The sequence below is a fragment of the Rissa tridactyla genome, chromosome 1 (assembly GCF_028500815.1).
Source record: "Rissa tridactyla isolate bRisTri1 chromosome 1, bRisTri1.patW.cur.20221130, whole genome shotgun sequence".
Lineage (NCBI taxonomy): Eukaryota > Metazoa > Chordata > Aves > Charadriiformes > Laridae > Rissa > Rissa tridactyla.
This window is the reverse complement of record NC_071466.1, coordinates 185,074,037-185,218,215: the sequence shown is the minus strand read 5'-3', so window position 1 is coordinate 185,218,215 and position 144,179 is coordinate 185,074,037. Positions and strand designations below refer to the sequence as shown.

The 144,179-nt window shown below is 41.3% G+C and overlaps 1 protein-coding gene and 3 long non-coding RNA genes across 7 annotated transcripts; 3 read left to right on the top strand and 1 right to left on the bottom strand.

The window, feature by feature from the left end:
• Positions 1–13,505: 13,505 nt before the first annotated feature.
• SLC38A4 (solute carrier family 38 member 4) lies at positions 13,506–34,511 on the bottom strand. Its single transcript, XM_054184676.1, has 16 exons — positions 34,358–34,511; positions 30,081–30,311; positions 29,104–29,194; positions 27,692–27,807; positions 24,770–24,843; positions 24,545–24,637; positions 23,003–23,084; positions 22,828–22,910; positions 22,671–22,729; positions 21,997–22,275; positions 21,799–21,878; positions 20,588–20,688; positions 19,479–19,603; positions 16,678–16,822; positions 15,597–15,694; positions 13,506–14,106 (listed from the first exon to the last, which is right to left on the bottom strand). Exons 2-16 carry the CDS (start codon positions 30,197–30,199, stop codon positions 14,005–14,007), a joined length of 1,647 nt encoding a protein of 548 aa, XP_054040651.1. The 5' UTR covers positions 30,200–30,311; positions 34,358–34,511; the 3' UTR covers positions 13,506–14,004.
• Positions 34,512–43,827: 9,316 nt separating this feature from the next.
• Positions 43,828–101,902, top strand: LOC128912515 (uncharacterized). Of its 3 annotated transcripts, none has more exons than XR_008467655.1 (7): positions 43,828–44,075; positions 44,269–45,243; positions 49,873–49,975; positions 85,173–85,276; positions 91,425–91,919; positions 93,036–93,492; positions 94,646–101,902. It is a non-coding gene; the product is annotated as an uncharacterized LOC128912515 (long non-coding RNA). The 3 variants fall into 3 exon arrangements; XR_008467654.1 differs by having other exon boundaries at positions 43,830–44,075; positions 93,055–93,492; XR_008467653.1 differs by having other exon boundaries at positions 43,830–44,075; positions 91,425–93,492.
• A 14,595-nt stretch (positions 101,903–116,497) lies between these two features.
• On the top strand, positions 116,498–121,780 carry LOC128912531 (uncharacterized). Its single transcript, XR_008467661.1, has 3 exons — positions 116,498–118,261; positions 119,237–119,332; positions 119,425–121,780. It is a non-coding gene; the product is annotated as an uncharacterized LOC128912531 (long non-coding RNA).
• Positions 121,781–127,234: 5,454 nt separating this feature from the next.
• Positions 127,235–136,617, top strand: LOC128912522 (uncharacterized). 2 transcript variants are annotated; one of them, XR_008467657.1, is made up of 4 exons: positions 127,235–127,415; positions 131,404–133,685; positions 134,647–134,773; positions 135,700–136,617. It is a non-coding gene; the product is annotated as an uncharacterized LOC128912522 (long non-coding RNA). The 2 variants fall into 2 exon arrangements; XR_008467656.1 differs by having other exon boundaries at positions 134,647–136,617.
• Positions 136,618–144,179: the final 7,562 nt, after the last annotated feature.

Here is a 144,179-nt window from a genome sequence, read left to right as displayed (position 1 = left end):
TGTTGTGTAGTTCTGTGCTTCAGCCCAGAAATGGTAACATTTACTAGAGGCTGAAATACCTCATCTGTTACCTCATCGGTTAGAGAGGTGTTAGATAATGATACTTCGTCAGTTAAAGAGCAATTCATAACACTTCATATTTCATATGAAGATATATTTGTTAAGATGCTAAGCCTGTTGATCAGACTTACTTTTGTGGGCCTAATTTGATCATAGAAGTAATTTATGCGTGGTTAGAAGCTATGCAAAGTAATGCCATTATTGTGCAGAACCCTGCGAGAGTCTGGGAGACAACGGGACAGAGGCAAAACTGGGAACAGAGGTATCTGGGAATTACTTGGTATAAATTTCCCCTATTATCAAATTTCCTCGTTGGCCTCCACAACCAGTAGAAATCTATCTATAGAAAAGCTTATGGACAGCTGCCAGTAGAGGATGCCTGGAAATCAGGAAAGGGACAGCTGGTGCTTGACCTTGCTTTACGTGATCCTGATTTATAAAAAAAGCTGGAAATCTTAGGGCTCCCATGACTCCGGTGGGAATCACCCTTTCCAGCCCCGTGGAACAGACTTCTCAACAAGATCTATAAGCCACAAGTGAAATTTTCCATGTCCCCTGGAGCCATCCCCTGGCTAGCCATTGATTCACACCCCCAGTGGGAGTTTCAAAGATGTTCATTGCTGGTGGTTGATTTTTTTTCCAAACCTCTCATTGGAGTCTTGGAATAAGCCATGTAACTGCAGCTTGAGAAAAATCTACCTAACAACCATGCAACAGATCCAGAAAATTGCACACACAGTGACACTTAAAAAATCTCAGCATATAGCCTGAATGGCATGAGGGTTTTCAGAGGTGCATTGATAATTGAAATAATAAACATGGCATATTGACTAAAACTCGGAGGAAAAAAGAGTGAGTTATATAGGAGGTTTCCAGTGCTTCAACCCAGGGCTAAGAACCAAACAAAAAAATTCTAACTCACCTCTGTCTTCTTCTTTGTCCCCTGCTCCTGTGGTCTGTCTTCTTGATCTAGCAAAAGTAGCTCAAAAAAATTTAACACTTCACATTATCTTCCTTAATTCCTGGGTCTTCCAGTAGAGGGAAGTATTGTTTCATTTCCTTTGGCTTTGAAAGGTTTTGGCCAGGGAAATAAGGCAAAAAATACAAAGAGATGATCAATATTATACAAACAAGGAGATGGAAATGGTTGCTTAGACCTTAGTCGTGCAGGTACATGTGCACCACACCTTCTTGCAGGAGCAGACACTCAAAATAAATGAACACATAAAAGCTTCAGGTTCAGGCCCTACATCATTTAACACGTATGTGAAGGGCAAAGAAACTGTACCCAAGTCCTGCAATGGAAGCTGAAAGTGCAAACTAAAGTTTTATTTGTGCTATTGTAAGTGCTTTCCTGGATGGCAGTCTGTAGCCTAAGCTTTTGCTGGTTTCCTTACTGCTGTTACATCCTGTCAGCTTTCTGTTGCCCGAGGGAAAGTGGAGCTGGAAGACCTGCGTAATACAGGTACTCCAGCTTCCCAAGGCAGGTTACACATAAAGCCAGCTTGAATTTCTGCATCACTCTGCCAGGCGCGCTTGTTCAGGGAGGGCTTGCCAGCTCACATGTGCTGCCACGCGCATGGGTGCTAGAAGCCAGCTCAGGCAGGATCAGAGGCATCGGTCCTCTGAACAGAGCCGTGCCTGACCCGAATGAACCTAATGTGGGTACCTTTGCTGTAAGAAAAATATTAGGGCCAGAGTATAGACTCGGGCAGTGGCTTTTAATTGTTCACACACTCCTTGGTGTGATTTTCTCTGGTGCCAATTCACTCTCCCGCAGACCAAGGTAGACAGGGACAGCTTGGAGAGCATGAGTGGGAGGCAGCATGGACACGGCTATCTCTCCTGTGGCTGGACGCGAATTTGTCCACGTGAACAAGAGCTATATGATACTGCTCATACATATTTTCTGTGCCAGCATAGCCATAGCTGCGCTGCCCTGAGTAGAGCCACCTTTGGTGTTTCTGTCCTGGGAGGTGTTGTTTGCAGAGGAGATAAATAATCTATGGGCTGGTAATAAGAGAGCAGACTGCGCTGATGGTGCTGCCGAGGGTAAGCCTGGTCGCAGAGCCACTCTGCTCCACAGCATGGCTGCACCTCACGTAGCTTCACCTTTTCAGGTGCTGGTATCAGCGTGAGCCCCAGCAGCTCAGGCTGCAGCACTGGCCTGGAGACCTGGGTGAGCACTCGGGGGTGAACTGCTCAGGCATCCTCTCTTCTGCTCCCCCATCTGCACGGCTATTGACGTCCCCTCCAAACTTCACTAGGATGCAGCTCGTGGAAGGTCTCAGTGGCGCCTGAGTGAATCCTCTCTCGCGTGAGACAAATGAGATGATCCTGCTTTGGTTTTGAATAATTTCTCCCAGTATTATGGTTACTGTGATGAGCTTAACTTCGGTTACTTAGCAATTCAGTGCCGTTTGCAATGCTTTTTTTCCTAGCCAATTCAGTGCTGCCATTTTCCCAGTGGAAGCAAAACCAGGATTTTAGTGCACTTGAATGTGATTGCTTCATGCTCTGTTATCTTTCTTGCTACTCATGGCAGCAGTAATTAAAACTATAATGATAGAAATTTTGAACTTATGGACCATCACATCTATGTTTTTTCCTACCTATAAATCCAACCTAAAGGTTGTGGGTTTTTTCTTTTTTTTTTGTTTTTCTCTTGAAAACAATCAGACAAAAGCTGTCTTCTCCCTATAGAGTCAAGATAGATGCACCTGCTCCCTCCCAGTTCAAAGGTATATTAGCTGAGGGATTGGCTTGGAATTTCCTCAATTAGAATTGGGGAAACCTCTTTTTTTTCTTTCTAGCATCTATTGTGGGAAATTTGTCATTTTAAAGTCAGCTTTGTTTCTGCTGCCCCACCTCTGCTGACGCCCGATGCCTCAGAAATTACGTGAAATTATCCTGGATGCAGCAGCTCATGGCGTCTTCCTCAAGACAGGAGTCAAAGGGTTGGACAGACAGCACCCACTGCTCTCTGCAAGGTGGCATAGAGCAGCAGTGACTGTGTATGATCTGTCACTGTCACCATACCAGCCTCTTATTCAATCAGTTTGAAGGTGATGCTTTAAGGGACGGGAGTGGGTATGGCAGAAATTCCTCCTCAGCCTGTTTGTGGTAGTTTGGAGGATTAGTATGTCATGCTCTGCAGGAACTCAGGAACTTATTACACTCTTTACACAGGCATGAGCAATCAGGAAACAGCAATGTGGAGATTATTCCAAAATGCTCATTTCTCTTGTGCGCCTTGTGTGTTACTGAGTGCAGAGCTGTGTGACATTGCCAGAAATGCCAAGGAGAAATTTCCTTCCCTCATATAGAGAATCAAATGCAAGCAGAAGCTGTTCTGTTAGTTACAATAGACAGATTAGCTCAGAGAACAGGTATCAGTCAATTTGTTTTAGCATCAACTTTACTCATAACCTGAAAGTTAAAGGGTATCAGGCAGCTGCCTTCAGTGACCCTGCATATGATGATGGACAGGCACGCGTTCACTGGAGAAAGAGCTTCAGCATTTGAAATGTCACTTGTCCTCTGCGATGTTACTGCCCTTTGTTGGAAATGCAGTCCGCACGGCAGAGCCACTGCAAGGGACACGTGAGCCCTTGTCCGTGGTTTCAGAGCACACAGCCTGCTGGGCTGAAGCCACTCTGGTGAGCTCTGGGAAGGATGTCACAGAATCACACAGAATCACAGAATGGCAGGGGTTGGAAGGGACCTCTGGAGATCGTCTAGTCCAACCCCCCTGCCAGAGCAGGGTCACCTAGAGCAGGCTGGACAGGAGCGCGTCCAGGTGGGTTTTGAGTACCTCCAGAGAAGGAGACTCCACCACCTCTCTGGGCAGCCTGTTCCAGTGCTCTGTTACCCTCAAAGTAAAGAGTTTTTTTCTCATGTTGAGATGGAATTTCCTGTGTTCTAGTTTATGCCTGTTGCCCCTTGCTCTGTTGCTGGGCACCACTGAAAAGAGTCCGGCCCCATCCTCTTGCTACCTGCCCTTTAGATGCTTATAAGCATTGATGAGGTCCTCTCTCAGTCTTCTCTTCTCCAGGTTAAACAGACCCAGGTCTCTCAGACTTTCCTCATAAGAGAGGTGCTCAAGTCCCCTGATTATCTTCATAGCCCTCCGCTGGACTCCCTCCAGTAGTTCTGTCTTGAACCGGGGAGCCCAGCACTGGACACAGAACTCCAGATGTGGCCTCACCAGGGAAGAGTAGAGGGGGAGGATGACCTCCCTCGACCTGCTGGCCATGCTGGGTGTCTGGGCACCACTGGGTGCAATGCTGGGTTGGGTGATCCCGATGGCTGCTGAGCAGCCGTGCCTGCTGTGGCTGGGTTCCCTTCTCTCCCCTCTCATGGAAAGTTTAACGTCTGACTGTTAGCAGTTTATATTTCTTTTGCTAATGCTGAAAACTCTTGTCAGAGATATGTGGCTGGATGCTTTCTCCAGGCAGAAGTGCCAGTGGGATTGTCCACAGGCACTGGTCAGGGCAAGCGTCTGGCTGTTTCTGATTCCTTCCACTAAAGGCTGTTGCTGGAACTAACAGTTCACGTGGAGGCCTGCTGGTGAGGAGTGCCAATTAGGAAAGGGCATTTAACACACGCAAAAAGTTCTAATCAGTGCTTAATAAACAAAGACATCTTGCCTTGTGTCAACAATGCACTGTGCACATGGCTACAGCTTCCTCCAACACGGTGACCTCTATGACATGCAGCTTTGTCCAACAATGTTGAAAACAGCCACCCACATAGGCTGGTTGTCTTAAAAATGACATTGTTCGAGGCTGAGGCTCATCAGTGTGACGAGAGACACTGAAAAAGAAAATGCAAAATACAATTCCTTATATTGCATAACCTTCAGGACTGGATTCAGGAGCTTTCTGCTGTCAAGTTGCACCCCTGCCTTCCTTCTGCTTGCCCTTTGATAAAGGTATAACGATGGAGAGCTGTGACAGAGGATAGCTGTCAAAAAAGCTTTTTGAAGAATAAAATTTTAACTACTACTACTATTACTACTACTGTTACTACTACTACTTCTACCATTACTACCTTATATTTTTGTTTTCTGATTGGGATTTTATTACTTCACTGAGGTTAAAATCTGTTTGAACTTTGGCTGTAACTGAGCTGAATGCTTTCAAAGGGCACATTTATATTATCACTAGGTTAGTGGAAATTGAATCTAAATATATCTGATATTCAATTCAATTCTGTGTATGCAGGATAAATGTAAATATAAGGTGATTTTAACTAAGAAGTTAGAAATATTGCACATTTTGCTCTGTATATCAGGTGCTTGACACATCACATTTTGTGTGCCTGATTTCAATGAATATCAGAGAACAATGACGCCCCCAAAAAAAGCCCAGAGGATTATGCTGTGACTGATATTTTATATAGGAGTGACAGATGTGATGGAATAAAGCACATGCTAAGTGTTAACTTGTAATAGTGCTTGAATGGTTTTCTTCCATTAAAAGATAATATATGGGGATCCTCAAAACAGGAGGAGCAAGATTATTTCAGGAACATGTTTAATGTGTTCCTTCTTGTGATTTGGTTGCCACTTGTCTTTGGGTGCATATGAATTTTTCTACTTGCTTTTATTGGAGTAACTTCATGCCAGCTGATACTAGGTATATGGTGTATCAAGTCTACGTACCTTAGCACAGATGATGTAACTCTTCAAGGCAAGTAGTTAACTCTATATTTACTGACTCCTATGCATTGTCATAGGAAGACTCGGATTTTTATGAACACGTTTGTTATTTAGTTAGTTTTGGATGGTTTTAGTCAGATGCTGGATTTCTCACAATTTCCCATGACTTGTTTCAGCCCCAGGTGACCAGTAATTAGCGCAATATATGGTGCATTGGCTGTCTCCACCTCATGGGATTGCGCCTGCTCTCTCATTGGCGAGATGAAACTTTTCATGAAGGCTCAAACAAGTCCCTCGGGGCTTGGACCTTTGTACAAACATCTATTAGTGTGAGTGTTGCTATAGCGACGTGTGTTTGTGTATTATCCATCACAGATTGCATGTCTCCCCAAAGCGGCCGCAATCATTCATTTGCACATCGTCACTCTCCAGGCCACCTTCTTGCACGAATACTGTCATGAGTGAAGTATTTTTGTGTTCAGGAATGAGGAGAGCAGAGCATATGGGTGATATTTAAGCAGATGTTGGAGAAAAGTTAGTATTTTCCTAGTTTCCCGCCTTCTGCACTCCAGCTGAACGAGAGGTTTTCATGTCTCTTGTCCTAAGTGAGGGTCAGGTGGTGGAATGTGTCATTCTGGGGAATCTTTGTCCCTTGTCTTCTGTTCAGCACCTTAACTTATGTATATACCAATGTGAAAGTACTGGTAAATTTATCAGAGCAAATGAAAAAGTTTTTCTTCATCGTTCCATAGGGGGACAGATATAAGTAGTGTTTTTTTTTAATGGCTTCTCCCCGGTGATTTTTAGAATAGATGCTGAAATATAATGTTTAGATAGTGGTAGTAACCATCACAGACTTCCAATATGGACACTAGCAAATACTGAAGGATTAAGATAGCCCAAACAAAAGAATATAAGAAGACGATGGAGTAGTTTCCAGTGCTCAGATGAAATCTCAGCACATGGAAACTGGGAGCACAAACACCACAGGTCTCCTTCACACGTGCTGGACACTGTATTGCAGAGGCTAAAAGTGCTTGTCTCCCCTCTCCTTCACAGTCAGTCAGTAATAATGCTTAAAAACTCTGAAGTTCTCTCCATTCTACCATCTTCTGCTGTTTTTCTCCCCAAGCAGGTTTGCAGGAAAGCTATTTTTAGCTTTTGGGAGGGGAATCTGGACTACAACGAGCAATTTCTGGTTGGAGCTCCCAGAGAGAGAAAGCTGTTCCTGGGAGCTGCTGCTGAGGCCGGAGCATGTAGCACAGCCTTCTGTGACAGGCAGGGGTGACCTGCTACTCGTTTCAAATGGGTTTTTTTTGCAACTCGTCATTTTTTTTTGTGTCCAACAAGGCAAAAAAGTTGCCTGCCTCACTTGTTGCTGATTAAAGAAGAGAAAATGCTGTATCTGGCTCCATGGTGCCAGAAGGCAATGCTCAGCATGCCCTGCAAGGCCTTTTTCTCCTAAGATTCACATTTCATTTCTAGTACCTGTACACTGCATATTTCCTATTATTTACTGACTGTGGGGCACAAGGTGAACAGAAAAACTGAAAGTGAAACTGAAAAAAAATCTGCTTTGGAATGGAAACAATCCAGTTTGACTGTAGGAGAGTTTTCTTCTTCTAGTATTTTGCTTCCTGGTTTTTACCATGATAGCCAAGCAAAATATTCTATCAGGCCGTACTAAGTACTGTAAAAAAAGCTTTTTCACATGGGCACACAGCTGGGAGGCCTTTCTCTGATTTGGCATTGAATCTGGAAGATGCTGGGTAAAGACTTCGGCACTTTAGTCGACACCAGTGTTTTAGCAACACTTCCCCTGTATGCAATAAGTAACCTGGCCCTCATGGGAGCTGTTGTGCTTCAAAGCGGCCGGAGCACAGGCTGAACGGGTATTCACTGCACGCTCACAACTTCTGAATTTTAGGATGTGATCCCTTTGCTGCTGGTGGCACAGTGTCTATGGCAGGGAAACAGTTTTGGTCCCATCCAGAGGATGCCGGCGATACCCTCTTTTTGTACAGAAATATTGAGCTTGTCCTTGTCTTTCTGTTGTATCTGAAGCCGGACAAGATATTCCCATTTAACCAAAATGTCTGTTCATGGCTCTGACAGGGTGTATGAGTGTATATAAGGAAATGAGTTACCCCTGACTAGGTTACCTGACTCACCCCACTGTGAATGCTGTTAGACAGAATGCAATTTGATGTATTTCACGTAGTACTATGAGATCTCAGGAACTGGAGACAATTTCAGGGGAACTTGCTTTCTGAGTAACCTTGTCTTTGATTTCCCAATAGCTTCTAGGAGAATAGATGCTTTAATTGCCTACTGTTGCTTTAGCTGGACATTGTGCGGATGTTTGCACAGCTCGCTATGGGTGAGGTTAGTAGCAGTATTTGGCGTCTTGCAGACTGTTAATGAGCAATATAAGGAACCACATTCCCCGCAATAGCCTGGGGTTTGACATAAGATTTCCTGGAGAAAATAATGGGGAATATAGTTTTCTATTGAGCCTGACTCTGCCCAATTACTCACAGGTGTAAAAGCAGGGGTAATTCAAATGTTTGTGTTATTTCAGGCTGGATTAAAAAAAAAGGTCTGAATGGCATTTTGCAGAAGGTTTTTAAAATGAACTGTGGAGAGTAAAAGCATTATTAACAGCAAAGAGGTGTATTAAGACAGCCCAGGCCCCATCAGAAGATTTATATCAGTTCATTGCAGGTTCCAGACACATGTAACTTATCATTCTGTAGCTGAAGGAGGGAAACAGGTGGCTCCTAACCCCTGCGACAGGGCTTTGAGGGCATAAGTAGGGCACCTATTTCTGTCCACTAGTGATATATTAGGCTGAAGTGCCTCTGAATGGTTGGGAAGCGTTGTTGCAAGCCAAAGGGAGAACATCAAGCGACCTGTAGGAAACAGTAAATAATGTGGAGTATTTGAAAAGGTGTCTGCCTCAGCAGCTGCTTCTTCCTGGGGAAGTTCAGAAATGTTTTGTGCTAAGCCCTGAAAGTTTGCCCAGGATGGCCAAGTTCAAGGTGGGGATTCAAAGGAGAAATGTCAGTCTTAGTGTGAGCACTTGTTTTAACTCATGCCCATGAAGCTGTTTGATGGGTTAGTTTGACCATGGCAATCTGGAAACTCCGTCAATTGCTTGAGCTGCTTGTGTAAAAGCTAAACCCAGTGATCTCAGAAAGAAAGGGTGGGATGAGTAGGGTGCTCTGTGGTAGTAGAGGCAGAAGTTTCACCTTGGTCAGAGAGAGAAAAAGAGGCTGATGTTGATGGCATGGAGCCGTCACTTCTTGCCATCAGCAAGCTTCCCCCTGGGAGAAGGTACAGACCCTCCTTTTGGGAATAAACAGCTGAGTAATAAATGACGTGTAGACAATCTCTTACTTAGGACAGGGTAACTTTACCAAGCCTTAAGATAAACGTGCCAGGAGAGGCACATGCTGCATGTAAAGATGAATGAATTCTGTGAACACTTTCCATTTGAGCACGTGGAACTTGAAACATCCACTTCAAAGGGTCCAGGAGAGCTGTAGCCAAGAGAGCGTCCTTTTATATTTAGTTTTGCTTTTGCTGGGAGATAAACACCTTCTGTTTTATTGTTAGTAACAGAACAAGGTCCCCATCTCATTTTATGTAGCAAAATTACGACAGTCTATTGATTTCCAAAGCTATTTATCATTATACGATGCATTGGGTTTAGAACTTGGCTCACCAGGTGGGCTCACCAGGAACTTGGGCTCCACATGACACGACTTCTTTCAGCGTTACTCTCCACTGATGAAGGCGGCAGCTCTGCAGCACTGCGAATGCCACCAGGCTGCCCCAGCTGCAGGGGAGCTTGGGGGCCCACCAGCACCTCAGCATCCAGAGGGTACTGGGGTGTCAGTGGTGCCTCCTGTGTAGCTGGGAACAGTAGCTCTTCACAGGCGTTAGTGGTTGTGAGACTAGTTAGCACAGCATTTATTATTTTTTTTTAATGTAGTTTACTAAATATCTGAAATGAGCAGCTGGAGCCAATGTTGCTGCCTGCAGACACTAACCTAAGACTGTCACCTAGTGCAGGTGTGGAATAGGAGGTTACTTGAGAAGCCTTCCACTATCGTGTCTCCCGTGCTTTTATGAAAACTGTCTTTATTGCGCAGGTTCAGCAAAAGCTTTTAAGTGTTTGCAGTAAGTGACTATTTGATTAACTAAAAACGTTCTCGTGGTGGGTTTTTTTTCCGGGTGCTACTGGACAGCACAATATACCGTCGAACTGTTGATGGGATTGTCACTGCAGCGCTGAGGCCAAGCGCCATGGGAGGAAACTCTGTGGCCCTGAGCTCACCCTGGATCCCCAGCCAAAGCACCTGGGCTGCCTGGGCTGGGTGTCAGCCCTATAGCAGGTCACCAGCCTGGGGGGACTCAGCTGTGACGGGAGGTGGAGGCCAGGAGTTGCAACCCCCAGGAGCCCCCAGAACCTTGCCAGTGGGGTTAATGGAAAACCAAGCAGGTTTCCACTTGAGCCTGCCTGGGCTCTGCCAGAATTTTGTTGCAAGAGCATATTTTCAGAAAAACTCCCATTGAAATTTAAAGCCAAATGAATGGAAATTTTCCACCTATAGCAACAACTAGACCTCTTAGTGAGTAATTGCTGACTAGCTCTAATTACTATTATGTCAGCCATTGAGAACTAGCCAAGCATGCCAGGGTTTACTGAAAACTAACACCAGAGCCAGCTGCTTTGTGGCTTATCTAGGCCTGCTGCCCTTCTTTCAGATAGATGTTGTTTAACATTGTCTCTGATTATTTATGGACCAGGGAGGACTTTGCCCTGTAATGAGTGTCCTTTGTTCTGCCTCTTTCCAAATCTAGACCTGAAATATTTAGTCATTACTTCTGTTTCTTTCTATATAATTTCTGACATTCTTGTCACGTCCATTTAATGACACACCTCTATGGCTGCTAGAATTTCTAATGCATTTTTGTTGCCTTTTTTTTTGTCCTTGAAGACCTACCTTTTCCTTTTCTTTAACTCCCCTCAATTTTAATTGTTTGATTGAAACTACCTCCCCCCCACCAAGAAATTTATAGCTCAAGAACCATCAGGACAGAGCAAAGGAGATGCTGCAGGGAATTGACGGTACCTAACTACAAGGGAAGGGGAAAATTGGGGAGGATGTTGGTGTCGCAGGTGTTGAGCAAGCGTCTGGGTCTGCAGTGCCTCCCTCATTAGTGGGCAGGTTGCCCACTCATGGGCCAATTTAGTGGGCCGGGTCTGCAAGCGTGGTTCTCACATGAGCTCATTGGTGCTGGAGCGGCGCGTAGACCAGTATATTTTGGGCTACGATTATACACCAGACAAATATGTAACAGCAGGAAAACCTACAGCTGCAATGATAGGAAGTATTTATACAGAGCGGTACCATCTGGTGCGCGCTCCTAAGAGTGACTATACTTAGTTGCTATACTGTGTGTCCCGGCTAATCCCACGCTCCAAAGAACGAGGCATTCAGTATCTCGCAGATAACCCCACTTTTAACTCCAGCCATTCTCTCCCCGGTGATCTCTATGCAGCTCCATGAATAGACACAAAACAGGGTATGCAAAAGGATTATTATACGAAGGAGCTGCCATCTTGCTCGTCTGCAGATACATGGATACACAAATTTCTCTCTTAAAAGGGAATGCAGTTTTAGTGATGCTCGTGTTAAGGCTACCAGTTTGACTCTGCTTGATTTGCAAAAATAATTCCTTCTCCTGATAGCCTAAAACAGAAGAAAGAAAGATCTGCAGTCTTTGAAAAATTCATTTATTGTACATCCATGGATGGTTTTGTAATAAAAATCCTCACAAGGCCTATTGTCAACATTACAAAACGAACAAGAAACTCCAACATGCACCATTCCCAGCAGTGCTAATAAGTTAGTGTGCAATACTACCCTTACTCCCAGTGTGCACAGCAGCTGCATATCGCTGTGACCAACTTGAAAAATTGACATTTTACAGACTCTCTACCTCTAATTTTGGACACTGACAGTTTTATGCTGTGAAAAGGCAGAGAGTTATGCCATTGTTCCGTAGTTTTTCTCTTCTTTTTCTTGAGGTCATCTATGTTTTAGATGGGTTACATGAATTCCTAAGTCTCTACGTGCAGCTGCAGTCACTATATGTGCTTTTGCTCTGAAGCAAAGACGCAGTTACGGTTCAGTTCTTCCCTCCATGTAACTCTCAGTAATGGTAACAGGAAGAGAGGTGTGCGGGTGTGTTACTATTAACTCTAGTCCATGTTAAAAGTCTCTTCAGTAATAATACAGCATTATTTGTATTAGTCTGCTTAAAATAGAGCAAAAGATTATTGGCACCTTTTTCTTTAAAAAGTGCAAAGCCAGACTTGGCATTCATGAGGAGGCGTGCCCCAGTATGTTAAGGATACAGTACTCAAGTGAGCATAAAATACTGCTTAGAAAGATAGCAGTTGGCATGGAATACATATTTGATATTCTTTTCCAGTTAACCTGGAAGTGTACACGCGTTTACGCGCACACAGACAGAATTTCGTGCGAAGCCGAGGAGTGAGCGGAGACAACTTCTGTGTGCTTTCTGGCTTTCTGAGCTCTCAGGTGCACACTCAACAGATTTCTAAGTTGGAAAATGAAAACTCCAGTTACGTGAGCCTAGATTTGTGTAAGCGTGTCGAAAACAACAGTCGCACCTTCCCACTTGTTCCCTCTGCTATGGAGTTAACGTGACGTTTCTGACTGTTTTCCCCTGGCGCGTACAGAGAGCGTATGTAGTGGGTACTCCACAGCCCAGCCAAAAACACAGTCTGGAGGGTACCGAGTGTTAATTAAGCATCCATATAACACAGAACTTAACCTTTTTTTTTTTTCTTTTCTGTCTTGTACAGCTGCATAGCATGATACACTTGAGATTATCAGTAATGCCTTTTTCTTTGCATACCTTAATTATGTATGTTGTTGAATGCTAGCATACGCATAGACAAGCTAAGGCACAGCAACCGAGCAAGTCACCCAAATTTGTGGTGTACAATGGTAATACAGAACTTTGAGGCACATATTAAAAATTCTTAAGAGGAAAACATCTTGCAATTTATTGTAACTTAAGTAGTAAACATCTGAATGTGTTTTTACACAGGTAACAGTTAGGGCTCGCTACAGGTGTATTTCAAACATTGCTGAATGAAAACAAACCTTTTACAAACCCACCAATCCAATATGTTTTCTTTGAAACAATATTAAGTGTGTGGCTATGAAAAGAGAGTGACACATAAAAAAATTGCAAAAATCATTTACCACAGGGTAGCATTTTTATAACTAGAGGAAAACAAAAAATTATGTACATAAATACATATATTTTTATATATAGCAAATTACAGTTTTCTGCACTGAACATTTATCAAATACACAAGTACTGAACAATACTGGATAGGGTGCTTAGCCACACCTTGTGGTCTCCTTAAATTCCTGTGACAATGGAAGACAAGTTTCTACGGAGGGTGCAACTTGTTCAGTGATGCAAGCTCACACAAGACTTAAAAAAGTAAAGAAAACCAAAGAAACCCACAGCAGAAATGCCTGACATTTCCAGCACAGGCATCTTTAACAACAAAACATGAATGCTCAACTGTTCTTCAAGCACGCAGCCCAGCACAGAGTCTGTGCCAGAAGAGCTTTATTCTGTATGGCAGCGGTCACCTGCTGAGGGCGATGAATTTGGGCAACTAATCTGATGCTCAGTTTTGTCCACTGGCTTGTCAAAGCTGTCGCCTTTCTGATAGACAGGTTGGTAGGGAGCAGTCACCTTTCGGATCCCCTACAGAAACCGTACCCTTTCTCTTGGAGCGGGGCAGCCACTCCCACCAGCTCCAGACAGAAAACAAGGCACTAGATGGTTTTCTGGCCATTAATTTTCCAAGGCTCTAGGAACTGTGGTTATTGGCATGACGGGAGAGGTTGAAAAGGCTGAAACCAAGCTATTTTTGAGGACTATGTACACAGTTATTTTGGTTTTGAAAACAGAAAGCATCCACACCACACATTTCATTTAACCTGGCTAGAAATGCTAAGCTCAGGTTCCTAAATGCATAAATAACAATCCTTAGTGAAAAGGATGAAGTAGACTCCATTGGCTTCTAGCGACCTTACCAGAAACTGTCTTCAAAATACTGCAGTTACTAGCTAGGAATGACAGTCCAGTTTAGGTATCCTTTGGAGCACACAATACAAATATTTATGGTATAAAAAGCACTCAGTTGTCTCCACAGGTTAGTGGTGTCTGGAACTTGGGGAATTGTAAATCCAGTCCATTACAATAAGGGTCATACTCACAACCATGAAGATCATACCAGCTATGAGAAAAATTAGAGCCTGCAATTGGAAAATGAAACTGTATTAATAAAGCAAGTCACTGAGCAGACTGTGGTTCACAGACTGTCCCGCTGGAACACCCAGGGCCTGAGTTTGGGTCATTCTCTGGGACTGAAGCCCAAGTAATGTCACACAGGGCTACATGAATCAACGTTAGTTCTGTGTGAATTTCAGTCCAAGACAGCCAGGCTTTACAAGACTAGATCTGAAAATAACCCACTTTGTTACTATGAACAATAATGCAAAATATGACAGAGAAACAGTTTTTTTTTCTTTAAAAACTGACCAATTTTCAATGAATCATCATTGTCTCTGATATCAAGAACAACTTCAGAGTTAATCCTTTTCATCCTTATTAGAGAAACAGGTAAGCCCATCTCTCTTCTCTGAAGGCATTTCTGTTTATATTCAAGTGATTCAGATATTTATAGTCACCCTTTGCTTTAGTGGGGCTTTAGTTTACCGTAATCTGTCCACACTTAACAATATTCTGCCTCGCAACACAAAGATGAATATTGTATGTGATCTCAGGGCAAGGTGTGGAATTCTACATGTGCCTAACACACAGCAACATGAGGAATGAACAGAGACATGAACAAATATTCACAGTGTCTCTATAATAACAGCTCCAAAAGTTATTGTCAGAAATTATTTTGTGATAACAAACGTTTTCTTTTACCATAGAACCATAGAATCACAGAATGGTTTGGGTGGGAAGGAACCTTAAAGATCATCTGGTTCCAACCCCCTTGCAGTATGGATCGGTTGAACTTCCACTTACATGTTTTTTGTGAACGTGTATATAGAGATACATATGGATATCTGTTTACATTATGTGCCTGCATATATACTTCAGCAATAACTTTTCTGATTACATTTTCAAAGGACATCTCCTTGGTGATTTTGTTAAATGCGCAGATAACTATTGATATTCAGGATGAAAGGTACTGCTGCAGCAGTCCAGCATGACGTATGAACACACGCTGTGTATAAATGATAGACCTTCATATATGTCTCCTGTAGGTTTATGGATCTGTCTCCGTGGGGAACTCACTATTACTTAATTATCTCTGCAGTACTACTTCCTTCTTAACCTTGGCCTCAAATCTTCCTGTTAATCGGAAGCTGGCCTTCTAGCGTGAACCAACAGCTCCTTATACACCATCTAGGTATTATTTATACAAGTGCAGGTGTTAACTAGAGCTTAGATTGGATTAAAAAAATGCCTTTTTCTAGTGATTTAAGACACACTTTAACATAGGTGCTTACTGTTGTGTATCCGTAGCAGTAGGGCGCTAAAGGCTTTGGCTTGTGAAGCCTGGCTCTCCACGCTAAGGTGAATCACGCTGCCCAACCTGTATTTTGAGTGGGACACCACCATTTACGAGCAACTGCCAGACGTTGCAAGTCAAAGGTCTGAGTATTTGTGACCAGGGGAAAGCACACACCCTCCCATCCTTCCTTTTGCAAATTGCTGACAGCTCCCTTACCCCGATCTTCTGGGGAGACCTCAGGGGCTCCTTCTCAACGAGCCGCAAGTAGAAGGCAGAAGGGAGGATGAAAATCAGCAAGGTGGCAGAAGAGGCACCTGGAAGAGAAAGCAGAGCTGAGTAGCATCTGACACATAAGCAACGTGGTGCACCTGCAAAAGAGAGCGTGTGGGGAGGCACCTGCTTTTCCAAGCCCAGCTGCACAAAGGGCTCTCTCCGTAGACAGCATTTGTGCAAAGCTGTAGATGTCCAAACACTTATTTGAGTGCTCGGGGCCCGAAGAGGCACTCATTACCAAGAGAATTTGTGGCTGCCTGCAATATGGACATCTGCATATGAGCTGGTGAAGCGAGGACAAACAGGCGCTCCCAGGGCGCGATGACCCTGGAAAGCAGGTGTTGTAAAGAGGGTGATGAACTGTGCCCTGGAAGCGCCTTCTCCTCTCCTCTCAGCAGAGCCCAGCGTGGTGGCCCGGGTGTAAAAGACAGGGAGGAGCAAACCAGCTGCCTGCGTGGAGTATAAAACATGAAAAAGGCAGAAACCCCATGGAGATGTCTTTCTCAAGGGCATCTGCATCCCCGAGTCCTCAAGCAGCTCAGAGCAGGGAGGCTTTTCATGGAGCTCTTTGGACAGAGGCCAAAACTGACCAAACCAAAGAGGCCGGGAGAGAACTGTGAATGTCAAAACAAATGTGTCACTTTTCTCCTTTTCCTAAAATCACAGTTTGGAAGTCAATACATTTTGTCCAGTATATAAATGCTTGAAAACCAAAGGTGATTTCCCTCTCCTCCACATGCACTAAATACCTTTTTTTTTTTTTTTAATCAAAATGGGAATTCCTTCCCAGTGTTTATACTGTGTTTATTGGGCTCCTCGTGCCTCATGCCAGGTAGCAATGAGTCTGGGTGGCATTTAGCTTTGTCTGTCAGCCGTTTGGGATTTTTTATTTCCTTTTTAGCTTTAATCTGTGTTTATATTACCCTACTGTAAGACCCAAACTGAGACCGTCATTCAGTCTGTGAATGTAAATACATTATGGAAAGGATTAACAGAGTAAACAAAAAGTATTTATGAAACCTACCAATAAATCCGAAGATGTCTTTAATAGTCGGGACAAAAATTACAAGCAGGTTATTAAAAGCAAGAATTACTGCTGCAATCAGGAAATGTCTTATCCAGCTGAATGGCCTTTTGGGAAACAGCAATGCACTGATAGATGAACGGATCTGTAAGATGAAAACCAGCAGGGGAAAATAAAACAGCAATTAATTTATCTTTACTTTTCACTTTTTTAAAATGATCTATGCTAGTTAATTTTGCTGTGAGAAATTCTGACTGAAGAAATGTGTTTTCAGTCTTTGATTCCCTTAATGTAACCTCACTCTGATGTAGGTTTTTGAGAACTGGGTTCACAGTTTAATGCAGAAACTCAAATATTTGCAGTGTAGAAGAAAGTCAAGTAAACAGGGTGTAAAATCAGGGACATGAAATCTGTTCAACTGAAAGATGCTAATATCAGCAAAAAAAAAACCCCAAAGAAACCCCCATTACGAATACTAATCAGCAGGCAAAAAATGCACGGGTGAAATATGAGTTGCTGTATTCCTGAACCTGATCCCTCTGAAAATCCCACTGGAGTTCTGTCGTTTACTTTTGTGAGAGAAAGAGCAAGCTGTTGTTTTACTTCCATTAAATATATACATACACATATACATATATGTCTCAAAAGAAAAGCATATTTTTCAATGTCACTCGGAAATTATAATCCTAAAAAGCTATTGCAGAGGACCCTTTTTGCTCTGCTGACTTTCTCACACAACATGGAGAGAGGTTTTTTTCGCTTTTTCATCTGCAAAGATGGTAAGTAGGAAAAAGGTCATGAGCAAATCCCTTTGGTGGCAGGAGATAGTGTTACTCTGAAGTACCGTGATTAACTTAAAAGATTTGAAATGTAGAAGTTGAACAAAAATGTTTTTACACTGAAAAAAGCTCAACCCCCACTTCCGTTTGGTTGTTTTAAAATAAAAGACCACTGCTTCTAGATGTGTTGGACAATTCAATAAATGCATGGGGTTCTCTCAGACTTGGAGCCCCCCATTTGAAAACACAGCATGAGTTTTGCATTCTATGTTTTTCAGGTTGATGTGAGCCAATATTAGGAAGAGGGAGGCAGATTACAAAATTTTTTCCCAGCCCCTGAGCTAGTGTAAAACAGCTTTATTCCACCAAAGGACTGCTGCCTTCATTCCTGTTCACTTATTGTCGGCATACTGTGCGTTATTCCCGCCGTGACATAATCCTTAAAACGAAGCTCTCAAACCGAAGTTTTACAGTGAATAATAGCATATAGATCTATATTCAACGCTTTTTTAGCCATGCAATGATTTGTTTTTTATAAAAAAAGAATAAACTGATTACTTTAAGAAAAAACAAATGTGCTACTGTATAAAAAAGTAGTTGATACAACTATACTGCTTGTTTGGACTAATTAGATCTGCTGAGCTGGCTGTCGTGGTTGACCACGTAAAATTGTTTGATCTGCTGGCTTACAAGCAAATGATATTTTCTCGCGAGTTCTTTTAATAGAGCAATTAGTGCTGTGGTATGGAACTGCTAAGCCTTTGCACCCTCTTCAGATATAAAAATGATTATACAGAAAGCTAAAAACGCAAAATGTTACATCTGACAGAGAGAGGATTTTGCAATGCCCTTAGCTTGTTTTCCCATGAAGAGTGGGAGTTAAGACAAGCTTAGCGAAGTTAGTTAAGACTAATTGAAACATGTAGTCACTGGTTTAAACACAGCATTTAAGGCAGAGCACTGAGCTAGATATCACTCTGGGTGATCAGAACTTTTTTTTTTGGTAGATAACCTTGAATGGTGATCACTGCTCTTAGGCATTTGTCAGCAAGCCTGGAAACAGTACCTACGCAGAGCTCGTGTTTGCATGCAGGACAATGGAGCAACAGGACCCCAGGGTTACTGCTCTCATCAGATGGGAACACCACCGTGTGACGTGGACTGCTGGGAGCTCGCCGGCAGCATGATGCTGGGCTTGTGCGTGCCGTATAGATGGCACACCAGCCTCCCAAAACTTAATGACGAGGATCAGTAATTTTCTCTCCTGCTGCCCAGCAGCTCAGGAAGGGCACGAGGGACAGTCCTGTACATTCAGGAGCCTGGAGGTCTGCTCTTCAGGTGGGGATTGATCCCTGAGGAGCATCGGTCCCTCTGCAGAGTGGTTTGTTTAGCTGTGTCTTTATGTCCCTGCTACTTTGGACGTTGCGTTTTTCCCTGTGAACAGCACCTAGAAGCTCCAAACTTTGCTCAGACATCTGACTCTGTGGCTGAGTCTTAACTGGCTCTTTTCTGGCACTTAGCTTCCTCCCCTGTCCAGAGGTTCAAGCATGTAAGATGTGCACAGGGCCTCTGCCCCTGTACGTTGGCAGCCAGGTCTGGCAGTCCTGCATAGCGCGTGGCCCGAGCTGCACGTGTCTGTCTTGAGTTTGGATGCTATAGCAGGTGCCAATGTCTGTGTTAAGAAATCTCACAAGTGGTTTCAGTGTATCCCCAAGTCTTCGGTACTTACGCTGCTGCTCTGATAAATATAGTACAGAAAGAGAGCCAGAGAGAGACAGGGCAGTTGTTCCTGATTTGTTTGTGATTTATTTATAAGGACTGATTTATTTCAGTCTTTCAAAGTTTGTAACCCTAACTACCTAAGGTCCTTGCTCGGGGCAAACAGCATATGAGAAAGCAGACCCTCCCAAATAAAAACTCAGGCTTACTTTTTCTCAACGTTAAAGTCTGTCTGTGCTGAGTACATACAGTCAGTGTATATGGGCTACTCCCAATTTCAGCGTCAGCAGCTGCCGTACTTACGGGGAACAGGACAAGGGGCACGGTCAGGGTTACAGCCATCAGCACTGCCAGGCGAACTGACACCAAGAGGGCGTCGAAGGTGTACACTTTGGTGTACGTATGAAGTAGCTCATCTTCAACTTCTCCTACGAAACGGAAACAGAAAGGAGCTAAATCACTTAAGCAATATCTGCACATGCAGAAGGATCTTTATACTGCAGCCAGATAAGATTAGCCCTGGTCCAGCTGCTATCATCAGATAGGCGTTACAGGCTAGGCACGAAAGAGGAATTTTCCCAGCATGACTGATACAAGCCCATCATTCAGAGACGATGAGGGTAATACAGCTCTGAGGTGATGCTTTGTACTCCAGTATCTCAAGTGACTTTCTCAAAGTCGTTAAGTGGATGCGGAACCTGAGGTAAAAATAATTTCTCTGGTACAAAATGGGAAACAACTGGCTGAACTGGGAGCAGTTGCCTTCGACCTCCACCCCCGTGTCCCAGCTCCCAGGCACAGCCCTCTTGCCCCAGCGACAGAGAGCAGATTGTGCTGCGTCATTCACTTCTCTGCCGTAACGGAGGAACTAACGAGGTAAAAAGAGGTGGTGTTTGCATAAAACAGTGGGCTAATACAGGGGCTACTCTGTTTACCTACCGGTTAGTCTGGCTCATCCGTATTTTTTTTTACACTAGAATGATTTGAACCTGTTTTTCAGCATAGGTGAAGCTGAATTAGTGGTGTCAGAGCCAGGGTGGGTAGCACTTAATAGCGTCATGTAAAACTGTTGAGCACTAAAGTATTTTTAGCACGGTCACTCTTAGCCTTTGCCAAGAGCCAAGTTTACAGCAGCTTGTTGTCCCAGTTCACAGAACTAAGAAATACAAAACTGGTCCCCCTAGTATGTGCCACTGAGTCTCTCATTGGTAGGAAACTTGTGGCCTGACAGTTGGATGAGTCCCACCGCTTATTCAGGAGGTTACACATTGCGTATTATGTTTGAACAATGCTTACACCTGGATTCAGGCCCACAGAAGAGATATGAACGCTTGAGCCTCCGTGTGATAGAACCATCTCGCCTGCTTTAAAATGAGAGGGAAAATTCTGCAGAGAAGAGGGCCTTGACCTACCGTAGAAGGTAAGGTATCCAAAGAGGCCAGCCAGAAGATACATGATGAGCATGCCAGTGATGGAGATATTTGAGACATTCTGCATACGCTTTCGGGAGCGACTGAAGTAGGAGAGAAAGAGAGTAACAGTGCTATTCTTATAAAGCCTCTATTTGTACAAGAAATACTCTGAAGACTCATAGCTCTACTGACATCCCTTCACTGGCTAGTAAGTTTATAGCAACTATACTGGTTATACAGAGATCTTTACTTGAAGCTTCACAGCTCTGTGAAGAACAGCACAGACTTATAAGTGTGTTGAAGCTCCATTTCTACTGTTTACTCAGTGACAATGTGCCGTGTTATTTTGTATATCATTATTTATACACTATCAATTTCAAATGGTGTATTTTAAGTAAAAAATGGAGAGGCTTAAAATTACAGGGCTGGTAATAATAACAATAAACAGGAGCTTTCAGTCAGCTCTATATGAACATACCCTTATATCTACATAGGGTTGTTCTGCAGGTTGAAGAACCTCCTGCAGGTCAAATCCTTTCTTTAGAAATCCCTTGGTTAAAGATTTGGTGTAAGAAAATCTTCAGCTTATAGGACCTGGAAGCATGTTCCCAAGTCATCTGAGAGTTTTTATTTCTTCTGAGGTTAAACCTGCTGAAATGGGAGGTAATGGGCCTTGGCCTACTTGAGTTTTGCAGCACAACCTCCTGTAATGTAAGTCTTGCTGTTGAACAAACACATTTTCTTCTCAACTGTCAACTCTGTGCTGATTTAAGCAAGTGTATTTGATTTTTGATATTTGATAAGCAAAATAGGCTGGGTGAAGAGCCTATGTAAGACACCCAAACCAATGGCATCCCCAGAAACCTTAAGAGTAAGCAGCAGCTGACCCAGACCCATTAAGATATTATTAGAAACCAGAATTATCTGTTTCAGTGCAACCAAGCTCCCCAGAATATTTCACATCATTCGAAGGACTGTCCATATTCCTCCTTTCCTAAGTAAGTATCGATCAACGTGGCTATCTGGACAGTGGTTCTCTGTCACCAATATCTGACTATTAGGACAAAGCAAAGCCAATATCTGCTTACTATGGAAAGCAATAAATCATTAGCAGGTGGGTGACTACACACCAGCAATCAAGGCAGAACATGTAGAAAGTGATCTCTAGCTATGGTTAACTGGAAGTATGGGACAAAATTTAAGAACCTTACTCTTTCAGTTCACTGTATATTGGTAGCACCTCAGGGTGGCATACGAATGCAAATGCCAGGATGGGTATTGCATAGGCAGTCTGTAAAATAAAGCTCCCATTAGTAAGAATGGTCACTGCTGTACCTCTGACTTTCGGCAGGCAGCAGTTTAGCTGTGGTATGAATGGCTAAAGAAAAATTCTACAGAAGCTCCCTTACCCGTGAGTTGAACACAAAGTATTTTGGCTGACACGCGTCACTACTGTCGCTGTGTGCTTCATATTCTACACCACTTTTGGGAGAGGTATCTTTTGGCTCCTCAAGGCCTGGCAAGTGCCCAACTGTGTTGTCCATCATGAAATTCACACCAGAACCGAGAGACTCATTTGGCAACATGACGAGGTGCATTGGCACTGTGTTGTTCATGGCGGTCCAGTTTTCAGCCCCATGGTCCATGATGGGGAGAGGACAGGGTATCTGGGATTTCTTGAAGATTACCTACAAAAGAGTAGACAATGTCATCAGAAGAGTACCACCATAGGACTTTACACTTACTTCCAGGGTATGCCAACAGAAATATAAACAGGCACACAGAAGAGAGAGGGAAAAGAGAAGCAGCAAGAAACCAAGTGCTATCGCTTTTGTTACTCCTGGAAGTATTTGTTGTTACTCTGGCTCTGCTGTTGTCCTGCTTTACTTTTTGTTCTCAAGTGTTGTTTTTTAGGCTGATCTTTTTTACTCTGGCTATGTTCAGTAATAGGCTTGTTGATTTGATTCACTTGCGGGTGCTATTCTAACATCCACATTAAATTGTAATGGTAAGAAATATAACAGTGTTTCACAGTTTACAGGCTCTGTATTTGCTTAGAGACAATACCCAAAGAGTGACCTACCACACTGACAAAGAAAACCATACAGGTCAGCGAAAAACCACTCGTATAACCAAGATAACCTGTGCAGCAAGAAAAAAACAAACAGCAGTTCAGCTACATATAAATTCGCAATACTAATAGAAATAAGAACTGAGGTTAAGTGGGGCATTTAGCTTACCTAAGCTCTTTAGAAGGGAGAGGGGAAGAATAATTGCAACTGTTACGAGTATGACGAGGTAGTTCCCATTTAGGTACCATTCTCTAAAGAGGAGGAATAAAAAATAGCAATCATTATCATTGACATCAAAGTGAAAAATTTTCATCTGAGGTTCAGGTTGGGCAAAGGTACCTACCCAGAACTCTCCTCAAGTTTCATAAATGCTCTGATCACTTCAGGAAGTTCATATTTAATAATAAAGAGGTAGCTTGACATTGCTGAAACAAACAAACAAACAGACAAACAAACATCTTCAGAGAAAACAGTATAGTTCCAACAAAAATAATTTGTTTTAAAAAACTTTAATGCTTCTTGAAAAACATATTGTTTTGGGAAACCAATTTTTGCTAAAATAGAGAAATGAGTTTTGTTCAAATAACTGTGTGACTAAATAGGTGTGATGTTCCCTTGACATTGTTATGAGCATGTCCCGAATGACATCTAGCATTCAGTATTAGAATACAATACAGTTATTACTGAATTAACAACATGCTCAAATCACTCTTCTGATGAAATTTACGCTCTTAACTTTTCCTTTTGGTTTTCTGTTGTGAGTGTTGTTTTTCCAATGGACACTGTCCATCCACATTCCGTAGTAACTTTAGTTGTTACTGCCTCTAAATCTCTTTATCTGCCTTCTATTTTCAGCTTCTTTCTTCTAAACTCTACTCCATACATAAAAAACAAACCACTAGTTGTCAATATTCCTGATGGAATGGTGGACTTCTGTACATCTCATTTAAATGTACTGACAGAAGGCATGCTTTTTTCCATTATTTTACGTTGGACACAGAGAGGTCTCTGGAGAGCTTTGGATCAATCTAGACAAGGGGACTGTAGGAACAGCTATTCCTTTCTAACAGGGAAGCAAACTTCCTTCCTGAATTCAACCACATTTGATATCCAGGCTTGAGGAAGGAAAGGAAGGCCATGGAATAGGATATTTATATTTCAACTACCTCTTAAGGTAAGAAACAATTAAAAAAAAATTAAAAACTCCCCTGAGCTTTCAGATATGGTGTTCTCCAGTCTCTTAAGAGGATTCTTCCAGGGTAGTAAAAGGTAATAAGCTTTGTTGTATGAACGCACAGTCCTACCCCTACTACTTACATCAGTAAGTAAAGTTTCCTGTTCTGAGAGGATGGAGGTTACTTGATAGATATTTCACAGGAAGTATCTTTGTGGATGAATACTTTCAACAATCACTCTCAAACACTAAACGTCTTAGAGAGACCACTACCCTGCTGTCATTTCAGGAGAGAATTCAGCTGGAAAATGAACTACCAAAGAGCCTTTCTTTTATGGAGAAGTCAGAACCATGTGCTGTTCCTTTTAGGTCACATTAATCTTTTCTAAATTGAAGCAGATGATGTCTAGTCTGAGCTGTACTCAATGAAGAGAAATGACCAACTCCTTGAGGACAGCCAGCCAAGCCATTTTAGCCATCATTGAAGGCTCTTCACTGGTTATGGAGAGATCCCAGGCAACTAGCTTTCACCAGACACTGAAGTGTCAGATAACTGAAACAAGGCAAGATGAATTCCTCCTTTGCTTCCTTATTACAATATAGTGTATACTGTACCTGGCTCATCTCTGATGCCATTTAGCCAGACAAAGGAGAGAAAGCACTTATGTTTTGTAGAAAAGCATCAGAAGTTAGAAAACTTTTGCCTCTTACCTCCAATGTTCTGCATTGTAACAGAAATGAAAACAGCCCACTTCCCAGGCCAGCCAAATGCCTTTTCTCCCAGTTTTTCATATATTAGTGATCCTGAAAAAAAACCAAACCCAAACAAAAAAAAAACATGGGCCACTGCATTGGAAACACTTGATGAATTGCATTCGAAGGTAAAATACATCATGCAGTAGGGACTCTTAGTCAGTCATAGCCTGATCCTCATACCTCCTTCTTTTGATGTCTTCAGTAAGAGGTGGACCGAGTAGAGCGACAGTATTGCTACACTGAGCAGTAGAACTCTGCAAGGCAAAGCAGAAATCAGAATCTCAAGCAGGACATCAGAGACACTCAGTAAATCTGAATGTACACTTGCTCATTCACATTAAGTTCAACACCTAAATAGTTTTCAGCAAGTTGTGCTTTGGGCTCCCAGTGCTAAATGCAGAGATAATTTTCAGCTGTAGCTTACCTGTGAGAGCAGTTGCACCTTATACACTCCAGAAGCCCTTTAAGGCTTGTATAAGTCCAATTTTGTGTTATTCTACAAGGACAGGATCTTACATCTTGACAAGACCCTACTAAAGTGAACAGATTTCTATGCAAGAGTCAGGTCTTTGACCTCTTACCTGCTCACAGCTCTCTCATTTTAATCTCTCTCCTTACTCAGGGCTATCCAAAAAAAACCAACCCCAAACCATGACTGTGACAACTTGACTGCCAGCTCCTGGCTAGTCACTGCTTTTGACTTCTGCCATGTCATCGTGAAGTTGTGGAGTTTAGCTTGAGATGCCCACTTTGCAAAGTACATTAGAAATCTTGCATAATGCTAAAGCACGGCATGACACTGTAAAGCCTGCTCTTGGAGCACTTCCAGCATACTCTTCTAGCCTAGTCTGCTTGAAGGTACTGGTGCCTGAATTCGTTAATCTGGATTACTGCCGTGTTCCTTCCACACAACATTTGCATCCTATGTGATTTCAGCTATCTGCCTTTTGCGAACTGCTGGTGAAAAATGTAGCTTTGTATGACATTTTCAGGTCACAATGCCATGGGCAGCATATCTTATTACCATAACCGCCTTGTTGTCAGCCTGCACAAGTGTTGGTGCAGAGGGGGACACAATGATAACATGACAGAGCTAGGAAATACAGATGTGCCTTCATGTAAGCAGGGTCATCTCTCATGTTGTGGGTTCATGCAATATGGTAAGGGAGGGATTGTGTCTAAGGTTGCAGTGTATCCTGCCAAGATGACATCCTTCTTGATCAGGGGCATCCATGCAAATGCTGTTCAGAGACATGATCTCCATGTCCTTATACATGAGGTGTGCTAAACCAAAGCCATCCTGGTTGCACTTGCTAGATCATGCCAGGCAGCAGAAGAGATGCTCTATGGTGTGCTCCATGTGCCATTGCAAACCTCCCCCACAGGAAAGGAGGATGTAATGGGAACTTCTGGAGAGTTTCTGAGTTTTAGGAGCCCTTCTGCCTTCACCCTGTAGAACATCTTCCAGCACGAGAGCACTTGGGCAACACGAGAGCAGTAAATTACAAAAAATTAGGTGATGCTGACAGCATTGTCTAAATTAGAATTAGTGTCCAGCAGTTTCCATTTAGTAGATGGGATTTTTCTGTCCCCCTAATGCTAACATCACGATCCATGAAAACAGAATCTTTGGCAAGTGGTTGCATGCCATGGGGGTAAAAATATCCCCCCACAGTTTTGTACTTTTAAATAAAACTCTTTTGTCTACCAGAAGGGGGAATGTTCTCATGCAGAAAGTATGGAAGAATGACAGAAAAGAAAATGAGCTGCAGGGTGGAGATGTCCTTTGTTTTTGCTGTATAAGACTCCATAGGGTCGCTTTAGCATTAGTCCTTGCTTTAGCACTGCCAACAGAGCTAATGTCATTAGTCTCATATCAGATTTTTTAATCACCTGTGTGAATGAACATAGACTCAAAAATAAAGATATTACAAAGGTAATTTTTTCCCCCTACTGAAGCTTGATGTGTCACAGTTTTCTTTCTGGTGATAATTTATGGCCACACTAGTTAGTACAAGTTCTCAGAGAAAGTTGGAGAAAAAAAAATAAAATCCTACATCTTTCAGACTCTAATGCAGTCAGTTTTAGAATGAGCTTCCATCTTTGTATCTGCAAATACTATATCTAAACCGTTTAAGCGCAGGAGGTACTTATCCAGGACAGCATTTGCATCTACAATTAATTTTCAGTTAAAAATTCTACTGGCAAAACAGAAGGTGTTTCTTAGCAACCGGAAGCTACATGTAGCATTTCAAATGCTGTTGCTGTCGTAGTTACACCATCTCCAGAAGAAGGAAGCCGTATAAAGATAGCCGTCCAACCTGATTTAAAGGCTTGTTAGATTTCAGTAATGTAAAACAATGGCCTGTTGTCATACTATGCTGTCATGCTTTATTCCACCCTCGTGGGGGATTAAAATTAAAGGCTTCAGTTAAAATTAAAACCAGTTATTAAAAAATCGAAACCAACTTTTTTTGTACCGTGTCTCTCATTTTACAAGATTAGCTGTAGATTGAAAAACTTCACATGGCTATCTGTTACTGTCCATCAAAACTCATTTTGTATAGATACTGCATGTCAGCCACATACCATTGCTGCCGTCTGTGCACATTGAGTACAAATAGACTTGAGGGAGCAACATTAAATCTGAATAAATCTACGAATGCCTTTGCATTCAAAGCATGCTGCTATTTCAGACTTATATCAAATATTCTTCTTCCATTTGTACATAGTGATTAGATTGTTGGGGTGATGCGAATATATACTTTATGGGTGATTTATTTCCCATGTTGAATTCCCATACTGAACCAGCAAGATTGCTGTTGTTATTTTAGGACCAGTATGCTGTTCTTCCCCTCTGGTTTTTGACTGCACAGTATCAATTCACAGCTGTGTTCTTGATACAAAACAGGGCTAAAATGAAAAAAAAAGTTTTGTCAGCAGTGGACGGTTCCTTGTGGTGCAGCTAAAATGTTTTCATTACAGATGATCTTACAAAACTTTTCAGCTAACAAAACAAGCTTAATGTACCTCTCTAACCACAAAAGCTTTAGCTCCAGCTCACTGCTTATATTCTATTTGCTTTTCGTTCTATATACTTACACAAAAAGGATAATTCCCGTGTTAGCCATGGCATAGGAGAGCCCTAAGATGCCACTGCCCATAATGGCATTGCTGAGGTTGAACGAGGACATTCCAAAGGAAGCTCTGCCCCGGTGCTGTTGGGAGCAAGAACAGAAAATGGCAATTAATTTGTGTTTTATTGAGCACAACAGAATAATTACGCTCATCGCTGGTTTTCCCTGTATTGCTCCCTTGATCCTTAGAGGTGGAGCTTTGTCAAGGTTCCTGAGCCCACGGGCACTTGCTGCCATAAGGAGGCTCTTTTCCCCCCAAAGCCAACTGCGCTGGCTGATGTTTGCCTTTCCCAGTCTCCCCTTCTCTCGGCGGGGAGGAGGGCTACATCCCCGACAGGCGGTTGAGGTGACATAGCCACGGCTGGCTGCGTTGGCCAGCCTCTGTAGAAGTACATGCTGTTGTCTAACAGATTTCCCAATTATTGATTTAAAAAATTCAGACGATTTTTAAAAAGTATTCCAACTGATTATCGACTTTTTCTTCAAGTAGGATGTGCTCCTTTCTTTGGGGAACTAAAAGTGTGTCTGGGGGGGAAAAGAAGGGAGTGCTGTGTGGCTCGGGGGGGAGGCAGGAGAGTGGCAGAGGACAAAAGACTAGGAAAGGGGGGATGGTGTGTGAGGGACTCACATCTGCCAACAAGTGGAAAAGAAGAGTGGGGAATATGGCTCTTATATTTAGCTTGCAATCACGAATAATATTTTTTGGTTTTATTTGATCAATCCTAATAAAACCTGTAACATGACCAATAAAATGATGCCTTTCTTTGCACCAAGTTTCCAAAAACTTTGAATAAAAGTTAAATCCTGATCAGAGAGGTACCCACAGGCACTTCCCAGGAACAGGTGTTTTGCTTCCATTTGGACATGGAGATGTCTAAAGAGTTGGAGATGTGCTGAGTGTGGAATGTTCAGCATTGTAGGCCAAACAGGAATGTCCTTTCTCTAAAGCAATGCAGCTGGATGTGGATTCATTTACACTGACGCTGGAAACAAACAGTTCAAACACACACACGCTAAAGCCCAGCTCTACCTTGATATAGAGCAACAAAGTTCCTCTGACCCAAATCTCCTGTCAGAAATACGGGTGCAGACCCACCCCTGGCTGAACATCTCAGGTGAGATGACTTGGGTGCTACTGAAGTCTGAGTATGATCTGAGGAATTTCTCTGATTACTTGTGAAAGAAAGACCCAGTTTTACTTGCAAGACAACAGAAAGGGTTTGGAGCACTAACTGTTAGAAAATGTGTTTGCTCCTCCAAAGCCAAGATTATGCTGATCAAACTCCAGAGTAACTTTGTTTACCAAAACTTTTGTAAAAAGATTCAGATCAATAAGATTTACTTTGTAATTACCATTAAAAATTGAATAAAACTTACATATTCTTCATTATATTCTTCCAATTTCTTTTTACCCAGATATCCATTTGTAAGGAACTTCTGACTTTCTGCATCATCACTAGCAAATGGACTGAACACAAAGTAAAATAAGAAAATATTAGGTAAGACTTATGACACACATTATGTTCAAGCAGTGCCTTTTGTCATTAGTGGGAACTTTCCTTTGACATTGTAATGAAAAAACTTCCAGAAAAAACCCTCTTTTCTCCTGTAAGATTCGCGTGTCCAATGGCATATTTAATGGATCTTTGCTTTGCCTTGGAATTTAGTTTTAAACCCGGTAATCTTCAAATTATATGTGATTGAAGATGTTGGAAAGTAGCAATTCCTTACTGCCAGCAATGTGCTAAAGCTGAGCACGTACTTTACATCCGAGGAACAAAGCGCCTTGCAACTGGAGATAGGTGCTGGGGGGCTTCAGCAAGCCAAGAGCTGGAGGCTGATGGCTGGCTTTGAGACGTCTTTCTCAGGCCACCCAGGTGCTGGCGCTATGGTGGGTCGTGCTGGAGATGCCTGAGTGCGGGCTGTCCCCACGGGAGCACCGAGCTGCTGCCCTCCGGAAAACGTTCCTCCTTTCCCACAGGGCTGAGGCACAGAGGCAGTGTGCTCAGGTTGCACTGCCCCTGTGTGAGTATTAATTTACACGTGTACTATCTGACTGGAGGAGCTGGAAATTGCCAAGTGGGTGCTCGGGGCCGGGAGCCTGCAGAGGTCACTCCAGGTGGTGGCCGGCGAGGGGGACCCGGGATGTCCCCGCTGTGCTGGGGACACCGTCCCCCGCGGCGCAGAGCAGGGAGGGCCGGTGCCCCGGGAAAATGCTAGCTAAACAATCACAGTAATTCCAATGTATCACCTAGGAATTAGTTTTAAGTCCCAGATGCCATCAGTGAAGCTTGGTTTTTTTTGATTGCTGGTTTCTAGCCTTAACGGAGCAGCCTTCCCATGTAAATCCTTACCTCCTAATTGCAGCCTTTCCCGAATCAACCAGCTCCGTGTAGTTGTCTTCGAGGCTTTCCCCGCTGTTGCTCCGATCGTCAGGTTCGATGTTGACTTTTTGCAGCTCCATGCGATCCATTAGAGCGGTCAGCGCTTTCCAGCACACGCACTCGCTTCTTCACGGTAAACAGCACCGCGCCGTCTGCTTGCGAGTCCTCTCTACCATGCGGGGACTGCCGGAACACTCTGTTCTGCAAACAAAACAAAACAGAACTCATTAGAGTTTTCCTCAAATTAGATAAACCAATGTGAATCGTTGGGTTTGTGTTTGTTCTTTGTAATAGCATTAAGAGGGGAAACCGTTGCAGACTGGGAAAATTCTGGGCAAGCATAATGTCCCTTTATATGCCAGCACTTGGCCTTTCCGTCTCCCTTCAAATGGCAAAGAGTGCAGGGGCCGCTGGATGCACAGTGGATGTCCAGCATCTGACAAAATTACAAAGCCACAAGAAAACAATGTCTTAAACTACAGCCTTTGAACTTGTAAGGGATGGTGACGCAGTTAGAAATGCAGGGAGCGTGTCAGGGCTTTCCTACCACTGCTTCAAAATGTACAAAATCTTAAGGGAAATAATTCCTTTAGGTAGTATTTTTTCCCTTAGGGTAAAAAACTCCCTGATGTTTTGAATCATTTGTTATAAGATCAATGTTGTCACAGGTTTAAATGTTTGTCACAGGTTTAAATGTTTGGGATCTGACAGAGGTGGCCATCTCTGTATGATCGCTCCTCTGATAATTAGGAAGTGCAGTTCTGATATAGCAGGTTTTGGTTTTCAATATATCTGTGCTTAATTCTTACTTGTCCCACAACTAGAAGATCTGTCCCATACAGGATTATTACATGGATATAAGACCAACTTCACCCTTGTTAGAAAAAATCTTTCCTTTTAAAAATCATATGAAAACATGCTCAACTCTCTATTTCTGCACGGACCAAAGGAAACTGTACAGACCAAAGTTACAAAGAGGACTTCATCTCTGGGATCTCAGCAGCGTTATGTTACAGTCTCAACTGCAGATACACATTTACATTAATTTGCTCATTCCCAGATTCAAGAGGAAAACACTCTGCAAGGAATACTGCAGTTTTACAATACTTTTCCCTTCCCAAAGATTTTTCTTGAGGTATCTTAAATCTCCATTTCACGGCTGAGGACGCAAAGAGGTGCGTTGGTGAAGGGAGCGAGCAGACACCAGGCAGCCCGTTGTTGGCACACCTGGGGACGGAATTGCAGGCTCCTGGCAATTTACCTGCTACCTTGCAATCAGGCACACCGCCTGGATTCGTTACATTTCCATCAATATCACATGCTAAATGCAGCCCAGCGCTATTTGACAACAATATCAGAAAACACCACAACAAATAATTTCTGTGTCGCCCAATGACCAGACCTTTACTTTCCTCTGCTACTGATCACACGCTGTTCTTAAGAACATCTACGCATGTATTTGTAGTGGCAGAATGTTAGAGTGCACGTGCTTAAAATGTAAATGTAAACTTTAAATGCCAATCCTGGAGGCTAAAAAACTGACCCCAGGCCAGAAATTAAAGCCAGCTTCCTTGCTTCTTACTAAAAACATTCACCCAGACCAGACAACTGAAAAGGAAACGCAATATCAGAGTGCATTAGGAGATTTCCTACCGGAGAGAGCGGCTGTGTTTACTCCTTTCAGCTGCTGCGGGGAGTGTGCCTGAGGGGACGAGTGACTTGGGCATCGGGGCAGAGCTGCAGGCGCTCGCATTCCAGCAGCCGGGGGGTTCTGCCCGCTCGGGATATGAATAACTCCAGGACGCACACAAAAAAATAAATAAAAAAAAAAACCCAACGGAGCCCTGCCAACCGTGGTTTCATTCACAGAACCGTCTTCAAACGCAGACCCTGCCCAGCCTGAGGAGCAGAGTCCTTCCAATTCCTAATGCTTTTTTTTAATCCAAAGTGTAAAAGTCAGTCAGGAAAAATCTGGCTGCATTTAGCCCTGTTCTGGTAAAGGGTAAAATCTCCGCTGTGCGCGCTGCCTAGCGCTTGTCAGAGAAACATCCTGTCCAGAAGTGGCAGTCCAAAAAATACAGATCTTCAAAGAGTTGGGAAACAGAGGGAAAAGTAAGCAAAAAAGTTGCCAGGAGTTAAGTTACACAGAGATTAGGCTGAGGAGGAAAGTCTGTGCAGCACAGCAAACACAATTTGGAAAGGGAAGCAGAAATTGACTGGAAATGCATATTACAACGTAAGAATCATCTGGACATTGTCCTGTCAAACATTTGCACAAGCAATCTGATTTATGGGTGTAATCTCAAAAGTCTGTGAAATTATTGCATAAAGCAGTGATTTATTATTTTTTTTTTTCAATTTGTGGATTCCTAAATGTCTTCTGTTGAAGATCCACAGCCTCAGGTGGCAAAATTAAATCAATTGAGAACCTTCTTTCTTGCAGTTTTCACTTTTTAGGTTGACAGAGCTCAAGGGGTCTGCAAACCATGAGTTGAAAGCCAATGGCATAAACATGGGCAGGATGAGACCTGTGAAACAGGCTCCGTATTAGATTTGAATCCTGCAATCACTAATAACTCTAATTACAACCAAAGGTGCCTTTGAACTTCAGCAGAAATCTGCAGAACTGGTCCTTAGTTGGTACAAATCCATTTCTTCAGGTACTGAAAGGTTTGGGAGGATGCTGAGGTACCAGCAGTGGGTGCTCCCCACGAGTAATGTAGAAGGGGCAGAGGTGCCACCCCTTCACCTGCGGAGGAAATGGGGTAGCCCTGCACCTCTTGGGTCACTGCTCGACCTGCGAGATATTGTTTAGAAAAGGGGGGACACACGAGCTGGGTCTGTTTAAACTAAAATGCTGGCTACAGCTGCGCCCTGTGCCATGCCCAAGGCCACTGCCAGGACTGGTGGATGGTGCTCAGATGCTCCCCCGCAGGGCTTCGTACCGGCTGGACCTCTGCCCCTGGGTGATGGCCGGGCACCAGGGCAGCGATGGCGTGACAGGGCACGGCCACCGAGGTCGGGCAGGCCTGGGCCCTGCCAGAAGTTATTTAGCACATGATATTGGAGGAGAAACACCAAAGTTCATCCGCTTTAGGTTCCCTGGGTTTTAATGCTTTCTGCTTCAGAGTTCAGAATTTGGTGCCTCAACCCTCTTTCAAGCATCCAGACCCATCGTGATCTGCTCGGCTTCCTTTCCCAACAGAGGAATTTTGTAAGTTTGGAAATAAACAAAAGCTTTCCACTTCTTTTTCCTTCCCTTTAGTTGAAATCAGCAAGTTTACCCCTTATGTTTACATACAAGAAAAATCTCTTAGCTCTACAGCGTTCCTTAAACTTGGCTTCAATACGGCAATGGTTTTGCTGCCTCCTGTGGCATTTGGCTGAACAGAAAAGATTTTTCTTAAAGTATGGCATTAAAATGGAAATATTGCTTGCAAAAGAGATTCACCTATTATTAGAGGGAACTTATTTATCCCTATAAGACTGTTTTTCTATTCAAGTATAGGATCCTGTTCTACATCATTTATTAAATAACGGTCTACAGAAATGACTCAGAAGATGATGAAATTTTTGGCATCTGATTTCACAACGTTATTGATTTCTGTCCAGTTACAGTTCAGACATTAAAAGAATGGACAACCATTAGGCAAATAATGCCAGGTCACAGATATGACTAACATTTTCATGGATCTTGCAGTGTCAAGATTTGTAAGCTCTGCCATGGAATGTGATTTAGCAGATTTTGCTGGATTCTTCATCTTTATGACAGTGAGTTTATAATATTATTGACTATACAGCTATTTCAAAATGAAATAAGTGTTGTCACTGTGAAATAAACAATTAAAATGCAAAGCCTGCTTTCACTAATTCATTTATTTACAGAAATGTTAGCCAAGTAGATCAAGAGACTTGAAAAAAACTCAGAAGTTAGCCAAGGGCGGCAAAGGAAAGCAAGCATTCATTTCTTAATTGCCTGGTCAGTTTTAAACCCCTTTTGCTGCTTCTCTGGTTGTTTAGGTTTTGATTTGCTGTGCAAAAAAAAAAAGACTAAATTTCATTCCTGAAGAAATACCAAAGATGCTTGCCAACATCAATTACCATGTCAGTAAATCTTAAGAAGACCATCCTTCACATTGCACTTATATTTAAAGATTAATTAAACTTCTAATTCTCAATTTTTCAAGCTGTGGCCGGTGTCTAAAATACATTGATCAAACATTGTAAAGAAAAAGTTTTAGGTTTACCTCTGAGTCGAGCGGGTTTTCTTGCTCCCTTGCTAAGCAGGTTATGTCTTTTAGGAATTGCACCTGTAATGAAAAGTTTGCTCTTGTGCAACCTAGAGCAGTTGGACAGTGATTTAAAGACAAATGGGAGTGTATCAGATGAACCAATCAAGAGCTGCTACACCCCAACAACTCCCTTTGACAAACTTGCGTCAGCTCTTTTTAAAAAAAAAAGGGGAAAAAAAAAAAAAGAAGAAAGGTAAATCAGTTTATTGGAGCACACGGAGGGCAAACATCTCAGTTACCAGAGCTATTTGCTCTCTCTGAGCTTAGCGCTATTACAAAATGCATATCCGCAGAATGCTTCACCCACGCTTGATCATGCTTTCAGTCTTGATTTTTGAACGATGCGCGTGCATTAAACTTGCAGTAGCACAATAGTAATAAGCCTGGAAAACAGGACCTGGGAGAAATAACCGAGGGCTCCCACACTGCGCTTATCTCTGCGACTGCAGAGCTACATCCTGCCGCGTCAGTGAGGTGTCCATGGCAGGACCTGGTCGGAAGTGTGTGTGCTTTCAAATAGGCTGCTTGACCTGTGCCTTAGTTTCCCAGTTGAAATATTGACTGCAATTGCAATCGTGGAGGTATATGTCAAGAGACAAACGTTATTCGTTTAATGGCAATGTAGACCCGTGTAGAAGTATCTCGTTACTGGTGATGTGCCTGTAATGCTGTAGAATTTACAACCTTGTACATAATGACCATAATTTAAAAAAACAAACAACCCTCCAGCCCTCCCTCCGGTGCAGGCTTTGTGATTAAAGCCTTCAGACTGGCCTGGCTGTGAAGGCAAGTGAGGGGATGGAATTTTTAATTCTTAGAGTTTCCTGCGGAGCACTTCAGACCGCTTTAGCTCAGGCTGGGTGACAACCTGTGGGAACCCAACCTGCTGCGCCACAAGCAGGGCTTCTGCCTGCTTGCTGCCGGCACTAACTGTCGTGTGCCATTTCGTGGTTCCTCCCCTCCAAAAAAATCCTAGTTCCTATATAGACTCAGAGAAATAGTTTAACAAAAATAAGCTCTGTTTCCCTCAGTTCTGCATCCCCATGAAAACGCGACTGATCGCAAGGCCTGTCATGCCACACGATGCCAAAAGTAGTACAGTCCAAAGATTAAGAGGTGCAAGGTTCGGAGCTAGAGGAGTTCAAACCTACCACATAGTTGGAAAAATGAACAAACTTTTGGGTTTAGACTGGCTGAAGGGACTTTGCGTCTGAAATATTTTTTTTTCTGAAAATATGCGTCTGCCCATATTTTCCTTTGCACCAGCTGGTCTAATGAGGGAAACAGGCTCTCCCTCTAAAGAATGCGACAAAGAATATGTGTCCTTAATGAATTATAGCAGCCTTTCAGTACCTAAAGGGGGGCCTATAGGAGAGATGGGGAGGGACTCTTTATGAGTGAATGTAGCGATAGGACGAGGGGTAATGGTTTTAAACTGAAAGAGGGTAGATTTAGACTGACTATCAGGAAGAAATTCTTTACTGTGAGGGTGGTGAGACACTGGAGGAGGTTGCCCAGGGAAGCTGTGGATGCCCCATCCCTGGAGGTGTTCAAGGCCAGGCTGGATGGGGCTTTGAGCAGCCTGGTCTAGTGGGAGGTGTCCTTGCCCATGGTAGGGGGTTGGAACTAGATGATCTTTAAGGTCCCTTCCAACACAAACCATTCTATGATTCTATGATTCTATTCTACGAATTAAAGCAGTTCTCAGCTGCAGTTTGTCATCAAACTGTTCTATGCCATCGGTAGGGTGAGAGGAGCAGAGCTGCAGGAGGGGCGGGGGAAGGCAGCCCTGCTCCGTTTGTGCCTGTTTGCTTTGCAGAGTTGACAGGACCGTGGGTATAGGCAGTTTCCTTGTTGCACTGTTGTTCATGTGGATGTCTCATGTAACGACGGGGGAGAGAAAAACATTTCTTTAAACAAATGAAAATAAGATTGTAAACCATAAAGCAAACAGCAGGGAGATCTGGGGACAGATGTACTAACAAATCGGCAACAGCTGTGAAAATTACTTATGATACGTTTTGTGAACCTGATTAAAAAAATAATAATCAAGATTAGTGTTCATTTCCTTTTCAAGGACCACAGATATCGATGTTTATGTCTGATACCCATTGAGCCTAAGCAGCGTGGCACAATTCTCTCTGTAGCCATATCAGGGGAGTTGGGTGGGTCTTTCCTCGGTGCATGGAGGGATGGAGACGTTGGCACCGATGGTGCTCAGCAGTGCCCCTGCCCCAGCACCTGGTGCCCAAAGATGCCACGCAGCATAAGGTATACGGGCAGGTGGGAGAACACATCCACACGCTTGCAGGCAATTTTGTCTGCAGAGGAAAAGCCAGTTGTATTAACGTGGGGTGTCTTGGCACTGCCGGTTCTTTCTGCCTATCCCTAACTAGAAAGCACTGCTTAATTTTCACCAGGAAAGAAAAGACTTCTCTCAGCCGAGCAAATGCCAGCGTCCAATCTTCAGACTGAAGAGTGGCACATTGTAACCCTAGGACTGCAAAGCCCTTTCTATCTTGTCATCAACATGGCTGTATTTGATTTCACTGTTTCAAAAGAGAACTTTGCATCTGCTAGGATTACTTGAGGTTGTGCATGAGTTTAAAGATAACATATTTTCTTGTTTTCAGGCAAAGAATAGGATTAAATTCTTGATTAAAATATTGGAAAGGGTGGGCAAAAGAAGCACAGCCTCGGGATATACACGATACCCTTGCCTGGTTGTAGCTGGCATTAGCTTTCTATGAGACATATCTCTGCCACAGATACTCTGCAGCCAGAGTATCTTCTCGTACATTCAAAGAAAGGCCAAGTGTACTACTTTTGGGCAAAAATCCCCCAAACCCTGCTAAAAAAGCCCCTCTCTGTTAATTTGTAGGACCATTCTATGAACTCTGGTAGTCATCTCAGTGCCTATGGAGCACCCTGAAGCTCAGCAGGGAGTGGTTCCCCCATACTCCCCAGACCTTTTCTCTGAGCAACCGGGTCAACTGCAGCTAGAACAGTAGCTGGGACTACTAATGAACAGTACATTATACTTTATTCTTCTGGTGCCTTTTGGCTAGCTACCGTCTTGTAGAGATGACACATGATGCAGTAATGCCTGCTATCTTTTACAGGAAAAATTTCCAGACACGGCAGTTCAGAGGACTGAGGGCACATTTCCTGCACAGAGAACGCCTCCACTAAGCAGTCTACTATAGCTAGAAGGGTATTTCCAGAGCAGAGGTTTTCAGCGAGAACTGGAGCTAGCAGTGGTGGTAGTGCCATCAGATAGGGTTCAGTGGTCCCTGTGCTCCAGGCACGACCTCCCACATTTGCCACCTCAGCAGGTCCTGTGTTGTGAACATTATAATGCTCTTTACAGAGCAAAACCTGCCAGCCATTGCTCAAACCCTCGTGTGAGGCATAAAGCAATCAAGAGCTGGCCTGCCTGTGTGAACTGGAGGTGCTGGCCCAGAGCTTGGTACTTCGGGTCCTCTGAACGTGAGGAGCATTGGGGCACTGATGGGGGAAGTCTGGTGGGCTCTGCTGCCTGCCTCTGCCCCAGCTGCTGTCCCACACTCTTGGGATGCAGTGGTCTCTTCTAGCATTTGGGCTTAGTCAAAGCAGGTCAGGACTGTGCTTCTGCCCCCGTAGCTGCCTATTTTGCCAACGCTTGGAGCCTAGGCTGGCAAAAAGGCTTTACAGGGAGAAATAAGGTTGGTACTGAAGATGCAGGAGATCCTTTTACCAAAATATTAAACACATTTTTACTGCATTTGACCTTGTTTTTTAGAACATGAGGTTGTGTTAAATGTTTTATTAACATTTTCCTGGTTTCTACAAACAGGAAATCCTACACTCACCTATAAACTAAAAAAAAAAAAATCATATTGGCAATATCCCTGTTTTGAAGTAACTGCTGCTCTCTGACTCACACTACCGTCCTCTCGGTACAAGAGCCTCATGTCTGTCTGTGTTTGCGTCTGACTCAAATAATATCTTCTGAAGCTGCAAGAGATTTTGTAGGAGCTCTGAGTTTAGTTTTCACTTTGTACTCATCATCAGTGTCGTTGAGGCAGCCAGTCTGTAGAGGAAAGCAAAGTGTATTTTGCTCTTTTGTTGTGGCTGTGTGCTCTTCACCAGTACGCTAGAAGACAAAGTAGTACAGTAATGATAAACTGGCTGCATCCAAAGCATCTGACCTTACACACACATCTACAAACAGGTCTAAATCCATGCTTCAAAGGGTTAGAACACATTTTACAGGGATCATTTCAGTATTGGCTGACTCTTTATCCTTAGAAATGCACGGGAAAAAAACTACTTCTTCTTTCACTCTTTTTTAAGTTCAAGTCCAAGAAGGGTAATGTCATCTCCTGCGTCTCAAACACCCTGAAGTCTCACCCAGGTCCTGCAAATCCAAGGAGCCACATGACTTCAGCTGGACTAAAACATTTGGATTTTCAGAACAGAAAAGGCTGGGAATGCAGGGCTTGTTTAAGCTGGCAGAGGGGAGGCTGAAGGGTGAGAAGAGGGCAAGCTATAGCTATTTGAAGTGTAGTTACAAACACAACAGAGCCAGACTCTTCTCGGTAGTGCCAGACAGCCCAGACACGGGGCAAGAGCCACATACCAGTGTGTGGGAAGTTCAGTTTGGACATTAGGAGGATGGTAGTGCAATTTGGGAGCGTGTTGCTCAGGGAGGTTGCAGAGTCACCGTCCTTGAAGGTTTTCAGGACTTTGTGAGGCAAAGCCATGTCTGAGCCGTTCTGGTGTTCGTGGCAGGCCTGCTTTGTGGAGGTGGGCGGACCAGCTGTCCTCCACAGGTCCCTTCCAACCAGTGTTCATATGTCTCTGTGAAAGTGCTTAACGCCACAAGCAGGAACACAAAGATGTTAAAGATGCACTCAAAACTACAGATGGCAGGAATGTGATTAGGTGAGACATGGCCAGATGTTAGGCAAACAACACTCCATGTGTCAGAGGCAAGTTAATAAAAAAAGATTTGGAAAGGAATTCAATAGTCCATTGATTTCTTGAGAAGATTTACTGGAGAAAGAGCAGCAAGTTTTGGCTTAAGAAGCCTTTTCATCTTCACACATAGAGTGTCAATACATAACTACCCACACAGAGCTCAAAGTGCCCTTTTAAAATATTAATATATACAAATTTTGCAAAACAAAACTGAGGATAGTTGGTAAATGTATTAAATTCTCTGTAGCAGAATAACTGGTATGTTCTGAAAAAAGGCTGCAACATCCTGTTTTTCCTTTCCAAAAACATGATTTCTTCTTATCCTCAAGTTTATTCCAGCCTCTCTGTCAATAATGAGCTTCACAGGGCAAGTATGAAAAGCTGCATTTGCAATTGGCTACAGTGAACTGAAAAAAAGCTAAAATAGAATATGAAATAAAACTCAAGTGATTCATTCTGAGAGATAGGTTTCCTTATAATAAACATGAGTTTCAGAATCACGGCTATAATTTACAATATATTAATTGCTTTACTACTGTACTTTACTGGCTTAGTGTGCTCATACCAGCAAGTATGACCAGAGATGGCACAGGATATTTTCTTTGCAACATTACCACATCTTCCTATTGTAATGATTCCTGCCAGTGCAGAGTGCAAGTATTTATTGTTGCCCAATATTTTTAAGCAGAAGGGAAAGACAGAGAGGTTCAGGTTCATAACACCTAACAAAAAGGACTTCACGGCAAAGACGAAGAAAGGAGACAATTTGCCTTAGGGTCTGTATAATCTCAATGGAGGGAGACAGGAACATCTCAGAAAATGATTCAGCCCACCTAGAAGGGACTTATAGTCACCACCCAGCTCCTTTAATACGCTTCAGTCAGGTGCTTAAAGGTTGATGCTATGAGTCTGAGTTTTGGGAAAGGTATATGTGTTATTTATACTATTTAGAAGAAGGACTTACCATGCAAAATTTGTTTTGCCTTCTTTCTATTTGAACGATGTAAGGAAAGGACAAACACATCCTCTCGAGATTTTTACCCCAGGCCTTCTGTTGTTCCACACCCTCACATAAAAAAGATTACTTCAGTGGTGCCAGTCCCCCCTCTGTTATTTTCAGAACACATTTGGGAACAGCTTGCACTGTCAGCACAATTATTCCTGGCTTCAAGCCTTGCCTGAGCAAAGGAGGGGCTACCTGGAGATTTTCACTGCAAGCCTGTGTCTATTGTTTGCTCTGAAAGTGCCCACGTGTGCTAGAAAGAACATATTGTCCATGCTCTACATGGAACGAGACTGAGCAAACAAAGCTGCAGGGCAGAGGAATGATGGATTCACTAGTGAATAGCCACTGCGGGATAACATGCAATATAATACCGTGGTTTTACAAGTTTTTAAATATAATAGCTCACTGAGGAATACTGACACGTTAGATCCCTTTAGCTTAGCTCCTTTCTATACTGATATACATATATATAGAAAGTCTTAACATCCCTGATCGTTTGGAGCTATATATTGCAATTTATTCAATCTCTTTACACTGTGCCATTTGCAAAGTGTAAGAGAACTGCCCTTTGTGGTGACTAAAAGAGTGTCTGCGCTTTCTCACAGCTGCTGCCATGTCCTGCCCAAATGTGAGCGAAAGATTTCAGGCTCTCGAACACACCACTGGTGTGACCCCTGTGACTTGGGCAGGGAGCGGTGCTGAGACTCGGGGCCCCGGGAGCATGCAGAACTACACATTAGGCACATCTTTGGGACCTCTGCTTCTTTTAAGATCTGGAAATCTTGCAGGTCCAGATCTGATGGGTGAAAAGGAGTTAAACCTAGTTTGATATTTTGGTCTCCATCCTCAATTGAGTAGGCTAATTTAAGCAGCATCTGCAATGGCCCCTGCATCCTGAGCAATTTATCAGAAGCAGCCCAGCTCAGATTCAACCTGCCAGAACACTTCATCCAGGTGGGCCCCATCTGTGCTGCCACGTCTCGTGGAGGCCCTTCAAGTGCGAGTAAGGAGAGGTTTCCAGCAGGATTACTTGCTGGACTAGCCTGCTTGTGGCTCCCTCTTCCCTGGGGCCCAATGCCTGTCTCATTGCATGACCAGGCGTGTGTCCACCATGGCACGTGTCCACCGTTATCTACAATGAGATAAATACTCTTCCAGTCACACAGGCTGGAGAGATCTCACCATTCATCATTTAATAGGGAATACACACATACATTTTTGTTCATGTCTAGTCATCCAGAGAAACCTATATTTGTTTAGTAGTGTACAGCTTTCAAATGCCTCCATATGTGCCGGCATGACGTGCTGTGATGGAAGAGCTGGCCACCACTACTCCTCAGTTTAGGGTCACAGAGCGAAGGCCTGAAAGAGCTCTCATGAAACCATCTGGATTGTATTAGCTAGAGCACCGCCAGCAGGTCAAGGGCAGGGGAGAGATTATTCCCCTCCGTCAGGTACTTTTGAGTTCCCCCCTCCCCGAAAGAGTACAACAAGGTGGTCGTGGAGTGCAAAACATAAAAAGAGGGGTTGCAGGAGCTTGGCTTGGTCAGCCTGCAGGAAAAAAAGGTAAGGAGAGATATTATTGCTGTTTACAGCAACCTAATGGGGATATGGAGATGAGAGAGTCAGGCTCTTAGAAGCAGAGAGGCACTGAACATTGTTGACCCACAGTAGGGTTAGCAACACCTGGGTCCTTCCCGACTGAGACCACCAGCATAGTTGTAGGTCCCATGGTGAGCTAAGGAAAAGAGGCATGCAGGGGATAGGGCACCACTTTTTTTGGATCACTGACCTAGCTGGAAAAAGTGGGCAAACTCTTCCTAAAAGACATTTGTCTAGTCTGTCCTTGACCATATTTTTGCTAACCATGACTTGGCCATTTGTGTTTTGGTCATTGTTACATTAGGAGTCAACAAGTTCTTATAAAACATGCGAAAAATCCACTGATAACTTAGTTTCACCAGTAATCTTTAGGGTCCCATGACTACATTTCTGTTTATAAAAATAACAACATGTTCATATAAACTAGATGCGATTAAAATCAGCCTGTGAGAACAATCAGATTTCCCTTTCATTAGCAGACTCTGTGGGAGAGGAATACTGTTATTTGTGCTGTCTGAGCAGTGTATAATACTTTGCAGCACTTAATAACATTACTTAGACCCTGAGAGCAGAGTCAACTCTTTAGAAGGAATCAGGATGAGGTACTACTCTTAAAAAGGTTTATATTTACACACAAGGAGAAAAGCGTGCCTTCGGACACCTATGGGTGTTGACAGCTTACAAGGATTTCCCATTTATCAAAATAAATGAAAAAGAGGTGAAACAAATATGTTCCTGGTCTGGTAGAGTGCGAGCCCATTACTCTTTTCTGGCGGTAAGAGGGAGATGCCGTACACCTACTTCTGATCTCCCCAGGTGCCCTGCAGTTAGTCCAGGGCATAAAATTGAATTCTTGGTTCTGCTGCAGACTTTTCTTGAATACACATCTAAGGCAACATTCATGGAGATCTTAAGGACCAGAGCGGCAACCAGAGCTCACACCAATGCATTAGGCACTGACGCTTTCCCTGGGGAGGTCCCCAAGGTGCACAGAGCCCTCTCTGGCACAGCCACCACCTGGGCAGGGCTGAGCAGCTCAGGACCCAGGCAACTCAGGCTCCGCAAAGTCAAAGTTTCCCCACTGTTCAATCTGCCTAATCTGTTCAAAATACACCAGACGCTCCTACTGGTATGAGGCAAGGCTTCAGTTCTCTGCTGCACTCCTAAGGGTTCCATGGGTTGGACCAGCTTTGAGCATAGGAAGTGTCAGCGCATATCTGCCCAAAATACACCTTGTAGACAAACTCGCAGCAGCTCAGAATAAGATGTCTCAATGTCCTTAATGGATATAATCCGCTCCCCTCTCAATCCCCAGTCCTCCATCTGCAGCACTGGGGATGACGTACATCCGTATTTCACTTGAACATCACAGGGATAAGTACATTCAAGGCTAAGCAGCAAAGGAGCATGTAGGCCCCCAAAGAACACTGGCTGCTATTTATCAGCCATTTAATGAACTAATGATATAGTAAAGCCACACAAAAAAGACAAGATGCAAAAAGGGTTAAAAAGATCAAAACCATACTCTATGTGAAACATTCTTGTTCTTATTTTTTTTTTTTGTTGAAACTTCATATCTAGAAGAGCTTTGTCTCTGTCAATTCCACATACTTGTCTTGATAGTGTTTCTTACCCCATGGTAGTGACTTTTTGTAATGCTTTATTAGTTTCTAAAAAAAATCTAAAAATCACCAGATGACTTATAACAATGATTCATGTTATTGTTATTGCTCATTATTATCATTTGTCATATGAGACAATGCCTGGCTGTGCATTTTTCCTCTTTTAAAAGAGAAATCTGGCTCTGCTCTTAAGACTCCAAATTCTGTTTATTATACTAGCTGAAACATGTTTATTACGCTGTCATGTTTTTATATCCCTCCTGCTACCTTGTGCAAAACATACTTTTGCTCTGACCAAACCGTGAAAATTCTGTAAGGCTCTGTCCTCTCTGATCAAACCATTGATCCACCGAGTTCAACAGCCTCACGCGATGGTAGCCAGTATCTGACCCAGCAGATTGTCCTCCCCCTCTCAGTACCACACTGAATCCTGAGAGACACTCCATGGGGAAGATGGCTTCATGAATTCCAGTCCTAATTTGTGAGATTTCCTGAGTTTTAAGCTCTATTCTTTCCTAAAACTTGTGAGTTAGAAATGGTCAAGTCGTGCCTGTCTGTATGGCTGTTAGTATGACGGCATTTGATCAAGAGGAGAAGCTGCAGGAGACATATGTAATAGCTAAAAATAACAGTGATAGAGCAACAGTAATGACAACCCTATTTTCATGTTGCAGCTGGGATAAATTTGTGCAGAACCTTGGCCAAGAAGCTTTCCAGGCACTTAACTGAGCCTTTTGGACCCCTGAGCCACACTGACTCCATAGCTTGATGGCAAGAAGTCTGCCAAGCAACTTTCTGAACACAAATAGCAGTCAAAGAAAGTAACCTTACGGGAACTCAGTCACTGTTGATATCTCCTTGATTGTGGCCCGTATCTGAAAGACTAACAAGCTCTACCTTTTGGACCTGGCGTCTGGAAATGTGAATGTTCCTTCCTGAATTCTGCCGTTGAATCTAATGAATTGCATTACCTTCCCTACAAATCTTCCACTGTCAGAATTGTCTGTGCTTCGGTAAGCAATGGGACATTGCTAGAAACACAGTAAAGGTCCATCGTGGCATGAAAACCTCCCAAACAGTTTGCTTGGCATTGCAGCGATGTCAATATTTATTGTCACTGTCACAGACCCAGAAAGGTTACACAGACATGGCCAGGACGCTACGCTTGCAGTTCATATAGGGTTACATACAGCACTCTCCCTCCACTTTTGAATTTAAGAGATATTGCATCAGAACCGGTGCCAATGAGATGGGTTTTTCAATCAGTCCAAACACTGCTGGGAAAGGAAGGGAATCAGTGACTGACGTACCTGGGCTCCTGCTTCTTGCTCCACAGACACTGGCTGGGTTTGAACCCCGGAGGAGCGATGCTAACACTATAGTCCCGCAACTCCCTTAAGTCAACATAAGCAAATGCTGATGCTAAAAGAGGCAGTGCCAGCTTCCCACTGACCCAATCACTGTTTTCACTCTCCTTGCTTTCCCAGTGACTGCAAATAGTCATAAATACATATGGGGGGGGGGAGGAAAAAAGAGGTTAGTTTTAACCCAGAGCGTTGCCCCGTTCCCACTCACCATGTGACTGCACGAACATCTGGCAGAAGGGAGAGAGAGATGCAAGTGGCAATAAGCAGGCAGAAGACTGGAAGGTAAGCCAGGACCGCTTGTTCCAGATTAAGCTGATTGTGGAGCTAGCGAGCAACCGACAGCAGTTGTACAACGTTCCCTCAGGGCTGAAGAGGAGCGGAGGGCGGGTGTGCAAAAGTGGGAGGCAGGCTTCCCTGGTCCGTTATGTCTGGATTAGACAGAAAAAATGAAACCATTTTTCTGACTCTGAGAAAATGCCTTCAGAAATGTTTAAGCGAGACTAAACATAGCTAAAGTATCCTTCACTTACAAAGTTCTTCACTTTATCCATGATGACATCCAAAATCAAGTACTAATAATTTCTAATGAAACATAACCTAGTCAAGTTGCTCTCTTAAATCAAAATCATTGTCTCGTCTTTTTTTGAAATGAAAATCACTTGCCTCGTAAAAAGTTTTTATGTTTCAGAAAATGATATGGAGAATAATGTTTCTTAATAATGACTCTTATAACAGCATTACTTAAAACAATTAAATCAATTAGTTCAATAAAATTCTTCAACTGAACTGCAATATTTTGGCACTGTGACTGATTGAGTTTACTGCCTTTCCAATTAATGAAAGATTGGTTCCTTTAGCAATTACACTCTGATTAGTCTGCTGCAAGAATATTTTCCACTACTCATCCCCCACTGCTATCAAAGGACCTTTATCGCTGGATTTTCATTCTCTCTTTAATCCTAAATTAACAGTTTATCACAACACTTGCTTGGTAGAACGCTTGGAGAAAAACTGACTTTGAGTTTTATCCATGATAAAACTTCATTGACATAGGCAAATTCAAGAATCAACTTTACTAGACACTGGTGTGTCATGCCAGCTACAATCACCTAACATTTATGGTTTAATTTTAAAAATTGTTAGCTATGGCTGTTCAGGGACAAGTAAGAGTTAACATCAAAAAGTGGGATATAAAAGTAACTGTTTATCACAAAATAGCGTAGAGAATCTTTTCATAGCCCAAGTAATCAAGCTTCTGTCAAGGTGAGATAATTGTCAATCAAGGTCTCAATTCAAACACAGCTGCTAAAAATCAGAGAGAAATGAAGCCAAGCACTTCACTGCAGTTTGAGCACCTAACCCAGAAACGAGTACAGAGTCTTGCCAGTAGCTGAGACCTTGTCATAACTCCATACAGTTGTAAAAGCACTCACAAAAGAAGTCCAAATTGGAGAGTTTTGTCATTCTGAAGCTGAAGACAAATGTATTTACAATGCTGGTTAAAATCATGTTTAATGAAAAAAACTGTTAGTATATCAGTTTTGGGTTTTTTTTTTAAGTATTAAAGAAAAAGTGGTTCTTGACTTCCAATAGGCAATTAGTATTTTTTTTTTTTAATCAAATCCTATTAATAAAAGCTCTTTACTGGCTAAGCAGACTGAATGAACATGCCAGAGAAGACTGTGAGCGTGCTGCAATGAGCAGTCACCAGTCCTGCAAAGACTTGTGCTTCTTTGCTTCACTCTTGCCTGTTGAAAGTAATCAGAAATAACATATACAGGTATTGTTAAAACAGGGCTGTATTTATATTTATATCTTGTCACCATTAGTTTCCATGTCTTTTTTTGTTTTACTCAAATGTTAAAAATTATTTAACATGTTATAAGTTTTGACAATTGACTGTTATCTACAGTTTGAATTAAAATCTGGAAATCAACGGTTCTCACAGGAAATTAACTTTTTACTCTTATGTCCTGCACGTTCATACACCACTATTGTTTATCATATTATTGTGTAATTTTGTACAAATATCGATTAGTAATTTCGTAAATCTGAAAACCACAATTCCCAGGTGATGACCATGACCCTAGAAAAAGTCTAGAGAAAACAACCTCATTACGAGACATACCTTGCAATAGATGTTTGTTTAACTGGAAATCCGCAAGAGCAGCTGCCCAGTGCAACGGTACATATTTGCTTCTGAATCCTTTCTCAAAGGCACTATTTAAACATGTTGATGAACTGAGCTGGGTTTCTCCCCACCTCCATTCTAGCAAAACAAGGAGACTCAGAAGAAATTTTGTGTGTTTGTTTTTTTGTTATTGCAAGTAGTGCTGTGTGGTGAGAAATTTACTTTCTATAGTCCTATTTAAATACGAAGGTGGGAAACTTCCATATTCCTGTACAGATGCAATGTCTGTGTGCACTGCTCAGTGACATTTCTATTTGAAAATGAATATACTTCTATTTCTAGAAGTGTTTGTGTATAGAGCTCCTTCTTATCCATATTTGGCTTGCTATTAAAGATCTGCCTACTCTAGCTTCACCACTTTGGCAAGAGGGAAATGAGAATTACTGTATAGAGAATATCAGTCCAATTCAAGATACACGACTTGTTTCTGATCTGGTTCTGATCTACATTAAACTGTAAAAACTGGGAATGATAACAAGGGGTTTATGATGTGTGCAGCTGGACAGCTGGACTAGCTATCAGTAAATTTCACACAGCATCCTGAACAGCAACAGTGATAACAGAGATTTTTCAATCACCCTGTAATGGACTAAGTTCAATGCTTTGACCTAAAGGGGAGAGTTTGCATCTCCTGAGCCAGTCATTCTTTATACTTCTTTTCTGTGCTCTGTTTTACCCATTCTTCTGCCAATGTCTGGATGGGAATCCCTTCAGCCTGTCAACATGTAACTTTGATTAGCTGAAGAAATTTCTCAAAGTGCTCCTTCTCTCTTGGAGTTGCTTTCTGCAACCACTCTAGCTCCAAACAAAAAGGAATCAGGAGAGACAAAAGGCAAGTCATCAATGGATCATGACTGAGGTGGTGTCACTCTTCTCCTCCACCGTTGGCCAACGATGGAAACAGTCAGAAAGGGCTTGGTCCAATGTCCCTTCTACTCCTGTGGGCAGCATTTATGCACGTGACCAACTTCACACTTGCATGGGGGAAGAGCTGAGCTAACTTAACAGAACACTAAGTGCAACAAAAGCAAACTTTCTCAGAGCAGGAATGATGTTTCCACGGTAAAATAGAAACAAAAAAGTAAAAGATGAATCATGCTTTTAAGATGTGTGAGAGTTCTGTGACTCCTATTTCAAACAAAACTAGAAGAGTCCATCAGCCACGTTTACCCTTTCGTTTGCTTTGTGTCTTCACCTGTGTTGGTGTCTATAGGCAATAAATGATAAAGCAGAAACATGGACTGAATCCTGAGATACTTATTCAGGCTAAATGCTTATTACTGGCAAATGAAGATCTGTCTGAGTAACCTTATCATCCCCTAATTTTTTCACTGCAAAAAGGAAAAATACTGAAAAATCCTATTCCTGCAGCACCCAGCAATTTTGCTCTTCTCATTTTCAATAATCAGAACATTACCAACTAACCTGTTTTAAAACCAAGAAGGGTAAAAGCATGCCTCCTAACAGGACTTGTGGTAGGCTTGAGAAGCTAAGGCTTGTTCCTTAAATTTTAACCTCTGGTTTCATAGTGGAATTTTCTGATTCTTGTTAACTTACCTTGTCTTTTTTCCTCCTCTGCAATGTCTTTAACATTAATTGCTGAAATATGACTGTTAAATTTTCAGATGTAATTGCTGGATAAATTTAAGAAAAAAAAAGGAGAACATGAGCTATATTAGGAATCAAAAGTGTTCTATAAAATGAGATCATTAACTGCTAGAAAAACAGGAAGTTGTTATATTTTTTGTGGCAATGTTATGGAATTTTCTTTTTACTTTGAAATAAACTTTTCTTTACCTTGAAGAAAAACTCTACCATTTTTAGTAGTGTGTAGAGAACTACTATGATGGTTATGGTGGTTATGAAATCCAAATCATCAAGACTAGATGGTAATCTTGACTACTACTACTTGCAAAACTCATCAGTGGTATTGACATCCTAATATTCAGTTCTGAGAGGAAAAGTGTGTGAATAATTTCCTCCTTATTTCACAATGATTTTGTGAAAACCAGTTGGTGCTTGTAGGGTGTTTTGATTGGGAAAAATGCTGCACAAAGCTCACCTTTTAATTGTACCTCAATATAATATTTTAAAACATTTAAAATGTATTTATTAATAACACAATTTTTTTATTAATTCCCTTGAATGCTGAACTCTTTAGCTATGACATGGTCTAGCAACTGATATCTTACACAAGGCTGTGCCTTGCATGATTTGAAATTGAAATCCGAAATATTGACAAGATGGTGAATCCTCTCCTTCTCTGAATGTTACACACTCAGATAATACTATTAATTTTATTAGTGATGAAAATTATCATGCTGTGGTTCTGAATTTTTGCTTTCTGGTGCTAATGGTTTACAGTCACCAACTAAAATCATGTCAAATTATGTACCCAGGGTGTCTGTCACATGACTTTCAAGATCTGTAGTCTGTGGCTCACTGATGGTCCTTTGGACAGTTGGTAAGATGTAACACGTGAGGTTGTATTTCCAGATTAACCTGATAAAATTTCTGTCATAAGAATAAAGTAATAAGAAGAAATCTTAGCAACCAGTGAGGTTCACTAAGAAGTGCTAGATTAATCACAGAAGCAATGAAAATGTATAGTTAACTTCAAAACAATCCATCGTGCCTTGGAAGAGTGGTACATTCAATAAATGATGTGATACTGGTAGAACTTTTTAAGCATGGACCAAGATTTTTTCCATCTCTTGTAGGTCTCTTTCATCCATACCTTTGTCATCTCAAGTTTATACTTCAAATATGTGCTGGTTGGTACTGTCCATAAGGAAACCTGAGAAGTGTCAACTGTTTCAACACGTAGGCACTGACCTCCTGAGGAATAGTGGGAGGTTGTTCCTACCACGTTGCCCTGATGCATCACACTGTTTTCTGCTGTTTTTTTAAAGATAGCTCAAATGCTGCTTTCTGGCATCCATTATTTGAAAAACTCATTTTTGTCTTACGCATGATAAAGATCGACAGAGCTGCCGTGGTTTACTCAGCTGATATTATGTGGGTATTTGCCCTTGGGGTCTGAAAGCTGTTTTCTGATGAAGGCCCTTAAAAGTAGAACTTATCCCTCTTCTTCCAGTTCTCCTTTCCCCAGTTTTATACGCACAAGTGAAAGAAAGAGATGTAAAGAGAAAGAAAGAATATGATGACTTGCTGTCTTAGAAGGATTTCTTTGCACATTGATGAATAGGACTGAAGATAACTGGTGTGCGAAATATGAATACAGGATCTGAAAGGGAAAAAAAGATGAATTACTAGTGCTTCATGGTGATAATTCTTTTGAAAAGTGGATAGGTTGGTGTTTTAGTCATATTCTGTTCAGAGGTAGGTGCCATAAGACCTGTAGAATTCTATTATTCCTTTATTTATATTACTGGACAGTATTTTCTAAATTTTTTAGTGTTTCAGCTTTTGGCCCTGAATACTGCAATGTTAGATACTGGGTTGCACTTGGAAAGAAGGCCTTACGACAGAAGGTTGAAAGTGTATGATCTATTTCTCATCTTCTAGTGCTCTAATACTTGATTTTGTGGAGCATGACATCTATCCTATTATATGGTCCTGCAGAAACTGAGCAACAAGTTAGGCAGTAACATTCAAATACTGTGGCACTTCAAAAGAGTTGCCCCCCAAAATACTACCAAAATTATTTCAAGGATCTCTATGACTCAATTGAATGTGAAGGGCTTTTTGATTCATGCTGTGTAAAAACCCAGCGTCTGTAGTTTATATCAGGGCAACATCTGAAACACATCGCATCTCTCTCTTTCTGACTATGGGAGTAAATTCTCAAAAAATAGCCTTCCCTTCTCATTACCAGCTAATGATGTACATTTATGATCTGTTTGAGTTTCTTCATCCAACCGTGTTCTTCCTGACTTATGGGAAAGATGTGTTTGTTCAGCCTCACTGTTCAGCCAATTCAGTAATGAATATCCACTCTTACTGGCTGACATGAAACACAGAAGAAACTGTTCCACTTTAATGTACAGTCTTCATATGCAAGTCACAGTATAATAATCAGACCTAATGGGCAAGGTGGAAAAGGTTTTTTGGTTTTTTTACTGTAAATTTTGGCTTTCCCACCCAAGTTCTTAAAACCCACAATTTGGAGCAAAAATATGTGTATTTAGGAATACTTTTGTAGCAGTTTTCTTTAAAAGATATTATTATTTGGTGGAAGGAATTTTGCCTATTATAGGCATTTCCTACAAAAGTTATTTTAGTTAAAAAAATAAAACCACTTCACAAAAGGAAAACATTCAATCAGGTCAACCTACGAATTTATACAAATGCATAATGCCACTGTTACCCTGACATGCACAGGGGAGCTCATAGAGGAAAATAGTCTCGGAAAGTTACTTAATCATTTTCAAAGTAAACGATTAGAAAAATAAATAGGTACCAAAAAGATAAACACATTCGATTACTTCCAGCAATGCACTCCTGTCTTCTGTGTTATCCTGGAGAGTGGCTCAAATAATTGCTCAAAAAGAATGCACTGGAGTCTACAAGTTAAATTTCTGATGCCATTTAGTTAAATTGGGTCGTTAAATACAAGAACTAAGGATGTGGTTCTCTACACAAAAGTGCCTTTATGCCACTCCGGCAGTACAGAAGGGCTGTAAAACAAGTAACGCAATTAATGCCTGACTGAATGCCCACTGGCACCGACTGGAACAGTAAAACGAAAACTAACCCCAAATTTTTCTACAGATTTTTCTAAAAGAAAAGTCCTATAACTGTTATCAAAACCACTAGCAACTAGAATAGAAATAAATCCACTGATTTTTAATTTGATTTTTAAGACAGGACTTCAGAAAGTCATTGAAGTTGTGAAAAAGATGCACTCGTAGAGTGCAAAGGCTTCTGTGGATTTGGTTTTCTTTGTCTTTTGTCGAAGTTGTAACAGGAAAACAAGTATTTTTGATAAAACTGCTGACATAACTTTACTAATAGCACCTCTAACAGAGATTGTTACAATGTGTATTTACTCAGGTACAGCATTAAATAAGAAATGTGAACTCACCATAGCAACCCCTGCATCACATTGCAGATATGCTGCTTCTAAGATACGGCAAACGTTTCTGAAGAAATACACATGAATATTAGGTAAACATCTATCAATTCCAAATTGTGTTTCAAAAATACTTTGCTCTACAGTATAGCAAAAAAGGAGCATAACTTGATGCTATTTAAATTATTAATGTACTACTGGACTTTACTTTTCATTGTCTCGTTATTATTGCCTCAAAATGTGAGTTTAGACAACTCCCCAACTCACTGTGCCAAAAATTGTGGCAAATAAATACATTATTGAGCTCCTCAAAAAAATGTCCCTGCGAATCCTTACACTCCCTACTAGTTGAGGAAACCGACTGTCCTTTTCAGGCCTCCTCCTGCTGATGGCCTGAGATCATGCAAAAACACTACTGTTCACCATAAGGCATTCAGTAGAATTATGTGAATACAGTTAAGATTGGAAGTAGGTTTACTGTTGAACTGTCTCGTAGCCCGCTTTTAGGGGTATGACTGTTTCATTATTCCTCAGCTCTTTGTTTTCCTTGTGAATTTTATCAGCTAGTACATGTCCCTTTAATTTGTCGTTATTCAGCATGGCTTTCCATCTTTTGCATGGACAAAATATCATCATATTTACAAAGTTACTTCTTGGGTTTTTTTGCTTAAGTGTTTTCATCCTTTCAGTCAGTCTTCTGTGATTGATATAAGCATTTTTTTTTGTGTTAAATTTAATTTTAGCATTTTTCCTTTGGAGGCCTGATCCTTAATATATCCAGTATTACTTATATCTTAATAAAAAGCTTTTGGGTTGCTGCTGTTGTACCATTGGCTCCAATTTGATCAAAATCCTTGGCAGGTTGCCTGTTCATGTGCATCAACTTTAAATCACTATTGCAGCACCTAAAGCAAGTTCCTGATGATGTCCAGTGGTTTGCTATGTCTCCCACAATCAAGATTTTGCTGCCAGATCTTCCTTATACTTTACCCAAATTTCCCTTCTTCACAGCAGAGTTTAATCCTGGAAGGAGAAGTAAGTGATCACATCTGCTTTGGTCTTTTCTTAATATTAAGAAACTATATTCTCTCCTCCCAGATCCCACTTTGTAGAGGGGGAACACCCATCTTCTCGCGTTGCCTGGGAAGACTGATGAAGACAACCAGTATTCTGTTTTGCCACATAAGGTTGTCTCTGTAGGCTCTTTCATCACTGCTGGCCAACTTTCTTGGGAGATATGTGCCTACGTCTTCAATCTGTTGGTTATGTGCTGTAGCTTGAGCACAGGTGCATCGTGTGAACAACTCAGGAACCGTGCATAGCTCCAGGGCTACAAGCTTCCCTCTTCTCTGTATCTAGTCCACGGGGACCACTTGGAGAAGGAAAAGGTGGAGAGAAGGCTGCTAGTTCTGCTAAATTGCTAGTATGCAATATGGTTGTCTTTTCTTGCTCCTTCTTCCAAGTCTACTTTAGACTACTTGGACTGAGCAACTAACTGATTTGTCAGTGAACTGGTTATTTTAAGATCTCTACTATTTTCTGAAGAAAGGAAGAGATTGCACTAGTGTTATTCAAAATAGTGGCTCACTGGGATGCAAACTGACACATACATCTGTGATTGTCTAAAGCCAGTATACTAAGACGAACTGTAATGTACCTGGATGCTTGTGGTCTATGGAAACAGTGGGGCTTTACCCCTACAGATTTCTTATACCAAATATCACAAAACTAACAAAATAACATTATGTGATCACCACAGAATCAGCTGCCTGCTAAACCTCCGATGTGTTATCCAGTGCAATCATCAATAGCAATTACTTTTTACGCTTCACAGCAGAAAGCTCTGCACTTTGCAGAAAACAGGAACAGCTCTTGGTAGTTCTTTTATACCTCAGGAGCGCCTCTCCCACATCAGCCCGGCCAACAGAAAGGGGCTTCCCTTAAGAAGACTTTGCCACGCTCTAACACCTATTTGTTTTTATGAGAGAATAGACACTGAATCCTGGGCTCGCCCAATAGACCTGTGTCCACAACTATGCTAAAATAATCAAAAAATGTTGCTATTTTTCTAAAATAACAGGTCTGACAAACATTATTTTTAATCTTAGGGGGACTTTAAGGGTTCACCTATCACTGTTATTTGCATTTTAATAATATTTCCAGCCTTCTAAGGTTCAGCAGAATAAATTGCATGAAGAATGCAGCCACCTAAACAAAACAATAAATGAATGAAGTCCATGTTCTTGGGACTAATGAGGAAAGAAAAGAAGATGTTACTGCAAAATATTCAGGTTTCTTCAATATATGAAATTTCTCTGAAATGCTGAAGTACGGCAGAGCAGGAGAAATGAGAAGATCCAACAGGTCAGATATGTTCTAGATTGATATCCTTCCATTCAGTTTTCTGAATGATGTGTTAGAAATATTATAGGTCTCAGGTATGAAGAGTGAAAAATTCTGAGCTATAAGCAAAGAAATTAATATGCTAAAATGTCAACTGAGAATTATGAAAATAGCTGTGCTTTTGCCAGAAAAAGAATGTGAAGTTGAGCAATTATAGTAGTGTTCAGAAACAGCTCCAATGGCATAGATCTAAATAAAGAAATATCAGAAGAATTAACACAGTTATTAAAATGCAAAAATTCTGTGTTCTGTAATAATTATTAGAATGAGTGCTCTTAAGAAATACAACCTATTTTTTGTAATATCTTCAAAATATATGGGTGTGATTTAAAGAAATTGGGATCTTCCTAAATAGAGGAGATGGGAAAAGATTTGTTTGGAACAGGCTCAAATTACTCTTTAGGGATTCTGGTTTGCCAGAGGTGAGATGAAGTGAATTAGCAGGAGTAAGACTAACATGTCTTTAGTTACACTGTCCTCACTATTACTGAGAAATATGTGCCAACAGACACAGATCAGGATTAAGATGTGTCTTAATCACTGTCATCATACTGTCATCAAATCGATGGAATTTCTGTCTTCGAATATTCATTGTCTTTCACGCTCAAAAAATGCAATTTCTCCTTTGATATACAAAAAGTAGTGTTCTTTCAACCCTGAAAACTCAGACTCGTGAATTTTCAGACCTACATGGCTGAATTTGGAGAACAGAAAAGCACAATGTCAAGGAATATAGATTTGATAAATTCTGCATGGCTAAAACTTGTTTTCGCCTCGCTGATGGGGGATGCCAACATACCAAAGCCCTGAGCAGGTTCCAACACTTCCTTTCCCTTTCCCTCTCTCCCCAGGCTTGTACCACCTGCTGTTTCAGTAGCAATCCCATTCACTTTGTGGCTTTAACAGGACTAAAACTGTTATCACTCATCTTTTGATAAATACATGTTATGTCGCCTGCAGTTAACACCAAAAGACAGAGGGAAATATGCCAAGGCAGTATAAAGTGGATGCAGTTTTAATGAAATGCTATTCTTTAAGTGCACAAACTCCCCTGTAATAGTAAGTTTGTTCTTTGTTGTTTTTTGACCTGTGATGTCCGTTCTGCTGCACTGTTTCAGGCCACAAGTGAGTCATCTACTGCCTTCCCTGCCTTTAAATGTTGGAGTGGGCTCCAGTCAACCAACAGGATTTGGGTATAAATATTTCAAAGGTTATTCTTGCACTAGAAACACAATATATCTCCCCAAACATGCGATCACTTGAATGTATTCAATGTTGTTCAACACATCCATTCACTAAAGACCGAAACATTTTTGATTAATGATATATCTTACAGGTCTTCCTCAGCCTTAAACTAGTCAATCTGGGATTGACGCTCATATTGTTCTAATTGGTTTTCATAGCAATTGTGCTGAACCAAGTAATTTAAAAATGTGTATACAGACCCTAAAGACTTGTCAAAAATACAGAAGTTCATGTTTAGAATGACTGTGGAAATCTAAGCTAGTGGGATGCTAAGTACAAAAGGTCATTTAGTGCAGATCAGAGCAATATAATATGCACCGTTTTTGCATTCGTCATTAAGGAAAAAGGATGTCTTGCGTATTTTGTAGCAGAAATAATCAGCAGCTTTTAGAATAAAAATACATACGTGTTGACCATCCATACTACTGTTGCAATCTTTAGGTTATGCTTTGATTTTACTTGTTTCAAACTGCACTCTTTCTTCTGGAAGTTACATTAATGAGTTTTATTTCTTCTGCTTTACCGTATTTGGTCCCATTTATAACTGACTTATTATACCAACAGCTTTCAACTATTTTAAATTTACAGACTTCTAATGAATTTTGAATGAGTAAGGATTCTCTGCAGTGAGTTTGATCCTACTGACAAAAGCTTTTCTTAGGTACCTCTCAAGGACTCTCAGAAATTGCCCACTCCAGTCAAGTTAAAAGGTTAAAACTCCAGCTGTATTCTATAAAGTCTCTGCTGCCATGCTGGACTCCCCAGATTCTTCCTCTTTGCTAAGCAGTGAACCATTTATTACCTTGGCATGCTCCCTTCATTGGTCCTGAGAATTCATGCTATTCCAAAATTAGATGGTTCAAGAAGGTCTTCTCTCTGTGGTATAGAAATGCAAAAACCTCAAGCATATTGTGAATATTTTTGGTAGCAGAGGCAGAGATTCAGTTAAAGCCTCGAAGTATTTCAAAGGCCTCATCATCAATCAGCATGTCTCCATTCCATCAGAAATAAGTGGGTTTTTTTTCTTATGAACTAACATGTTTCCCCACTGAAGATGTTTAAAAATCTGATGTAGAAATCTATTGATGAAGTGCATCCACCTCAGATGTAATTTATTTTTATTAAAGCACCTTTTCCCTACTGGTTTTCTATTTACTTGCTTTCACAGAGGGTTATTTATATTTAGGGTACGGGATGATGCACAGAGAGCTAAGGGATGGTCCCCGGTGTTGCTGTGTGTTGGTGACATGCCCTAGTCCCAGGTAACCCCAGCTGCGGTGGGTCTCATGGGCACACCTTTCCTCTGCCTTGGGGTCTGGTGCTGCTGGGTGAAGACCCCACCCTGGCTCTGCATGCCCCAGGATGGGTGCCCTCTCCTTGGCAGGCTCCAACCCAGGCCCCCACCAGGACGGGTGGCCTCCATCCCAGACGTGCTGGGCGAGGAGCTGTATTTAATCTCTGATTTTTACTCCCTTGCCATGGCTGCCCATCAGTACAAAACGTGCTGCGGCTCCGGTGAGAAGGGATGGTTCATCTGGCACTGGTGAAACCCCGCCAAAGAATGCCTGCCTCAGAAGTTGTGTGACAATTTACACCTTCGTTCTCATTCAAAAATTTTTTTTAAGCTGCTCACTGTGATCGGTTTTGATTGTCCCTTTGCTCAGCGTAGGGATACTGTAAATTGTGACCCTGTAGCAGCACAGTTTGTCATACGGTACATGAGCTGTGCCGTGGCTTCCTGACTTTTCTAATCCTCCTTCCCAAGCAATGATATCTCTGCAGGTCTTTTTTTTGTGGTTGGTTTTTTTTTTTTGTTTTCTTTTTATTTTTGGTACTACCTGGGCTTGGTTTCAGGTTGGCTGATTAATCCAACACACATCCACCACAAGAATGCCAGCTCCCAAAACAAGGAATTGCTGGTTGTGGTTCTCAGATGACCTGAATAATAATATGCCCAAAACTTATTATAAAATAGTAACAATCTAGATTAGTCTTCAAGACCTAGGTCTATGCATTTACTTTAGTTTAAGTGATGGAAGTAGTCTAGCCAGCTTGGCTTTGATTTTCTTATATTAGCTCGAGACCCTTGTGGTTAACTATCACAGGGATATATCTGTAACATCACTTGTCCCTGCTAAAGTAAATCCAGGTCACTAAACCCTCCCCAGCCTGTATCGAAATGAGTCAAAGGTCTGCCTATGTGGCTCTCCAAGCAAGCACGACCGAAGTATACCATTTTCTGTAACTAGTGACATCCAGGGGTGTGATGTAGCCAGCATCACATTCAGCTGCCTTTGAGTCAGTCCCTGGCTTCAACCGATGAGTTTCTACTTATAATTCGATTTATTCAAAATGGCCTTTGGCACCAGTACAGACCAGAGCTTGGACTTTGGTCTCTGGATCCAAGGAGGGGAGCCCTGTCAGTCTCCCACCCCCTGCCTCTTCCCCGCACAAAACGTCAGCCACATTAGAGAGCCATGGAAATAGCTCATGACATCCTGCTGTATGTGTTGCTGTAGATATTCACTGGGTGGATCCATTCATTAAAAATCGCATCGCATCCCCTTGCTTCATTAACCTTGCCTCAAAAGAATGCATTTCTTTACTTTTCCTCCACCTGCCTTACTCCTGATGGAAACAATCTGTTCTATGTATTGCAACCTGGAGCTATAAATTATTGTTTTATAGTGCTTAATGTTCTATTTTTCTTAAAACGTCATTTCTTATTTTCTTTCTGGGGGAAAAAAAAAAAGTTCACATCAGCTTTGTAAAAACTAAATGTCAGCATTTACGTGGCTCACAGAAGTACCACAAATCTTCCACTGTTGCCATCTCAGATTTCGGAACAGCATAACATATTTTTTGCCATATCTGTGTTTTTGTGCAGTGTTTTCAATTTACAATATTTGAAAAATAACGTTTCTTTCTCTTTTGCAGTGAACATTTCTGTTTGACATCACATAGTAATTCCTCATCAATGGTGCTTGAAATAAGCGAGCATTAAAGACCGATATATTGTATGGTTTACTGCTGAGTATGCACCGTGCACCAGCCAAGAGAATGGGACACCCTCAGTGTTGAACAGATTTAGAAAACGACTAAGCCTCTCTCACAGACTTACTGGTACAAATGGTCCCTTTTTAACATTGCACTCCAAAGTTAAATTTGTCAAATCACACTTCTTCTCTTATTTCTTTTTGTTTTTTTTTTTTTCTTTTTTTTTTTTTCCCCAGCTATTTGATTCAAAGAAACAAAGAGATCCGATAATCCACAGCTTTTTCTTACTGGAAATACTTTGAGTAATTTCTTTTACTGTCCTTTGCTCTGCCACTGCAGTAACTTTTCCATAGATGATCATTACAGATACATTTAACAATAAAGTAATGAGTAACACAACACAAACACATCCATTCTCTTAATTAAATGAGCTACAGCTTTTTGGCTGAAACAAACAATAATATTATTTATAACTCAAATTACATTACATAAACTGTGCTCTCATCTATAAAGAGACTGTAAATGGCATGGTAGGGTTCCACATTTGCTTTTTTCTTTTTTTTTTTTCCCCCCAATGACTTTCCTGTTGACCTCTCTTTTAATTTACAAATAAAACCATGACTTTCTTAAGTGCCAGCACTGAAAATTCACCCTGGGATCTGAGATCAAGCTGTGTTCTTTCTGCTTTATGCCAAAATAGACTCCAGTTCACCTCCCCAGCACTGAGGTGGCTCTGCAGGGCTGGCAGGAATGAAAAGCAATAACAGTACTTTTGCCAGTAAAAAGACGAAGTGAATAAACTCTCTCAGAAGTAGGAAGATACCAATTTTTGAGTCAGTTTCACAGAAAACAGCTGTTGTTTGAAACAAATGCTTGTGGCAGAGCTGGGGTTTGATGTCTCATTGGTTGATGCTCCTCTGCAACCTTCCTTCCCTTCTCGCCTTTGGTCTTTCCAGCTCAGCTTGTAGATGAATGAAGCTGAGGTGTTTGAGGCTGTGACTGCACAGCCTTTTTCCCTGGTAGCAGTGCTGGACTCGGGTGTTTCTGCTCTCTTCTGACTGTTTTCACCCTTACGCTTGTGTTGGAACTGGAGCTGCTCTGTGCATCAGATGGAGTGGGTTTTTGTGGAGGTCCCCATGCTCATCTTTTCGGAGCCAGGTCCTAAGACGGTTCTGCAAACAGTTGTGCTGTCGGGGCTATATGCTCACCCCTCTGCTTCTGTATTTGCTGTTTTTGTGGGACATCAACTGAAATCTAGGGAAGGCAATTTCTTAATTATTTTTCCCCAATCCTGATCAGAGATGAACATCTCTCCAGTTCTTTGCACTTAGCTACAAAACCTTCCAAAATTTGTGTTTCTGAAAGTCAGTCTTCCAGGTACTAGTTGGCAAATATATCTTTACAGTGGGGGTCTGATGGAAATACAGTGCTTTGGGATGAAGCATGAAGACTTAAGTCTGGGGTGCCTGGATTCCTTTGGGAACTGGGTGTCTCTGTGGCGCTCAGGCACCTACACACACTGGGACACGGGGACCTAGTGTTCTCCTGCCACGGAGCCCATCATGGGAGAAAGGCTCCCTCCTTGCCGAGGACAGGAGCTTCCACAGGGCAGAGAGGGGTGGGCAGAGCAGAGAGGGTGCAGTGACTGACAACAGTCAAAAACGATGGAAACAGGGACTGCTGTTTGTTTTCAGAAGCTGTAATTATTCCTGCTGCCAACTGGGAGTGCTGGGGCTCCTGAGAGGTGAGAACTATGCTCTTAGGAAAATGCTAACAGGGGCGGCCAGGCAAAGACAGGATTGTATTCAAAGACACACATGAAACCCTCTTCCCAGGCTGCAGTGGGTCTCAGCACTCTTGGGAGAACGCACTTTCAGCTGTTTAATCATCTAATTAACTGTGGTTTATTTCTCAATTATTAAAGAGGATAGAGAAAAGGTAAAGATACATAAAGACTGCTGCCCCTGGAGCTCTTTCAGGCTGTGGACCACAGAATCCCAAATTCAAAGTCTGGGAAATATTTGGCTAAGGTCCTGTTGGTTCTTAGGGAAATGTGTAGAAGGCAGGAAAATGACCATGTAAAGTTCAGGATGAGCTGCTGATGCCGAGATTGTCAGCTGCCTGGCACTGCCCTCCTCTCCCGGTGGCTGTCCCCTGCAAGCCCCTCTGAGAGCACTGAGCTCATCGTCCAGTGCCGCAGCAATCCTTCTGGAGAGCCTGGCCAACATCGAGAAGCAAAGCTGAACAATTATCTTCACTTTCTAACAGGACAGATTTAACATGAGAAGAAGCATTGAGCCACTGGCTATTTGCGCTGGCATTTACAGTTCCTTCTGCTGACACGTCCCCTGTGAAATGTGATTCTCTGCACTGTCTCAATGGGTTTAAGGAAACAGAAATTTAATGGAACCAGATTTTTGATCTCATGTATAATTTGGCCCACTGGATGTGCACTGACATGTAGACTAGAGAAAAGGACGATAATTACAAAAGCAGATTAAAATAGCTTCTAAACAAACCAGAGATTTATGCAGAATTTCTTCTAGTAGAAGTGACTCTGGTGCTTGCTTTGGCTGGTGTGATGCACTTATTATTTTTTTTTTTCTTAATGCACTTTGTAGACTACTTCTGCAAATATGCAGTTGAGGCGTCATTTTAATAACCACAGCAATTTGCATATGCACTTGTTTCTGCCTGAGGGGTAAATATCTGCACGTGGCAGAAAACGTATCTGTGATACTGAACTCCTGTGAAGCTCTGCTCTCCCACCAGCAACCCCCAAAAAGGTAATTCTTTTTCAGGAGTAAAACCAAATGCACGGAAGTAGAGAGATTCACAGTTAAGACAACAACTACTTTTTCCTCTTAGCTCGATACAATTTGTTTATGTATTACAGCATCTGCTGCAGGTTATGTAAGATCTGTTGCAAGAATTTGTGATATCCGATGAATAAAGGCCAAAGTCTCAGTTTAGGTTTGAATTTTCAGGGTTTAGTGAATTCTGCTCTAACCTTGTCCCAGGTCTTACTGCTCCAGTTGGTACAAGTGCAACTGATCTCTTTCTGTGATTAATGGCAAAACTACTGCCAGTGAGTGCCTTGAGGTTGCCACCCCTGTGTGTTAGGTGCTGTACAAGTGTAATCAAAGGGCATTCCTTGGGTCAGAGTGCTAAAATTCACATACTAGTTAACAGGCAAATGTCTTTTTGAATTGGATGGACTGCTGGATTACATTATCAGAAGCAACCTTTGCATTTTATGAGTTGTCATTTAAATTAGAAGAATGATCGTCAGAATCAAAATTCTGTCCTTAACTCAATTTTTAATATTCAGACTACACGGATATCCATTTTGACATCACACAAATTAGTTAGCAATCAGAAAGCTTAATCCTGATCATTTGATTCAGATGAGTAGTCTCACTGGGGTTAACTGAAGTGCTCATAAGAATAATATGAACATGGTTACTTAGTTCTTTCTTAGATAAGATTAAATACCTTTTTTTCCCTCAAGGCCGCTGACAAGAGAAATTAGCTGAAACTCACAAATATCCAGTTATGATCTAGTCCAAACCACATACATTCCCAAGGAGAAAAATAAAAATAAGTTAATTTTGACATGAGGAGCTTGTTGATTTTAATATCAGAGTGAAGACAAAGTAATACTACTGGATTACCATAATTAACTAGGCCAATTTAAAACAAACAAACAAACAAACAAAACCATGCAGACAAATTGAATTCATAAATTAACTGGATTCTGCATAAAAATAAAGTATTTCGCATGCATGACTTGCAAATGTACACTTTTCCTGCGGACAAACGAGTGTGTGCTCATTTAATTACATAACGCACACTATCACATACCTAAGAGTACGCAGAACAACAGATTAAAGGACATATGGACAAAGCGATCATGGCACTTCTTGACTTCTTAGCTGTTGAGTTGGCAATTAAAACACTATGTTTGTCACACAGGTGAAATGCACTTTGGGAAGACAGGCAATATACACTTAATTATTGCTCTTTATTTCATGAATATATAATCTAGAGGAGATAAGTGTTTTTAATCAGTATGAATAGATATTGCATACAGAAAGCTGCATGAAAGAAATGCTGAGATCTGTGGAGTGATCCCTCCACACCGAAGAACATTTTTAGTACAGATTGCACCTGCAAAAGTGAACGTTGTGACAATCCCTACTAACAATCACATTGTGATGCTTCAGAGTTAACAAAGAGTTGTTAAAGTCCTATACTCTATATTCAATCCTAAATTTTATACCTATATATTAAATTCCATAAAGTCCTATATTCTGTTGCTGGTGTGTTAGTACATAAAATGTTGACCTGTCCCACAGACAAAGCTGGGCTGTTGCTCCAGGTGGTGCAGTGGGAGGGGACCATCTCTGAACAGCAGTTAGCTCAGTAAACATGGGGTAGGGAACAGCATCGTTTATTTTGACCAAATAACCAATAACTATGGCTGGAATAAAGATTCATTGAATTAAGGTTATGCTTGCAACCTTTGGCATTTTCTGCCTCTTGATTTCTTAATTGGGTAAATATCTATTACACTTTGCTCGGTTGATTAAGTAGTATTTCCAGGTTTGCTTTTGTGTTTATTTATATCTTTAAAATAAAAAATCACAGAAAAACAAGTCAACAGGAATAGTTTAAGTCTTTTGGCACTTTAAAATTAATTTATTTTTGGGAAAGCATGGCTTTACACTCAGTCCACATAAAAAGCTACCACATGCTCTTGGTGAAACCTCCCAGGACATTTCACCTTCAGTCTGAGCCCAAATGGAAATTTTTAGAAAGGAAGAATTTTTGAGGTTACTAATGTGTTGTAATACAGCAGAAGTAGATAAGAAATCGTTGCAGTGTTCTGAGCCAATGTGTTCCAGCACCTACGTCACCACCTCTGCACCTGGAAAACCAGTGTGTTCTTTTCTTCAGGAATCTCCTAGCTCCTCTTCTTCCCATCCTCAGTCCTTTCTTTCATCCCACTTGTGTTTTTCTCTGTAAAAATATATGTTAGCTACCGGACAAGTGAGAGAGCAGCATGACTTAGTGGACAACAGAAGAGAGATGGGTAGGCACAACAAGAGACAACACACAATAAGAAAATGGTGGAGCAGATTGTGGAGGACAGTCAGGCTGTATGTAAATTCAGGCTGATACTGGGTTGAGACAAAAATAGAGTATTTAATGTATGCCCGTGGCAATTATCAATATTAATAGGACTATGTAATGGCTGTTAGAAGCATAGAACTAGGAGAATAAAAATTGATCATAGAATTTATACAAACCATTATGATAATTTAAATCCTTATGATCCGTGTTTACTTATGTCTTAGGGTAGAATAATGAACCTTTAATTGCAGGCAAGCAATTTTGTGTCAGAATAAATCACAACTTGGGTGCAGTGATACCATTTATCCAACAACGCAGTTGATCTTGGCACTCATTCGGTATTATTTATATTAAGTTTTAATGCAAAGCATCTGAAGCACTTTGTTAATAAAGTTGTTAGATACAACCTGTATACAATGAAATGTTCACCATCCTTCCCCCTCTTCTTCCTTTTGACACACACAGGGCTTATTTTTACAGAACAACTTCACTTTTTGATCTCTAAACTAAAGGGAACAATGAGCCAAACAAAATAAAACACACATGCAATAAGCACAGTTGATTTCTGAGGCTGGAAGGGTGAAATGTGGAATGACTTCTTGTTCCAGGAATGTTTTGTTAAGCATTCAGAAATATTGTTTTCTGAAGGAACTATACAGATTAAATGGTCTGGAACCATATCATATCAAAAGATTGATGACCGTATTTTAAAAGCAGGAGATCTTAATCTTAGCCTAGAATAGAGTAAGAAGTATCTGTGTTAATTTATTCTAGTTTCTGTGTGTATTAAACAAGATGTGACCTGTCCTGAACTTGAGACTCATTTGAGAAGTAATATAAAATGTTATTAAAGGACAGACATGCTAACAGGATAGTAAAAAACCCACCCTATGTCAACACTCAGAACCTGAAAGGTCCATAGCCAGCAAACTCCCCTTCATATATTACCAGAAGTGGTCTGAGCTGGAGGTCTGAGAAGGCTTTTTACCATTTAAAGGCAAGTTTTGTGGCCTTTGCAATGCCCTAGCATGTTCATGGGAGACGTGCTAGCCAGTGAGCAAGCTGCTGTGGGGGGAGCCTGGCATGGGGACGTAGGTTTACTCCACCTCTGTTAAAAATCTCTATTTCTGTTAAAATCTCCGTCACTAACACATGCTTGAAATAGAAGATATAAAACCATAAGAAAAATGACAAGGTTATCGGTTACAAATCAAGGGAATACAATTATAGTGACCTTCAGGTAATTATTAAACTAAGGAGAATGAAGTAGTTCTAACTTTCTGTACCAATATGGGAACTAAATAAGAGGAAATTTATGCAATGTTACCTAAAAAAAAAATTCCCCGATTCTGGTGGCCAATATTTTATAACGGTCAAAATCCCAAACTCAACCACCTAGCCCCCACCCCAGCCCCCTAAAAGTTATGCAGACTTTACAAATAAATTGCAAACGCTCTGGCAAGAATTGAGTACCAAAGACATAAACAGGATATGTCTACTTTTCTCATCTGCTTCAGCTACTTATCTTGCCATCTGCAATGCCTTATTACATACCTATATATATATGTATATATTTAAATTAGACCTTGAAAACAAGTAGAAAACCAGAAAGATGTCACAAAGTAAAATCTAGACTATAACATTCCTATTTCAGGTTAAACAAAGATTGATTGTATCACCAGCATACTGGCACTGGCAGGAACTGGAGGTGATTAGAGAAAGAATGAGAATGAATTGCAGGAAGTTCAGAACACTATCATACCATTATCCTTCTTCATATAGATATAAAATAATATATGAAAATATATAAAAATGTTATTCTAAAATTTCAAATGGCAGTAGTAATGTTCTAGTTCATATTGTAACTGTTAATAAACTAGATCTATTTCAAACAGAGTATTATAAAGTCTAATTAAGAACTAAATTTGAGTTGAGTTATATTTAGGGTAAATGCAGTACTAAAGACTTCAAGTTAAAAGCATTTCTCCGTGAAGTAAAATTATTTTTTGTGCTTTGCATATTATTGGGCTAATTAATGTCTGGACTCAACATAAGTAACTTTTTTCCAGGAAAGGACTTGATGTACCATATTTTACCCAAACTGTATTATTTTTTATATGTTTAATATAAATTTCTAGTGAAAAACTTGCAAAATTAAGAGAAAATCTTATTTTGCACAACCTATTTCACAATTAAGCCTCTCCGAAACTAAAGTGATTAAGTGAGCAGAACCATCTTGCTTGTTTTGCTCATATCATTTTTATATAATCCGCTTACTGTTGATATTTCCTGAGTTCATATTGCAGCCTTTTATTCTTGATCTCTCTTTAAGGATGATTTTCCAATTAGTACTGAAATACACATGCCGACTTGAACACACAAGCCTTCCTTACCAGAAGTTTAAGGCTGCGAGTTCAAGCACTCAAAGAATATAGAAACTCAAGAATCAAGACTGCCAGTGAATTCTCAGGTCATGTCCCTTTTACAACTACGCATAATCTTTAATGATCTTTCCCTGTTCTCTGTTGCTGTGCCCACTAGGATTTTTTCAGAGGTTTTAGTTTGCTCAGCTCTGGAAGGTGGTTCCTCCACCTCAAGAAGGTCGCTGACGAAACTTAAGATTTTATTTCAAAACCTGAAGAGATTTACCATAAGTCATATTTCTACTTCATATTGATCACTCATTAGCTGTTAAAGCATGAAAATTATATATAGGCATATAAAGTGTTTGCCTTAGCTTGTTATCCATCATGGAAAAATCCAGCTCAAATAAAACTGGATGAGGTTATAAGGCACTAACCTCACTGGTCAATAGTGGGAAGTATTGGAGAGCCTGATGTTAGCGGGGACTTGGAGTGGCAATTTCTTATGGATTGCATTGGCTGGAATGCAATCCGTAAGGAATATAAGAAAATGGAAAGCTCAAATTCATTATTGGCTTGGTAGAGTTTTTACTTTGTTTTTTTTTTCTTTTCAAAACTCAATTTTCAACAGCGTGGCATGTCCACATTCTTCCCTGTCATGGACAGCTCTGTAAACATGACACAAAGGGTAAAGCACAGGAGAAGGAAGGATTAGATGTAACCACTGGGTGGCATTTTAGATGCTTTCACTTCTGGGAGCTCTTAAGTAGCTCATAGTCCTTCTCCGAGCCGAGAGACAAATCTTGGTAGAGCAAGATTAGAAAAAAACGTATGAGATGGGCTGAAACTAACCCTAAATTGAGGTCCAGTTTGGCAAACATTTTGAGCCTAAAAATACCCTAATAATTTGTAAAATATTGCAGTATTTCTTCAGAAAATTTCCAAAGCAAAATATTGCAACTTTCTATTTTGAAACAACTAATTTGTTTCAAAATTGACCAAAGTGTTACAGCAGTGTTAAGGAAGTGTTAAATAACCTCAGAATGAAATGATACAACACAATTCGAGCATCTAGCCTGGCTGAATTGCCACAGACTACAGTGGGCCATTATGCAGAAAGTACTAATAAGGCATAGTCTCATATCTATGAGGGAGGGGAAAAAAGGGACCTATTTAATAATAATTTAACACCATTTCTAGTTACGTTTTCTCTGAGTTCAGCCTAGTACAACGCTTCGTTGCAATCAATCTGCCTTGGCTTGCTAAAGAACAAAATGCAAACAGATTCAGAAATTAAGGACATGACCTCATGGACTTGAATACCTGCCCTACCTTGTGATTGTCATTAACTCATAGCTGTTGACCAAAGGGATCATAAAAGTTTTGTCGCAATTAATGAAAGATACTGAATTTTGAAATCCAGAGACACATCTGTTAAATTAATCAACAGTAGTTAGCTTGACTATGGTTATTCATGCTTTATTTTATTGTGAAATAGGAGATGACCTATTTTACTTGTCAATGTTTAATTAATGATATTCAGAGTAGTAAGAAATTAAAATACTTAAAACCTAGTTAAATTAGAATTATTCCTAATTATTGCAGTTAAAGGAACCTTCAGGATTTTTGAGCTGAAAAAAGCCCATTCAGGTACTGAGTCTGAAAAAAATTTAAACATTCAATTTATATCTGGAGTTCAGATTTTAGTTTGCAGTTCAAAAATATCTCTCTTTTTGTGAAAGCATGTAAACTAATACTTGATCAGCACTTCCTTGAATCAGGGGCAACTGTACAGTACAACTAATATCAACTTTAAAATATATTAAAATAGCATTAAGAATATACTCAATATGTAAAGGAAATTACAAGCTGACATCAAAGGAACTGAGGATATTGCAGGGACATTAGAATTTCTCATTATACTAAGGTGTTACATTAAAAGTTGCATAAGAAAAAGATAAGTTACCTAAAACCTGACTTTTACCCAAGGTAGATTTATTTCTTTGTAGAGTTATTAAAACACTTTATTATTTGCAATGTATTTGGTAAAATTAATTTATTTGCACTTTGCATGTTTTCTGTAACTTACTATGTTTGTTGTTGAAAAATTATTTTCTCACCACTGTTTTTAAGATCCATTTTATCAGCCATTATTTGAAACACTGCATTTTTTTGGCATCTGAAATTGCAGAGAAGAGTATCAATCGCAATCACCTCAAAGAGATTTCAACTAGGTATAAGCAGATTTCTGATACTGATTAAAGAGTTGAAACTTATAAAGTGTTTCTACATCAGAGAATTTTTTTTGTTTCATTAGAAACAAAATTATTTTTTTATTCCTTACCATAAATTGTGTCCAAATTTTTCTGTGTGTGGCTGTTGCTGTAAATAAATCATAGAATCATAGGACGGTTGGAAGGGACCTTTAAAAGACCTTAAATTTTAGCCACCTGATCTTGTTGCAAAAGGAAAGAAAACTGAGGGAGAAAATGCTATCAACATCACAGCAGATAAGGCAGTATAGACAACATTTTAAGACCAAATATTGTAAAGCACCAGAGAAATACAAATATGAAGGCCTTATGAAATCAAGATGGAGACCTGGTAACCTGCATCCTTGTGGAGCTAATGGAGGTGACTTAACTGCTGCAAAATGTCAGCGTGTGTTATAAAGCTACTTATTTCAAAATTATATAAAGGAGGAATTTACTAATTTCAGTACCTGTATAATAGATTCATACTTTCAGGTTCGAAAGTGCCAGGTACCAAACATTTTCTGCTGAGGAAGTGTTAAGTGTGTTGTTCTTTTAAAATCTCTGCCCATGTTCACTAGCATATAGATGGATGAGCATTAGTTTCTCTTCTCTTCTCTTCTCTTCTCTTCTCTTCTCTTCTCTTCTCTTCTCTTCTCTTCTCTTCTCTTCTCTTCTCTTCTCTTCTCTTCTCTTCTCTTCTCTTCTCTCTCCTCTCCTCTCCTCTCCTCTCCTCTCCTCTCCTCTCCTCTCAACTCCTATGCCTTGATGAAAGGAGTGTGGGCACCAGGATCCCCACAGGAAGAGGAAAAGGAGCTTTAGCAAATGGGGGTACATATTGCCATTGAGGGGTTATGTATGTTGCTTGCATTTTAAGTACTTGAAATTACTTAACGTCTCATCTAGATCCTGCTTTGTGACCAGTTACTGTTTAAGAGCCAAATATGATTATAATCATCAGTTAAAACACACCATTCATCCTTAATTTGCATTCAATTTAAGGTTTATCAAAATTTCTTGATGTGTCAAGGAACAAAACAGGGCTGACTTGCTTCTTAGAAGAATTGTGGACCTTAGAGAGTAAAACAGAAAAGTAAATGCCTGGCAATTCTTTCATTCAAGTTCTGCTCTCATGGATCATCTCTCTTTCTGTCTCTCTGTACGTACGTGTGTATTTACATACAAAAGGAGAGAGCGAGTGAAAATGCCTATTATTACTTTGGCTGCCATCTAGTTATTCAATTTGGCAGCCTTTTGGAGTCATGAGGTAGAAAGAGTAAAACATGATTTTAAAGCTTCATGTCCCATCTGTTTTTAAATTATATCAGCTATTTCAAATTTTCTGTTTGTATTCCATAAAAAGTGACTTGCTCTTTGGTGAAGCTGTCTTTCATTATGCTTTTTATTTCTTTAGCTCGTTAAATCTGCCACCTTTTGTGGCTCAAATACGTTCTTAAACTTCCAGAATTTGCAACGGACCTATTTTTAGAAAAGCTGTAAACCTGATGGAGAAGGTAACAAATCAGTATGCATGTTTAGCCCTCTGGCCAGATGAGCTTATAGAGCTTCCTGTGTTCATATAAAGGATATATTTTTCAAATTTATATTAATGTAAGTTATGGAGCCAATGACTTCACAGTCAGAGCAATAAATGTCTAAATGGTCTTCTGCAGGCAGATGTTCCCTTGCTCTGCTCATGCCACGAGTCAAGCAGAAGCTGTGTGGCCCCACCCAATAGACTACCAAGCTTGTGCAATGTGCTTTAAATGCACCCACAGAGCTTTAATTTCATTCAAAGCATGCAAAGAGCAAACTGAGGTCTGCCTCTGTACGACCTTGCAAATGTTGCTGAGCATATTATCTTGAGTCTCTCTCTGTGTTAAGTAATTAATTGAACAAATAGTACAGTACTGTGTTGCCACACACAGTCTTGAAATATTGTAGTGTCTCTATGTAGACGCTGGGAGAGAGTGAGTCAAGCCTGGATTGTCCAAAAGATCTCTGCTTTTGCCTTGGAGTCCTTCAGAGAGAATAGGTTCCCTTCCTTTTATAGACATGCTTACATCCCATTTTTTAAAAAACACTAAAAACATCGGATTGGTAAGACAATTAGAAAATAAGTTATTGTTTTAGCTAAAGGAAATCACATATGCAGTCAGCAGGGCAGCCAGCAGTAAAACTGGACCCTGACCATAAATTTTAAAGTTAAGAAACAGTTGTTAGGTGGAGATGCTGTTTATCCTTTTTTGGGTCCAGCTATAGTAGAAGGATAATCTTTTACAAAATAGAAGAATCTCACTTGTGCTAAGATGGCCCTAGAGGCATCCCCTCCTTCACCCAAAGGTGGGGGAAGAGGTGGAAGCTCTTGAGTGGAATAGAAGCTCTTGTAAATAGTGGGCAGGTGCTGCTGGAGAACATACTGAAGAGGGAGGATTGGCAGTCAGACGTGTCACAAAACGATGGAAAAGGAGCCAGGAGTTTCACATTAGAAATAGTCTTCATTTAGCACAAAGACAACTTTGCATCTGACCAAAACACACATTGCACGTTTGATGCAGAAACAGATATTTTTACATTGCTTAATCCAACATCGGTTTTTGGCATATGCTTATCATGCAAAGTGCAGGTTTCATTGCTGAAAATATTTGGAATTTGGTACAAATCTAGCAAAAGTTTCCGTACATTCAAGTAATGTTTTTTAAAGGAAAACCCCCTCCCAGTATTTCTTTGCCACCATCTTTAATACGTGACCATGTTGAAGAGGTTATGCACATGCCATGTACAGGAACTGGTGGTGCCTGGCTAAACTAGCTTGGCAATAGGCAAGTGTGATCTGGCAAAGAACAGACGTTTCTTTTGCTAATGAATCAGCACGAGCACTTTGGTTTGGACAGAAACAAACTGTAAAATGCCAGCTCAGCAGGAGCACTTCCTCGAATACATCAAAGCTGTTCCTTTCTACATGGCACAGCTGAGTTCTTTCCAAGAATTTATAGGCCAGTATTCTTGCTTTTCAGATGTTTTTAAATGGGTACAAATCCCCTCTCCTGAATGCCCCAAAACAAACAGAAAGGGTTGTAAAAATTAGAAGCATCAAAACATTAAGATCATCAGTCATGCAAAGCACGAGCACAGCTGGAAACAATAACCCCTTGAGATCTTGCTTATATCCTGACTATATTTAAAATATAGATGTTGCTGTTATTTCTGGGGAAGCAGATATGTTAAACATTCTTGTTTTCTCTCTCTGGTTACTTACAATAATTTTTTTTTTCATAATGTTTAATTTCCTCTATAACTAAGCACTAAGGTACTACCTACGTTATTGGAACGGGACAGATTTCAGCTGCATCAGTAACTGAGGGTAGTTTTGCCTATTTCAGCAGAATGTGATAGAAGAATCAGAAGTAACACGATAACTGAGTGATGACATCTTACAGCACTTCTGAGGCTATGGACCAATTCTGCAGCCATCATTTGTAAAAGAATAGGAAAACAGCGAGTCAACGTGTTATTAATTATAAAAGTGTAGTTGCGGTGCTGTGACTTTCCCCCACGTCCCAAGGCAGGGCAATGGCAATGAATAGAGAGCTATGAGCCCTTGTGAGGGACAGCCCCAGCACACACAGGGACATGGGGACACTGAGCATGTCCATCGGCCCCATGGCCTCAGCTGGCTGCAGGGCAGAAGCACGGGAGCGCTCTCAGCCACAGGCCATTCCCCAGCTTGGCCACTAGATAGAGGAGACCTGGAGGTGATGCCCCTCTTGTAGGTCTTCATGGTTTGTTCCACACTTTTTGGACAAATGGTGGCACTGGCTACCTGTTGTGAAAAAGACACAAATAGTGTGTTGTGATGGGGACATCGGCCTCATAGAGAAGAGCTCATAGGAGGTTGCTCTCTCTCTGCATGTGTTGACAGAGGAGATGGCAGAGCTGAGCAGGGTTTCTGGCCAAGCCAGGCTGAATTTTCATCTAAATCCCTCAACGGTGTTGGCCCTTTGTCTTAACTTCAGCAGAATTTAGGACTACTGGATCAGACCCAGACATGGTATGGATTAGCCATCTTCTGCAAAGGAAAGTATTATATTTTTATAAGAACCAGAAGTATCCGTTTGTAAGAAGTAGGAAGGAAAACTTGGACATGTTAACAACTGGGACAAGGGAGGTCCACCTGATAAGCTAAATCATGTACCGTGATTTTCTGGTTTTGCTGTTGATGTATAACAGTACAGGGATAGTGATCCCATCAGAGCTGGGGGAGGTAGATACCATAGCCAGGCTCCCTGCAGAGAGCTCTGGGTGAAAAGGAGAAGCTCATTGGCTTGTTTCAGGAGTGGTCAAGCATCCAAGGCTGCAGCTATTGCAGCTGATTGCCTCTGAGGTCTGCTGTCAGAGTACCACCTGTGGCTTCAGATTGAATTTTATAGGGGACACATCACTCCTGTGTCAAAGAAGGATCCTCTGACAGCTCCGGGGAATAAAACAGCTCCTACCATTCCTGGGTGAGCGAAGCGAGCACTTCATGAGGTGTAGAGGACTTGTCTTGGCATCGCAACTGGCTCTGCTGAGAGCACCTCAGCTAATATTTATGTGCTAGGAAGGTCTAAAAGATGGCCTGGAAGATGGGCTGCACAAAGATGTCCTAGAATATACATGAATATATGGAGCAAAACAGGGAATAGCAGGATGGAGGTGAAAATGGAGTGCTGGGAGGAAGAGAGCTCTGTGAGATATTGAGAAGGGGACACCCAAGGAGAGGATTATTTAAAAAAAAAAAAAAGAAGTACACCATAAAATATGCAGCAGAATGGCAGAAATGCAGCTGAGAGGATCAGAGCAAGACTGAAGCAAGGGGATTAAAGAACAGAGAAGTCATAAGGAAATGAGGTAACTAATAAACATATCAAAATGCACAGGGTAGGAAGTACATTGGAAACACTTAGACAAAGGGAAGACAGTTAATCTCAGGAGCAAGGTACTCTTCTCTAACCCTGACTTATTACGTGACTTTTACCAAGAGTCCCAATCCTCAATTTCTCTGCATGGAAAATTCTATTGGTGTTGTTACTATAGTGTGTGATAAATTCCTTTGTGCTCGGATTTATTACTCCTAACTCTGATTGCTCAGCTGAGATGTGAAAGTTGGTGGCCAAGGGCGGCTTCTGTGGTCACTATGGTGGGTATTTCCACAGTGTGTTTCAGGTCTAAGGTCCCTCTCCTTGGAGAGAGCACATAGGCCACGTTTACTCAACAGGCAGGAGCTTGAGGAAGGTGGCTAATGCAAGCTGGGTTGGACCAAGGATATTACACATTCAAAACAGTGCTGTAGGCTTCCTAAACCACTCACTCCAGCTACCTACGATCTCAGGACAGGAATTACTGGATGATTTGTTCACGTCAGAGGTCAAGATGATGAGCATAATAGTCTCCTGATCACAAAACTTTTGATTTGTGCAGAGGTCACCGATGCTCATAATTCGAAGTGTCTGCGAATTTTTTGTCAAAATGATTCCTTAGCAAAACACATGTTCTTTTCCTACTGATTTTTTTTTCTCTCTGAAGAGAAAAGTAACCTAAAGACTTGCCACTGAGAAACCCGAGACAGAATATTTCTACTTGTTATACTAGTGCTGGGAGTTTTCTTTGACTGTTTTTAATGGTGTGTGGCAGCTGCAGCTCAAACTCATGCACCTCAAGCTCCTAATCTGAAGATCAGCTTCTTTTAAAAGAAGCAGGAGATGCTCTGCTCTGACAAACCTGCAGGACATGGCTGTAGGAGAACTGCAAAACATATGGACTGGACAGGAAAAGGGAGCATCAGGTTTTCAAACTATAATTTCCAAGGTTATTGTTTTTTTATGATTTATGATTAATTTCTGAATCAATTCAACAAAACTTTTTCTGTTTCTGAAGTGAATCAATGATAATTTTTAATACCTTAACAGCTCATTTTCATTTGGAACAAAAATAATTCTGGAATTTCCCATGAGACAGAATCTGTAGTTTCCATTCACATGACTCTTGCATTGAAGATGCTATTAAAGTTCAAGGTATTGCTTAATAAAAGAATGACAAAGAAGGTATCTTTAAAAACTTTCAGATATCTTAAATAAACAAATAAATGTTTCCAAATTTAGGGGGAACAGAATGAAAAGCGCTGTGAATATGCCTCATGCTGTATAATTAAGTCCAATCAAGGATGTAAGAGAGGAAAGTGGGACTCTGTCTACATGCAGAACATGGTTCAGATTCTTCAACTGACCTTAAGGGCACTCAACTTCAGTAAGAGTCTCCTGGGTGGTTTGGATCTCTGGATGTCCTCTTCCTGGCTGCACCCATAATTATCTCTGCAGAGTAATTTAGCATCTACCCCTTTTCTGAGAACATTTGGGGTCCAGAAATGAAGTGAAGATCCTAAACTGGAGACATCCACAATTCTTCCAATTCTTCCCTTCCTTTCTACCATTAATCCTTTATGTTTTAACAAGCACTGAAGTTAATACAGCCTACATTCTTTCCTATCACACTGGGGCTCTCCTCTCTCCTTTCTTTCTCTTGAATAAAGCAATCTATTCTTTCCCATCCATAATCTTGTAAATCAAAGGGATAAATGTCAACATGTACCGTAACCAAGTATAAACTTCCATTTTTTAATTAAACAGGATTCTGACATTTGGTTTGTAGAAGTGTTTACTTGTTTTTATTTATTTTTTTAAATATGTGAAGGACGTCAACTGCTTTTATGTTATTTTTAGTAGAAGATGAATGGTACCACAAATAATCTCTAGCACAAAATATTTTAGATGCTATTTCGTAGTTGAATAGGAAGAGAGTTGGGGGAACAATACAGAAGTCTTGGCATTTAAAGCTTTTAGAATTAAGAGTTAACCTCTTTGGTAAAGGTTTCTATGCACATAAATCATGTTTATGTACCTTTTCCAATTTAATTGGGAAAACCAGTTGTAATTCTGTTGCTATCCTCTCTGCCATTTGCTTATTACTATTAATTATATGAAGACATTTATGTGAAACACAGAAATATCCATATTCCTAATAGCTGATAGTAAAAATAAGCACCACTCTTGGAAGGAACATAGTCTCTATTTCAGTGTACAAATCCAGGTATCTCAGTAGACAGGGCAAAGTCACCCTAGAAATGCCTCTTTCAAGGTGTCTCACACCTTCTTTTGTGGTGCAAAAAGGAAGTAGTAAGGCACTAAACCAGACAAACCAGTGTTCAGATTTGTTAAGTCACTTGTCAAACTTACCCTGCCTGACAAAACCAAGCTTCTTTTAAAATTAAGTAATTGCAAGTATTGACAGACATGATGATTGTGGTTTTTGGTATAATGACTTTACAAGAAGTGAGAAGTTTGAGTTCAGATCCCTACTTAGCTGGCTGTCTACTAAGCCGTGATCAGTCTAAACCCCAGTCAACACCCTACTGCCCAAAGGCAATTCTGATGACTGGGTATAAATCATTGCAAAGGGAGTGGAAGGGCAGAGAGGATCTGAACAAGATCTTCAAGATATTTAAGACCAATGATCTTAAAGGTATTTTCCATCCTAAATGACTCTATGATTCTGTAAGATTTGTTGAAGCAGTGACATCTTGCAACAAAGGATGGCTTTTCACTGGCCCAGGAAGAAAACAATAAGTAGAGGGGACACAAGAGGGACCTGGAATCTGTATTCCAAGTGCTTGACTTGGGATTATTGCAAAAGCAGTGCTTAGTGCAGGAGCTGTATTGTTCACACCCTCATTTTCTTAAAATAGACACCTAAATAGGCATTTAGAGTAAATCAGATTGCAGTCCTTCAATGCATTAATTCTCCAAGTACAAAGAAGGGGCAATAATAGCTGCCCACTCACAGAGAGGAGGTGAAAATAAATTCTTGAATGAGTTTGAAGCTCTCAGGTAACATTCTGAATTTTTCCACAGCAGTAGTTGGGAGGAAATTAATCAATCTGTCTTTAGATAAGGCATTGAATAAGTGGGCAGCTAGTAAGGATAAAACAAAACATTGAAAAACTGCTCATGGTTTTGCAGCAATCTGTTATTAAAAAAGTGTATAAGTGATAATACTGTGACAAAGACTGTGATATGATAAAAGTCTTTACTAGCTAGAAGACACTATTCTCTTTAGCACTTCATGTCTCTGAACAGATGAATGATCCAGGTTCTGTTTTTCTGAGAGGGCTACTTAATGACTCCTCTGTTAGAATATGTTCCACTATTGGTATTTAAAACCAGACAAATGTCCTGAAGATCCAAAAATATGTCTACGTTCATATCCAAAAAAGCTGGTTGGCACACTCCTGTCAATGTGTTTTTATGATAAACTACTTATGTAAAGTGACAAGCAAGAAATTATAGTATCCCTGCAAATGGATGGAGGTTGCATCTTTTTCAGTATGAAGTCATCTCTTTGTGTGACTGCACATGCCTGCATTCTGATATTTCCTCTCACTCTGCCATGTGGTATGTATTTATGAGACATATAAATATTTTATCTGCTTTTAGACCTGAGTGGTCAGATAAGAGGCAATATTTAAGGATGTGGAGGGTCTTGTGACAGATGGGATCACAGATAAGAATAAAAGGTGCACAAAGGAGCTACTGAATGGTCAGAAGCTCCTTTTGAGAAAGGGCATGACAGCGTTGCTGAGAGAACCACCCACTTCCAATTTCCTCAGCATTTCATGAATGACCTTGTTTATAGAAGTGCTTGAAAATTTTTGACCAGTCTCACTTGTTGGCACACAAATTAGAGCTCTACATTCATAAACTCTGTTTTTTTAAAATTTCCTTTAGACGTTACCCAGAACACTTGTCTATATCTGTATTTACTGTATACCAATAAATACTTTTTAGTAGCCCAAAACAATTTGAGTAAGCAAGCAGGAAACTGGGATCTAATACAATTTCACATTCAATAAATTAGGTGATTCTCTTGTTATTTTTCATCGGGATAATGTTTTCACTGGTATATTTATATTCATTTCTATTAATTCTTTGAGAACTGTCAGCAGCTGCCTGCTGTCAGATAGACTTTGGGTTTCCTTCATTTGAAGGTCCCCATGGGCAGTGGTTGCCCAGGAGCATCTGAACTCTCCTCCCTGGAGGTCTCAGAGGAAGGGGCATCAGGAGGAAGTGCTCTGCAGGGTCCAGCTTCTGGCTGCTGCGTGCCCTTGTGTGAAATGACGTGAGTGGCCAAACTGACTTGGGAGACAGAGCCATCGCTACTTTGGTAATAAGCAGCTCTGTCCCCTTTTTAATGCCCTCTGCCCAACTGACAGATGATGCAGTTTATTTGTTCCCCCAGTGTCTCAATGATGTAAATCTCTGATGAGAATGAGCTGGCTGAAGTCTTGTTCAGATAGGGTAGAAAAGATACTGGTGGATGGGGAAAATAAATGACTTTGGATATCAAGATATGCTGCAAGTATATTCTGCTTACTATGCATTTGTTTTGTTGTCCTCAATGGCTCCCAGATTCCTAGACATCTTCAGTGGCTAAAATCCTTTTTTTAACTCACCTGTTATTATTTACAAAAGTTTCAATCTAACATTAAGCTCACCTTTGTGTATGTGTTGTCAGGTTGTTGTGTTTGCTTTGGAGCTAACCTTGCCTGCCACCGAGCTAAGCGAAAGGTTACCCAACAGCTATTGAAAGTTTCTTCTGGCTGACTGGGATTTCAAAGAGTAGAGAATTGCGCTGGTTATAGATCCAATATACTTCAATCCAGCTCTCATTCTGTCATTGCTGGAGTGGTAATACAGAACAGCTGAAGTATTTTTGTTAATACTTTTTATATCTAAAATCTAGATATGGGATATTTGTGGTAGACAGATCATGTGATTTCACTTTACTTGTGGAGCCACCGGAATTTCCTCATCCTCAGAGTGTGATATAGAGCTCATCCTCATCACCGGGGTTATGTGTAAAGAGCATCTGGTGTGCATGAAGAAAGTGTAGAAAATTCAGTCTTCTGTGCTTCTGTTTGGAAATGAGCGAGTCACGACTCAGGAGGAGAGAAGACACCTCGGGGAGACCAGTTCACAGGTGAAGGCAGGAGAGGACTGTAATTCCGCACTGGAGTATCCTGCAAAGAAAAGAAGATGCAACTAATTTCAGGTGCATGGTGTTAAGGGCAATTTTCTTTGTTATTATAGAAAGTGGAGATCAAAGCACTGTTAATTCCCAGGAGAATTTGTTTACTTTTCTAATTTTTCTCTGAATTCATTAAAAGCAGCTCTTCATAGAGTAGCTCTTCTCAGGTATCATAATGTCTCTGATTCAGCATGAAAAATGAAGTTTCTAACCTGACAGAGCATCAACTGGTAGCAGCAGGGCAGCTCAGCGATATTTCTTTTCACCTCTTTTGAGAAAGGGGATTCATTGTGTTTCATTCTGTTTGTCTTGTTTTTTCCACTTTCTCCCTCAACAATTTTTCCACTACTTCATTCTGGTTTGATGTCTCTGTGCTGACAGAGAAGTTAAGATTGATGACCTCTTCTGTTCTTCTGGTCAGAGAAGATGAATCAAAAAGTAAATTGTTTTACTAGTTAATAAAAACAGCCCACTTTTTTTTTTTTTTGGCAAAAATAGCATAGAGCAAGGGAGTTCAGGGAGCAAAGATCGTGGAATGACAGGGGAGGCAGTTGGATGAAATCCGGTGGTGGTGTTTGCTAAAAACTGAAGGTGGCTCTGGGCATCTTGCCAGTTTGCTCAGGCTGAGATTTAGCTCTCAGCTGAGGAGGAACTATCTGAGTCTGTTAAGTTCATAATGTAAACGGATGTTGGTTTGGTTTTGTAACCAGAACTAATACGATTTTAAATAGCCAAGCTATTTTTACTTTTATAATTGACCCTGGGTATACTTCTTGTCTTCTTCCATTCAATGTCAGTTAAGTAACATGAGATCCTTGGAGACCAAGATATAGTTGTAGATAATAAAGCCATTAAGCCTGCCATTTTTTGGTTTTTGATGGAAAATGCTTCAGAAAACTAGAAAACAACCAAACCAACAGAATAAAGCCATGTATTCCTATGTATTGGTAGAAAAATTGCTCCTATTTTGGGAGAAAACCTAGCTCAAAGATCTCTATTTGGAGCAGTCTTATCAGGGATGATTTGCTGCAGACATCAGATTGCTGCAGGATTTGAGATATCCCACTACAGATATCAGAAAGAGCAACCTTGGGTTCTATCATAGGTAGTGTGTCCTCGTATCTCTAGTAGCCGTGACAGTAGTCAAAACCCTGAGGAACTTCACTGGGCTTCAAGCTGGCAGGAAATGTCCGTGCAATCTGTGGCACATGTTAAGATTTTCTTTCTGGCCTTCTTTTTCAAGGACTGAAAAAGTTTCCAGGGCCTGGGAGGCAGCATGTTAATGTATGCTGCATGTCCTCCAGAAAGAATCCAGTACCTATTGTCCTCAAAGTGGTGGTGACCAGGCAGGGAGGATGCTGTTCTTCTATTCCCACATCTTCATGTAGTTCAGCATGCAGGTGCACATGGTTTGTGTGTACTTGTATTGTTAAATTATGCATTATTTCCAGGAAAATCTTCAGTGGTTGTAGATCTTGTTCAGCAGATACGGACTCTACTTCTATCCCTGGCCACAGTAGCCATGTTGTTACACCCATTTCACTCACTTGCCCCATCCTGTTCTACCCCAAAGCAAGGTTGAGCCGCAGCTCCCACCTACCAGCTGTACCAAGAGCCCTTTGGTTCTCCTCTGTCCTTCAGCTTCAGGCCTACTCGTTACTCATCAGGTCCCTCTTGAACCTTAGCGCTTGCCTGTTTCCAAACTACTCTCTCTTCTGAAGCCACTTTTAAAAAATAATTTTCTTATTTAGGGATGTGCATGGATCTGGTGATCTTTTAGTGCAAGTGTGGGGCAAGAACCTATCCATACAGATGTGCTCCCTTGCTAGCTAGGAGTACTCATGTAGAAGTGCTACTTAAAATTTGCTGAGGGTCTTTAAATAGAAATATATTTATGTTTACGAGCGGAGATTTTGATGTGTTTCTTCACGGTCTGAGCATATGCATTTCGAGGACAGTAAAGTGGGGTCTGATTAAATTCCATGTGAATGTTTCAAGTTCTGGATTAGTGCTGACATCTGCTGTTTATTCTTACCATATACATGAAACACAAGGCAGGGAATTGCTGCCTGTTTGCTTTTTACTGTCTCAGTTCCATGTTTTATTTCACACAAGGAAACATGAATAGAAATCACAAGATACAGTAACACTGTAGTCAATAACTATTCCCATGGGATTTTGAGACATGAAGTAAGGAGCTGATAACAAAACTGAATTTTTATCATTTTGAATGATTGTTGATGCTTTTAAGCGGGGAAAGGGCTTGAGATAGGTAGGCTAAGGAATGAAGCTGTCTATGTACAAGGTGGATACTTAGCCTGGAAGCTCCTTAGTGCAGGGATCAGTTTTCTGTTATCCATTTCTACAGGAGCCCCTAAAATGCAGGCGTCCTAATCCACAGCAGGCATAGCTGGCTGCTACCACAGGGTGAAGGGGTTATGGCAGCAGTGCAAGAGCACCATGTCCTCGTCTTCCTTGCCTGCTCCGAGTCAGACCCGTCAGCGCCAGTCCAAGGAGTGTCAGCTGCCAGCCTGGCCACAAGCATGGGTATCAATCACTCTGAGTCACCTGGGCAGGTGTCACCACTCAGTGTCACTAGAACCTGCAGGAAAGAACTGCTGGGAGACACCAGCTCTTTTCATATAGTTTATTAAACAGCTGTTGTGGCCATGTAGTCATTGCTGGGCTGGGCTGGATCAACAGTGTGTGATGTGCTTTGTATTGCCGGGGTGCCTTGACCCCTCCTGCTCTTGCCAGTCATCCACCCTTCTAACCTCACACCAAAAAATTGTGTGGGATAAAACAGTTTTAGACAACAAGATTTGCATCGTGATGAGGTCATCATTGTAACAGACATCACGGAGAAGATAAGCATGTGCGGTTTTGTGGAAATCCCAGATTTATCCCATTAGCGCAGCACATGACACCACTTTATGTTTCCGCTCTCAAATGAAAACAAATCCTTCACTTACTTAAACAAAGTGACCCCATGTACTGACCCAAATACAACAGTAGCAGCTGTCAATTGCATTCCCTTTAAAAGGCATTGGAATTAAGCACACGAATATTCCCAGTTTTAGGATTTGTTGCCTGTGTTAAGTATCATGAGTCAGAGAGGTGCAAAACTTTCAGGTTGGTTTTAAAATCAGAAAGGCTTTAAAATAGCATTTGGATAGTTTTTATCTGTGTTGCGATATTTCAGTCCACTATAGTTTCCATTTTCCAAACTTTTCTCCACAACCATTGATCTTGCAAATCTTGTAATTTTTTTTCCTTGTCCTTTTTTTCCCTGTCCCATGAATGCACGATCTGGGCTTCTAACAGATTTGCAACTAAACTGGAAGAATTAGCAAAACAGGGCTCCAGCCTTCCTGAAGGATAATGCTAACTAACAATGTCATTGCTGATGGTCAGGTTTCTGGAGTCTCTGGCTTTGATTCTATTAATGGATTTAAGGAAGAAATTATTTACTCTGAGGGTGGTGAAACACTGGAACGTGTTGCCTGGGGAAGCTGTGAATGCCCCATCCCTGGAGGTGCTCAAGATCAGGTTGGGCAGGGCTTTGAGCAGCCTGGTCTAGTGAAAGATGTCCATGTTCATGGCAGAGGGTTGGTCTAGATGATCTTTAAAGGTCCCTTCCAACCTAAACTGTTCTGTGTTTCTATGGTTCTTCAATGATTTCCAGTGACTCTGGCTGAAATCAGAAGGGTTCCCTCAAGAGAAAAGATATCAGCAGGGTACAACATTGAAAAAAGTTTTGTCATAAATGCAAGGTAAAGCCAAAATATTAATCCCAGGAAAACCTGGGGATTTTTAGCATGCTTTGCACTACAAGAATAGGATTTGTATTTAATTTCTTAAGAGAGTGTAACCATTAACTTAGTGAGATAAAAAGACAATAATATGCCTGACAATGAAAGTATTTATCTTTTTTTTTTGCATATGAATTAAATTAGCAAATACAGTCAGTTGCAAAATTGTTATTATTATGTAAAAGTAGTAATAATGAAGTTTAGAAAACTCATTTAAGTTCTATGACAGGTGACTTTACTAGTGTAAATTAGAAATAAGTAGATGACAGATGATGTTAATTGTTTTGGACTGGAAGAGATCTGGGCCTTTAAATGACAACCCCAGTGAGTATGAGTAACCTCAGAAGTCACTGAGGTTTTCATTAACCCAAAGCTGAGGCTGGCACAATGCCTCCTTCCCAGGCCCACACCGGGACCTGGCTCAGGCTCTCTACGCCCCTGAGATCACGGGAGGGCTGGACAGATTTCCAGCTGCCCATGAGCCCCCTTGAGAGGTTTGTATGGACCCAGTGTACTGGGCGGCAGGGAGTTACCAGCTTTGCTTATGCAGCTGAAGGTTTCTCTGGGCACACACGACCGTGGTGCACTCGGGTTCCTTTCCCGTGGCACCCCAGGGATGGTGTGAGTAATGGGAAGCAGCAGATCCTTGCCTTGCTCTCAGTTCCCTCCCCACCAGCAGCGCTCCCTGTGTGCGGGAGGCAATTGCTTCTCTCTGTCAGTACATCAACACGCTGTTGTCTCCTGCAGGGGGGATGACAACGAGTAAGTTCCTGCATGAAGGCATTTCCGCTGCATTTTAATTGCGTGCAGCTTCGGTAAGTTACATGAGTTACTTTAGTTTTAATGACATTGTGTGATTTACTTCGCAGAACTGAGGAAGCTACTGAGAGCATGAGGGCAATTACAAATCATACCTAGGGGTTCAAGGATAATTTGGGTCTTCAGTGCTAGAGAGTCTTTGCTATATTAAGAAACAGTGATTTATTTATTTTTTCAAAATCCTTTTGGTTAAACATCCCTGCCATATCCCCAAACATGTTTTTCATTTAGCACTCAGAAAATATGTATCTTCTGCCAATTAAAATTTTTGAGGTCGAATTCACCTTTGGCTGAATTACCAGTTCTCCAGAAGGTGCTTGGATGTGATTACATTATTTTGGCACGGCTATGGGGGCTGGCGCTCTCTAAGTGCTACCTTTGTTGTGACTCTGATCCTTAAAATGGGACTTGACATTTGTGGTCAGTGAGAGAATTTGGTGGAGACCTGGAGAAGTTGCGAAGTATTACAACAACTGAGACAGTCAATGACATTCACCTGCTCTGATGCTTCTGCATTATTCATAAGAATCCAGGGATAGGGAAAATAGAGCAGAGGCTTCAACAGTCTGCTTATCTGATGCAATCTTGTTGCAATCTGAGGTGGCCACAGCACTAAACTATAAACCAATAAATAAAATCATGTTCATAACCTATTTTAAACTCCTGTTAGTTTAACAGGATTTGATTGAGAAAGGTCTTCCTGAAAGTGTTCACTTGCAAGTGCTTGTAACTAATCTAGCCTGCATAAACGCCTTCCCTAAGGCTGAGCCTCAGAAGGGTCTCCTATAATCATGTTCCCGATGCTCGGGAGTGCTCAAGGCCTGTTTCCTTGTCAGAATCCTCATGAGTTGCAATATTCCCATGGGAGCAAGGATTAATCTTAGCTCTACTTCTACACGTCCCACTATGCTGACTGCTGTGTAATTTGTCAGGGGCAGATTGCCATTATCCTGATTTAGGCAGGTGGTTAGTTCTTCCCTCTTTCTCTTTTTCCCATTTTTACTGACAGACCCTCACATGCAATATCCCCTTCTTGCCACTGCATAGAGGAGATGGTTCTTATTAATACTAAGGAGGGATTACTGTGAGGAGCAACATGCAGAGGCTGTATTGCTGTGAGGAAGGGAACAATCTGTTCTCTGTTACTGCTGCTTTAACACGAGTAGTGATGGGCATGTACTGCAGCAAGAAAGATTCAAGTTAGACATTAGGAGTGAAAAACCCCCCTTATAGGGGCAAGGACAGAGGAGTGCTGGAATGGATGACCTTGAGAGATGGTGGTGCCTATGGAAGACCATGAAACCAAGCTGGACAAGCACTGTTAGGACTGATGTGGACAGTGTTGGTCGTGCTCAGCTGTGGGTAAAGGGTTGGAATTTTTAACCTTTCTAGTTCCTCTCCACAGAGGGATTACTTTGCCATGCAGAGCTTGGTTTTGGGTAGGTAAACTCCCATTACTTCTGCATGGACTTTGATACCTCTGTGTTACTGAGATTGGGTCTGGCATTCATGATCACCCAGGTGGATGTCAGCTAACACTTACGCTCCTTTCCTGTCCCTTTACACAGCCGGTGCGGTGCTGCAGCAGCAGGCTGTCAATGGCAGCTGGGCGCACCACATTTAGCACTTTTCTCCTCTCTACAGTGAAGAGTTTACTAACGTGTTCCAACAGCATAAAAGCAGGAGGAACCAAACTCTTAAGTAGGAGGCAGGAAGAACCATTAGTTAGGAAGCACAGCAACTTGTGCAATCTTGATTAAAATACTGTGCTTTTTCAAACATAATGCTTTGCAAACTGTCTTTTGCTCTTATAAACTCTCTTATTTGTTTTTTCTGCAGTTCCTACTACAACGATGCTCTGGAGTGTTAGGGTACTCCTGCAGTAAGTTAGAGTGAATGGGAGCATCCATGGATATATTACACCTCTGCGCCATCCCACTACAGTAAGACACCTTCTAAGAGTGTGAATAGCTGCTCCCTCTCCTTTTGTGTTTGCTCAGCTAGGTAGCGGCTTTTAGCATGTATATCAAGCTAAGCAAACAAAAGCACACAATAAATGTGGTCTACATATGATATAGTTTCTTCCTGCATTTTCAGGTTTAAGCATTAACTGCACACAGCCAGGAAGGAGTAAGAATATACAGACAGGAAAAACTACCACTGAATTATTATGCAAGCCACCGTAGCACCCAGGGTCACTGCATTTTTCAAAGGGACTTTTAAAATGCTGCATCGATACAAGCGACAGAATACACCCAGGATGGGAGAGGGGCTTCATATGTATCATTTGGCAATGGCGTATAAAGGGTATAATATTTGTAGCAGCTGTTAGGTGCTCTGAAGCTACACTACATTTATGGAATTTTCCATTGAGCTCTAAATATTCAGGTCACATACACAGTTAAATTTCCAGCAGTGGCAGTACAGATAAAAGCACTCCAACCGTATGCCATAATTGTGCTCTATTTAGAGAGTGCAGCAACTTAGGCATTTTCACAGCAGTCGTCTTAGATACGGTATACATTCTGCTTTATAAATGCCAATTCATTAGCGCATGTAACACGTAGCATGCTGCTCTTAAAAAAAAAAAAAGGAGAGTGCCATGTTTCAGTGAGGAATAAACATACAGGAAAAAACCTATTACTTAGAAGGAGGAAAAGAAAAATGGAGAGAAACGCCAAATTCAGTTTCATCTTTTATACCAAGATCCATAGAACATCGAAGTCCATTTTCTAAGAGGTTTCATATAAGAGGCAGTAATTTGAGTATCCATAAATTAATATTAAAAAGACTTAATTGATTGGAAATTTCCACTTCAGGATATTGAATTGCAGTATATGAAATCTGCAACAGAAAGGACATATCATGAACAGGACGTGATTTTATAATACAGTGAACAAGCATGTGTATTTTTAAATTATTTGTAGTGATGCTAATCTAGCTACAATTCCAGGCTGCAAGAAAGACAGCACTATTTTAATGCTTCTTCATGCTAAAGGTTTTTTATATTCAGCAAACACTAAGCTAGCAAATCTGACCAAAAGCAGATCCTAAAAAAAAAAAAAGGAAAAGTCATTCTGTCGCTGCAATGAATTAACATAAAACACAGAGAAGAAAACACTGGAGCTAAAAAATGCATTTTAGTGGCCAGAAAGGCCTGTTCACCTGTTGTACTATCAGTTTTGAGAGAACCAGCATAGCTACGTGAGATCAGGTATTCATGAAAAGTAGGTCAGCGCAGTCAATCGGATTGAGTTCCCAGTCTTGCTAGACTTATGAATAAAATATTTTGTACCTTTTTCTACAGCTGTGCTCCATCTTGAACAGCAGATATATTAACCTGTTTTAAGATTTATTACGATTGCAAAATATGTCCATGACCAAAATGAGGATCATTAAACTCTATTTATAAGTCACCTTTCTGTGGCTTTTCTTTTGTAAATTCAGTACATATTAGAGGAAGGTGGTAAAATACATTGACCTTGTACCTTGTCTGTGCTAGAAGCTCAAAGGAGACTGGGAGACCTTTTGCTCTGTGCTTTGCCTTTGTCCTGTCCTGTAGTATATGAATAACTTACTAGGGCCACGCAGATGATCTAAGGGCTGGAGCACCTCTGCTATGAAGACAGACTGAGAGAGCTGTGGTTGTTCAGCCTGGAGAAGAGAAGGCTCCGGGGAGACCTTATAGCAGCCTTCCAGTACCTGAAGGGGGGCTATTAGAAAGCTGGGGAGGGGCTGTTTGCAAGAGCATGTAGCGACAGGACAAGGGGCAATGCTTTTAAACTAGAGCAGGGTAGGTTTAGATTAGACATTAGGATGAAGTTCTTTACAATGACGGTGGTGAGACACTGGAACAGGTTGCCCAGAGAAGTGGTGGAGGCCCCATCCCTGGAGACATTGAAGGCCAGGCTGGATGAGGCTCTGAGCAACCTGATCTAGTTGAAGATGTCCCTGCTTACTGCAGGGGGGTTGAACTAGATGACCTTTAAAGGTCCCTTCCAACCCAAAACATTCTGTGATTCTATGATTTTATGAACTTATCCCATCCAGAAGTTTAGTCATGCCTCACCTCAGGAAACCTCGAGGAGGTCTGTGCAGAGGTCACAGCTGGCACCGGGGCCACAGCTGGAACACACCCACAACCCTTGGCTACTGGATATGTTTTCTGGAGACAAGAAAGCTAATTACAAAGCAGTATTGTTGTCTCCGGCAGGTCTGGCAGAGGAGCTTTAAAATGTTACTGCCCTGCTGGCCATGCTTTTTCTCTCTCATGGGAACTTACAACCCCTCTGCCACAGTTTGGAGATGGGACCCCTGATTCATGTCCCCCAGTCCATCTCGCACCAGGTTGTTTGGGCCTGGATCGCTGGCAAAGCCTTCTCCTTAAAGTATGCGCTGGACAGATACATGCACCCTCCAGTCTGCTTGCCTTTGGGTCCAGTCAGCGGGGCAGACAAAGTGTGAAGCTTGCCCTGCTTTGCTCAGTGGGAACCAGGCTGTGTGATGGCTGCGAGTCCTGGGCTGGGTCATGCCAGGACATGGGGCCATCAGAAAGGGACAGGGCTCTCCGAGGCTCCTGGAGGGAAAGCACAACTGCTGCTGGGCTCCCTTCCGCACCTCCACACCTCAGGCTGTTGATTGTGGTAGTTCAGGTTTGTTCTCCTTCCTGTGCACACCTGGATCATCTGTCTGGCAAGGGAACAGGACAGGAGCTTTCTGTAGCATCTGAAAGGGGGCAGAGACTGATTATCCAGCAGCTCCCAGAACTCCTGACTCTTTTCTTCTCTGCCCTTGACATCCAGATTTACTGAATTCCCAGCCACATTAGAAGTGGATTTTTCTTCTGGGTGATACCTACTTAAAGCATTGCTCTAATTAGAGCCAAGGGAGGGCAGGAGAAAGTGGAAGGCAGAGAACCTAGTCCTCTTTCTGCAAGATAACAATGTCTTACAAAGCAATTACTCTAACTTACTCCTAGTTTCAAGACATAAAGATGAGTCTCACCCTTCTAACAATATTTTGGTTCTTAAGGGGAAGTATCAGTTTTCTTTCACACTGTGCAGAACACAAAGATTGCATGCAATAGCACCCAACCTCTGTTGGAGGTCTCCTTCAGCCATGTGCCTTCACAAGGACCCAAACCAGACATGAATTTCCAGGATCATTTAACTGACTCAAGTTGTTAGAAGAGTCAAACAAAATCTTCACCTTAGGAAGTATCTGGACAGCAAATGTCGTGACAAAATGGCTTTCCACAATTTCTCTCCCCAGCCCTTTGACTGAAAAGGACTGATCCATCTTAGCTATACATCTGGATGTACTGGCTGATACCTCCAGTTCTTCGCTTTCATGCATTGCTTTGGGCTTATTATAGAAATGTTTAAACTGGGTGCCACAGGTGCAGAGAAAAACTGTAGGCATATAAAGATGCAATCACAGAATAGCAGCAAGATATTTTTAATAGGGTGCATGCAATGCCCTATAATAGTGTGGCTCAAAACAAAAAAATTCAAAAAGTGATTTTCTTCATCTGTCTTAAAAAAATTGCAAAATCTTTGCAGAACATTTGAATTTGCCAAGACTTTTTGATTCATGAATGATAAATATGAAACAGGCATTAGAAGCTGCAAACAGGGCTTGATCATCCATCAAAGAGACAAACCTGATGGCCTGATTGCATCAGGGTTGTGTTTGTCTGCTTTTCTTGGTTACTTTTTTCTGTGGGCAGTCACTTAAATTTTCAACCCTTTGTGCAGACTGTCTTGCAGTTAAAACAGGCAGAAAGAGCTCCTGCAAAATCAGTGGAAAAAAAGCAACAAGGCAGCTCTCACTGACCCTTTTGATTTAATTTTGCCGTGTTCTTCTGTCTACAGTCTGCAGCATGAAATAAAAACATTTAAAGTTGAGCAGTCTGAATATGCTCTCCATATGTAGGTCACACAATCAGTTATCTGGCAGGCCCTGACACATAAGCTTCTGAGCTAATAAGCCTTGGGACTATGTGGATCAATTTCAGCACCCGAAGCTAATAGAAACAAATCATTTGCTATTTTTATTGAATTTTTAATTTTGGCACCCCTTTCCCCACCGATGATCATAGGAAAGAGTACTTTTTCACAAAAGTACAGACAAAATTTCACATACTGTCTCCCTTTAAACAGCTGAAAAACGGCATGGAACTAACCTTCATGTCCTCCTAAGCCAAGTCTCTCTGATCTTTCAAATCCAGTTCAATCTTATTACCAACTCACTTGGCAGAATTAGCATACTAAAATGGGCACTTTGCCAAATTTTCTTTACACTCAGTTTCTATTCTGCCAATTCAATTACAAATTATTTCTACAAAGCTTAATCATATATAATGAATTAATATAAGCAAAAAGACCAAAGAAGATATGGTTGACTATGTTACAGCCTAAAGAGATAAGTAGTCTTATAAACCTGAGAAAATGATATTAGACACCTTTATTTATGCTGGGATAGATTCAAATCTACATCGCATATAGAAAATGAAACAACCTATTGTTGTCTATTGGAAATGAAAATTGTTTTGTTTTCACATTGAAATGCCAAAAGTAAATGGTGCTAAATGGAAATCTTTTAGTTCTGATTTGGATAATAAAACATTTAACCACTTTGCTCGCTCTGCCTGGAACACCAAATGGGTTATAACTTCCATATTTAGCGTCAAACTAAAAATAACTTGGTTATCTTGGTTATCGGCTAAATCACTGCTGTTCTCAGCATGACTTCTTATAGAATCGCTTTGGCCACACTGGGAGTGGTAACAGTTGTAAACTGTTGTGCTAGTAATGTTCTAATAACCTGAGTTCAGAGCAAAGGCATAAGTACAATTTGTACTTATTTGTACTTGTCCAGGAACCTGTTTAACCAAAAATATTGTTACTATACATAGGGATGTGAAGAACACTCTGATTACTTGTGTGAGGGTAATAGGATTTCTGTGGACTTTTCAAAATCTAGGATGCGACCATTACAATCAGCTATTTGAAAACTATCGGTAGACTTCCTTCTTCAGATTGTGCCATGGCCATTACATGTTTAGCTATTACCTGAGCACAGGCAACATTCTCAAAATCCTTATTTGCAAAAGAGGAGGAGGTGTATTTAATACCATATAAATGGAGAATTCCAGATCTATGTACCTAAACACTCATTAAAACTAAAACATACTGCATGTGAGCCAAGACTAAGGTACTCATGTTGTAAAAGGATGCAACAAGTCACTGCGCTGAATGCAGAAGAAAATTTTATTGATAAAACTGACCTTGAGATTTGATGCCATTTACCACAAAAAAGTATAATGCTATTATTTCACCAGGCAGCTAGTGGTGTTTCTGCCCTACTTGCTCCTATGTAAAAAGGTTATTGAAAAATACCAACATTTGTTACTAGACTTTTCACAAGCTCCCAGTGATCTCATGAGGAAACCCTATCTCAGCTAGAGACAAGCTGTGCTTGATCAGCAGAGATAAATTGGACTTCTTGTTTTCTACTGAGGTATCCTCAGTTCCTTCCTGCTGTCTGGCACTACTTATGAGAAAAAACAAATAGGCTTGTGGTTTCCATTGGCTCAGTCCTGCAATCCTTAAAATAAAACCTTTTATTATGTACAGACAGCTAGACTTGTAGGACAACTGTCATTGCTATGTCCTGTGGAATGGTAATGGTTTAGGATGGTGACCACGCATGCTGAGGAAGCACAGCCTAAGTCAATCTACATCCACTTATTTCCATTGTGGTTCACAAACCCTGGCACGGGTCTCTGTGATGTAGCAGGCACTTTGCTGAATAATGCATTTGTGTCTGGTACTTTCATTATCTTTCCTCTCATCCAAAGACATAAAGAATATGAAAATACAGAAGATTATTTTTAAAATTTTCCTTCTGGTATTGCAATTTTAATAATCGGCTCAAGCAGTGATGTTAGACCCAAATAGTGAGGGAAGAAGGACAGCCTGGCAGGTCAAGCCCAGAAATGTCCTTCAGAGCTGAAAATATTTCTGAAAGAGTAAAAATGGGCACCATTCCCTCAGGGAATCCCTTTTTTAATCCTATCTCAACCACCAGCTTCCTCTCAACCAAAGCCCATCCCTTGCCTCTATGCTTAACTCCTGAAATGGTGGACAAGCTCAGAAACTTGTATCAGTTGAAGACCACAAGACATCAGAATGTGCCCAGGCTGTATAATGCTGACAGTGAGCTGATTTGAATACTGAAGCCCTACACCTAGCTCTGCTGAGTCCCCAGATGAAGTGCTGAGCCATCTTCCAGACGTGTGCCAGGTAATTAAACACCTTTCTGTGTGTGGCACTGCCCTGTGCTACCTATGCATACTGCCAATACCACAACAATGAGAGGTGCACATAGACTGATAAACACAGGAACATGTACAGACCCTTGGTGCACTTGGCTCTTTTGGTCCAACCCTAAGAAAAATCAATTTGTTTCATTTAATTGATGCAGGAGTTTGTGGTCTCGTACAAGAACAGTTGCAGAATTGAAGTTATGATGACTTTCTTTTTATGTGAATGTTTAACAGAAGAACTCTAGAAAATAACAAAGGTAAGCAACCACTGGTTCTTCTGACCAGTTCTTCCTAGCTCACTTTTCATTCTAATTAGTGCAATAATTTAACTAGGATAACTGTTCATGAATTTTTTGTGTATGCATTTTGCACACTCACCCCTCCTTCTGTCTCTGACCTCATTTAGATGGCTCCAAGTTTGTGCACATTCCTTTTATCAGATTTAACCAATGTGTGTCATGTGTCAGTGGGAAGAAAATTCTGTCTCCATATTCTCAATATTTAACAAAAAACTTTTGAAATAACCATAAAGCACACATGCTGCCACAACAGAGAAGAGCAGAGCTCAGCAAACTAGGAGAAGTTCTATCTACAGTCTGGATTGAATGAGATAGAGAAATCTTCACATACTACTTGAGTCAGTGCCTGAACTAAAAATTGGCTGTTCGGTTCCATAAGTTTATCTTATAAATTGGTATTTTGCTTATTCCAGGAAAATTATAGGTCTACCTTGACTTCAGCAAGGCATTCAACATGGTATCCCCAGCATCCTCATAGGGAAGCTTAGGAAGTGTGGGTTAGATGAGTGGGCAGTGGGGTGGATAGAAAACTGGTTGGAAGACAGAGTTCAGAGGGTCGTGATTAGGGGCACAGAGTCTAGTTGGACGTCAGTGACGAGTGGTGTTCCCCAGGGGTCAGTACTGGGTCCAGTCCTCTTCAATATATTCATCAATGACCTGGATGAGGGGATAGAGTGCACCCTCAGCAAGTTCGCTGATGACACAAAGCTGGGGGGGGTGGCTGACACACCGGAAGGCTGTGCCACCATACAGAGAGACCTGGACAGGCTGGAGAGTTGGGCAAAGAGGAACCTTATGAAATTCAATAACGGCAAATGTAGGGTGCTGCACCTGGGGAGGAATAACCCCATGCACCAGTACAGGTTGGGGGCTGACCTTCTGGAGAGCAGCTCAGCTGAAAGAGACCTGGGAGTCCTGGTGGACAACGGGATGGCCGTGAGCCAGCAATGTGCCCTTGTGGCCAAGAAGGCCAATGGCATCCTGGGGTGCATCAAGAAGAGTGTGGCCAGCAGGTTGAGGGAGGTCATCCCAAATGGCCATTTTATAGTCTTACCATTTCTAAAACGTCTTCAGATTTGTCTTGATTCTTCAGGTCCAGATGAGGTCTACAGAACAAGCCAAAGCCCACTCCAGAAGTCATCAGCAGAAGACCCAAGCACTAAGATTAAAATTTCTGTCTCCGGCTCTTTTTGAATGGTTTGAGCTTGACCTTTCTGACGGGAGCTTATACAGCCTGCTGCTCGCTGCATGGGGAGTGGGGATCTCCTGCTTAATGGAAATGCTTAAATCCAGCCTGTGTGTGCACTGGGAGATGCATGAGTATTTTCCAAGGAGCCAGCCCAGACAGGGCAGGGCAGGCACTGCAGCTCGGCCGGAGCAGTGGGGTGTCCCTGTGCAGCAGTGCCCCACGCTATGGGTCACTGGTGTGGGCAGCCCTGGGTGCCGGGAGTCACCCAGATGGGATCATGTGGACATGCCCAGCCTGCGCTGGATCACCTGCTACTGGAATGTCCCGGCCCCAAGCAACCTTGTGAGTCACATCAGCTGTTTGGGGTGGAAAAGTTGAGGAAGTGCTGAGAGTTCACTGATAAGCCCATGGGGTGGGGAGGTGGGATCTGGCTCAGCTTCTGCAGGATGTTTTTCAGAGTCTGTGGCACATAAAACCAGCCCAATTGCATCTGGATCTAAGCCAGATATGGAAACAAGTCAGATGGGTTTTGCACGGTACTGCATTTATAGGAGCAATTCAGCAGGTTTGGCTTGGTGCTGTGTCTGCAGCGGGTGATGATCTGCAAGGGTCTTTGCTGCTTTTGCAGCAGGTTACTCCCCTGCTTGGCCATCGGCTGCCAGCAGCCACCGGTGAGTTGACTACAAGCCCCTCTTCCATCTGGATGCCTCTTGTAATGGATGCTTTCCGACTAGAAAGATACAAACGTGCCAGTGTATCACACGCAAAAGACAACTACACACTCACTGCCACTTCTTCCATTGTTGGCATTGTAAAACACAGCCAGTTATCCACATCATAAAAAGGAGGAAAATAGTATCAAAACTGCAGTATTAGGTCACACTTCTCTTTTAAGGAGAAATTTTATTTTAATTTTACTGTGGACAGCAGGGTTCTGTGTTGATGCTATAAGTGAATATTTTTTCACATATCTAAAGCATAGATAAACCGTAGAACTTACTCCAACAGGAAGTTACAGAAACCACAAATATAAATGACTTAAAAATGACAAATTCAAATTTAAGTGACTTATCAGTGCCTGTTAAGTATCCTGACCCAAATGTAAACTCCAGCTAAGCATGCTCCTAAACTAGAAAGGGAGGAGTTGTGTGAAAGAAACATTGTGTAATTGCTATGCTTTTAATTAGCTTTTCCTAAGGTGACACCTCTGATACCTGATACTGGACTAGATGAAGCCTCACTCAGAATGCACAGAATTTTAAATATTTGACCTCTCATGTAATAATTTTACTCTTTCCAAATTTTGTCACGTAAAACACATGTGCTAGCAATGTTCAGTATGTGTTCCAGGTGAATGCCAAGCACGATTTTGCTGAAAAGACACCTTTGCCCATGTCCTGCTTTCAAAGGGATTTTAGTGAGATGTCTGTGGGGGCTGAGCTTGGTTAGCATCATTCAAAAGTTTTGCCACTGGCTTTTCTTCTCATTTGTCCAGGAAAAAGACTGAACTCACGCCAGCCAAGATCACCACCCTTCAGAAAGTGGTGTCAGAGACCTTATTGTGCTGTGAAGCGATACAGAGTCCACCTAGCTCTCTGGAAAAGCATAGCTGGGATTTGAGAAGGTCTTGCAGGGTTAGCAGAAGATGATACAAAATGGACTTCAGTTTCTCTAAGCCCGTGCTACGCTCTTACATGGAAAATAAGACTGCAATGATGAAGTCCTGGAGAAGGAATCTTCCTGCACCACCTTTGGGAGGCCAAGGGGCTCTTCCACCACTGATACATTTGTTAGGTGTGACAAAGGGGGAAGCAACACACTCTGATGTGCCAACTGTATTGCTTATGTGCTGCTTCAAAGAAATTGAGAGAGGTTGCGAAGGTAATGTATGTATGTCTGTATGTAACAGAAAAATTAATCAGTATTTATAACCATAGAAATAGATTTCTGCTAGTTATTTCTAATAAACCTGGAATTATTTTAACAGATTTGTGTTGTTATTCATAAGTAATATAAGGCAAAGTGATTTACACAAAACTTTCAACTTGGTCCTGTCATTCATGGTTGCACAGTTCAACCATTTATCTAGTGGACAGTTACAATGGACACTGTACCAAAGGAGAAGTGCCCTGCTCTGTCCCTGGGAAGGAAGCGCCCCTGCAGCAGCCCGGGATTGGGAAGAGGGAATTGTCAGCAGTCTCCTGGACTGCACAAACCAGTAGATTGAGGGACGTGACTTATCAGACCTCATCCAGGACACTGGATTCAGTTGTCCTGTGCTCTAACCCAGCACAAGAAGGACCTCAATAAGCTGGAGTGAGTTCAGTGGAGAAACCCCAAGCTGCTTAGGGTCTGGCATGCACGTGCTGTGAGGAAAGGATGACCATGCACGAGTGGAGAAACCTCCAGAGATGAGATGTCCTCACTTCAGCCCATGTTCACAGTTCACATTATTGGCTTAGCAGAGGGAGGAAGCCCCTCTACTCACCCTCTCCATTTTCATGTCTGTTTGGTCCAGTGATGACAGAAGCTATTTCTGTTTAGCTGAGTTGAGGGTTATCTGCTGGTTATCCAGTTGATAACAAGTTGTGAAGACCACAAAAAGTTCATTTTTGATTAAAAGGAAACAAAGCTTTTAACAGAACACTGCTTTTCTGAAGCAACACAATTTCCCTCAGAGCTATTTTCCTTCCAGAGGCTGGGGTTGGCTGACAGGCTGACAGGTCCTGTGATTGGGACTGCTGGCTCCTGTTGGCTTCAAGCAAAATCAGCCGTTAATCTGTCCATGTTGCATTCTCATTTTAAAAGCAATGACAACCTATACACCTAAGCCTTCATTCACTTTACAGCTTCCGTGGAGATGGCACAGAGGAGGCTAAAATCCTCCAAAGGGGAGAACACAACTGAATGAAGTCTCATGTATCTTAGCTGTACAGTCTAATTACTGAATTCTTGTGTAAATAGGAGAAGCAGCTGTGCCCTGCACACTAATGAGAGACATCTGCCCAGTTTTGGAAAGAAATGTCATAGTTCCTGCTTTCAGTCAAAACCAGATTGACCTACTTCATTCGAAAGACCTGTTGACATCACAAACTGTCCCTGACCACAGCACCTATTTTCATTGTGCCTTGTGGGACGGTACTGACCCTCTGCTATGTGCCAGCCACCTCGGCGGTGCTGTGCTGGGAGCCCCGACCTCCATGGGAAGGACCCAAGGCCTGGTGGCTCCCTGCTACCACTTTTCCCTCTATAAAAAGGTGACATAAAAAGGACGAGACAGTCCATGTCCAGCAGTCTGAAGAGACTGCAACTGATGCTTCCCTCGTCTTCGGTCTGCTTGCTGGGTGACTGCAAGACAGGTTTGCTGCCTTGACCTCTCTTGCTGCCCCAGGAGACAGCTGTTTCAAAATGCTTCATGTAGAGGTACCCAGCTTCTCCCACTGGCTCCATCCAGATCTTCTCTGTGAGGCCTGCATATCTCCAGGAAAGCATCATGATCACCATGACATGTCTGCCAGGACTCGTGTCCTCTTCTGGTTATAGACCAAAGCCATTCTAGTCCTGGGAGATGAAGGCTTTCAGCATTTTAGGGGTACAGACTCTAACATTTGTGATGGAAGAACCAACTAGAAAAATTACTAAAGGTGAAATAACTCACCTATGTTTAATCATTAATTAATTTTTAAAATAACTTGGCACTTTTTGGTTGTTAGATCTCCATACTCTAGGGGTATTCAGAGGCTGTGGTCTGCCTATTAATACTTCTCTACTGTCAAGCCAGCAATGATAACCATTAGTTTCATGTTATAATGTACTTTTATAAAATCTGTATTGAAGCTGAATGATCTTGTAATGAGCTGGTAGCACTGCACCCTTTGATGCAGCTTTGTGCATTACCTACATCACTTTAAATTTAATGTGCTTCATAGTCTAAGCAGCCGTGATCAGACTGTGAGACGATGCAGCCAATAGACTTCCATTCCGAAAGGACATTTAAGGAACAAGATTGCCACCAAATATGACTTTGGAGAAAGAGTTTCTGAAGGAAAATGTGAGCAACTGACAGGTGGATGCCATTTTATAAGTGCTCTTTTTCTAATAGTCTTATATTCTAAAATTAAGCACGTAGAGTGCAGGCTCCAGGTTGGGAAAAGAATTGCTAAGTTTCTTGGCAATACCACTAGGGATTGGTGGAAGACATCACAAATTGCACTTTGATTTCTTTAAGTCTACAACAAACTCTTACACGTGACAGGGCTTTAAAAGACAAGTGTTAGGAAGGAGCCCTCTGGAGATCCCCTCTTTAGTTACTAGCATGTGAAAGAAGAGGTCAAGTTTATTCTTGTGGCTTTAAACCAGACTGTTTTACTAGAGGGAAAAGCAACATTAAAATTGTTCAGCCATTTATAATGCTAGTCAGATGGATTATGCAACCTTCTAGGGTACTGCAGTTCAGCAAAGGTCATTGACGGGCTGGTTTGAAGGAGCCCCATCTCCATACTTAAACATTTGTTGCTGGCTCACAGGCTGGTGTCCATCAACTCACAGGAATGTAAAACTAAGAAAGCAATTCACTCTGTGTCCAAAAAGACTAACATCTGAGTGATGCCTCTCTTTCCTCGGCGGTTCTGCCAAGCCCTGTTCTGCTCTGTGCAAGCCCAGGGTGGTGTTTTCGGGGATGATCCAAGCCATGCCAACAATGCAGTGGGAAGCTCAGAGCTCCTTGGATACCTTTCCTATCAATGGCTGAAACTATTAAATCACTGAAAATCCCATCTCATTTTCCTCAGCTTTGAGCTGAGGTGCTCCACAGTGACTTGATGCAAACGGGTCAATGCTTACATGCCAGTTAATCTCTCCTGGGTGGAAACAGTGTCTTTGCTGTGTGCTGTGATGCCCATTTGTATGTGCATCTAAGACTGCTAAGGCCACATCCTGTATTTCTGAGCGTGCAGAACCACGTCTCTGTGGTGGGGTTTTCTGGGGCAGAATTTTCCTGTCCCTCTGAAAATGGAAAAGGATTTGCAATACTCATGGTGCTAAGGGCATCCTTCCTTATGCCCTTTCTACTTCATACTTCTTACATGAAGTGCCTTCAAATTTTGCTATTTGAATTTTAGCTTGTAATCTTTACTGGATTGGTCAATGTAGTTAAAGCATCCCTGTAGCTGAGTTAAGGGTTGTTGTATAATGACAACATATGACCAAGAGACAGCACTTTAGTTATATGTCAATTAAATTTTACAGTGATTGCAGGGTCGTCACAGAGGCAAATTTTCTTTTAAAAATGAAGCCAAGACTAGAGTAGCATGGGTCATGTGTTCATCTTTTATATCCATAATGTTTAATGCAAAATTAGTAAAATTTAAAGAAATTGAATGAACTTTGTAATAATACAAGAAACAAAAATGACACTGCCAGGGTTCTCCCTCCTGACACCCCTTTGTGTTTTGGTTTTCATTAGTATTTCATAGCAAATGTCTTACTAGTGGCAAAGACACAGATATTGTGTTAGAGGAATGACCCCTTAGTTCTGTGTTCTGTCCCAGAAGGATGGAGGAGTGTCTGACGCTATGTGAGGCTTCAAAAGAAAGGTAATAGTACTGACCCACCTAAGAGTTTTATCAACGTGGGGCTATCTGATTTCATAGCACTGCTGAATCTGGCATCAGCAATTGCTCTGCTTTTAGTTCTTACATGTACAACTAAGCAAACAGACAAACAAAAAAATATAGAGGGGAATTACAGCTTTGATTCTTCTTTTTCCTCCCTCCTTGAATGACACAGTGCCAAAGAGTGATCTGGTTCTGCGACATTGCTGAGAATCCCTCATTTCTTTTTTTTCAGGAGAAATAGGATTTGGTAATAGCAATAGGTATGCAAAAAAGGAGGTAAGTGAGCAGATGTGCAGAGAAAATCACTGGGCAGAAATCTCCCCCTTGGGCTACTAAACATATTGTATATGAACTCTGCATAAAAGCTCTGTATCCCTTGGCTCTCTGATAGCAATTACGATCAACCTGAAACCAAGCAGCTTAAAAGACTGCTCAGCAGCTGCATTTGCTCAGCATTCCCAGAGGCAGCAGTGAGTCAGTGGAAACAGACCCAGACTGTGTGACTTTGCGCAGCCTTCTGCTCACAATTACAATCAAGATGGATGGGAGACACTTCCGTGTTTTTTTTTTTTTTTTTCATCACAGAGGGACCCTCTGGAGACCACACAAGCACTGCTGCAATTACATTACAGCAGGTCAATAGCAGGACAGAAAACTGTGGTTAATGAACAATTCAAGATCAGCACCAGTCAATGCAGTGCCATTAAAGAAGGGATGCAGAACTACGAGTAGAATTGTCTGAAAAATATTGTCCAGAAGGTTATATTTCCATAGAAATGTCCCTTTTTCACCCCTTTTCCCTGACATCCCAGACAAAATCTATGCTGCAAATGTCTACATGTCTCCGTATTTAACTCCAGCACAAAACACAATGACTGTAAGAGGAGGTTGATACCAAACCTAATATAATAATGCCTTTAGATTGCACTACATCTAAACAGCAGCCACAGGAATGACTGCAGTACCCTAGCATAGGTATAACACCAGTCTGAACCAGGCTGAGTAGCAGCAGCAGGCTGGCAGGGCTTGTTTAGTCAGCTTCGGTTGTGGTGTTTTCTTCTGAGTTTTGAGCTGCTGCAGTTGGACTAGCACCATGACCAGGAGTTATGTAGGTAAAAGACAATGTGGGCCAAGAATGACATATCAGCAATGCTGGTTTAGGGCAAGTGAGATTATGACCCTTAAGTCTCATTGGCTTGTCACACTGGCACAAACGGAAATTAAGATGTTTTCCCAAATTAGCATCCACAAGAGAAGAACTGGATTCACAGTGTCCAAGTCTCATCACACTTTGCTCTTGAACAAGAGTTCAGCAGGCAGCTGAAACAGTTTCCAGTGGAAATCAAGTCTAACATCAACTACCATTGCTCTGGGATAGTCTGTCCAAGGCCTGTAGTGTAATATACATCTGACAGCTCCACCAGCTACCATGTCCGGTTAAGATCCACTATCCATCCTGGTGTGGGTACTTTACTGTCATGAAGTGAATACAGCCAGACTCAGCTGATCTCAGCTGTTAACGGGGACCGGAAAGCAACAGAAGTGGTCCAGCTGTTGTAGATGTTGCCCTGGAAGCACTGCATGACACTACTAAGGACTTCAGGGAATGGGGCATCTGTAGTCCACGCAGATGAGGGAGAAACAAAGGACATTAAAGATATCTATGATAAGAGAAGTTCCACAGTTCCAGAAGTTTTCCCAGCACAGCATGACTCCAGAGGAAAACAAAAGTGGAGTTCATGTTCCAGCATGGGGCAAAAAATGCATGCCAAATTACTCAGGCACAGCTGGTCACCCCGTGTTGCCCGAATATTCTCTCCAGGACAGCAGTACAGCAATGGCATGTGTCAGTGATGAGTATAGGTTTCAAGATAACACAAAATGTCACTCAGTTTCTAGATATAGCATAGCTACATCACATGGGGACAACAGTGATGCTAGTTTGAAGAGTTCCTATGTGCCCTCTCCCTGACAACGCAAATCTGGATGCTTGCTTACTACCCCAGGCCACAGTGCATCATATTTTCAGTTGCATCATTTGTTGGCTACCTTGTTCCATGGAGTTTCTACTGGGACAATTTCCATCGGCTAGCTGAATAAGCTGCCCAACAGCAGTGGTGTATCAACATGCTAATATTGCCAGGGAAGTGGATTTCAATCAAGACAACTAACTGTTAGGGGGGCTTTGGGAAGACATTGTAGGGGTAAAATTAGTAGTTCTTGGTACAGAGAGACAATCACTGCTGGTAGCAAAGACGCTGCTGAACATGCTGCCTTTCCGTTGACACGCCTGCCTATGTCAAATATCCCAAATAAGACTCAGTATGCAACTTCAAATGAGTCAGCAGGGCTGTCATCGCTGAAAGGCTATGGTTGCAGGGCCTGTAGGCAGACCTGGGGTAGCTTTCATTTTACTGCTGCTGAAAGCAACTGAAATGCTGGACCGTAAGTTCCAGACCAGACTGGGAATCTTGTGGGATGCTGTACGCATAGAGCACATCCCAGTCCTGGCTATTGGTGGCGTTGCTACTGGCACCCGAATGGATGAGGAAGGTCTGTGTGTGCTGCAGTCACGTATCATTCTGACTGCAGAGGAGACTTGCTCTAAATCTGCCTGTGCTCCAGATCACAAACGCATCTTTTCTTTCCTGGTCTTTTTGGTGTCAGAGCCAGGAGAAATCAGGCTGCTTGGTCACTAAATTCTTTGAGGCACCCAGAAGAGCACAGTGTTTATAGTATGCCTGCTCCTTAAGAACCCAGCAGCGACCTGTTTTGGTTGAGAGCTTTAGATATTAAACAGCAGCATCCCTGAGCAGCTGGTGAAGGGGAGGCTGCTCTCCCAGCCCCTGCAGCGTCTGAAGCCAGCTTTCGTCTGCTTCGCCCTCCCGCTGCCTTCCCTGCTCTTGCCGTCTCCGCTGGGCAGTGGCCCAGTTTCCACAGCAGGAACAGGGAGAGCCCCTCTGCAGTCTAGCCTGGAAAATCTAGTCTGGAAATTCGGATGGATGGGTTGTATAAACTGCTGTCCTAATATTACTGCATTGGATAATTACTGCTAATGCATGTCTTCCTATAGCACAGTGACATCTACAGTCCATGTTTAAAATGAGGATAATATTTTACTGTCATATTGTTATGCACTTTAGGTCTGTTCTGCTTAAAAAGAAACGCTGGCATTGCCTACGATACCTAAGTGCTGTACTGCAGGATGCTGCCAACATCGTGTGCTCAAGTTGTGGACCAGCAGGACACGAGCCAGCTCCAGCCTAAAAGCCGTACGAGTTGTTACTGTCATCCTGAGCCTGTCTTGTGATTACGCTTCCCATAATAAATATACAAGGCCTCTCTTGCCTGTCCCAAGCAGGCCCTTCTTTTCTTTGTGGATGCATCAATGTTCAGCTCTTGTTAGTGTCTGTAATGTGTCTCAGGCCTTCAGCCATCACTTCCACCCCCTGCTCTTTGGACATTTTTGAGGCAGCCCAATTAGATGTATTTTCCTTCCAGTGCTTTATCATTCCCAGGAAGCTTTTTTCCTTCCAGTGCTCCTGGGACAGTCAACCCCTCTCTGCATATCTTCCTGTATCAACTTTTCCTCCCCTCTTTCATCTGTCTAAACTTAACTTCTTGTCTTGTTTATTTAGTGTTAACCCATTAGGCTGGGCTTTTTCCCAAGTTGTTTTGAGCCATCTGTCATGCTTTTTGCTCTATAAATACATAGTCAGATCAAAATGTCATCTATGTAAACTTTAGCACATTGAGCTGTTTAAAATACAAATACAGAAAAATCTTGTGGTTTTTGGTGAAACACCTGGAGATGAACCAACTGAGACCATGGTCTGAGACACAGACAGTTAGTGTCGAAACAGTTTGATGAGGGAGATCTCTGAAGACCTTAGATGTGGGTGCACTTTCCAGCTCTGTTCTGACCTCATATCAAATTGAGGACAGGAAAGTCAACATTTTCCTCTCCACCTTCCATAGCTTGGTCTCTCAGAGGTCTCCAGTCTTAACAGCAGGGAAACAGATACAGGGCTCAGGAATTTCCACAGACTGGATTTGCTATTTGAGATGCAGACAGTGTCTCCCAAAGGAGGTGCAGAATGAAAACAAGTAAGATGTATTATTTTCTTAACCCACCCGTCAGACCCATGCTGATGCATCAGCCATGGAAAAACCATGGATGTTGATCATCTGTCCTGGCATTTTTGTCTCTGTTGAAAGCTGAAAATGTGTATTTAATCAGGCCTAATTCCAGTAATTGACTAGGCAGAATTTAGGTGCTTTTGTCCAAAATTGTGTGATGCCGCTGCTCAGCTGCTGCCTGACTTCTTGGGGTAAGTAATTTAAAAGAGCACCTCACATTTTGTCTGGACGGCCAAGAATAATACCTTTGCACAGTTCTGAATCATCTTCCTGAATGGTCTGAACAATTTGACATCTAAGTCAGGGGCCAGAAAGTAGGCACTCCTCTGCCTCTGTTTTTGACATGCTCAGTCCTGCTGCGGTTGTCAAAATGCATCAAAAAAAATTGTCCAGAATGGGCTCAATGCTCCATGAACTTGTAGATGCTGTCTTTTAAAATGATGATGGAGCAGTCTTTTTCATACCATTTAATTAGCCTCGGTGTCTATGGGAGATGGGGGAAGATACTGTGGGCATTCAACTTTTTGGGCTACCCAAGGTAGCTACTTTAGCTATAAAGCTGAGTACTCAGGGGCTTTATGTTCTTTACCTGGTCAGTGAAGGAGTTGCCTTTGGATGACAATTCACTTAAGACAGTATAAATCTCCTTCCTCTTTTCCTCCATGCTGTGATATCCCAAAGCAAGAATCTCTGCAGCTTGCCTTGTAGCTTCAGGGTGCGGGGCACTTTCTTGGAGACATAGGCAGTCTTTTCCAGATTTGTTCTAGTGAGAGCTTTGCTTCCCTCTACAAGACATTACAAACTCTTTCTTATCCTGGTTAGTCCCCTCCTCTTCTCCAGCTCTTGCCTTTGGCGGAAATGAAACCTTCTGATCTACTTTAAGGCAATTATAGGGTGCTTTCTTTTTCTATGGCATTCCAATGAATCACACTTCTTAAGATCTGAATGTTTCACTGATCTTTCAGAGTTAAAATGACTGGTCCTTGTGCTATGCTGCCTCGGACATGTTAGGTGAATACACGGTTCATTTGCTTTCAGTGCATTGACACATACGTCTGCTATTTCTGCTTTCAGCTCTTGTTTGTCAGGCTTAGGGAGACTTCAGCAGTCTTATTGTTCCCGTCTTCTTTTCCACGCTCTGCATGTTGAAATGGTATCTGCAATCTCTTGCAAAGCTGATAATTCATTCCAATTCTTGCATCACCTTCCAACATCTCTTTGTCTTGACTTGCAGAGTTTATTGTGGAACATCTGCTTTTGTGGACTTGATTTTGAGATTGAGACATATTTTTTTCTCTCTTTTTTTTTTTTTTTTTCTGGCCTTGGGCCCATTTTTATGTTCCCCTGAATGGCAAATAAGAAATTTTTGACAAGCCCAGATGCTAGTTTTTTAGAGCCTGAGGATTTTATTGCTGGGACTTAGTCCCCATCCAAATGGCAAAGTCGTCTCTTTCATCTTGGAGCATTCCCAAACCGTGGTTTCAATTTCTTTTTGTGTTTGAGCTTAACACATGTAAATGCTTTGCTCTCTTGTGGGAGACACGGCTTCTCCTGCTGCCTTCTGCCACCGCATTCCCACGCAGCACAGTGGGGCCACCTCTTCACTGCTGTCCGCAGCCTCCTGGCACTGTGCAACTCCAACACGGGGTCTCCTCCTCACCTCCCGCATCCAGACCCTCCTCCCAGAGCGACGGGGCTGCTGCTGCTGCTGCTGCTGCTGCTGCAGCGCGGCCTCCCCCACTTTTCTATGTTTTATCCTCTCTTCTGCTTATAAATGCTATTTGTAGCTGGGCCGGGGCAAATTACCGCACTAATGATTTTGGACAGTGCCAACATTTTCACTGTGCTGTTCTTTTACTTCAATAAATTAAAGACTGAGAAAAAATATAGAACATGCTAAGAAGCTTTTAGATACTTGACATTTGGGGAGTTTCATTACCTCCTAGAGCATAAAATAAGGTTCTCCCTTGAAAAGGGAGTTGGGGCTTTTTTTTTTTTTTATTTTCTTCAAAGGTTTTTGTTCTGCTTTATCAACTGAAACAGCAGTGCTTTGTTGGTCACATCATAAACCACCATGTACAACTCTCCTTACAGTTGCTCAGGAAGGCATTGAGAATACCTCCAGCATGACTTAAGGGATGTGGAAATTCTTAGTGTAAAAAACCAATAACAGTTATATTTTTTAGGAAGGATCTTCAATAATAATTATAATAAACACAAAATATGGTGGGCAGGGAAAAAGGAAATTTAATCACAAGAAATATTTACAGAGCTGTCACTGGACTGCTTCTGCAAGATTGTTATAAAGTGCAATGGATCTTAAACATTTCCAAGAAATCACCTTGTCCAGTCTTTCTTATTACCTGAGTAGTTAAGAGTCTGGAGGGAGATGGTTTGAGGACAGCCATAAAAATCAATACATTGTGGAAATTTCAAAGTCCCGAGAAGACACATCAAATGCTACGGCTGTTGCAACTGGTTTGCTTAATTACAAAACATGCAACAATAAAAGATCTGATAAAATAAAGCAGAATGAAGGAAAGCTTTTCTGCGTCTCCTGTAAAGGAGAAGAAACGTTAAAGCCAAAAAATCAGAAGCCTCCTTAAGCAGGATAAACATATTGCTGGAATCAAGGAGACAGGAAAATCCTGGAGGCTATACTCATGCCTTCCACATTCATTTTCATGAATGTTACCCAGATCTGGGGTTGGGTGTGATTTGAACCTTGGAGGGTAAAGTTGTAAAAACCTTGGAGGCCACAGACCTTTAAAGAGTGTATGCGTCAGCCATACCACGGAGTTATTAAAAATTTGGTAAGACAACTTGCACCTCCCTGTCTGTTGGCCTAGCTGTGCAAAACCTCATTGAGGTTAATGTGTGCCATTTGCCTTAAGAGAGAAGTTGTCCTACTAGCTGTGTGGGTTTTTTACACTTTAGTTTAAAGTTTTGGCAGTAGGAAGTCTTAGATTATTTCTAGACAGTGGTGTTGGAAAGTTAGTCTCTTATCGCCAATGGTATCAGAATAAAACATATTTTTGCAGATTCCCTAGCTGAAGACAGTGGCTTGTGTTCTGGCCTTTGTTAGTTTGTAAGAGTCTATCATTTCTGTTACTTCCCCATGGAAATTTTATAGTGAAAGGCGGCTATACAGATGTCAATCACATCCTGTTCTTCCTGGAAATCTGCTCAGAGGCAAGAGCGGCAAAGAAGCAGAGAAAAGCTGAGGATCTGCAACCTTGAGTTTGAAATTGTGGCTTGGTCTCTACTGAGAGTAGACAAGGAATTTTTCAAATTCAGAACTATGTGAGAGAATATTACAGCGAAGGGCCTGGTTCCTAGGGCTCTTAGGCCTGAATGTTGTCTTGTCTGACTTCATGTGTGGCAGAGAGTGACAGTGTGTAACTAACTGCTCCTACTCCAAAGCCCTTGTAAGGTAAGGAGGAAACTACAGAGCTTAAGAAACCCAATCTAAGGAAGAGTGAATAAAGAAAGGTTGCTCAGATTCTGTGTGCAAAATGTTAAGAGAAGATTTTCCAGGTCCTTAGCAGATGTTGAGGTAAAGCTTACTAAAGGACTGCATGCACCTGAATCGCTTCAGAAGACCTTGAGAAAATAAGTTCTGAACAGTATGCACACTTTCTTTTTCTTGAGGAGAGATACTAATTTTATATTAACTCATCCTTTGAAACATTTCCATTTTAAAACAGTTATAAACTGTACAATAATATCAAATATATTTTCCATCCCTAATTCCAAAATGACCTGATATTTTAATGTAGTTAAGCTTTGTGCATTTCTTTTTTTATTGTCCTTCTGCAACAGATAGTCAGATGGGGAGGTGGTGTACATACAGACCAAGTCAGACTGACAGGAGGGGTCAGAAATCCAAATTTTCCATTACAAAACAGTAGCGCTCATCATGGGTTTTCTCAGAGTTTGCTCTATCTACTCTTCTAAACTGGACACAGAATCAGCAGGTTGGTTTATATTTACTGCATGATAGGTCTTTTTTGGTGTATATAGTTTTTTCACTTTTCTTGTTTCTGTTGTTCTGTAAGTTCATTAACTTCTTTGTTTGAAGACTCTCACTGGAATGCTGACAAACTTGATTGTGGAGCTGTAATGAAATGAGACCCTGGGCTGTAATCTAACATACAGTTTAACCATCAAGTTTTGCTCTGCAGATGACAATTTACTCTTGGAACAAGATCTACTGACTTAGCATCTCAACAAGCCAATATGAGCAAGAAATTAGTTACTTCGTTCTGTGCAAGAACTATTTAGGACTGCAGAATGTTTTTTGCATTCGTTTCTATTCTGTTCTCACTATCCCTTTAAAATGCATATTTTTGTGAGACGTAATTTCTCCGTGGAGTTAGGGAATACCTAAATATCGTGAAATGTTCTGATAGAGGAAAATTAATCTGAATTTGTTTTTTTTTTCTTTCCCTTTGTCATTTCAACGTATGTACTTTTAAAACTGTCTTAATTTTTTCTATTAAAGTGGTTCAAAATATCCCTGAAATCTGAAAACAAGTATCTGAAAGGAATAAATTGAATTTCAGAAACAAAACTTTCTATAAACTTTTAATAAAGGTCTTTGTTTTCAAAATTTTAATTTCATTTCATAAATAAGTCTTAAATGGAATAGAAATATTTGACCAAGTGCTGAGTTTTTATTGGCTGCATTTCAAAAGTTTCAAAAACACGAGCAAATTTTTAGCTAGTTCGTAATTAAGGCTAAGTCTGCAGTTTGGTTTTGGCTTAGTTGAAAGATTGGTGCCGCTGATAATGCAGCATTGCCAGCCTAATCTGCAAAATTATGACAGCTTCCAAATGCAGGATAGCCACATTCATAAATCATTTTAAATTTAAATTTTAATTTTAAATAAAGAAACCAAATTAGCTGTCTTTTATGGTTACTTAAGGTAGGGTGGGAAGTATTGTCACATTACATTTCAGACTTAAATTTACATTAAATTTCTAATTGCGAACAAAAATGTGTAAGAATCAAGTAATCAAATTTCTTATAAGTCATGGCAATTGCGAGTCAGGAGAAATTAGCAAGAAATTCATTCAAGAGATCTTATACAACCATGACTAACTGCTAATTAATGATTAGTTTAAAAAGAATTTATTAATAAAGATGCTATATGAAGAATGTAGAGCAGAACATTTTCTTATTGATAGGAAGTGAGGAGTGGAGCAGAAGTTACATAAAATGAAAACTTCCACTGTGATTTTCTGACATGATTCCTTTCTCTCCTTCCTGTCATGGTGGTGCTCTGGATTTTTTTTGTCCTCTTTGGTGGATGAGACTTGTGATAGCAGTGTTACTTTAATCTTCCCAACAATAACAAGGCAATCAGGCTCTTTTTCCTTTGGAGTTGTCATTAGACTTTGCTCTTTTCAGAACTAGAGACTATCTATAACATTTGTAAATATTTCTAAAAAGTACTTAATATTTTGTAGTTTTAATTCTCATAATCCAATTCTTATAGTTTACTCACCAGTTAAAATCACAAAGTACTAGGTTTCTTTTAGCATGATAACAGAAAAGATTTTGGCAGGTCAAAGGAAGCAGCTGTTGAACCATATGTAGTCAGTTGGCTGACCTTCTTTTGGTCCTACACACCCAGTAAAACCGTGAGGATTTACCTGTTGTGTAAGAGGTTTTGTGTGCAATTTTTCAGAGCGTGTCTGTATTTGTTCTAAGCTAACTTTTGACTCATTGGTTGAAGTGCTTGCTTTCTCTCAGCTGACATGGATGTGCACCAAACAAATTTAGCCAGAATGTTTTGCCAAAGTATTATTTACCTTGAGTCATGCCGCTGAAAATTTTTCTTCAGAGTGTCTGTAAAGACCTTTGAATATCATGGCGTTGTGATACTATGATGCTCCAACTCTTTGCTGTTTTGAAATGAGACAGCAGAATCGCTCACCAGCAAAAAATGCTGAGTAAGAGCTAAGTGGCAGAAGCGCACCGTGTTCTTGGGAGTTCCGTGGAAATTTTAGTGTTAAGATACATGTATGTTTGGACACAAGACCTGTGATTGAAACACAGAAGGCTTGTGGTCATAGGCCTGGGGCAACTATGAGGTCAACCTTAACTACAACTGTAGATATAGCCTAGATGACGAAAATGAACTCGTTATTGAAACATATGTAAAAGTACAGTACCAGCACCTAATCCCCCCAGCTCCTTTCAGTCCAAGAAGAGGCTTACAACATGCCTGCTAAAGATACATAGACACTTTTTTTCCCCTCTTTGAAATTTCTAAGGGGTATTTCTAGGTAATGAATATGACCCTTTCTTATGTTTCAGAGCCTGAAATAGCAATTATTTTCCTTTTAAATTCAGGCCACACAATTTTATATAATGTATTTTCCCTAATTCTGTGCTTTTTAGACAAACCCTTTGACATCTTCAACTGCCATATTGAAAATAAATGCCTTTAAGATGAAGATCTTGCTTTGTATCTGTGGACTTCATTTTGAGCTGAAACTCGGAAGCAATCTTTAAAGGGTAGGTATGACACAACTGGAAAACATCTGTAAAAACAGAAATGAATTGACAGGCTTGTTGACACATGATGAAATCCAGCCTAATGACTTAGTTTCACACAAGAATTTTCCATGCATGGCCAGTTTTAGAAACCTCAGCTGACACAGAGGTTTCTGCTCGAAGGCTCACTGAAATAGGTATGACTACTTAAGGCCATTCAGTGCGAATAAAGGTGTTGGAGTTTAAGCTCTGAGTTGAGAAAATGGGGATGTGGAAGGGTAAAATAAATCTGTTGTAAAGAGCCATATTTACCTCAATAAGGGTGGTTAAAGTAAGAAGAGTTTTTTCTCTTAACAGAAGTTAATGTTTTCAAGAGCAGGTTGCTAAAGAAAAGATAGTTGCAGTCCCCTTCCCTCTTTGTTACTTTTGATAGAAAGACTTATGTGTTAGTAGATTTAGGTAATTTAGCTGTGAAACTTAGCTTTTCCTTTCAAATTTGGAGAACAAGCCCTTTTCATCAATTATTTTCAATTGCCTTTCTTCCCCTTCCCTTCCAAGCAGCTATTTTTCCACTGGTGTGCCAAAGGGACAAGTGAAAAAAAAGAGAGGTCTGAATAGTGTAAGAAAGCATGACTCACATGAACTGAGAATTAGCATTTGGATTTTATTCCTGCTTACACGGATTGGTGAGAGTGAGGAGAGTAAATAACAGTCATTAGGGTTAAGCATTTTGTTTGTCACTCTAATGCAGACATTCCTCCAATCTGAGTAATGAGTCAGTCTATCTCTGCTTGTCTACTCTCTTGCTTGAGCCCAGTTGGAGTGTAGCATGACTCAGAAGCAACACTGGTTTCAGAGAATTCATATGACTTAAATACAAGAAGGTGGTGCTTAGGTCATACAGGTGGGCAAGAAAGGCGTTTCAGCACTGGCTGTAATAAATTTGTGAAGTATGAGATCATATCGCTATATCCTGTACCCTGAATGGGTTGACTTGCTGTATCCTTAATTTTTGCTGGAAGAATCATCACACAACATTTTGGGGAAGAAATAGCTGCAGATGCTCACTGAGAGCCCCTGTGTTCCCTGGATCAATGAAAAGAGACCATCTCGGCCCTTCTTTGTTCTCTGCCTTGGTCCCAGTTTGGAGGAGGGTAAGGCTGAGGACCACGCAAGACCTAAGTACCCACACACCCTTTGTACTGTTCATCACAATGCCAGAGCATTTGAAGTCACTGGGAAGAGCAGAACCATGTACTAACAAAGTTTGTTCAATGATGGTGCTAGCCTGCTGGGTCGCTGGTCTAAGTTACAAAAACAATGATCTCCGATGTCTTAACTCCCTCATAGCCTTAATGTCTCATTATCAGTGTTAACCAGTCCCTTTGTGTTGGGGCACAAGCTCCTTGAATAACAGTTCTTACACCTGATTTGTGCAATATTCTTTTTTTTCTGCACAAACCCTGTGCTGAATTTCATTTTCAAAATCTTTTATCCTTTAGTCTGCATGGCTTTGATTTCCCCATGCATAAAGACTTTGTGTTAAAAAAAAAAGGCGATGATTTTCTGGAGCATCCTTCATACCTCTCATGTTCTGTGAATGCTCCTTAGTTTCATCCAGAGTATCTCAAAATATATCATCCAGAAAATTTCTCTTGAAGTGTTGATTATTTTAAGTAGCCGCCTTTGCAGGCGAGTTTTCAGCTCCTGGGTTTTTGTTCAGCACCCTGGAATCCTCTTGGTCTGAACTGGGAAACATTGGCCATGGCACTGTGATGGAACTGATGGTGAAACTGTACATTATTTTGCTGTGTTCCTGGACTTTTGCTAAGCTTTCTTCGTGACCTGTAAAATTTGTCTGTCCCTTTGGGATAGTGGTGGGAGGCGGACAAGGTCAAAGTTGGGTTTTGGGTCTTTGGTGGTTCTTGTGACCATAACTGTGGAGCCTTGTACAGATTGTCAGATGAAGCGGTCACACCTGATGAAAAAGAAACATGTTCCAGATGTTACTTAATAGGGACTTTACAAAAATTATAAAATCCATATGTCATGGTGAGACTCCATACGATTCTGGCAGGGTGCTACCTCCTTCCTGTCACCTTACTTATTGTATGCCATGTGTGGTACTCTCAAAGCCCCAAGAGTAAATACACTACAGGGCAACGTTTACTGGCTTTTAAAAGGAGTCTGATTAATGGCAAAGTCCCGTGAATAAACGTTTTTTGAAGTCTCTTCTGTCTTGTGTATTAAGATTGCTGCCACAGTCATCTCTCCTGTCCTGACAATACTGATGAGAGACTGAAGAAGTAAGATTTTAAATGACCACAGTGAAAACTGCTTGATAAGCAAGTCAAGCAATGAAGAAGTGTTATTCATACACTAGCAGAGAGTCATAAAATAAAAATTCAAGATGCTGTAGCCTTCAGCTCTAGAAAACAAGCAAATGCTTAAGTTGCTAATCAAAAATAAAAAAGGAGGAGAAATAAGACATACCTTTCCTGTTCCTATTTTAATGCTTTTTTGTGTGTTTTATATTTTATCTAGAATTTCAACCTATTAGGAATTAGCATGTGGCCAAAACGTGCTCTGATCCACTACATAGTGAAGATTATTTTCCGGTTTTCAATAGTGATCTTTTAATTTTACCATTTAGGGGCAAACCATTGATTTTGGGGTTGTCTGGGGGCTTTGAGAGGGTGTGTTTGGGGATGGGGTGTGTAGGGTTTGGTGGCTGGATGGCATGCCCACAGTGCCTACTCTTTCTTCTGTTACCATTTGCTATTTGTGTCGTGGTGTCGGTGGTGCAGTATTGCAGCACTGTATGAAGCACAAAGCTCTTCAGGGATACCCATGGTAACTCAGTGGCTGAAAGCAAAAAAGGGTGCATTTTCTGTCTGATATGAGATGAATCAGCATTTTCTATACAAAATCCAGTTTGCCTGCCATACCCTGCAAAGTGTTTGAAGAGAGGATGAAAGACTAAGAGCAGAACATTGTCCCCATAGGACAGCCATATTCCAGCTTTTCTCTCTCAAGTCTTTTTCATGTTTTATTGTAAGATGCATCTTTGTAAACCTACAAGTGAAGAACAGGAAGAAGAATTGTCATTCTGGTCTAGGAGACGCTCACTGCTTTTTGAAAAATCCAGTCAGGTAAGCACTGTGTTGTCATCTGGGACTATGTTCTTCTTCAGCCTAAAATCTCACTGAGGGATCACAGATTTTCCAAAGTAATGACAGTACTTCTTTTGAAGTGATGGATCAAACCACTAAAATGGGATGGGAAGAAGTAGATGAATAAATTTTCATTCATATTTACTTAACTCAGGGTTTTTCCTGATCTGATTTTGACCCATATCTTCTGGCAAAAATAAATCAGCTTCCTGTTTCTATGGCACTTCTGATCTCACCCTGGATGGTGTTCATCAGCTTCTACTTCTTGCTTCTCCATGACCGAAATGTAAAACTTTGTATGGAAGATCTGTGCCTTGTAATAGCTGCATGGAACACTCTACCGAACTGTCAGCAGGAAATGCAGAAGTTAAAACAGTAGAAATCAAAGTAGTGCAAAGCATTGACTATGGTATGTATTTTAAGTGCAATCACATTTTTCTACCATTTCCTGAGTAGAGTTTCCTGAATATCTTGGGAGAATGTCCAAGCTCAAAAAATTCCCTGCAGAAAAAAATGGGAACTGGGACAATTTCTCTCTTCAAACTAATTTAAACACATTAAACACACTACCACCATGAGAGGGACTATTATACACCCCGAAGTTCAAACAACTGAGTTCTTTCATTCAAATGATGCTCTGTATCATACTAAAATGATTACAGAGCTTGGTCACCGCAAGTCACATCCTTCATAGGTGGCATGAATAACCACATTAAAACAGGGATATTTCGTCTAGACTCATTTATCTCTTTCCAGCCTTCCCGACTTCTTAAAAATCTTATTAAACACTCAATTTAATTTACTTAGACTAATTGCTGTCTCCAAAACAGTAAAGAATGTCTGTTACAGATAAAAGAGAACATTTTAACTTTTCTCATAGTTTTTTCCTTTTTCCTACTATGATTATTTCTAGCTTGGTAATTGAAAAAATCTCTCATTTTGAATTCTGTTATAATTCTTAATGAAAGGACCTGAAATATATATTATTTTATTCCACACGGGACACAAGTCTACCATCCCAGCTTCAAAACTTACTAACTATTTCTATTATAATAGGAAACCACATCATGTATTAGCACAATTGTCTATCATGGCTTGAAGAGACCCTTATTCTTAATTCTGTGTCTGAATTAGCTTTGATATCTGGTCTTCTTTAATAATAAAAAAATATAATCAAATATTTTTGCAATTAATTGCTTGCAGTTGGGCACAGGGACAGCCTGGAAATCGCGGTGTGTTTTTTCAGTCAAAAGTTTTTCTGCTTAGTCTGCCTGGTGGGGAACAAAGAAAGGCCGAGGTCTGTGACTCTGGGCTGTTCTGTGGTGCAGATGAGAGCTCTTCCCAAGGCTCACCGACAGGCAGCTTGGAAGTCTGGAGATCTCCTGCTGCAGAGCCAGGAGTGGGAAACTCCTTGGAGGCTGGATTTGCTAGAGCCTCATGCCTCAGTCTCACAGCAGGGAGACTAAGCGCTCTGTCACATCTTGCTTTCTGGTTCCTTGGTGGCCAGGGGGTGACCACTTCAAGGAGCTATAATTCAGCGGAACTAAGCCTGGTAGCCCACAAAGGCCTAACTGAGACCACTGCCTGGAAACTGGAGACAGGCAAATTAATGTTGGGATTATGGTGTCATAAGATCACAGGATAATTCAGACTGGAAGGGTCCTCAGGAGGTCACTAGTCCAACCTCCTGCTCAGAGCAGAGTCACCTCTGAGCTCAGACCAGTTTGCTCAGGGTTTTATCCAGTCAGGTCTTGAAAACCTGAAAGGATGGAGAGCACAGCTACCCTGGGCAACCTGCTCCAATTCTGTCCTTGTAGGGAAAAGTTTCTCCTTGTAGCCAGCTTAAATGATAGATGCATATTTATGTAGTTGATGACTAGTGGGATCGGTCTGCTATATGAAGTGGTGGATTCCTCGTCTATTGTTACCTTCATGACTGGATAGTTTTCTGGGAAACATGGCTTTTAGTAAAGATAAGTTATTTTCTGTATATTGGTTATACAGTATAACAGTTGTTTATGGCCTTAATTTAACAACTACATGAAGAGACTTGCTATCACCTAGTTGGAGGAGCTGAATGAGGTGCTTTTGACTATAAAGAAATTGTTATTTTTTCAAAATGTCTTTTAATTTGAATTGCTAAAATTATAGTAATGGAGTTTACATGAACTGAAAACTCATTTTGAGGAACTATTGGTTTTCCTAATCTTTCTATGTCTTTTGACCTTCAGTACTTTTGAGACATTGCTATGCCATTTAATAAACAAGTGAACTTAGAAAAGAACAAGAATATACTCAGAAGCATGTGAATAACCTATTTTATACTCATGCAAACCACTAGAAAACCCATTGCTTTAAAAAAACAAACCCCCCAAAAGCAGTAGAATGCTGTCTTTCATGTGAGGGTAAAAAATATGGTAAAATATGTCGCTTCCTGCCTGCAAAAAAAAGTGATGTTTCAAAAAGTTTATTTGCCGAGTGCTACACTTCACTGGCACATTGGCTGTTAGGCTAGAGGTGCATTCTGAGCACCAGAACAGCAGACCCAAACTAGGGGGTCACACAGGGGTACAGAGGTGGTTTTTGGGCTCTTGTGATGTTTTCCTTTCCTGCTGTAGCCATTGTAACATGCGGTAGGGTACATGAACAGGGAAAGGGCTTATTGCTGGGACACATCATTGTTATAACGACGCATTGCAGGCCTCTTTGTACGCTCAGGTTTCTGAGAGGTTCCATCTCGAAAGTGAAAATGCAGCAAGGTCAAGTAAATTCAATGTGGATGCTTATTAGTCCATTCTGTACCAAACCCCAAACCAGGAATGTAGTGGCATATGATGGACTGAACCCAGTTTCCCACTATACAGAGGTGGGAAGTGAAAATGTGCAAAGTTTGGATGATCTAAACTAGAAATGGTTAATCTCTGCTTACCTTCTGCACACCTCCACTCAGCAGATCCAGGCCAAGGTTGATTATTTATCTAAAGCTATTTATCTAATTCAGCTGGTGTATGCATTCAAGACCTAAGGTGTAATTGTAGTCTGATTCTCCATAAGTGATGGTAACATCCTGCTCTCACTTTTACGTGCTAGGGAGTTATACTTTCAGGGTTTTTCTGGAGTGACAATGCTGCCTGATTATACAATACAAAGAGATCTGACTTGAGTGAAAATTTAGAAAAAAAGGAATCTTGTGTAATGCCTGCACAATTATAAAAAGGCTTTGTCTGCAGAGAAAAAAAAAAAAAAAAAGAGAAGCTTGGATCTGAATCCTATCCAAGGATTGTCTTCGTAAAAGAGCTGAATGAGTCCTAGGGTGGAGATGAAAATACAGATAAAGAGAAAACAAATAATTGTTCGCGGTAGAATGGAGAGATAAGGATCCATTTAGCATGTGCTTGTGTGGGCAGCTACAACTTGGCAGCTGCGCTGGTGGCTTTTCCAACACTGAGACTGTAGGACTGTACACAGAAGCTCTGCAGCTCTTCTTCCTATGGACACATTTTTTGGTCTACTGCCTCTGAGGTCCTAACGGCTCCTTTCTACTTCAGTAGTGCATCAGGAGGTGTGCAACACCTGCCGTGTGGTGTGTCAACAATGACCACACACATAAAAATTGGTAGCAAAAGTGCACAAAACTAGGAGAACTTCTGTATTTCCTAGCAAGGTTTTGTTCAGTATGAAACAGGCAAATGACTGTTTTAACTGATTTCTTAGTCAGTGGTGTCTGATCTTCAAACTTGATCCCTACTCATATTTTCCTATGCTTTCTGGATTTTCATTGTTCCTTTAATGAAGACCACCATAATTATGATTTTATTCTGTTGAAAAATACTTTTATTTCTTTCTTAAGACTGTAAAAAATTCTTCAAAAAAATATAAAAAATAGTATGTTTTCGCTAACATTTTCAGTGGTAAGTTTTGACTTTATTGAAAAACAAAGATACTAAAGATACTAATATTGAGAAAGATACTAATATTAAATATCTAACTAGGCATACCAAAATATAATCTTTATTTTTAGTAAACATTGAAGATAATAATGCTGAATAAGACACATCCTGGGCAGGGGGGAGGGGAGGAAATCACTCAACATTTGCTTTTAACAGATAGTTTTTGATACATATATTTTCCATATGAGTTTCTCTTTGGAAGCCCTGCTACAGATGAGGCTACAGATGTCTGGTGTAAGCAGACAGAGATAACTGTGGTTTTGGCTTCCCCATGCTCCAAGCTAGCCAGGCAGCTTTGGCACCGGAATTGCAATGAGCTGCAAGACCGATTTGAGGGCTCAGACCTTGGAGCCGGACAAGGAATGACACAGAGCCGTCTGAGCGAGCTCTTGCTCAAATGCGAAGAGTCAGGTGTGTTTGCACATGGACAATGTAGCACCAAACAAAAAGATGTAGAGCCACCATAAGTATACGAGGGTTGTGTGATGTGTTAAAGAGGATGTCAGTTACTGTGTTTAAAAATCCACTGTCAATCAAACAAGGATTTCTTTCCACACGCAGTAAGAGTTCCCATGATCTATTTCAAAGCCTCTATTTTAGCAGTGAAGTTTAGTATTTTGGCAACACAAGCAAATTTATCACCTAATGCTCATCTGTTAGAAGGTTTGGAAAAAATTAAAAAAATACTTTTACTGTGTCTTTTGTAGTCATATCAGACAGTGATTAGATTTTGAAGATCAATCAGAGAGAGTAGTGATGCTGTATTTTAAACAAGGCTGTAAAATTTTAGTGCTCCCTGGTATGGCTTCAACAACTAGGACCTATAGGAAAAGGTTTTTAATCTTTTTAACCAGAGGTAAAACACATCTTTAGAGAAGATGAAGTTTGTATCCTTGGGGCTGTTAAGTGGAATAATGACATTTATTTTATGGTCTTGATGTAAATTTCCTGAGTGATAAACTGAATAAAAAGTTTTTTTTATGTAAACAGCTTTAGGTGAAGCTGTGGTGCTGTGTGTCTCCTTCCACACTATTTTGAACTATAAAGAAAACCAAAAATAGAGCATGAAAAGGAGCTAGGCACTTATGTTAGAACTCCATTTATCCCAGGAAGTGTTAGGAGAGCTAGAATGTGATATTTTCTTGCTTCTAGAAAAGATGAAGGGAAAGACAAGAAAAGGCCTCATATTAACTTTATGTGAAGATTTATTATTATCAGCCAGGCTTATCTGATATGAACTTCCCTGTTGTCCTGTCAAGGCCATATTTATCCTATGGCTGCCCTTTTCTAGCCTTGATGCGTGGTATTATATATAAACCATGAAGTCCAATGACCTTTACAATCATAATAAAACTTCTGTAGAGATGGAAAGTAAAGGATACCACAACACCATGGCTCCAGCCTTGCAATGGATGTTGACATAACAGTGCATACCCCAAAGCATTGTATAGAAATTCTGCAAACATCATGGTCTTTTGAAGCCTTTCTGTGATGTAACTTTGTGTGACGATTTACTATTTTCATAAAAAGATAGAAACTAAAGATAAACTGCTCTAACAAATTCTGTAAGAACATTAAATGGATAATTTGGGGCAGCCAAATGCCCCGTGGAAGCTCAGCTGCACCACAGACTAATTTACATTTGCTTTGGAAGTTTCCAGATTTTACTGTAAGTGCTGTGGACTCAAGTTTGTTCTTCTTCTGAGAAATCATTCATGAGAAATTAAGGTATTTTATCTAGCTATCTTATATAATCTGCAGCTGATTTGGGGTCTTTCTAACTTTTGAAAAAGATCTGATTAAATACAGTGGTGACAAACACACAACGTTCACCAAAACCCTTCCAAAATGATTCAGCCTTCTGAAAATGCAATAAGAGGTCCCCTATGGTTCACTATAGTAGATACCATTTCTTTAGGGACAGAAGATTTAGGGAAGAAGTTACTGCTCATACTGATTCTGCTTAAAACTGTGGGTGACTGCTCATTCTGCTGCTCTTTTGCCCTAGAGAACTGCTGAGTTCAGAGCGACAGAGATCTGGGGCTCTGGTTTGGTAGACACAATGCTTAGAACTTGAGCAAAGACTACTCCTGTTTCAAAGACCTTTTTCCACAGAGGTGAGAAACCACCTTCAGCCTCATGAAACCAATCTCCCTACCCTCCATCCATGGTCTAGGCAAGCCAAATTCAGAGCCCCAGAATTACAATAAATTACCCTAACTGTAATTTGGACATTTTGACTTGGTTTCTATAGAAGTCTGCCTCTTTCTGTTGGGTCTGGAGGGAGTTTCTTCTGGAGCTAAAATGAACCTCAGAGAACATTGTTGTACATATCCAATCTGGTGAAGAAAACAGTTTGCAGAAATGTAGCATGTAAGAAACGCTCCAGATGGAAGCTGTCATCCCATGACCCAGGCATACCACAGCATGGGACCTCCCCCCGCCCCCCAGCTTTCCACTCCTGTACAATGTAGTCATCATAGCACAGAACAGCCTTTTTTGTCTCAGAAAGTGAGGCAGTATAAGGTCTTTTCCGTCTCAAGGAGTGTGAGTACATGGGAGGAATGAGAACTGCCATACTGCAACTTTCAAGTGTTGAGCTCATCACAAGTTTGAAGCAGAAGACTATGAGTTTGTGATTTGTTAGTAATAAAAATATTTTGAAAAGCTGCTGAATAACCTGAATTTTTGTATTGTATTGAGGAGTAGGTGGGCTCCTGAAGTTTCTGGAAGTTAGGACATTCAGCATGGGATTCATGTTAATCAATTTTGGATGCCCATGATGAAGATGGCTGCAAGGTGAGCTATTCATCCAGACTCCTTTTATAGTCATTAAAACATGAATAAGTACATCTAGGATGCATTTAATCTAATCTTCATGTTTAATACAGGAGAGTTGGGTCGTCCTCCAGAAGCACCCAGTTGTTCCCAGTAAGTATAATATGAATTTAGACACCTAGCTTCAAGGTCTGATATTAGGTGATAAAATTTCCACTCAAAATTTATCAGGTTCTCTTTTAACTTCAGCATACCCTGCTATGGGAGATCGAGATACTACTCCCTTCATTACCGTATTTCTGCCACTTTGAAAGATGCTGAGCATTGAATGGAGAAAGTAGGAATGATTTAAAATGCAAACTCAACCAGGAGGCCTTCACATTACAGGGTAAAAAATAGATGAAGAAAGTTCCTGAAAGAGGGAAGTATGATTAATATATCTGTTCAGCTGACGAAAAAGTTGATGGCATGCCAAAGAATGAATCATTGGAGAAACAAAAACTAGTAGAGAAGGAGTACTATTGCTACTGAAATCTGCTCCTTGAAAACGATGTTTGTATTCATGGACCAAGTGACTGTGTGACAAAAGTCCTTTGGTTGTGCTGAGAAATGAAGCAGGTACGTGACCAGGTGCATTGCTTTGCACAGTCCCTGCATCCTAGTTTTCAGAGGAAACCGCGACTTGGTGGTAGCTGCCCATCCTCCCTACCTTGGCAGCATTTGAACCCATATACTCATCTCTGGGTACCTGGACTGGGCCACCTGGCTTGAAGCTCGAAGTGTTACACACCTAGAGTAGGAGACTTCACAAATGTGTGCATTTGTAAAAGAAAGAGAAAACAGCAACAGAATGATGCCGGTATGAACATTATGGAGAAACTCTCTTTTTGCTTTGACACAGCTATCACAGGGGTATGGTGGCTCCTGGAAGTCCTGCCAAGACCCCAACCCAGAGGTCTGGAGCAGACTAACCTGCTGCCTAAACGAACATTTTTTGTCTGAACACCAGGCTGGGGAAAAGGAAGACATATGCCCATTTAGTTGGTAAGTCACTGAGGCCAAGATAAATCAGAGGATGTTCCCAAAGCTTGGTGACCTGAGTCCCCAGTGATTACTTCCACTCTCAGCACCTTACAGGACTATTGCAGCTGATATTTCTTTCTGTTATTCACAGACCTGCATCAGGATTATAATTTTAAGAATTCTGAAACAAAACTAGGCAAATTTTTATTACTTTTTTAATAAAAATAATTTTTTCATGCCTTATCCACTCAGCTTGTTCCAAGGTATTACTCTGTTGTCATAACTGCAGACATGAAATTTTTACTAGTACTTGACCTAAGCTAGGTTATAGTTGCACTTTTACTGCATTGTAGACTACAGTTATATGGAATGAACTTAATCAGATTAAATGAGCAAAGAAAGAATCTGTGGTGCCAGACCACCTCTCATGAACTTTTGTGTATTTGTACAGCTAATCTCTTCATTGGATTTTTATGAGGAATGTTTGCATATTTAGCCAGCTTAGTTGTTTTCCGCTATAATCATGGCCTCTGTTTTTTCTGTACATTTCTAGAGCTCTCTTGAACCCTAGATATAGTTCTGTGCTTGGAAAACACAAAGAAAAACAAACACTGTGGAAAGTAACAATATATAGAACACACCGCGTGTCAAACTCTGTTACATTAGTACTCAGGTCATTACTATCTGACAAAACTGCTTCTGTGAATAGCTGCATTTTTCATTCTTCATTCATTGCACAGGAAAAGAATGACTGAAAAAGCTACTAGAGAGGCTGGATTCCCTCCAGCCACCGAGGGCATTGTTTGCAAAACCTTACCAGGCACAGCACAGGGTGGCACTCAACCAAAGCAAGGCACTTGTAGGATTTATGCAAGAACGTGGAATTTTCCACTGACCAAGACAGGGTCACAATACTACGGAGGCATGCTTTGGTAGGGGACCATAAAAATAGCATCTTGATGGGTTGAGTAACATTCAACTAAAGGTTAATGTAATTACCAGGAAAAACCCTCTGCTAATTACAGACTGTCCTGTCTTTTAAAGCTGTTATAATCACGTTGCTTTCAGAAACGCAGCTGAAGCTCAGTTAAGTAGTCTGCTATTCGTGTGTATGTGACAACTTGAGTCAGCTTGAGTGCCCTCTGAGAAATACGCAAAACAATGACTTGACTACCTCAAGGGTGAAAGATGGGAGCCTGTCAGGGCCTAAGGTGTTTCTGTTACTGAAAGGGAAAGCAGAAAAAAAGGGTGCTGAGAACAGTTGCAAAATGGAGACAGCAAAGATTTCTGCAACCCAACCACGGCTTCTGCTGGCTGGAGGCAGAGGTGGACCACGACATTGTCTTCCTAACCTCTGTCCATCATCCCATGTACCCCCAGCCCCCTCAGCTTTCCAGATCTCAGGGTTAGGTAAAACAGGCAGCAGAAGCTGCCCCCAACGGCCTTCGATACGTGCCTAGTTCAACTCTTTAGGTACCTACTAAACACAGTAGAGGGCCTAGTTCATAAAAAAGCATTTATTCTGCACTGTAAGACCTAGTCTCAATGAATTAAGACTTAAATACACAGGGTAAGCAGAAAAAATGCATCACAAGCAAATGCGGTGGCTTACTTAGGAGCAGTTTTCTTGCAGTCCAGATACTGCAGTACATTAAGGATAAGGGCACCCCTCAAAACTTGTATACAAGTCTATTGCTTTTGCCTTGATCCTCCAGATGTGAATAAAAAGAAAACAGAAATAAGCACTTCCAAGACTAATAATAATAATAATATCAACAACAACAATCCAGTATTTTATAATTTTGCTGTTATGAAGAAAGTCACAGGGCAATTTCTGAATGTTGGGTGTAACACTCTTTTGTCCAAGACGAACAGGAAACCTGCTGAAACCCTGTTCTGCAAGAGGATGTCTTGATTAAATGTGTGTTTAGTGACAGCTGAAATAATGGAAATCAGTCCCTATAAACAGCACTGTATAGAAGCCTGGACAGATGTTGTGACCTGTGGGCACTGGGGTTCCTGTGGGAGCTTGTAACTAAAATAAGAGTTGGGGATTGACTGTATGTCTGTGAACTGGCGTCAGGCGGAGAACGCAAAAGGGATTTGTTCATGGCTATGACCCTCAGAGAGCTCAGGAAGCATTTGGGCCTGCTAGGTATGGAAAAAGCAGGCTGAGGGCTGGGACAAGAGAAGTGCTCTCTGGGTTTTGACTCTCTCTGGTGCACAGCAAAGCAAAACTTCTCTCCATACTTTGCAGATCCTCATTTGTGTCCAAGGAAATATCCGATTCTATTGTCATCTTCTCCTGATATAAACAAAATGCAAGGGACTAAATATGTTCGAACAAGTCAAGTGACTGTCTTCTCTGTCAGCATACACTTCTGTTTGGTCCTTGAGTCACTATGTGCTTGCATTTCGGCTTGAGTGAGCGCATTCACTCTTCACAGTTTTCCATACATTTTAGTTGGGTTATTGAGCATTTTGCATTTCCAGTGCTTGTTCTGCAACTTAGAGATTTTTCAGAGCTGGAAACCCAACTGTTAGCAATTACACTCTTAGGTGACTTCATTTTAGCAGTGGGGAAAATGACTGTGAGCTCTTCGAATACTCTTTGGTCTCCCTTTCCGCTCTCTATAGTGGACTCTTTCTAATTGCTCTGCCCCTGCAGACCTCCCCAGGAAGCAGCAGCAGCAGTTGTGCTTACATTAATGATGAGGTCCCTGCAAAATATCGATGATGGAAAGAGCCTGACTGCACTCCTCAAGCACTTCCACACATCTCAGTCCAAGTCTTACAGCCCCTCTTCAAGGGCTTTGAGATAGGCTTACTCAAACTCCCTCACTTATTTCCAGGTGAAGCCCCTACAGCGTTGTCTGACATTTCGCCCCAGGCAATGGAGCTGTAGGTGTGCAGTTGCGGGCAATCAAAAGGCAAAGCAAGGGCCGTGTGAAATGTTTGACCTAGAAATCTTTTGTGATTCCAACAAGATCCGCATTGTCCAGTCTTAAAACATCACAAATTCATTTGAAACATAAAAGCTGAAGTATTCTTTGTTCTCTATCAGCATGCACCACATCAAACCTCTGTTTATTTGCATACAGATAGCCTGTGTTTTTTACAATAATGCCTAATCAGAGATTTCCGCAATAGGAAGTCTGATGTGTATCATACTGCTAGTTTGCCATCTAGTGGTATATGAAAAACCTAATTTGACATCATATTTCATAATTTCAGTGGAAAGATGTCTCAGAGATATCCAGAACACAAACACGAGCTAATTTTTCTGCTAGTCGATTTTAGCAATCTATTAGCAGAAGAGAGTCCATTACTCTTTGCTCAATGATCATTAATTACCATTTATTCCTAGACTTTGCATTTGATTGTCCAGGAACAGAGACTGATTCAGCGTGTGGACAACTTCTGGACTCCACAGGAGAACTGCTGTATAGATACACCTGCTGGTCACCACCTCAGGCCATATGGCTATCGGTGTCACCCTGGTCTTTTGTGAGGCTATGAGAACAAACCTATCTATTTTTATGCAAGTATCAGGGAATCTCAAAAAGTGGAACCTGAATGGCGCTTCAGAGGGCATTGTGTGTATGACAATGGGCCTTCAGTGAGAAAGCATGTCATGGGAGGATCAGTGAAACCTCAAGAGCTTCCAGCAGATGTTTGTTCATTCTGTTCCACAAAAATTTTTGATTCTCATGAGTTCACAAACCTCTTTGGGCAACACAGGTGGGCTGCCAGGGGCATGGCAGTCGCCCCATAACGCACTGATCCATAGACTGCTGGAGGCAACACTGCAAAGGGAAAATACCACTTCTCTACAAAGCTTGAGGGTGGTGCTGAGGGACAGTTCATCACCTCCCCACTGAGAAGCTCTGAGACAGGAACCTCATCCCAGCCAAGGGAATCAAGTGATCACTCTGAAGAAAGTTAAAATGTCCAGGGAGGTAGACTGTGTTGAGGCATAACCATCATGTGCAGTTAGAGGAGTTGAGAAAGTGGTAAAATAACATTTCAGGTCATGGGTGACAATTGTACAGAATCATAGAATGGTTTGGGTTGGAAGGGGCCTTAAAGATCATCTAGTTCCAACCCCCCTGCCATGGGCAGGGACACCTCCCACTAGACCAGGCTGCTCAAAGCCCCATCCAGCCTGGCCTTGAACACTTCCAGGGATGGGGCATCCACAGCTTCTCTGGGCAACCTGTTCCAGTGCCTCACCACCCTCACAGTAAAGAATTTCTTCCTGTTGTCTAATCTAAATCTCCCCTCTTTCAGTTTAAAACCGTTACCCCTCATCCTGTCACTACACTCCCTGATAAACAGTCCCTCTCCACCTTTCCTGTAGTCCACCTTTAGTACTGTAAGGCTCCTATAAGGTGTCCCCTGAGTCTTCTTTTCTCCAGGCTGAACAATCCCAACCCTCTCAGCCTGTCTTCACAGGAGAGGTGCTCCAGCCCTCTGATGGTCTTTGTGGCCCTCCTCTGGACTTGCTCCAAAAGGTCCATGTCCTTCTTATGTTGGCGGCCCCAGAGCTGGACACGGGCAGAGTCCAGGCCCAGAATCCATTCCCCAGAATGGCAGAATCACCTCCCTCTCTGGGGTTTGCTCCACTATAGAATAAGAGTATAGCTAAGAATATTTTAGCCTCCTGTAATAACTCCCATGCCCCTTATTCCTTTAAATATCATAGGAATATGGACTATTGCTACAGATAGTTATCACTTGGGTACTATTTATTGGTTTTTTGGGAAGAGACAAACTACTGTTACATGGAGCCCAGAGTCTCAGCGCAGCCAGCCAGTCACTGTCTGAAGCCTTTGTCATCAGTTAATTTAAAGTCCCTGGAGTTTCGATAGCTATGCTGGCAGCATGCTCAGACAAGAAGACCTCTAAGGACTTCAAGCAATTTTGATCAGCCAGTCATTTCTGATTTAAATAAAGAAGGAACAGATGATGAGGAAGAACAAAAGAACCTTGCTTTGGGAAAATTTGGCTTTGAGAAAAGTCTCAGATGTGAAACTCCACAGGGAAAGGAAAACTGGGGAAAAACACTTGTTTTATCTCTTTGTACTCAAAAGGACAAACAACCATTTCCATCGGCTGCAGAACTTAATTTTCTCACCCTGACTGCAGCAGTGGCTGGAAGAGGACACTGGCTTCACAAATAGTAGAACTAAGACCGTGAATGGAAAGGGATGCTAAATACTCGTGACCTGTTGTATGAAGCTACTTCTGTCATGCCCAACACTCCCCAAGGGGCAAGACAGGAGCGACAGAAGCCGGAAGAGCCATTTTGTGGAAGAAGTCCTGTAACATGATGGGGAAAATTTCAGTTCTGTGGCAAACTCAGTTCATATGGGCAGTTCACTTACTCTGCAGGTTTTCATGCAAAACATTGCCTCGCTATTTTTACCATGCTTTTAAAAGGTGCGATTAAATGGTAGCGAGAAAGGCTGGAACAGCAAGTGAGTGTCAACAGCAGAAAACGGACCACCTCGGAGGACTCTGAACCATCAGAAATGCTGCTGACAGTTTAACTTTGTTGGTAGTAATATATGCAAAGTACATACAACTTTGGCTGACATGTACTATTGTAAGTGTACTTAGTTGCAGAGCTGACAGCAGTGGCTTGCAGGCCTTGTATTAACAGAAGAATAGCTGTGGTATGCTCCCCCTTGGTACTTTACAGTTCAAATAGTTTCTTGGGTACTGGGAAGTTCCTGAGCGGAAAAAAATCCTGGATAAGTACACTGCACAAAATATTATATAGGGGGGGGTAAAAAAAAAAAGGTTTCAACACCAGCATGATTTCTTCCTGGAAGAACAGGAAGATCGTGGTTATGGATGGCAAATAAAGTCTTTTCTTGTGGCACTGAAACACCACCATCTTAATTTAGAAATATCTAAATTTACAAAAGGCAGTGCTAATAAGACAATAAGCTATGTTAAAATCTAATGTAGATCCCTTTGGCAAGATCCTGACTAAGCACAGCTAAAAGACCTGGTGACAGCAAGAAGCAGCAGCAAATGCAGCTGCTGTGTGTGGCATAAATATCTCTCCCAACAAATGGGAATAAATATATATTGGCCTCCCTATTTAGTAGATATGTGGAAAAAAATACATAGTGATATTCGAGGAAGTCATCAAGCTCCTTATTAAAATGAAAATGGGCCAACGACATTTTCTTTTTTGCTTCCTTTGGAGATGTGTGGGCTTGTATTGCTCAGCCTTAGAGTAGGGATAGAAGAACTAGACACTTTATGCTTCCAAGATATCTGCACTCAGTTTGGTGGGTGAGAGCTCAGTGTCCCCAGAGGTTATTGCAGTAAAAACCATGGCTTGGTGAAGACAAAACAGTAAAAGAGAACTGCTGTACTCATTACCTGGAGGGACCAGATACACAACCACAGTTAGAGCCAGCGACCACCTTTGTGGTACTAAATACCTGTTGGTTGATTTGGTAACCGAGTGAACCTGCATGGGCTGGGCTGTCCTGTGTTACCCACAGGGAGAAAAGAAAGTTCCCAGTAGCTACAACAACAGCCTAACCTACCACCATTTTCAGTTTATCAGCGTGCAGAGGCAAAAATTTAAATGGAGAATAAGGTAGAAAATTGCATAACCTTTGAAATCTGTATGGTACAGAACTTCAAGACTCTAAATATATTCAATGTGAAGCTAGTGTACGCTAGCCAAAAGACTATAGGAGAGAAGAATTGTCTTTATAATATAACTGAGTCATCGTTATCTTATCTCAGTTATAAATGGCCAAAGAGGTGTCAAATTCAGTATGTCTATCCTGAATTACGTTTGTCGTCATCTTCTTACATTCTTTCTCATCTTGCAGCAGAAAAACGGGGTGCATCACTTATGAGCTGCTTGTGTTACCCCGTGAGACAACTGAACACAAGTCAAATACTGTAACTTTGAAAAAAGCCCATCCCCTGCCAGCTGCTTATATTGTGACACCAAAACTCTGGAATCACTACAAAAATATTGACTACATCTCTGTCTCTCTTACAGCGGAAGAAAAACAGGTGGACAGAAAGTAATGAAGTCATACGGGTTGGTGCATCCTTGAGCTGTGTCTTCTAACCTTGTAGTGGCTCAGAGCTAAGTTCTGTTATTGGCAGGAGAAAAATACTGTAATCACACAGATGGTGAGACTCACCTGGCTGAAGGGAGAGATGGTGGAAGAAAATAGAAACTACATCAGTTCCTTTATCTGAGAGGAGCCTTAGAAATCCTCTGCTAATTTTGTCACATTTTTCCCATTATATTCAGTTTCTTTAAGTAGTTTGGAAATATGTGTTACTTTTCCCAAAACAACAGGTAGGCATCTTGAACTACTTATTCTCAATACCTCCATGAGATCCTTTTACCCCTGAGTGACAAACACCAGAACTCGCCCAACTTAAGTTGTTTGCCTTAGCTCAAAGGGGCTTTTACATCGATTTAAGCCGAAGCAAATCTGTGCTCTTCATTCTGCTATAGCTCGGTTTCTTTCAGAGCTCATTATAAACCTTTAGAGAGTTCAAATACTTCTACAGCACTCTACACTGAAGCTCAGTTTGAAATTGCAACTGCTGAGTCACAGAAATTAGAGGGAGCAGTAACTTACTACATCGTTTATTTCTTAGCCTTACAACAAATTAGTCCCAAGAGATGCTCTTCCTACTTTTTCCAATGAGGAATTATTTTATAATCAACAAAGAGTTCATTAGCAGGAAGTTTTTCCTGACATCCAGCCAAATAATTATTTGTGATTTTTTTTTCCATCTTAATGTAATCATATCAGTCTGAGTGCCCTAAAATCACCCTGTAATGCTGATAAGAAAGCTCTGAGTCAGGGAACAGTGGTTTTGAAAGGGAAAAGTAGATTAGACTGTCTTATTAATTACAAGGAATGAACTGGTGATTAAGGTCCTTGTTTTCCCAAAGCTTAAGCACCTGTGAGAAAGCAACAGAACTATTTATGTGGTTCAGCTGCTTCCCCCCCCTTTTTTTTAAACATATTGTCTCTAAAAGCATCTGATTACTGACACAAAAAATACTGCCTGCTTTGTTGTACTTACACGTTAATTTGGGACTTGCACAGCTTAGTATTTTCCCAAAATATTAGTTGTAATACAGCATAGTCTCCATCTGTTCTGAAATAAGCAACATGGATTCTAATACCCTCCCATCTGTACGTATATTTTTAGTCACACATTCAGGTTTGTAATCTCTCTGCTCCAGTCTACATTCCTGGCATGAAGCATAGAACTTGTTGTTTGTTCGGAAATTTTACATTATGCTTGTGTGTGCATGTGTCTGTATTTCGAGTTCTTCTCTTAACTCTGGGGAAAGGATTTAAAATCTTTTTGTCTGCGATAAGACATTTCCTATTTCTTTTAAATTTTCAAAAGTTTGTGTTCTTGAATTGTGAGTCATGTAGTTCCTAGTCGCTGTCAGGAAAACAACATAGGATAGATAAATGAGAGGAAAGGGAAACCTGAGCTGGAACACCTCTGGGCAAGTTGTATTGGTAAGTACTTTCTAAACATAGACCAAGTTATTTTCTTTTCACTTTACTGTGCTCATGACTTATTTACGAGGGATTGGAAGACAAGCCTAAGTCTCAGAGTGATTGACAGATGACCAAAGGGAGAAAACAAAATTCTAGGTGCAGCCCTTAGTTGTGTTTTTTGTGCAAGTGGTGCAGAATGAGGGAACAGTAAACCAAATTAGGTAACTACACACGGAGTGAAAGAAGACAACTATTTTCTCTGAGTAAAGAAAACATAGCCACAGGAGAAACACAGCTTGCGTTCAGAGTTCTTAAGTGTTTGCATTGCCCATGCTCATTTTGGTGAAACTATTTCCATGCCGAACAACCACCTACTTAAGAAACAGGGGGAAATAGATATCCCAACAGCAGAGATATTAAGTGTAAGTGGTACGCTCTGTAAGTGACACAGAGCTGTTTCTCAGGGAATGTGCCTGAGCTTCCCAGTTCCTGGGTGCAGGTGTGCTTGCTGGACTTACAGAATGAAAACATGGGTGCATGGACAGAGAAGCGATACAGAGGTCTCCAGTCTGGATGACTAGGGGAGTGTGAGGCCTCCTGTGGAGCACACTGACGTTCAGCTTGGCTGCAGCTACCACCTCTCTTCAGTGCAGTGGACACGTATGAACCAGAAGGCTGGGCTCTGAGGACCTGAGCTGTAAGGAAGCCTTTCAGCACTCTGCAGAAGATATTTTGGTGGTTTTGGACAAGTCACACAGTCTTTGTGCTTCAGGTTCCCATCTCCTTATTTCAGAGAGGCAATGTAAAGATACACACTGAGGATTACCTTGCGCTTATGTGAGGACTTCAGTTCCTGAAGGTGTAGAGGTCATCATTCCCTATTAGAAGATCCCAGCAAGGCCATCTTCACCAGAATTCTGTCCCTGGTGCCAGCTCACGACACATCCTTTTGAGAAAGGAGCATGACACTGGGTAATAAAGAAAAAACTTCCCATGAAGGTAGCTGTTCTTTCCACACAAATTCTTTACATCCTGAGACATAAGCCCTTCTATCCCTTTATTAAAAATCTTTCACAAGCATCTTGGAAAGCTCTTGGCACCAGAATCATTGGCTAATCCTTTCCCGGCTTCCTGCCCCAGTCTGTTAAGGCAGCTATGTTCCTTTGACAAAGAATTCTAGCACTAAATAATGTATTAAAAAATAAAAATATTTCTCTTTGTCCACTGTAATCTGTAGCATTCCACTGGAGTTCTCCAAGTCTTTATATTATAAATACGAGCAAGAAGGAAAGTCTGGTTCACTTTTTATCTAACTACTGCTTATTTTTAATGCCTCTGTTAAATTCTTTCTAAAGAAAGCGCGCTCAGTTTTTTGCATTTTACCTTCCCACAGAGGCATTTTTCATCTTTGATTCCTCTTATAGTCCCTCTCCACACTTCATGGGTAATCAGTAACTTCTGAGGTGAGGTTGACAGGTGCTAGCACAGTGTTGCAGACATGCTAGTCCAATGAATGCAGAGCGGCGTGTGAATACATTTTTGAGTTATTTTGCATTTTATTCCCTTAACATTCTTGTGTTTCCATTGCAACTGCTTTGTTAAGGTTTCCAGCAGAGTGTTGCAGGTGTGCTGAAGCTTGAAAACTACTAGGAAACCATGTCTGAAGAAGCTGTGTAGTGAGTTTAGTAGAACATAAATTATTTTACTTTTAGAAACAAAGAAATCTAGAAACACCAGACCATTGACCAGACCACGTTCTCTCCGATAACAGATATTACTAGATATTTTGGACAAGGATTCTTGAAGGGAAAAGAAACAGAAAGTCAAAGGGAGAACTTCCATTTACTTTAGTGGTGTCTGAACCAGAAATTCAAACAGTGGACATTATTAAAAAAAATATAATAACTATCTAGTAATTATTTCTCCTACTTCTAAATTTTCTTTTTACTTTGATTTAGCATTTGAATAGTTTTAGTTTTAAATGCCATGATCAGCTTTGAGAAGTGCAAAATAAAACCATAGCATTTGTAGGTCTCCAATTAGAATAATTACCTCAACAGCTTTTTGCAAAACTAAGGAAACTAGGGTCCTAGAAAAAGTAGGAAACAATACAGAATAAGATTGTAAGCAGATGGAGTAATTTTACTTGCAGCATACTCTGGATGAAGTACTTGAAGCACTGTGACAATAACAATACGTTGCTATATGTACTGACCAGGCATGTTGTGATTTAATGGATGACTTCAAAAGAAAATGTCACAGGCAGGTTGAAATGTCAATTAATGCAACATTTCCTAATATCCCACAGATTCATTTCTTCCCCTGTGAGTGTTAGAGAAATGGAAAATGTTGCACATTTAATCCACTCTCCACTAATTTAATCCTTTTGGGCTCTTCGCGGTACATTTTATTCCATCTTGGTCATTTAGAAACAATGTTCTACCAGAGTACAGGGGAAAATGGACTTACAGATGAACTGATAATTTAGCATGACAGCATGTGGGAGGAAAAGTGAATTCAGGTTGCAGTCCTGCTTTGTTCAAGTTTTGTTCAGGGGAGGAGTGAAGTGTGGTGAGAGGTGGAGAACAGCTGCCACCATCGATGCTGAAGGCACTGGGGAACCGCAGCCCTGAGACCTCCACCCAGTAATTCAGGTATTTTCAGTGGTCTGGCCACCACCTATTTTTCTCAGCCACGTCTCATTCAAGAAAGGAGGCTGAGGCACTTGGAGATTCCTTCCCTGAATGCCCACAAGAGGTAGGCTGAACTGGTTTAACTGTGGTCTGAGGCGATGCTCAAGAGAGATTTGGGGATTGCTCCCTATACTGTATAATAATAGTGGGCCTGTCTATACAGGAAATTATTCAGAAAAAGCTATTGTAGTAGTGCAAATTCATACTCGGCATAAATCTGCTTTAACTTTCAAGTCTGAGCGAGCCCTTATGCTTTATTATGTATGTAAAGGTGATAATTGGTGTGAAATCAGCAAAGAGAAGTAAAAAGAAAAACAAGAAAAAAAGGAAACTAGGCTTTGAAAAGGAGATACATTTAAAGATACAGTTGTTTTATTCCAGTGGGAGACCTGAGCTGCTGATTCACACTTCAAGTGTGAGGACCAGCATGATGCCATGCTTGGCAAAGGTAAGTGTAACCAGAGGCAATATTGCTGTCCTACCGCAGTGCTGGTCTCCTCTCAGCTATTTAACAAATAAAATTTAACATGAGCAAAGCACTGTGCTCATGCAGCTAGACTGCTTCCAGGGGCGAGGTATCTTTGCTTGACATGCTGTTGTGTTGTATAGATGTACTGTCATCGGCAGCTTGCTAAAGTCAGCATCCTCTCTGCAGCATCGCCAAGTCATGAAATCAGGCTTGCAGGAGAGAGGGCACCAACTTTAAATGAGGTTATGTCTACCAAATCTTTGTGTCTCAACAGTCTCTAATGGTTACTGAGCAGTAACAGCACTGGTTAGCTGAAGATATTTCTGTGTTCATGTCTAACCCTTCCCCTTCGCAGTGTCCACAACTGGGCTTTTGGGGTCTCCTCAGGCACCTGCCCCTCAGTACCCTGTACCCCCCTGAAAGGGGTACAGTCTACAAACTAAGCTGCAGCACAAACATGACCTCTCTTTTTATCTCTCGGCCTGTGTGCGTGCTCTAAAATCTCTTCTGAAACTGGACAATAATATGGCATGGCATTTTCCTTGGTTAAAAAAAGACCTGAAATTATCTGCACTAGATGTTTATAAGCAAGACAGCAGCAGTAAATTGCTCTGCTGCCAATCGTGATTTTATTGCGAGTCCTACCTAGAAGCTGCTTTTCTCTGGGACTCTAAGAGGTCTGCGGAAATCTCAGATTTTACACAAAAATAGGTTTCTAGCTGGGATCTAAAGAAAATTTTATACAGAAGAAGCTATAAAGAAGGTTGAAGACCAGAAGTTAGGCAAAAAGAAACACATACTGGCTTTGCTATACTGTCAAGATTTTAACAAAAATCTTATGATTATGCAGCGGAAGATATTTACTCCAGATTTCAAACATGCTGGGTTAGCAATACTGAAATTGCCTCCATGGGAACTACCTCAGGCTCACTGGGTATTTTTAGGTCTTCTTCCTACTATTTTCCAAGTTTCAGGTATTTAAAGAGAGCTATCCAATTTTCTTGGAAAACAGCATGGCGCTTTTAAGGGAAAACATTTAAGCAACCTCTTACTTTACTGCTGAATATGGTTTTGGGGTTCAGCTGCAGCCTCTTTTGCAAAGCCTGAGACATTTGAGGGGACACAGTGCTGGCCTGCTGCAGCACCCTTCCAGGGCTGGGGTGACTGAGTGCTGCTTCCCTGGCTGTAGTGCAGCCTTATGGCTCCATTCACACGCTGGGGCATCTTCATGCACGGCGGTAAGATGTTCAAAGTGCCCACTGACCTGCTTCGCAGGTACTGGAGTTATAGAATAAGATAGGAGCTAGAAAAGTGTGCTGTAAGTATCCTGCAAAAAAGTCACTGCACTTAAGCAGAATAAGACGGAAGCCAATTTTATTTCACAAGCTTTTACAGATCATACAGTTTTACAGACTTGCCATATCTGTGACAGTCTGAGAATGCTTTTCCCCTTGATAAGAGGAGTTCTGGATTTACATTGGGACCACAACTGGCCTCTGGATCTAGAAAATTGACGTCAATGTGCAACGTCCAGTTTAGTTCTGCTTCATGGAAGAAAAGTTGAGTGAAAGAGCAAAGCAAGGACATGGGCTAATGCAGATTTTCAATTCTACTCGAAGTGATGGAGAAACTCTGCTTATGCCTGGTGCTTTGGTTCAACAGGGGTAAGAAATGTTGCTGTCTTTTTGAAAGACTTAATTGCCATTCCTCTTTCGTAATTTCCCCTCTCCCAAGCCACTAGAGGGCCCCGAAGTCCACCGTAACACATTGGCTTGGCAAATTGGCATTTTTGAAAAGACTAAACAAAAGTGAATGTGCTCGCCAAAATTCTCGCACTTTTGGGGTTTGCTCTTACTGATGCAATGTGTAGGGTGAATAAAATCACAACAAAATAAGGATGTGGGCAAGAATATACCTTGAAGTGTAGCGTCACCAAGTACCTTCCACCCTCTAAAGAAGAGCATGGCTTTTTGGGGTTTGGTGGGGGTGGTATCTCCTCAGGAGTACCTGTGTTTCACCCATGTCCTTTCTATTTTACCAGTCAGACATATATGTAGTAGACTCCCTGTGCATGCACAGGAGGAATGTGATTTCATACCACGCCCTGTGAAGACATTTGCCTTGTGTTAAGCCTTACCTCAGCCCTTACCTCCATAGCTTGTCTTTTGGTTGTGGAGGAGTGAAGTAGCTCGATTCCTCTTATGGTTGAGCGTGAGGTATGGACAGGGTTAATACTTTAAAAAAACAGTAAAAGGCTCCTTTAGAGCCATGTTTCTTTTTCCTTGTACAGCAGAACGCGGCAGGTGGGCACGTTGTTCTGCTCTGTATTTGTGGAAAGAAAAAGTGGATGTGTGTGAGCAGGCAACTTCTGTGCCTTTGGTCATCCAGCCAGAACAGCACTTCCTTGTACTCCATCTCCTCACAGCCCAGAGTAACACCCGAGCCTTTGAACATATTCAGAAACATGCAAAGTTTAAAAATAACTCCAGAGAGTTTTCTTTTTTGTTCCTCTCCCCATTTGTTTTTCCACAACCCCTCTATTAAATAGACCTGCCATCCCACGTGTGTGCGTCTCTCTGAGACATTTAGATAGAAAGGTGTAAAACGATGTCGAACTTTTGGCAGCCCTTTCAGGACTGAAACTGAAAGCTGGATCATAAGAAGAGAGAGTTTGTCATTGAGACCAACCATTCACTCACTCCTAGCCTGTAAGAGTCTGAAGTGTTGGGCACTGAAACCTGAAAACATCACCGTGAGTTTTATGGCTTTTGCTGAAACGTATATAATTTGATGAACGATAGTTAGAGCAGCTGACTCCACAATCCAAAGAGGGCAAAATGGGTTCCAATAATAAAACGTGCAAATTGCCAGAAACCTTCCTAAAATACTTTGGCTGTGACATAAAAGGAAACATACTGCAGTGTAGACTGGCTTTACTGGCATTTGCTTGAAATGACCTGCATAACACCAGTGGCCCTTTCATCCCAGAGTAACGAGAAGCTGTTCAAAGTGACCTTTGTCATCTACTTAACGCACTGTGCTTACACAGCCCCATCTTTTGGAGGGCTGTCACTGGATGATACAAATGAGGAATAAACTGTGTATTTTCCCTCAGGGTTAATTTTGCCTTTCCAGAACCAAATTATACATTCGCCTAAGAAATAATGTTTCAGACAAATGTATGGCTGCCGGGCTAGTGATAGCGATTAGTGATAATGGATGAATGAATGCTAAAGAATGAATGTCCCCTCCCGTTCTTTTGTAAGCAAATCTTTTCCTCATTAGCAGTGATATGGGAGATAATAATGCACATGTGAGTAACGACCACATTGTTTTTTGTATACAAATGCTTGTTAACTCTCCAGCAAGAGAGAATAGGTGGGATAAATCTCAGATAACTTTTTAGGATCTGATTTAGTCACCTGGATTCCTTCTATGGTAATAAAAGGGAAAAAAAGGCACTTCAAAGAAATTATTCACTTCATCTTAATCTGGATGACTAAAATACATTATGTAGCTCATACCTGAGAAGTATGCATTCCACTCCTTTAATTACAAAGGAAGTCTAGATGACTACATGGGTTGCATATCATATACATCTAGCTTTTGTCAAGATAACCCACCTGCCCCGTCGGTGTGGTCACGCAAATCTCACATTTGTTTGTGCTAAATTGCCAGGTACGATCTCTGCGCTGCATGTGTGGTAGCTGCAGCACTCGAGAGAGGAAAAGCAACACAGCAGGCAGCTGCCGACACAAACAGGAGCTGGAGAGAAACTGCAGGAAACTCCCAGGAATGATTGGGTAGAGTTCAGTTGTTCCAAAAGAGGTGCCTTTACCAGTTTGGGACTCTTTGGAGATGCAGGAGCACATCAGCCTCCTGCGGCCATGGGATCTCTGGAGGAACTGTGTGGGCAGGTGTAGCCAAGCTGCTGCCTGAGAAAAGCCTGTCTGGAGGGCTTTGGGGCACAGGTAACACACTTCCATGTCCTGAGCATCTTCACGGACTGCCTTTTGGGGCCCTTCTCAACCCCATCTGCCAGCATCCCTCCAGGAGCGATGAGGGTGCTCTGCCCAGCTGCCTGAGCTGAGACACAGGGCACACAAGGACGGTGACACAGGAGGAGATTGGAAGGATGGAGAAAGAGGTTCTGGTAAATCATTTAAAATATACTATCACTCTTCAGGGAGCAGCTTAATCCACTGTCTGCTTTTGTTGGTTAGTCTCCTACTGCACTATTTTATTTGTTTTATGGGTGAATGTTCTTTTCTCAAAATAATAAAGCTTTCCTGTTAAGGAGTGGTTTGAATTAGCAGCAATACTGAACAATTATTTTTTTTTTAAGAGGGCATAAATGGAATTATAAAATGCTCTGTAGTATTTTAATTCCTTCTGGATTTCTTTCATAAGCATATTTTGGGTCTTGAGGGATGTTCATACCAAACATGTGGCCTAGTTCCAAGTACCTTTCTTCTTAAACCCTTGTGTTTTGGGGCATAGCCAGATAGGATGACAGAATATCTATTATTTTTATAGTTCATATGTTGGGTTGACAGCATGAAAAATGTTTTATCCTTGCGAGAATATTAAACATTCCTGTCTAATTTAAAAAAGGGATTGTCTAAAGCGCTTGCTTGCTGTAAGCTTCTATATGCTTTTGGGATGCTCTTACTGTTCTTTGGGAACTGTTGTGTATTCTTTTGCAACCAGCTCTCATCATTTAGGAAGTCATTTTGCCATTTCAATTGGAAGTGATTTACAAACTCCTAAAAACTCTCTGTGCATTAATGGGATGGGGAGAGGAAGGTGTTCTTGCACTGACGTATTATATACAATATAAAATATCCCTGGGCAAGATACTGCAGTTTAGTGTCTGATTGTATGGCTCATCCAATATTGGATGAGTAGCAAGATTTCCTTTCAAGTAATGGGTGTCTGTTAAGTTTTGTTGTGTTTGTTGTTTTTTTTTTTTTAATAATGGCACTGAGTTCAGTAAAAAAAGAGGGGAAGCTCACTTAATAAAAAAATAATAATCGCATTCTCAGAAAAGAGAAAGTTTTCTGAAACAGTAGTGAAGTTTATCTCACTCTCCTTCAAGCTAGTGAATGATAACATATTCAGCTGGAGAAAGTTATCTTTAGAAACATGATATCATCACAGCTAAATCTTGTTGATTGATCCCATGCAGTACGCAGGACACTTGTGGCAGCCTCATACAAGTTACTCTCTCCTTGAACTTCAGATCCACTTTACATAGTTTTTGATGATTTCTCTCATTGACACTGTCTCCAGCACTGGTGAGACATATCTCGAGTACTGGGTCCAGTTCTAGGCTCCCAAGTACAAGACAGACAGGGACATATGGAAGCCAAATCCAGCAAAGGAGCATGAACGGATGGGAGCATCTGACACAGGAGGACAGGCTGGGAGAGCTGAGACTGTTAAGCCTCAAGATAAGATGTCTCCAGGGGCATCTATCAATGTGTATAAATACGTGATGGGTGAGAGTGAAGAAGAGGGGGCCAGACTAATCTCTGAGGTGCCCAGTGACAGGGTCAGAGGCAATGGTCACAAACTGAAACACAGGAGGTTCCCTCTGAACACAAGAAAACACGTCTCTACTGGGAGTGTGGTTGAACTCTGGCACAGGCTGCCTAGAGATGTTGTGGAGTCTGCATCCTTGGAGATATTCAAAAGCTGTCTGGACACAGTCCTGGGCAGCTGGCTATAGGTGACCCTGCTTGAGCTGGGGGGGTTGCACTAGATCATCTCCAGCCTTTGCCCTTCTGTGTTTCTGCCACAGTTTCTCCTATTGGACATGACATGATCCAGGACAGGCTCTGGCTGAGCAGCCTTTGTGCTGCTGTAGTTTATGTGCAGACATGAGGTTTGAAACAGGTTTTATGTTGAATTACAGATTTTGTCATTTCATTTAAATAGAGCCAAAGACCAGAATGGACAGAACAGAGATCCAATCTGACTCCCTGTACATTAAAAGCCATGATGCATAGTTCAAATGAATTCATAGTAAAATAGGATCTTTGGAATTTGTGTAGTCTGTCTTTTTGTCCCTAGGCAGAGTCAATTGTACCTAAATCGTTCCTGGCAATGTTTCCAATGGTTAATGATCCTTACTATTAGAAAAAGTTTCATGATAACTAAGTGAAACTTCAGTGACAGTTGCCCCTAGAATCCCATTAATGTGTCTTCTCGCCACGGTAGTCACTGAGTAGAGTTTATTCACTTTCTCTCTCTAGAGTCACGCACTTTGCAAGACTGCTGCCATTCCCTCCTCAGGCTTGCCTTCTCCAGGCTGAACAACCCCTCCAAGTCCTTCAACCTTTTCTCGCTAAAGACACAGAAATAAAAATCACTCGTGACTTTGCATCCAAAGAGTGCAACATGCCCGGAGGTTGTCTGCCTAGTCTACATGCTACCAAATGAACTACCCAGAGCTCTCAGACTGACCCCTAAAAACAGCCCCTGGTGTTGTGTGGCACGCACTGAAGCAAATGAGCTGGCAAACCCACTTAGAAGCTTTTGGAACATTATATCAAGACTAAAAGCAGTGATTAGGTCAAAACATATGTACCCAAACGAAACAGTAGTTCCCACAAAGGAAGATTGGCAGTGGGTGTCCAGTCCGTGGTGTCCCTGGGTTCCCCGCGTCATCAGGTGGTACCTGAGCCTTGGGATGGCAGTGCACTGCAGGTTCCCAACTGAAATGCTTTGACACCTTCCCATGTGGAGGAACCCATCTCCCCCCATTAGTTACAGTGGGAACATGGGGTGAGTTGCCTCCTGCTCCAGGCATTCAACTGCGTTCCCAGAGCTCAGGGGAGATCTCCCCTGAGGGGCATGGCTGAAACGCACTCGCCCAGAGGATATGATGAGGTGAACCAAGGCCACGGAGCACTTTAAAGCCCTACAGTCACCAAAGTCATGCCCTTCTCAGCCCTGATGGGAGAGGAAACTGCACTAGCCAAGCTCTTGAGGCATTTTCTTTGCTACCTCAGAGCACCAGGTGAACCTTTGCCTCCAATTGCCACCAGCTGCCTGAAGAAAATAGGAGAAAGCAAATAGACAAATACAAGAAAAAAAGAAAAGAGAGCAGAGGAAAAAATATGTGAGGAGGATCCTCCCTGCCCCATGCCCTCTCCTCCTGGCCCAGTCAGGCAGTAAAGGCCTTGAAAGATGAATTTTACTTCTGTATTTATTCCAATACAAAGCTGAAGGAGTTATGGATGCACTAAATTCAACACAAGCAATTCCACTCTCCCCCAGGGACAGTAATATTTACACACAGACAACTTAAAAAATAAGAAGAGATAAGTCTTATATGCCGAGTTAATGAAATCTGTAGCTTCTGTAAAGATAATAGGGCTATAGACAATAAACCAAGAAAACCGCTAAGAATTTGCAATCACAAGAAAGTTGCTGCTATGGGGAGTAATGAGGAACGAGAGTCTGCTCTTATTAAAGTCTTAGCAAGGGTTTTTTCTCAGTCATTTAACTTTGAAAATACCTTGAGAAATAAGCTACGGCATGTTCTGACATCAAAATTCTGCAAAATGGATACAAATTCACAACACTTTTCAGTGTCACTGAATCTGTATTTTTATTCAAGCGGTCTCATTGAAAAAAAAACAGACAAAAGAGATATCAGGCCCAAAGTACTGAAGTGGATAAAATAATTTAAATGCAAAGTGTAGTCTGTTAAAAGTAGAGCACACATTTATATGTTCAGAAAGGTACTGATGCTTTCAATCTCTCGCATATTACTGAAGGATGCACTATTTCATTCAAAATGCTGTAGTCTAATTCATTTTTTAAACTCCATTGATTTTAATAGGATATTGCTGTTGTAACCAGGTGCAAAATTAGAAAAAAAAAATTAATGCAGGCGTTTGCTCTTACAAACCTCTTTCAGATGTCCTTGATTATGCTTTAATGTGATCTTTGAAATCACGTCCCAAGCCTTCCCTGTGGAGCCCACAGGGTTATTCCCAAGCTCCTTAGAAAACACTGTTTCTGGGCGTTTCTTGAAGCAGGCTCTTTTGGCGGTCTGCAAAGTTTGCATTTCTCGGGCTAGCAAGCAGGTTGCCTGCACCCATAGATGTCTGTGGCTACAAAAGCAGGACAGGCTTCATGGCAGAAAGTCTAAGTTTTAAGTAGAACTTCTTAGTGTCTGCTCTGACCCCTCATTATGAGACCTGACAATATAGATGCAAGATCACCTAGGAAAGCAAAAGACAATTAGACTTGGTAGTCCAACAGAGTGAAAATTATTAGAGACAGGTAAAGATTTTGATCTATATTTCAGATGCGTGGGGTTTAAAGTTCTCTCTGGCAGAATGTCCGTTGTAATACATTTATAACTTGAGAAAAAAAGCATAGTATAATTTTTCAGTAGTTTGAAGAATGAGGCGTTGGGGAAAAATGTTTCTCCTAGAAGAGAAAAAACAAAAGGCTTCTGTCACAAACCATGGACTTTTCAAACCACAGTGGCTTCTCTTGCAGGAACTGATGATATCAGTGCTCTAGCATAAAAACATATTTCGGACTAGCATCAGCTTAGCTGTGATTTCTTTTATCACCGTCTTACAAAAAAACAGTGCTAAGTGAAGGTTAGAAAACAATTTTAATCAGATTTTTTTTTTATAAGGTTATTGAGCCCCTACTTCTTATTTTGTGTCAATATCTACCCTCTGCTTCTCTCAACAGCCAGGAGCTAGAAGAGATCAGCAAAGAATAGATCTGGAAAAATAAGCATTTGTACAGATATGAGTATAAAAACAGAGTTATAGGACACGTTTTGAATGAAAAATGTGGAAAAATGGCTTGGGGAAAAAAGTAAAACTAAAAAGATGCCGAGATATTTAGTGAGCTTTTGTTATTTTGCAGATTTGAAATAATAATCAAACCATTTGTCACAAGGGTTCATTTCAACATTTTTCAAAGTAAAAAGCTTCACTTTCCAAACTGTCCTTCGATTTCATCAAAATCACGACATTGTTTTAAATAGGCAGTGCTGAAAACACATTGATTTATGATGTTTATGTAAAAAAAAGAAAATATCCTGTTCAGCTAGAAATAATTCAACCCCTTGATTCTGCAACATTTTCAAAAGTTTCCGTTTTTAATCCAGCCAGAAAATACTATATTTTGTAGTTGCTAATGAATCAAAAAAGTAAAATTGCTATTTTCTTAGCTGCTCATGATAGGTGGTAGCACTTCATATCTCCATGAAGAATCAAGCAGGCTACACTCAGACTAATAACTGGGAAGAGGAAAAGGCACAGAAAACTTCATCATAAACCCTGCTAGTAATCAAATGTGTGGTAGGAAAAACACTCGCACTGATTTTGAAGGTAACATAAACAAAGGAGAAGTAGCAATGATCCACTGGTACAGCTGTAACATAAGCAGTCCTGTCTTCTTTGAGGAAAAAAAAATAGTTGAAGTTTTTACCAGCAATTGATAACTTTCCCTAAGAAGGTGGTTAGCAGTTTTATCTTGAAGTTTTGGTTTAATTACCTTCATTTGTTTTAGTAGTGATAAAAAAAAAAAAAAAGAAAGAAAGAAAATCCCCTGAGATGAGGAAAGCATCACCGGGAGAGGAAGGACAGTCAGTCATCTTTTCCAGCTTCTGCAGGATTTAGAGGGAAAAAAAAAAACAACAAAATTTTATGGAAAAATCCTCAATTTTATGAAAATGCTTTCTGAAAGATATGTATTTTTTTTCAACGCTTTTCCTTCATCTAGAGCATCATCCCGATTTGAGGAATTGCACTAGTCCCTCTTGGTGTAGTGGGGCTTGCAGGCACTCCTGCCCCTTATTCAACCATGGAGCAGAAACTCAACCAGCAGAGCCCCTGTTTCAGGAAATAGTGGGTTTGACCCTGCTCTGATGTTCCCCAGGTTGAGTCCTGGAGACAACTGGTAGCTGCAAGGCAGAGCATGTACTTTGCATGTGGTCTGGGGGTCTATATCACCTGAACAGACTTCAATGAAAGAGTGATGTTAAGAATGCACAGTGCTTTGTGAGAAATGAGCAGTTCTCTGTAATTAGTATTATTTATTTTTTTAACTTTTCAGAATATGGTCTTGTCTTTTTTGTACACCTAATTGTCTGCCTTGTGTTCTCAGTCCCTCATTGTTTTATCATTATCATTGATTTTTTATCACTGACATACAATCAAACGTACCACTTGCCACAGATTTCTGGCTCATCTCTTGACGATAAATCCTTGCCTTGCCCCATACTTTTCCATGGTGGGGAAGCACCTGAAGCTAGAAGTGGGTTGTGACGGTCCCCGCTACAGCCTAGGGCTGATACCATCCCCATGGGGTGCCACCTCTGCGGATGGCACTGCACAGATGTCAGACAGCAGCGGTGGAAGGAGGGTTCCTCTAAGTCTTGTTCTGTGCTCATAAAAATATGGAGCAGTGGAGTAACTGGGGTGATTTGATGGGATTCCCCCCCCCACCACCACCAAATCTAGGAGGGGTGATGAAGAGGGAAATGAAGGAGCAGCACTCCTAGAGCTCCTCCTGTGCTTTTCCTCTCCTCAGTGCTGGGAGCTGGAGTTGCAGGAAGAAAAGCTGCTCTAAGAGATCTTTGATCAGTACCTAGAAACTTGTTTGACAGATGCAATTAAATCTAAAAATGAAGGTAGCAGATTCTGAAAGCAGTAGGACCGATCTAGTTTAAAGAGATTTGACAAAATTATGCAACGCATGGTACAAGAATAGCACTTCTATTCAACTCTATAGAAGAATAACAAGACATCTTACTGTGAAATTGAAAAAAAAAATTTTAAAACTGATAAAAGAAAATGTGTTGTTACTCAGCACGCTGTTAGCCTGGAACTCCTCACAATTCCTATCACAGGCATCTTTTGGCTGGGCTGACAATGACTTGCTGGAATACTGAGACAGCTGATGGTAAAACGCTGAAATAAAATCATCACTTAAATGTGCATAGACACACACACAAATATTAAATCATATATTCTTGTCTTTTATGATATCCTTATTAACAAAGGTAAGTCGATATTGCTTTCAATGAAATATAAAAGAAATCAATGAGATGCTGCCCTTCAATGCAGTGAGTCTTTGTGTGAGATGCTTGCAAAAATAGTTATTTTTCCATTCTGCTCTAATTTCAGGCCTGTTGCTTAAAATATATGTCCAAACAATTGGACAAGATGGCTCAAAACCACATCCCTAGCATTTTAGATGACAATAATAAACTCTTACAATAACAATAGACTTTATTATTTCCTTTTCTGTGCAAGAGGCATATAATGTTATACTTGTATTTCACATTTCTAGTCTTCTATATTCAAACTTTTTACTTTATTCAGGGTTTCTATTTTGTATGTAAAGGTTGTTTACAAAATTTTTAGAGTGGAGGAAGCAGAAACTCCAACTACCTTGGCTTTCCCATGGTTAAAGCAGTCTGTAGGAGTGTCAAATCCACAACACTGTTCATTTCCACCAATTTTTGTTTTACACTTGTGTCTCTCTGCCGTTCCCCATGTTTATCTGAGATGTCTGAACAAGACACATTGGCAACCATCTGCCATCGATTTTATTCTCGTTGCACTGCACTAATAGCAAAGTTGTTTATCTTTGAGGGCTTTATTCAATAAAAAAATTTGTCTAGCCGTGATTGCGTGTGGGGTGGCTGTCTCTGCTGCTGAAAAGAGCTCATAGAAACAGCTTGGGTTTCCATCTAGCATAATGAAACTAAACTCCACGTCCAGCTGACTTGTGAGCCACGTGTGGTAGCTGCATGTTTGTTGGCGGAGTGTGGAAAATAAGGATAAATGGCTTTTCTGCTGTCAGTGGGCAATGGGATGAAATTAAGGTGCAGAGCCACAGCTGAGCTCCAACCCTGGTGCTCACCACGGCTCCTGTGCGTGCAGCTGAAGGTGCAGGGGCTTGAACAGCATGGGGACATTGCTGGGAGGGAACGGCAAAGGATCACCTCCAGTTTGGCTGCCCTGCTGCCCAACCTCCAGGTTTGGAGGTGGCCAGAAATGTTCCACTACATCCTCAGAGAAAAAAAGCTTTTTGCTTCCAATCTCTCAAGTGCCCTGTTTTAGGAAGTAGATCAAGTGCTAGTTTGGAATATTGACTTTTTGAAAGTA

What these genes read in the sequence shown, in the direction of transcription:
- SLC38A4 (XM_054184676.1), bottom strand. Translation starts at nt 30,199, where the DNA reads ATGGATCGCATGGAGCTGCAAAAAGTCAACATCGAACCTGACGATCGG. An exon ending in TACAATGCAGAACATTGGAG is followed by an intron (nt 23,085 to 24,544) that starts GTAAGAGGCAAA and finishes TGTTTGTTTCAG; the next exon opens with CAATGTCAAGCTACCTCTTT. An exon ending in AAACTTGAGGAGAGTTCTGG is followed by an intron (nt 22,911 to 23,002) that starts GTAGGTACCTTT and finishes CCTCCTCTTTAG; the next exon opens with AGAATGGTACCTAAATGGGA.